Raw genomic sequence first — 112,234 nt, 5'->3', positions numbered from 1 at the left:
TGAGCCCACTGGAAGAGTCAAATCCTGCCATTTTAGCAGTTTTTAATGTTTTGGGAATCTGCTGTCTTTTAAAGGATGCTCCTAACTGCAAAAAAAAATTAGCCTACCTCAAGTTACTTCATGTAAAATAGATGAAACATGGAGAAAGTGATGTTGAAAGTAGAAAGGGATCAGCATCTCACCTCTGAAAGTCAGACGATTTTAACCCTGGTTTGATTCACACCAGTGATGTGTATCACCATGGTAAAGTCCTACTCCCTGCCTGAAACCTCTATGGTCATCAGTAGGTGTTTTGCTTGCAGAATGTGAGCAGGAGTCTGCAGCAGACAATTCATTATAGATAAGAATTTCCATTAACCCTTTCATTGGCAATGACAAAAAAATCCTTTTACAGCTTTCATTGTAAATTACCTTTGAGCATTATCCACAGCAGAATTTGGCTCCAACATCATCAATCTCAGGTTCCAGGTGCTTGTCTCTCTCTCTCTCTCTCTGTTTTTTTTTTTTTTGCTTCACGTCCCCATTTTAGCAGTCTGCAAAGATAAGTGTATTTTTCCATGTAACAAGACCATCTTGTAGATGACTAGCATACAAAGGGCAGATTATGGAGAATCAAGACCAAAGTCCTTGGGGACACTTGTGCAAATTGCAGCTGAAGCAGATGGTATTTAAATAGACAGCCTGGGCACAATTAAAGAGAGAAGAGGGGAGTCACAGAGGACCTGGAATCTGGACTGACAAGATCTTGTAACCTTGGCAACACCTTCTCCTGCTTGTTAGTATCAAATGCAGAGGCTACCTCAAGAAGGAAGTAGCTAATCAAGAGCCATCTTTGCCAATCTTCCTACCTGCCATTCTGCTCTGAAAAGGCCCTTGTCTTTCTACAAGTCCATGGAGAGTTAATGCAGACTCATCTGGAGGAGGAACTGCTTAACTACCAGAAAAATATCCCAGAATCGCCAAGGAGATACAAGAAACCATGCCAGTGTCAGGTCAAAAATAAAAATGGACACACATGCAAAAAAAGAAGTTTTCAGACATAACTGTGGCCAGGTATTATCTCTGTAAACCTGCTTACTCCAGAGCCCATCGTGTTGATGAGGCTGTGGGATGGGGTCTGCAGTTGGATGTCATGGCATCACAGCATGTCCTGGAGGCCACTGGGTGACTTGTAACCACTCTGGTGACAGGGCTATGAAAAAGAGGTGACAGTTTGCAGGTGAGAGGCTGCTGCCAGACACAGCTCACACAACTGGCTCTGCGTGGAAAGCCACAAATAACCCACTGGAGTGAACTTTGCCTCCAGCAGCTTCCAGAGAACAGGAAAACAAAAACAGGCTGCTAAAGATATCAGACCTTATTATCTGTAATCACCTTCAAATTCAAGGCAGAAGACCCCTAACTGCATGTGGAGTAAAGCAGAGTTAGCCTCCCTTCATCTGGTAGAAACAGTGGTTCAGATAAGCAGCATAGTGATAGTGCTAGAAACATGGAAAGAAGAATCCAGAGAGGGCAAATGCCCAGGCAGGCAGGCAGATACCCCGTGGTGCAGTTTTTAGAGACCCAAGCTGCTGAGCGTTTTCAGCTACATTAAATTCAAAAAATTGCACCTGTCAAGCCCTTCCCTTTGCAGCCAGTGGGAAAAATACCCAGACATTTCTAGAGGGAGGTCCATCTCATCCTCAAGTAGAGGCTGAAAATTCGTAGCATGAATTGTGTTCCCAAATTGCCCATATTTCTCCATGGACCATAAAAGGAGTGAGTGTAACCTAGCTGTAGACAAGTCCACATCTGTGAGATGTTCACGAGATGTTGGGTGAGAGAGACCTCTCTGTGCATGTGCAACTTACTTAACATCCAAGTTCAAAAACCAAGTTCCCAGGAGATTGTGGCTTTGCAAATTATAGTTTCTCCTTAAAACAACAGAGAAGCCTCTCTCACCAAAATTGCTCATGAAAGATCGAAACGAACAGAGAAGAAATAGACTCACTGCATAAAATACAAGGAAAACTACATTCAAAGCCTGTGCCATCAGAAGGCTTAAGAAATTCTCAAGAAAACTGAAAGAGCAGGGAAATGTCCTCTGTGCCCTCTCTGGCACAATCATTTTGGGCATTACATGGGAAAGTATTCACTGAGATGACAGAGAGGCCATTTTTAATTTGACAGCATCTCTAACTTTCAAAATAAGACCTTCGGCATCAGTTACTAGCTTATCTAAATTGTGCAAATTTAGTATTTTAACTAAAGAAGAGGTTTTATGGCTTTGCCTCTTAAAGAAAGCAATAAATAAACAAGCTGAAGTTTAGTGTAGGCAATTTTATTACCACGGGATTCTAGGAGGAATAAACAAACAAGGAGGTACTACCACTAGGGTAAGGTTTTGGTGGCAAAATGCATAAATGGAGCTATGAAGAAGCTGAAAAAATCTGAGGCAAAGGTTTGGTTCTCTTCAAAATCATGACCAACTTGCTCAAACGAGTTTTAAGAGGGGGTAAGCTCAGAGGTCCTGGCACCCAGCAGGAGGCCAGGAAATAATGCTGCTCCCAGGAGGCTCAAAGACTACGTTGAAGGCTACACCTTTGCTTGTGTTCTCCCCAGTGCTAGACAGGCTGTAGAGGCCTAGGACTGAGCCCTTTACTGGTTGCAGGCCCTGCAGTGCTGATGAGCCACATTGAGCTCTTGACCTTTGCTCTGCTCCAGCATCCTCTGGCCAGCACAAGCAAATGCCTATTACATGAAATACTTTCATGTCTCTCTCTTCTCCTTCTGTGAGATCTGCCCTGATATGCCCCTCTTTCACAAACAGAACAGTATTAGCGCATAAATGAGCAAATTTTGTGTTCTAATAGCAAGTCACAAATGGGGAATCTCTGCTAGCATCTGAGCTCCGATCTTTTCTGTCCCTTTTTTTTTCCCCCTCACTTTTCAGAATTTTCCTGCCACTCAGTTTCATGTGTACTTCTCAGTGGCTGGGGGCTGCTGTGGCTAAAAACAGACCTGCAGACCCTGTCTCCCTCTCAGTATTTAATGCTAGAGCCATGCACAGCTTCAAACAACCTTTTAAACTTTTGCTAACAGCCCATATGGGTGTAAACAATCTTTTACCCCCCTCCCGTTATAGACTATTGACACAGCTGTTCTCTTTCATCACTCAGTCTATGGTATGGAAGGATCATTTCAACATGGAAAGAACATTTATTAATTTCCTTTGCCCCTCACTAAACCACTCTTCCTATTTGAATTATCCACAGCATTAGGTTTGTGCCAGTGCTGGTGCTCACAATTTCCGGAGCTCAAAAGAAGCAGGAATCCCTTCACTAACAGCAAGAAGAGCGATGGGCAGGAGATGTGAAAGGACTGGAAGAGGGAGGAAGGCTGGGAACACCTTCCTTGCTCGTGGCTTAGGTTGTGCACGGCTTTGCACTGGCTTCAGATCCAAACAAGGAATGGGCTGCTCACGCGAGCAGATGCTCAGAGGCACCATCCAGCCTGGCTTGCCTAGGTCACCCTCCTCCCTTGCAGCAGTGGCTGTGTGGCTGTGCACAAGCACCACTTTTCTTCCTCAGAGCAGGCACTGAGAGGAGACGTTTTCTTGATGTCTTATCAGGCTTTTTTTTTTTTTTTTTTTCTTTCATGGGAGAATAATATTTCTCTTTGCCTGTGTCAGAAGTGCGCTGGGTGGGTTTGTAGCTCTGTTTCTGGGAGACCATCCAACGTCCTCGGCTGTGTTTAGAAAGGGTGGCTCCCGCAGTACTGCAAGGCCTCCACTTGATGACATTGGCAGCTGCAGCTCATTTGGCCCAGGGACCTTGCTCTCCTGGTTGATTTTCATCCCATCTCTTATTTTTTTCCACCCAGCCTCCTTCCTCCTGAATAAAGACAAACCTCTACTGGGTTGTCTCCATCCAGCTGCCCTTGCTGTCCCTCCCCTTGGCACTGGTGCCATGTGGGAGCCCCCACGCCCTGGCAGCCTGGCAGAGCTGCTTCTCGCAGCCGTGGCCCTTGTTTTCCAGGGTGGGAGCAACCCAGAATCCCACAGGAAGCACACGCCTGTTCCCACCCTGCTCCTGTGGGAAGTCACATGTTTTTAACAGTTTTCAGCATCACAACGGTGTAAAGAAAATGTTTCACAGAGGTGAAGAGCACCCTCTTCCCTCAGGCTAGGCCAGGCCTGATCCAGGACCCCATCTCTCCCTCCAATGATGACCACGGCTCCGCAATGGGAGCAGAAGTGACTGCATGCAGGCCATGGTGAGACAAATGAGAACATCTTTAGGGCTTTGGGAGGATGCAGAAAGCAAACACTGTTAAAGTGACTCCACCAGTACCCAGGACAAGGAGCAGGGGGAAGAATAGAGACATGCTCCTTGCAGGTTGGTGGAGAAACCAGTCCCACATGAGTAAGCTCCTGTGCTGAGGGTCTGCAAGGGCCCCATGCAGGAGCGTGAAGCTCCTGCCTCTTCAAGGGGCTATGAGCAGCTCCTGCCTCTCCAGGGACTATGTGCAGCTCCCTACTACAATGCAGGGCAGGGACACTGAAGCAGGCCCTGAACAGTGAGCACCTGCTTTAGCAATACCCTTGTAGTCTCAGCAGGCTGAGTTATTTCTTGTGGTCATATTTCCCTGCCACCCAGGCCAGCCAGTGCTGGTGTGTCTTTCCTGGCAGACTAGCCCTGAGTTGGCTGAACGTCTGAGCAGCACTTTCTAGGCCTTCTTCCCATCCTGAGCTCCCCAGATAAACCACGTGGCGTTAAAAATTCAAGAGCCAGATTTTCTTGGAGGAGGAGAACTCTTTGGCATAGAGAAAGATCAAAATGAGTCAAAATAAAAATAAATGGTGTTTATAACTTTAGCTGCTGCTGTCTCTTACATCTTTACAAAGAAGATTTCTTCCTCCGGCTTCCGCAGTCCAGCAGGTCAGTGTCTCCCTACAATGTGACAAGCAGCCCCTTCTCCCTCCATCCCCATGCTGCTTGTCTGGGCTCAGCGCTTCTCTACCTCTCTCCTTCCCCTTTGGTCTTGGGCACCCCTTGGTGGAGAACATCTCTGCATCCCACAGTGGTCCCTGACTCAGGATACAGCTGCCTGGGGGGTTTTTTAGCCTGATGCCAAGTGGTTGCTGAAATCCGTCACCAGCAAGTGATGGTTGCTACATAGCCTGTTGCTTTGGAATCCTCTGTGGGGAATTTGCAGACTTGCATTTCCAGCAGCAGCAAAACTCCTTCCCTTCTTTCCTCAGTTTTCGGCTCAGACTTGCACTGTTATATAATGCTAAGTGCTGAAATCAGCATTGCTATCCCCTCTCCACGATACTGCTGGCTTCTCCCAGGTCGTGCATGGTTGGTATAACCACAACCGTAACTGTTCAGAGCCCATTTTCATCTCATGGTGAAACCAAAAGTTCCACATATGTCCTTCAGCATGGTATCAGCTTAAAAAACTTGAGGTATAGTATGATGTGATTAAAAGGGCTGTTTTAGAAACTAACTTAATATTTTGATTTCCATGCTATTGCAGCAGGTCATTATATTTTATACTTTTTCCAGCAACTTTGATACCTGGAAACTTCATTTTCTTTTAAATAGAAGCCATCTAAAACTGAGGCTTTAAGAAAACAGTAAATACAAAAATCACAAGACTTGCCAATGCTCAGTAACAGTCATTTTCTGAGAACACCAAACGGGTGCATAGCCAGAGGCCTGTTCTGAGCAAAGCATAAGGAAGTTGTTGCCTCGTTACCAAAATACACAAGAGACTTCCAATGTAATATTTTTGTGCTACCTAGGATAGTCTCATAAGAAAGATACTTTACCTGGATTGCTCAATAGGTCAGGATTCAGTTCCCAGTTCTGCTGTGGACTTTCTCCTTGGGCTCGGGAAACTAATGTTCAGACCCTTTGCCACAGTTTCCTCATCAGTAAACTGAAAAAAAATAGTGACGTCTAAAAGTGTATAGAACTGTGACTTTTTTCGCTCATGTTTCCAAAAATGTCACATAAACAGAACTATAAACTACAAAGAGTTATTGTTTGTATGAACTTGATCTTGAACCAAACTCTCCTCTTTGACTCACTGTCCTTAATCGACACTGACGTATTTCTTCTCTCATGTCTCTAATTGCTTCAAAATTTCGTAACTACAAGACTTATAAAAATTAATTAAAATGTAAATTAAATGATATTTTTCAGGAAGATTGCAATTATGATTTCATCTTCCATTGTTATATCCCATGGTACCAACAGGTCTGTGCAACAGGTGTGCCAATTAATAGCTGAAGATAAAGACATCTACAGATGCTCACCTCTTCACATTTTAGGTTAAAAAACATGGCTTGTGCAATAATTGTACAAGTACCTACCCTGAGTCTCCAGCTACATAGCAGCAAATATGCAGAGAATGAGATTTGCATTTGTCAAGAAAAGAGACTTCCTGCCCAAACAACAGACAAATTTCTAAGAAATCTTACAAGTGAATATCCAGATGATGAACAGATGGCTGGTAAGATAGCTAAATCAAGCAGCATATCTAAAGTTTTATCTTGCCACTGTGCCTTCATTCAGTCTGGATAGGAACAGATCAGCTTTCTCATTATAGCCGTCCTTTTAGAGTTGTTGAATTCTTTATGTCTTTAGGTTGAAATTACCATGTATTAAAAGCAATCTGAGTAATTAACTTGATTATACTAAATCACAGTTGGGGAATCATTGTATTTTATTTTTTAATTTTTACTTTTCCTTATCTAGAAATGGAAAATAGAACAGTACTTCTAAAAGTCATAGGACAAAAGTCACCAGGGCATTTCCAACAACTCTAAAATAAGTGCACTTTATTAACAGTCATAAAAATAATCAGTGTTGCCTCCATCTGGGCATTAGCTGTGTTAGCCAGAGCCAGATAACCATGTGCTGCTGAAGCCACCCTTCACTCACCCCACGATAGCCTTGCTTACATTAAGCTTAGTCCTGTTTACTTATCACCGAAGTGCTTTAGTGCCTGACTACTTAATACTGCAGGAGGCTACACCATTTAATGAATGTCTGCAAGGCCATGGAAAAGATGCCCTTACCAAGATCCTGATTGCACTCCTGACCCACATGTACTGCAACGAGGAGTGCGGCAGGCTTCTTGCTGCTGGCTGCAGCTTCCCATCCTGCAGCTATCACCAGTTTGACTCAGGATAGCACTAAAGCAAGTTTCATTCAAGAAATATTGGGCAAATGTGGCAGAAGGGGCAATGCAATTTCTGCGTTGGCAATGGTTGCGTTTAGGAGATGATGGTGCTTTTGGTGAGGGTGTTGTGAAGGTTGCAGCTGTGATGAAAGGAGGCAGGTAAGCTTTGCTTTTTAACGTTTGATACGGCTAGCAAGAGCTTAAGACCTTCCCTCAGTAAAACCACAGGGAGCTGGGTGAGGACCTGCAGCTTCTAAGTGCTACCTCAGATATAAAACAGTGGCCAAACTTTCTCCAAAAGAAATATCAATATCACTGGGCCCTCTCAACATGGACTGCCAGGTCAATGAAACAGCAATTTTCTCCAAGAAGAGTGTTTTCCCACAGAACTGTCTGGAAATAGCATACCATTTTTAAAAAAATCTACAAAAAACTTTCAGAATTGCTGTGGTTGTCAGGGGGCTGTGCAGTTCATCTAATCCAGCCCTCCCTGCTTAGGCAGAGTCAACTAGAGAAGGTAGCTCATAGTTGTGCTCACATGGACTTTGAATATCTCTGAGGATGGAGACTCCACAGCCTCTCTTGACAACCTGTTGCAATGTCCAGTCACATTCAGGGCTGAGTTTAGGTGAGTGAGGGAATAAAATGATGTCTTGTGTGCAAGATACCTTTTGATAGAAAAGTATTAACATGGAGTTAAGATTCCCGGTTTGTGGGTTATGGAGTAATGATGATTCTGACCAGAACATGAGTACTGAAGGAAACACAGGAGAGATTAGTGAAGCTAAAGGAGGTGAGGGTATAGCCAATGTTCATGAGACACTGTAGAGATATAAGGAGGCAGAATGTGAAACAGAGCAGAAAGTAGTTGAGTTGTACCATTTGGGGAACTATGGCCTCTGAGGACTGTGAGGGTAACTTATTACACACTCATCCAATCATGGACAAACAGTGCTGTAATGCTACTAGGCAGAGACATGCTGGTAGAGTCACATCACTTTGGTAGGCTTTACTACCCCAGAAACATCCTGGAAAATAAGCGAAACTGCTGGTGATATGCCTGAATATCATGGCTCAGAAATCAATGAAGACTGCCAAGAAACAGCCTTGAGTTAAGCTTTGTAAAGGAAATAATAATAAAGAGGCTGTTCAGTTACATAAATAAAAGGAGAATAAGGACACAGACATTCTCTTAGGTCGTGAGAGTGTGGTAGAATTTAAAGCAATTGAGTTGTTTCCCCAAAACCAAATGAATAATCTGCTTGAGTGAGAATATCAGTGCTGAGGATGATGGAGAAGGCAGGCTAAATTTTGACAGTAAAGAGAAAAAAATAGAAACTGTGCCTGAAGTAGGAACATAACTCTAAAAGGCTAGGGTACTAGAGTCAGAGGATGTAGTGGAAGAAGAGGTCAGAGGTGAAGATCAAATAATCTATATTTCAGCATCCTGGCACATGAAAACAATGTTCTAGCAGCAGGGCCCCTCAAAGAAGACAAGGTAGTAACACATGCATGTCAGCATAGCAGAAAAAGAAATCTGAGTAATTACAGACTAACTATCCCCAAATCAAAGACATTAGAACAAATTCTGAAGAAAGAAACAGTTAAATACCTCGATGAAATTGGATAAAAATGGGATAAAATGATCTTACTTAACATTGATCATGACAGACTAAGCTGACCTTTTCTATTTGTATTAGATTTTTCAGCTATCCACTTCACCAAGCTGGGCAGCAGCAAAATATTCCTACAGTATCAGATGGAAAATGTTGAGGGAAGACAGAAATCAGCAGAAAAGAAAGGGCTTTTTTCTCAAATGACAGTCCCTTCCAAAATTGTTTAATCCACCACTTCTAAAACTGCTTAAACACAAATCTGTGTTTATTTGCATGCCCTGTATTCTTGTGAGGCAATAGCACTGTAGTATTACCATGGACCCCACTGATTTCAGAACAAAACAGCCCCTGCCTCAAATTTCTCACAATGTAGGAGCCACACAAGAGAACAGATGAGGGAGCACATGGGCACAGCAGAGTGATGGTGAGCAGCATGTGCATGGCCCTAGTGGGGCTCAAGGTGTGGGTAGGTATTACTCCAACTGAGGAGGGGTAAGAGGAGAGACTAAAATGAGAAAAAAGTCTCACTGATTTTTATTGAGGAGTATAAATGAGAGGGCAAGATGGGCTAACACACAGATGTGTTCAGCTTTATCGAGAAGGCTGTGAAGGCTAGCATTGCAGCCGGTTAATGGTCCTGATGTACCTGTTGCAAAAGAGAGAGACAGAGAGAGAGGGAGAACCAGATTTCTTCCCCTGAGGACTAGAAAAGAGTGGTCAAGCACTGGAACTGGCAGCCCAAGGAAGTGGTGGAGTCACCATCCCTAGCAGTGTTGAAGAAACGTGTGGATGAAGCACTTAGGGACATGCTTTAACAGGCATGGTGTTGAAGGGCTTACAGTTGGACTCAATGATCTTGAGGGTCTTTTCCAAACACTATGATTCTATGAAGGACCTTGAGAGGGAACACAAGAAGGTTAGATTCAGTACCAAAGAGGAGAAAGAAGCAGTGTGTGGCTGCCAAGCTAGCAGCATGATCAAAACAGCAGATGAGGATGGTGATCTTCACAGCAGCAGTGCAAATGGAACAGTGCAGGAGCACAGAGCATTTGTTGGGATCAAGAGGAGGAGGTTTGCAGGAAGCAAAACACTAGATGATGGGTGTCCATAAATACCTCAAGGGAGGGAGGGAGGAGGATGGGGCGGCCTCTTTTCAGTGGTAGCCACCAGTAGAGGAAACGGCCGCAAATGGAAGCACTAAAAGTTCCACAGGAACTTAAGGAAGAACTTCTTTTCTGTGAGGGTGATAGAGCCGTAGAACAGGCTGCCCGGAGAGGTTGTGGAATCTCCTTCTCTGGAGATTCTCACACCCCCCTTGGACACGACCCTGTGCTACATACTCTAGTTGACCCTACCTGTTCAGGAGGTTGGACTCGATGATCTCCAGAGGTCCCCTCCAACCCTAACAATTCTGATTGGGGCAGATTCTGATCTGGGCAAAAGCTTCAGTCCTTTCCATGGCTACATATGCCCTTTTGCAGATATGGAAGAGAGGAAGAGTTTAGGGGACTTAGAAGTGGCCTGGCTACTAGGATCTAGAGAAACTAGTAGTAGATGAGATACCCCTTGTCAGGGCTTCAGTGAAAGGCAGGACGATGGAGATAGTGCTAAAGTAACAGTTTACTCGTTTAAACATTAGATGACAAAGAAAACCAACTAAGGTAGGCACTCATTTCAACAAGCCTGAAGATAAAAGCACCTCTCAAGACCCAATAGTTGGACTGTGATTTACACCAGTGAAATAAGAGTGAGATTTGGCCATGTAAGATTGATCAGTTGTTATCTTCTATCTGTCTCTGTATAGACCATTTTGCTGTGAACTGTGAGACCTTTGCTGCATTAAGCTTTCCCTGCTTTCTTTGTTTGGACCTGGGGAAGAGGCTGAAAGTACAAATTGGAGCATAAAACGTAGCAGCCTGGCTAAAATAAATAGTTTGCTGCAATGTTCAAAGAACCTGACACATCATAAAACCAAGTGCGCTTTCCACACAGAGAGCAGACAGCTGATGGAGCAGCTCCAGGTCACTCTCTCTCAATTTACTCTCATGTTGCAAAGGTACTAAAGGACTCCATTTTAGAAGATATTTCCAGATGCACTGGGGAATTTAACAGGACCTCTACCACCTGCTGCAAGGAGTTGTGTGCAAAACAGCAAGATTAGGGCAAATATCACTTTTAAGATGCAAATCTGAAATCTTCCCAGGGGCCATCCATCACAGGAGTACTAGGTCTAAACAAGCAATTACTTTATACAAGGGCTCCTAAGCACAGCTCACCTGGGGGCTAGCGCTTGGTGCTCGGGTGTCTCCAGGGGGGTGTCTCTGCATTGATGCAAAGTCTGGGACACGCAGCCCTGCAGCTCAGCGTTTGCAGGCAATGGGAAACACACCATACTCATGTATTCACACCAGAGCATAGCTGCCCTTCCAGCGAAGCTGACAGTGAGTTAGAGAATAAAACCCAAGCAGTGTTTGCCTCTCTTGGCCACCCTCATCCTGCACGCTCCCGTATTCTCATTTTGCAGGACAGAGAAGTTGCTAGGTCCTTCAGGAAGACTGGTTCCTTGATGCTTTTAAGAACATAGATAGGCCTCAGCCCAAACACACAGATTACACAGATTGCAAGGAAATTTGAACTGTAGTCTCTTAGCTCACATGCATTTTATATTTTTAACGAGAAAGCATTTCTAGTAAGGTAGCCTCCACACAGCAAGTAAGGAAAAGGAAAAAAAAAACACGCAGAAATAGCCTCTACCTGAACCTGTGGAAAGGCAGAGAGCAGGGGGACGCTGAGACAAATTGTACAGCACTTTTACAGCATTTTTACAGAATTGCCGAAATGTGGCCCTTAATTAGAGCCTGTGGAAGGGCACAGGATTATCTGGCCGATGAGATTAGCAACCCTGTCGCTCTCCAGGACTGCAGGTTAGCCGGCTGGATCCCCGTCAATAGCACCATTCTGAGTCATGTTTTGTGTCCCCTCCAAAAGCAATAGTGCTGTTTTTTAAAATTTATAGGAGAGCTTATCCCTTATACTTTTGTAGTCAGTATTTTCTTGGCTCTTTGCATGTAACAGCAAAAAGAAATAAAGAGAGAGGGATGGTTTAAGATTGGCTTTTATACTGCGGTATATGTCACTGAAAACTGTTAGTGGTGCTATGATATGAAAATAGTGTATTTAGTCCTACAGAGACAGGAGGGAGAGAGCAACCTGTCACTCCATGACAGGCACCCCTGTGGGAAGTGGAGTAGGGATATATATTGCCTGTCATAGGAAACCGGTCAGGGTAAAGGAGGTGGGAAAGCAGGGAGAATATCAACCCTTTTCAGAATGTGACTGCATTTGTATATTGCCAGATCGGAACAGAGCAGCTCCCTTTCCCCACATTTTAAAAAGTATTTTCTGAAAAACTTTCAAGCTGTCACCTCTTTTCCCTTCTTCCTTGTCACTTGCTTTTGATCACAGGGTGACATTTCAATTGGTTTTTATTTACTAGGACTTCCACATTTGTGTCATTGCCTAAGCATGGCTCCACATATGTGCTAGAGAACTGGGATTTTTGTTTTGATTACTTTTTTTTTTTTCCATTCTCTAACTTCTCCAAATTGAAGTTTTGAAAGGTTAGACAGTGGAAAATGGAAGAATTGGAAGAAATAGCTAAACATTGTACTTTCCCTGGCAAGCAGATGGGGGAAAGCTGAGGGAAAGTGATGAGAATGGAGACTGGAAAGCAAAAAGCTTATTGAAAAAAAACAAGTCCTTTCATTTTGAAAATTGACAGCTGGAGACAAAATCAGTATTTCCATGTTTTCTGAAATTTCTCAAGAGATTGCTACTTTGGTGAAAATTAAACTTTCCTGTGATTCCCCTCCCTCTTTTCCTAGTATGTATATTCTGGTTGAAAGACATATGCATTAAATGCAACTTGAAGAAAAACTAGCCTTGGAGCACTGTGCCCAAGTGAAGGGATGCATGCAAGGATGGGCTTGGTGGTGGCAGTGCCCATGGTGGGCTGGGCTGCCTGCTGGCATGGACAGCAAGTGGCTGGACTGGCGGTTCAGTGGCAGATCTGAGGAGCATGGCCATGGTGGAAAATATCCAAACAATTAGATCCTGAAAATACACTGGCATATAGATAAACATCCAAACAGTAGGCATCTAGAAGATAACAAGGAGGTGATCAACAGCCAACATAGATTTATCAAGAACAAATCGTGTTAAATCCAGCTCTCTTTTTACAACAAGTGAGATGTCTCATGGAGGGAGACGAGAGTGCAACTGTCAGATATATGGACTTCAGTCTCTCTCTTGACACCACATCATATGGTATTTCCATAAAAAAGTTATGGATACAGTCTACAGTAACCAGACAACTGTACTCAAGGTGTACAACTGTATTCAACAACTGCTCTCAACTGTGATCAGTGATCTGTTGCTCGCTGCAAGATTGGAGGTACATGCTCTACAGCCCTAAGGATGTCTTTGCAGGGCCTGCACCCTTCAGTATCCTCATCAGTAGTTTTGATAATGGAATAGAAAAGATGCTTATTACATTTACAAATACTTCTGATACTTGGAGGCTATTCCATGCTGGATCATTACTGGACCATAGACCCAGAAAATATGACTTTTCTGGGAAAAGTGTTTATTCTGTTGAGATAAGAGAGAATAAATTGAAAAGAAGTTAAAAAGAAGGGAAGGAATATTTTCCTCCAGTTCTACTGTGGATAGGACAAAAATAAGGGCTTAAGTACAGCAAGGGATATTCAGACAGAGCCAAGCATGGTTTTCCATCGGTAAGAGCTGCAAAGCCCTGGAGCAGGAGAGCTGCGGCAAGTGGGAGCTCTGTCAGTGGAAGTTTAAGGAGAAATAGGACAGCTATCTCTGAGAAATGGCACTGGTATGTCATCCGAGAGAACTACCTGTCCCCGTCCCTTCCAGCCCGCTCCTCTGATTTTTGTGACTGGTGTCAGTTTCCTTCAACAGTCCAGCAGATGATTATTTTTAAAAATAGTCTCCCAGTGACTTGGGGTTTCACAAAGACTCTCAAACTTTCTCTCTTTCTGAGAGCCTGTCCCGCCGCCTAGTATTTCCACTGGCTTCGGTGAAAGGAGGGTTTGCTGACTGCGGCTCTTGGACCACAGCAGTCACTGTTCACAGTCAAACATTTAATTTACCTCCTAGCTACACTTAGAGGCTCTAGAGAAAGCAGTTATTTTTAAAGTCACCACCCTGGCACATGGAACATTTGCTCGGCAGTAGAGAGTGTGCTCGAAGAAATAATGACTGCCTTTTTATCCAAAGACTATTATAGCTGATGTTTAAAGTTCACTAAAAAACATGTTTCTGTATATTTGTATGGAAGGTATATTTAAAGCAAACCTCCCTCCAACTTGACTCAATAAGCAAAGAGCACACAGCAATACTCCACTCCTGACATTTTAAAATACCTCTGATGTTCTTTTCTTCCTTTAACAATAGGACCAATTTTCCTTCCCTGGCTGTGAGCCCTGCTCGCTTTTTCTTTTATCACCTCTTGCAATTAACTTGACCTCACCTTTAAGCTCACTCTTCTCCAGGACACTAAACTCAGACAGGGTGGGAGGTGTTGTTGACGAAGAAATGACAGATCAGACATTAGTGTAATGTTGAGACTATTAGCAGCATGCACCATCTTCTTTAACAAGGACCCAGCAACCCACCTGGGCTATTAATATTGATCACAGGCCTCCAGGGGACCTGTCACTTCTTACAAGAGTGGCCCAGAGAGCCAAACTGAGAGCTCAGGACACTAAAAATAGCAGTTGTTCCAAGGGTCAGGAAGGAAAATGAGCAAAATTTTATGTTTGTTCCTGTCAACACATGCCTGTTTTTAGATACCACCAGGAAAAAAATATGTGAACCTCTCCCTGACTAGAATAGAAAAGCCATCCACCAAAAGGAGTCCAAAATTGTGCGTCTTGTGTGTCTGCCACTGATCTGTTTGTGCTGGAGGCTGAGGAGGCATGACAGACTTGAGGATCATGCAGGGAAGAAGGGGCGAGCAGCAATGATCTGCCCACAGTGGCTTCAGTGAGGCCATTTGCACATTAGTAAGCCCAACCACATCTAAATGTACAAGCTAGCTTCTAGGAAAATGGTATAGCACTTAAGCTGGTGAGAGGCCTCTATTTATCTATCTGGCATTAAGCAAAGTCCGGGCCCGCTCTAACACGGATTTCCCCTGGGGAAACAGTCTCCCGTGTCTCTATAGCTCTTGGCCTGCCTGCTTGGGCTGTGCCTATACTTGAAAGGCAAATCACAGAATCGCAGACTCAGGTACGACGTGAATTTGCAGCGCTATCTCCGTTCCCAAGCATCTCCACTCATCCACAGTGCATTAAGCTAAAACATAAAAAGGTCATTCAACCTGGGAGAATATGGACCATGCATAAAAAACAAACTGCTGCCACGGAATAAATAATGCTGAGCTACTCCAAATGCAGATGAACCCAGAGCACGGCAGTGAGCTCAGAGAGCAGCACATTTGCAAGATGTTAGCCAGAAGGGAGATTCTGCCAATATTCGCTAGACAGAAACAACTTTCTAGCTCTGGAGGAGAAGGGCCCTGCACCCCGGTAGCAAGTAGTGAATGCCTTTTCAAGGAAGGAGCTCTTCCCAGGATAATTAGCAAGTCCTGGCTTCCCTGGGCTCAGCCAAATGGACTACTCAAATTTTTGAGCAGCCCGACACTGCTGGTGAATGACTTTGGACATTGTTCCAGGCAAGTGCTGCAGCTTGTTCGTAATGGGGTGCTTCCCCTCGCCAGCACTCAGTAAGACCTTAGCCCAGCACGCCAGCAAAGCTCTGCACGCACATTTTGCCATACTCGGGCAAAGAGCACAGCACTGCTGCCCACGGGCGTGCTCTGCAGAGAGCCCCACGTGCTGCCCCAGGGCCGGGCGCTCGCTCTTCCCAACACTGCAGCACAGACCCGCAGCTCCCAGCCAGTCCTGCCCTTACGATGTTGATGTGCCCTTACCTTCCTTTTTCACGTGCCGCAATGGATTCTCCTACCGTGGAGGTATGAGCAGCCCCTGGGGAACATGTGCATTACACACACATCATCCTCTGCTGCACCACAAACAGGTCCTCACCAGTGCAAATTCCAACTGCTCTTACTAATACCACCCAGGCTGCTTTGGTCAAGTAGTGATAGTTTGGTAAGTTAATAACCAATCTCAATCACATCAGCTCCCTGGGGCTCGTGAAACCCAACTGACTGCATTGAATTCTGTGCTCTTTCAATGTTAGAAATCTCTGTATCCTCATTATTTCTTTCCCACTCAGGACTGCTAATTACCATAAGGATTCAAGCAAAGCTTTCTTAGAGAAAGCCTTTTTTTAAAAAAAGATAAAACATAGTGAGGTATGCAGCGCGCCCAAGATGCAAGGCAGCACCACTTTAGGGCTTATCATTGGCTGTATGTCTCAAGTACAGCTAAATGCTGCAAGTCAGCGACTGAAATTAACTGTCTTTTAAGAGTATAAACATAAGGAATGAACCTAAATAAACCAGGCTTCTCTACATCCTCAGGGCCAAACACAGGCCCAGATAACAGATAGGGAGAAAGGGCTATAGGGCAGATATGGTTTATGCCCAGTCACAAACAATGTCTGGAACAGTTGTAGGATTCAGATTTTTTTTTGCTTCTGAATCTCTACTGCAATCATAAGTCATGTTATTTTGTTTCATGGCTGTGGGCTACTTGTAATCTAAAAGAAAGCAGCAAGAACATCAGGCCTGTGGTGTGTGACGTAGCGATGAAGAGTATGTAGTAATGGCCAAGAAGAAATGTGTGTTTTTCTGCTTATCAGTTTAAAACTGAATCAACTGGGCAAGGAGAGCTGGAAAAGTAACAAAGCACATTACTTCAACTGGTTCGGAGACAGCAGAAAAGCCAGAATTGCAACCAAGATGTTAACAGTTTGCTTTCTGGGAAGCCTCTGTTCAAATAATCAGAAAGGAAAATCACTTTCTCCAAAATTCTCCCAAATATACTTTTTAAACCCAGACACATTTAACACTGCTCTGCAAGCAAGAACAGCTAGGACTGCAGCCTCTAACCATCTGTCTCCTAAGCCTCATATTGCTTGAATAAACACCCAGTATCCTAGTAAAGTGTAATATGTCATTGCAGCCAAGGACAAGATGACCAACACTTGTCCAAATACCAGCACCCTCTCTTAGGATGAGCTTTGCTGCAGAGGCAATGTGGCAGGGAGGTTTTGCTCCACTTGTCTGCTCCACTGGGACAGCCGGTTGCTTCTAGTTATGGACGCCTCAGCCTTGGCATGAACAAGCCACCTCCAGGGGAGCTGTATTTTCACTCCAAGAATCGGCTGGCCATTTGCATAGCTGCCAACTGCATGGTTTGAGCTGGTCTACGAAGCTCCTCTGAACCTTGCTCTATTGAAGATGTGAGGATAGAGGTCAGAGCTAGGGAACCAGGTACAGTTTCCACAGCTGCACAGTTACCATAACATGCATTCAGCCCTCATGAGCTGCACGAAAGGCAAAAATAAATGCAAGTCAACCTCTAGAAACTTGACAGTCTCAGAAATGCTTGTAAGGTAGAAGACCTAGAGAGATCTGGCAGCTCTACACACTGTGTAAAGGGGAGTTATGTTGCACCATGAGAGACATGAGAAGCATGTTATGGTGAGGTTTGAACAACGAAGCTTTTGTGGCTTGGTGGATTGCCTCTCTTTCCATTGGGCTGAGCCAACACCCTGCTCCAGAGAGCTCAAATTAAGGTTGTGCAAATAACCAATTTTTTTTTTTTCAGCTTGGCTCACAAATCACAATATTTTAAGACAGCAGATTCAGAGCAACCTGAAATACTCATTTTTGTTTTTCCTTTGGGCTGATGCAGACTGGTTTAAACCACCCATACCTTTGCTTCCTTTCAGTGACATTGCAGAAATATTAATGTATGGGTAGATGTGTTTTGGGGATGCTTGAATTAAAAAAGACCAAAAGGGGATTGTGTTCCCTTTTGCTGCACATAAGTCCTGAAGAATGCCTTCTCTGTGCTCTTCATGGCACCTAGTGAGTGTCTTAAACTCTTGAACATATGAAGATTTTACTGTGTGGATCTGCTTCAGAACCTCTAGAACCATGTAGAAGGTAATGGTAATTTTGCACATTTCCTGGAGAAACTGAGAAGGAAAGACTAAGTCCACATCTAAAGGGTGGCGCTATGCTATCTAATCCAAAAATTGGATTGACCCAGAAGTCACTGCAGGGAAGTCAGTGATTACATAAGAGCACATGCTGCAAGGATCGGAACTGGGCCATCTAAGGGAGGGAGCATGTTAATATTGGGCAAGAAACCAACCCAAATCTCTGCTTTGTCAAAAATACCCTATTTAAAAGTCTCAGGAATGGAACAGATTTTGAAAGCAAATTTTACAAGAAAGAAGTTTAGAACATTAATTTTGATATAAAAATGCAATTTCAGAACAAGGCATTTCAGAACCATTCTCCACCCTCATTTATTCCATTCTACTAATATTTGTTTGACAATCAAAATGCTGTCAGTTAAAAATTCTTGGTGAACATTTCATTTTTCTGGTAGCATGTTGTCTATCATATTTTCAGCCTGGTTTAATGGCATGTTCTATTTGTTGTTTTTTATAATGAATAATTTGGGAACCCATGATAAATGCACTTATGACTTGGTCAACAGGAAGATGTTATTAGAAAGCGGGAAATGGGTAAAGATTTCCATTCGTATTAGTGGATAATGTGCTTATATTTTTAAGGAGTTAGAGGATATGGACAACTTGATAAAAAAACTAACTAAAACTAAATTTTCTGTTTAAGAAAGTATCTTATAATTAACTAACCCTAGAAAATTTGTTTTAAGCAACTCTTTTACAATGTAATTGCCTTCTGGCCTCTTCTGAAGGTCTGCAGGTGTCTTCAGCATGGGAGGAGTCAAAGTATTAATTTGAGTGCACCAAGGAAGCAGTGAGGCAGACTGAAAAAAAAAAAAAAGAAAGAAAAAAAACCTTCTCTGAAATGACTTTTCAGTTCTAATCCTTCTGAACACTATTGGAAATAAGACTCATCTCTTTTGTAAAACTCTTTGAGGTCTCTCAAAGAAGAAAAAAGACCCACAATTTTTTTTCGGACAAGCATGATTTCTACCATGTCAGTAGGCCCTAAGTCCTCATGCAAGACTTGCTTCAGTTTCAGTTTTCCAGCCATGTCTCTTAAGGGCTGAAAATGAGCAGTTTCTTCTCTTCTCACCACTTCAGTAATGGCAGTGGTTGCTTGAAACTAAGGGGAAAAAAATGTTGTTTTTATTCTTCAAAGTCACATTTTGATGTGGTAGCATGGTGCGAGGATGAAAAACTGCTTTAATCCTGTCCAATAAAGCTTGATTTCTAGTCCAGTTGCAAAAGATCCTTTACAGACCCTGCTTAACCCCATACCCTTCGTTACCTCTTCTTACAAACATGGCTGGAGATGTGCAGACGGCAATGCTTGTGCACCTTTACAGTGCCTGCCTTCCTCTCCAGCAGTTTGATTGCTGCCCATCTTTACTCTGGTGTTGGAACTCCAACGGGACCTACTCCCCATCTCAGCCTAGACCATCCAGTTCATGGCTTGCCGTGTCTGGGTTCACGGAAGGACCCGATAGCAGCACTGGTTCTGTCCCTGCAGGGCTGCTCCCCACTGATGAGGGCTCACCTCAACACTGGGGGTGCCTTACGACCCGTTGCATCTTTGAAGACTACCATATGTTACGGCAGCACAGTCTGAGTTACAGATAAAGGATTTCAAATTATAGAGGGAAGAAAAATATTTAGCAAAGTTATGTAACTAAAGTTCAGAAATAGCCTGTTGCCATCTGGTTGTGCTATTTTGAAGACAAAAAGAGCCTCTCAAGTCTTTTTAAAGCTAACTATACTGTTTGCAAACTCAGCCTATTTTTTTTTTTAATCTCAAATTTCACATGCTTACATTACCCCCAGGAATTATTTGAACCAGCTTTGCATGTGCACAAACCATATGAAAGCATACAACTTCATTCCATGTATGCCATACATATTTTAAAAGCACTGTCAGATTCCTACAAAAGTGTGTGCACAGTGTCAGGAGCCAGAGAAAAAAAAAGTCAAATGTGCTTAGATTAATTTTCCCTGAATTCCCTGAATTTATTCTTGATTCTTTAGCTTTGTGCCTTCAGTTTTTCATGAATTAACATTTTAAGTAGCTGACTGTTCATGCAATTATAATAGACATCTTCATAGCCTCATTTCATGAAGAAATTTGTCTTGGCAACCCATGCCCATGAGACAAGCCACCATGTGGGCAACCTGCTTCCATGCACAGAACAGCTTTTCATAAGAACATTAGAAATAAATTAGAGCAATTGAGGAGAAATGTGTGAAACAAACTGCTGCATTCACAGTGTGTTCAATGGTTGAACACCTAGTGATTCATCCATCAGGACAGCTCACAAGGTGGGAGCAGTAGCTCTTGGCTTTGAAGAATTCTTTACAGAAATCTCTAGTTTCTGTCCTTATGATAGGACTTTTTTTTTTTTTTTTTTTTGACAAAGAGCACAACACTGGGGGGGGTGGGGGGAGGGTTCTGCTGGACTGGACTAAGCTCTGGTCCCCATGGCCTTATGTCTTGTTTTTCACAGGAGTCAACCCTTACTTTCCAAAGCAACTCCCACAAGGCTCATGTGGTGTCCATGAGGATGACATACCATGAAAGACCAAACTCTCAGCAGGCACTGACTGAGGCACTTCTCAACGAGGGATGTCCCTACAGTAGTCATGTGCAACCCAGCACCAGGACACCTCAACACCTGCCTGCTTGTGGGGCCAAGCTCCAAACCATCATCCTTCACCACTGAGAAAAGGAGCAGAAGCAGGGTGAACACACATGCATCCTCTGAGCAGCGACCTACCATGGCAATGCTGAGATAATGGCTTCCATTGACAATGAACCATGGAAAGCCTCTTTCCCTTTGTCAGTTTTAAGTGTGCTGCCTTTCAGTCACATTACCTGAGCCTGTTTTTTTTTTTTTTTTTTTTTTTCTTCCCTGATTTGCCTCCTCGGTACAGATTGTCATTCTTCATCTATTTCCTCATTCTTAGCCCATTTTCAGACTTGCCGTCTGAGATAGGGAAGCACCTTCAGATGCAGTGCAGTCTCCCATCATTAACCATTGCTGCCTCTGAAGACATCATTTCCTTCCACTCATGGTCTCCAGAGGCTGGATCTAGAAGGAAACCATTTTGAAGCAGACCTGCAATAACCCCATGTACCTCCAGAAAACTGGTTGAGGTGCTTGTTTAGGAAGCACAGCCGTAGAACTGCGCACAGAGTTGTAGGCAAATGCTGAATATGAGTTATTTAATAGCATGATTATAGACTTACTCTCTGGAAGTGAGCTACTAGCTAACAGTCAAGGGATTCACAGGGTTGTTTCCTCACTGGAAAAACTGAGGATCCAACTCAGATGCATGCCTGGTGCAATTCTGTTAATTTATGGTAGCTGAGCATGAAGTCCAGCTTTGTCAAGCACGGAAGAACGAAAACGAAAAAATAGAGAGCAGTTTTCCTGCTCACATTTTTCCCAACTTGCCACTTTCTGTAGTAGCTTACACCTATCTAAGTGGAGGCTACTGCCCCCTTGATCTCACTTCCCACTTGTGCTGTCCTGTCCATCCCCATGTCTATGGTCTGACCAGGTCCCAGAGGGGTTGTGAAAGAAGCAGGAAGGGTGCCTAAATGCCACAGGAGCATTAGCTGTGGGACACCATGCTCTGTTAGCAAGCCTGGCTTCCCATCAAGCCTAGCCCCATGGTCAGCAGGATTCCTCCTTGGGCTGTTCTGCTCAGCCACAGGAGGCTACAACCAATTAATCCCTCTGGCCTCACACTTTGGATCCCAGAGGAAAGCCCTGCTACTCACTGCTTCCCAGGCTTGATGTTCCCACCTGACCTGTGAGGTTTCCCCTGACCAGTTCCGTCTCTGCCATCCCATTACAGGGTGGAATTGCACCACACATTTAGGGAGCAAAAAAGTCTCTGCACTTTCATGAGCTCTGCACCTCTATGTCATTAAAGGTCAAAAAACGACTTGATTGTGGCCATTACAAACCCTGCTGTGCAATATTTTTTCCTGCCTCATTTTCCCCATCATTTTGGCAGTCTAATATCCTGCTCAGAGCTTCCCTGCTACAGCCACTCAGCGCGGGAGCGAGCAGTTCACAGCAATGCCCTGTTCTGTTTTCTCGCTAGGCAGTCACAGTTAATTGGGAATCCAATAAAGTATAAGCACCTTAAATTAATCTTGCAAAGAGCCATTAGTTAGCTTCTGTCAGCACTGAATTTCACCCTAGTCCTGTTTGGTCTCTAGCTAAACTAACCACAGAGCGTTGCCAGCGCTGACCTTACCCTCCTGTGCAGGTCACTAATGAGCATGATGAATATGAGTGTGCGACACCCACTCTGCTTCCTGCCATCCTGAGCACCACGTACTCCTCACTGTGTGTGCAGCTCAGCCACGCTCACAGGCTTGATCTGAGGGAAATTTCTGCTCACCTTCTCTCTTAGCCTCTTTTACAGCAAGATTTTAGCTAGAACAGGTCAAAGAAATATATTCAATGAACTTTAAATTTTACATATTATGATCCAAACCTGAACATGCTGAGGTCAGTTGATAATTCCAGTTGGCAAAAACACCCCTACATTTTCTAAAAAATTACAAAGCTTTACATTAGCATTTTTAAAGAAAAAGTTTCAGGATAGCATTTTTGGATTGATAGTGACTTTTTTTTTTTCCTCCTTTCCATAAAGGAGAGAAAGTCAACAGGCTAATAACCAAATTGTCAGAGAAGTTTTTGTTCCTCAATATTTTTCCATATCACATAGCCTTCACAATATGTCACCCTACAGGAAGGAGGGCAGAGAATCTGAGCTACCCACAATAAAAATTGACAAGGCATTACATGGTCACAAAGCACCACCTTCCCAGTAAATACTTCATTACTTTTCACGGCTACTAAAACTTGTCTAGAAATATCTGTCAGTCCAGGAGATGATTTCTGTCAAAACAAGAACAGCACAGAGCTCTGCAAGAAACCCAAATACAAGTCATTGTCTCAGTTTGGGTAGAGGAAGGATTTGTGCGACAGCCTCCCATATGGAAAATCCCCACCATAACTATTCTACCATGGGACCACACTCTTCTCAGAGCTTTCCAGTTATATCTACCTTAAAGGCCTTGATTTTGTTCCAGAAGGGAACTGCACTTATCATTCTGTTTTCGAGCTAGATCTAGTGTACACGTCAGCTCGCTATTTTTGAACAGTTGTGTGTATTGCTCTTCCGCTCATAATTAGGATAGATGAGAGGAAGTTAATAGTGCAAAGGTTAATGACAATTCAATTTACAGAACAACATGGCCTGCACAGCGGCAGATTGATGTAGGCATGCGATCATCAATCATCTCCCGCACCATCAGCCCATTCCCAACACAGGTTGGCATACCATGGGATGCCGCCTTCCCTTAGCTGCTCTGAGGTGCCCAGACCAGAAGGCAAATTGCTCTATGCTGCCTCGACAGGCAGCAGAGAAACTGAGTCACCCCTTAAAGTCACCCCCTAAAGGACCTCTCTCTCTTCACTGACTGTACAAGGCAACTCTTGTTGCCTTGTAGCCTGACCCTCGCCTTTTTTTTTTTTTTTTTTTTTTTTTTTTTTTTTTAAGTTCTAGATGAAAGACACTTAGTTGGCCATAGTTGGCCACAGTGGTGTAAACAAATTCTTCGTCAACCTATGTATCAAGAGGTTACACCCAGTGCCAGGTCCTTTTGCTTATTTATCACTCCCTCAGCATCTGTGAAAGCTTTCTTTGCAAGCTGTAGACTGCTAAGTAGGTCAGGACAAAGCTCCATCCCTGCACAACTTTACTCGTAATGTAGTTATCAACATGATTTCCAGAGAATTTTCAACTCAAAGGCAGCAGCCACTTTCTACTTGTAATGCCTTACTGGGGAATTAGAGCTTCAGAGAAAATATCTCTGGAGAATCTGTTCAGACCATCCTCATGCTCCCACTCATCGTCTTTTTTGCCTATGCATGTACCATAGGCTTCTCATTCAAGGAAGCCTCCTATGGCATTCTACAGGAGCTCCAGAAACTCAGGGGGAAAAGGTGAGCTCATGCCCCAGAGAAGCCCTGGGTTATCTGAGACTGTCCCTGCAGCTTTGGTTAAGCAATGCACAGCCGCACAGCAAGGGTTATTAAGGTGCTTGCTCATCTGGGGCTTTCAAAAGCTTGAAAGAGGCAGCAGCCTTCCTGGAAGCTGGGGTCTTGCCAGTAAAGCAACTTGTGGAGGAAAGCTTTGGAGGTCCTTTCTGCCATCTCGGTGTCTACATTGTCTGCATGACAGTGTGAGCAGGATTTAGTTTCCTCTGCTTGGCATGGAGGAAGAAAATCTGGCTGCTGTGCATGGTTAGGAGACTACAGTGAAGTTTCCCAACTGATCAGGCAGTTTTAGGAAAAGGGTTTCTATGTAGGAGAAAAGCAGCAAAAGAGGTTCTGAAGAGAAGGAGCATTCTGTGGGGCAGGCATGTGGGACAAACTGCCTGCCACTTCCAGAGGCAGCTCTACAGCTGTCCATGCACCCAGCCACCCTTGGAAAGCCTAACCACACTCTGCTTCCAAGGAAAGCCCCCACACCCATGAATAACATGGTAAACAGTTAACGGATGCAGAAACATTGGCTACAAGGGAGACCTGAAGTTTTTTACTGCAGGCTGGTGGCAATACTAGAGAGTTCATCCTGAGCTGTCAAAGACAAGATCTTGTTCACTGCTCTGTACTCAGGAGCTTGGAAACATCCCAGCTCCAATGACTGCTTAAAGAACAGAGCTGCTTCAGAGACAGCCTTGATATCACTCCTGCTAGAGAGCTGTAGCAGAGCTCGTGGGTAGAGCATGCAGCAGAGCCTCTGCGAGAGTACACATGGAGGAAATATGCAAAGGAAAAAAGCTTGGACTTGTGCCCTCTTCTGATTCTTTGAGAGAGGCTGAAATTGTTTTGTTTTCTGCTTTTTCTTAAAAAAAGAAGAAAGAAACATCAAGTTGTGTTTTGGCAGAGGTCTCCTCGGAAGAGCTAGAGAAGCAGAGTGGGAGGTTTTGCAGCTTCTGGTGAACAGGGGAGAGGAGGAGGTGTTGAACTGCAAAGATTTTTCTCTTCCAACTGTTGGTTAGGAATGGGAGTTAGATAAATGTTAGCTAAATACAGGCTGTTTAAAACATTTTGTAGGAAAAGCAGTTCTACTCGAAATTCGTCAGTTTTTACTTGCACTGTCATAATACTATTAGTTCTTCAGTGAAGGAAAAACAAACAGGGTAGACAAGACCCGAATTGCTAATGTAGAAACAAGAAACAAAACAATTTTCATACCATCCGCACAAAACCAAGGTGACGACCAAGTGCCCATTTCTTCTTAGCCTTGCACGTTCTTTGCTATTTCTTCCTCCTACCATAAGTGTAAGTGAAAAGAGCACACAGGACTTCCACTTTATTTAAGAATGGTGCATGATCCCTCACTTTCCTTGCACTCCAGGTATACAGGGCCCAGGAGAATTTCCATCAGTGCTAGAGGCAATGGTCTGGGAGATAAAAAGCACGTACGTGTGGCAAAAATACTTTCTCAGTTCTAAATCCTAGACAGGGGACAAGTCTTCCAACTCAACCTGTCAGAAAACATTGCTAAGGTAGAGGAAGCAGAGCTTGCCAACATTTATTTCCAATCTTCGGTCACCCTCTACTGATCCATCCTAATCAAACTTTGTCTTGGCCAGAAGTCAGGATCTCAAAGAGCAAGCCTGGAGCATTAGACTTATTATGGATAGTTTTCCAGACTGCGTCTACAGAGACACCAGCTGGAAAATTAGCTCGAGTCATAGGAGAGATGGAAAGAGAACTGTTATGCTCAGCGTGAGAGTGCAGACAGCCAGGAGCAGATTGCACCAAACTGAAGAACAGGAAGCAATGATCATTCCAGGAAGGCCACTCGGAGGAGGAGGAAGAAGTGCCCTGACTTAGAGCCATGCTCTACAAAAAGCTGCAACACCTGCAAGATGCCTGAAATGGATTATGGAGCAAAAATCATCCTACACCATTCCTGAATGGCATAACTTGATGAAGGTGATAGTGTTAGCATGACACTCAGACACTTTGCTACATCAAGGTTTACAATAGAACACCCTGCATGGGGCAAGAAGGCTGTGCCAGTACAGGAAGACGAGAGTGAAATAAGCAGTGTATTGGGCTGTAGGGAATTGGTCTGTGCGTTAGAACTAGGTACTACAACTTTGACAAAAACAAAATCAATTAAAAAGCAGATATGTTTAAAATATTTCTTACTACTTCCACTACTTCACAAGAAAATGAAAAAAAACTACATGTATATTCCCAGGTCCACTTTTTCAGGCAGCTCTGGGTTGTATTGCCAGGAACCTAAGCGTTTCCCCTCCCTCCCATTTTTTTTTAAATAAAAAATAACAAAAAAAAAAAAAGGGAAAACTTGAATTTCAGCCACAATATATCTTATTCACACTGGAAGCAGTTCTTGGTGATGCATGCCAAGCACATATATGTAAATACTGCAGTGTATTATGATTTTCTGAGGACAGAGGGGAAAAACACATGGAAAAACTGGCAGCATACCAAAAGAGAAATCCTCACAAAAATAAACAAGCTGCTCTAAATGTCCTTGATATCAACAGATAAGAGAAGAAAAGTGTTAAAAAACACATACAAAAGGAACTTATGCCCAACCCTAAAGACTTATAGGTTACAACTTACAACAGTAATGTAGCTATGTAGTTGCAACTACAGCGATTCAGTGAGAAATGACATGGAAATAGGTTTTCTAGCTATGAAAGACAAACTAAATATTAAGCACAATTTATGTTAAGCTGATACCACTTGAAAGAAAACCTGCTTTTATCAGCAGAAAGATTGAATTTGATATTAATCATGAACAAAGATCCCCTTAGAGGATTTTAAAACAATTACCAACAAACTAAAGACTCACAGAGCAACAGACCACGATAAAATTACTACCATTCTTTTCAAGTAGCTCTGTAAAGAAAGCTTCAAAACATTGCTATATCTCTTAAGATGAATCTATGAAAGGGATCTACGCCTGAAAATGAGGAGGAAAAAGTTCAAAATTTCCGGAACAGTCAGATTTAAACTACTGCAACAACCAAATGGAAACGCAGCATCACCTGTTCAGCATCACCTGTTCCAAGGCGACTCTTTCTGTGTAACTAAACAGAACCCACAGTGCTGTCAAGAACAAGCCTTCAACACAGCTTGGTCTTTATTCTATTATTCTTGCATTGACCCTATTTTCACGTCATTCAAAAGAATGAAAAAAAAAAAAGCAGGTATCACATGCCCATTTTATATAATTTTTTCAGAAAATCTTTGACAAGGCAGACAGATATTCTCAGACTTCATACCCGTCACACTGGAGGCCCATTAACTCTACATCCTGGCTCCAATAGCAGATAACAGCAGACATTTAGAATACGAACACAGGTATAGAACATGTATACAGTGATTTTTGCCCCTCCGTCCGGACACTTTTCTCACATTCCCCACCCCAATGTTCTGTGACTTATTCTTGACAAAGTTCTGGAGCCAGGAGAGCATCTGTGTGTTTAGTTGCCTTCAATGGATTTTCATTTTCTATGTCTACCTACTTGTTTTCTGAGCCCAGATAAGCTTTTGTCAGCTTCAAGTGTCCCAGCAATGCAATTCACAGCTGAATTGTGTAGTGTGTAAAAAGCTACCCCCTCTAGCATTTTGAACCAGCCATGGAATAATTACCCTGCATTTTGAACCAGCCATGGAATAATTACCCTTGATGATCCTTAGTTCTCGTACAATAAGAAAGAGTGAGACACAACTCTTTCCTTGCCTCTCCTGACTTCCTACACCTCTTGCATTCCCCTAATTAATCTATCTCTTTCAGGATGAATGTTTTGTTCTGCCAGAAATCTTTAGTTATCTAAATCCCCTAGAGCCCTCATGCAAATACCATTCATGAATTAAGAAGTGTTCAGTGCTACTGTTGGATATAAGAAACAAATGTTCCTCCTTCCCAGAGTTGGGATCAATTTTCATTTCTTTAAGAGAATAAATCTTTGTCATGGGAATTACAGGTTGAGGTATGGACAGCATGGTCAGAAATTCAGGCTTTTCTAAGAGTTATCTCCCAAATATTGACATACAAAATGCAACGGCATACTGACAACCTGCTTTGAAGAAGTTAGCAGTAAATGGATCCTCAAATCAAAGCAAATAAAAGTCAGCATATCCTCAAGTTATACCATTTCCTAGAAATATGTTCCTTGAGAATTTCTAGTGGAATTACTCACCAAGGCAACAGCTTTGGTATCTTCATTCACAATATATTGTGAAAATATATTTTCAAAATATGTTTTCCAAAAAGGTGAATAACACCTTTTTGAAGGCCAGGAAGGAAATTTCAGCACCATCATCATGATGCTACAGCTCTTCAGCAATACTGCACTAAGCATAGGTCAGAGTTTTAGAAGAGAGCTACGTTTAGGCAACAGCAGTTAAAAAGTATTTATTGTGAATGCCTGCACCAGCTATTCAAAACAAAATGGTCAAAAAAAAGAAAAAATCTGTAGTCTTACTGTGCAAAGTCCACTTGCATCTGTACAAACAACACAGGAGAGGAGAACGTATCCCGAGTATATCCTACCAGAGTTGGGCTACAAGATTTCTAAATAAACTATGTTTTAGGCAAACTCCAAAAACAAGTTAACCCAATGTAATCTCTGCAATATAGAAACAACTAAAGCAGTGTCTTACAAAAGAGTAGTTCATGAAAACCCAAAGAATTGGTCCATTATGGCATGAGCTGGCAGGGACAAATTCTGCCTCCTGCATCTAGCAAGTAAGACGTGTCAGAATGACATCAGGATGGATGGAGCTCATCAGGAATATCAGTACCAAACTTATCTCGAATATCATGATCCCTAAGGCCCTTAAATGCTGCCTGGCTTTTCTGCTTTTCTGTCTTACTACAACCCCCTTGCTACAGCTTTCAGGCTCTGCCATGCCTCAAGCTTGCATCCTGTCTCACAACACTACTATTAGTTAGGTGGCAATAAAGAGTCTCAGCTGTTCACATAGGTATTTAAACCACGTGGTCAAAAAGCATAACATTATATTAAAAACAAACAAACAAAAACTTAAATGTAACATTTAAAGCCACCTTTTAACTTTTGAATAAGTACATTGACATTACTTGATTTGTGTCACATGGTATATAGCATTACTCTTAGGAAATGTCTTAAATCTTGCATCCTTTTGCTTTCCTATTTGACACTTATATAACTTCATAACGTAATATTGCTAGACAACTTTATGTAATAGTTTACAGACTTGTAAGATTTTTTTAATAGCAATCTAAAATTTTTGTTTCTTAACATTTTTTGACTTTGGAGGAGTCTTGCCAGTTTACATCAGCCAGGAAATCTGTTCCTTGGGCTCATTCACAGAACATTTTAAGAATCTCTGGCAAAACACTGGCTTTAGCAAGAAAGGAAGAAGTTACTCAGTGTGAAATGAATTCAAAAGTAAACACATACACAGCAGTAAGAAAAATTCGCACTAATCCAGTTTTCATGGGGATGGGCAGACGTTAAAGTGCCCACAACTTGACATTTAGGCCCCCTTGCATCTGCTGACAGATGCGGAATGTTTCAGTCATCTGTAATTAGCCCTGGAATGGACAGGTTCTCAGTCCATGCAGAGTCCACTATAGCAACCTGAATGAGACATAAATAAAAATGGTTCCATCATCAAAAACAGACTTTTTTTTTTTCCTCTGACTGGTGTGATCTTGTTCTAAAATAGGTTGATATCACACTTGTTTGGCATTTGTTACTCATAGCAGCACAGTGCCAGAGACCAACTACAGACACATTTCTACTACTGTTTTTGCAGATCTTTGGGAGAGAGGAAAATAACTGCACAAGGCTCTAGAGCACAACCTGCCTGCAGGGAGACCTCAAAACCCAGTTAAAAGAATTGAGTTCTTCTTACATGGCCTGCCATGAAGGAAGCAAGCAGACCTACCAGGGGAGCAGCAAAGCCACCCTCACAGTGGTCACTGCTCAAGGCAATACGCAGAGTGGGAGACCAAGGCACAGCTCAGCCTAGAGACACTTCTCAAGACACTGGCTGCCCTGCCACATGTGAGAGCTTTAGCAGCTTCATACACAGGTGTGCACACACTTGATTTCTGTCCCCCTTCCCTCCAGCTTCACCCCCTCCTCTCTAGGATTTTTGCCTGACCTCCAAGGCTAGTACCTTTTGGCAAGGGCTTTCCTTTAGTCCAGCATTGCAAGCCCATTCAGAGGAAAATAGATAAAACCATTGCTTATCGCAGACAGGATCCAAATACAGCTGCTGTGTACACTCCACTCCTCCCACCAATAGGATGCATGGCCACTGGGAACACAGCAACCCCAAGAGAGAAGCAAGGCCCCACAAGCACCCCTAGAGTATCCTAAGAATCTTCCACCTTCTCCCACCAGAAATAAGAGCAAATCACTCACCAGGGAGTGAGGTAGAACTTGGCTTAGCTCTCTCCCAAAGCACACTCAAGGCTTCACACATACCTCTTTGGCTAGTTGGCTTTAGCAATGTTACACACAGCTGTGGCAAAAAAAAAAGGTCTGCACTGCCTATAATTAATGAGCTTTGTTAGATTGCATGTTTCAGGTGGAAATCATCAGCTGATCACCAACATATATTTATTGTTAATGTTGATTAAAAAATAACTGTAAGAAGCTCTCAGGAGCACAAGGAAAATCCTGGAACTGTTTCACTCGTTTTGTATCACTTCCCACCCTCCAAAAGTAATGTGACTTTAATGAGAGCTTTTCAGCTATCAGTTTATATTGTGGCATTTTCAGGGTGTTCCTTGCAATGAGAACAATGATTTCTTGTTGTGAAGGAATGAGGTGTGAGATCTTTCAGCAGCGCTGCTTAGCAGGTTACCTGCACAGCAGGACCTCCACCAGCAAATCAAGGCCTCCTTGTCCATTGTAGCCTCCTTGTCCAATGTAGCCTCCTGCCCACCATAGCTAGCCTCCTTCCCAGAGGCCAGAAATGTCACCATCTTGCGTGACAGCTTTGGACACGTCTGTGTTGCATGGCCTGTTCCCTGCTCTCTGAGATGGAATAAATCACTAAACAGAGAGAGACAAACCTCTTTTGTCTGCCTCCCACATCCCTCCTTTGAATCACCATCTGCCTGGTGCATCGTGCTTCTGAGTGCCGTGATGACACACGGAGCCAGGAACCTCGACCCGGATCACCAAGAAGCACTCACAAGTGGCGGGAGGAGGCACCATGACTCGGATGAGTCATAATTTAAGATTTTTTTTTCTTCCTCTTGCATTACTATGTGATTGTCACAAGGTAAATACAAAGAATTCTTACTGTCTCTCTCTTTAAGCCCACGTTTTTCCCAGGGAGACGAAGCCCCCGCAGTCGATCGATTCACAGGCGCCGCCTGAGCCTGTGCTGAAGGCACTGCAGGTTGCTCCTCTCTTCTGTGAGGCTCTTCCTGCAATGATGCAGCTGGGCTGGAGGGTCTCTGTGTACAACCAGAGATAACCCATGGGCAGGAGCACCTCAGAAGTGCTGCTGCTATTGAAGATCCTGCCACTGCCAAATCCTTGGGCTTTTGAAATAGGTGCCGGCTGCACCACACTTGCAATTCTCATTCAGAAACAATGAAGCAACTCTCACCAAACCCTTCTGGCCTCAGACTTTCTTCAGAGACTGGAAAAAGAAGCAGGGGTGGAAAGGAGAGTTCCCGCAGTGACTGCTATTGCCTCTTGCTGGCAGATTCTTCAAAACAGACAGAGAATATAAATGTAGCTCTATAGGGAAGGGATTTGCACTGAATAGTATTTCTGAGTCACTGATCAGTGGAGAAAATAGAGGACCCTAGAGCTTCTTGCTCACTTTAGAGAAAAAAAAAAGAGGGCCATTGATTTTACTAGAATTCCTTTAGGCAAAACAGTTACCTAAAGCACAGTATCTTTTTATTGCACTGTTGAGGACTAGACACTAACACTTACAACTCTTCCTTTGAGGACAGTATCACTCAGCTATTTTAAATAGGCAAGAGGTAGCTGTGTTAAGGTAATACAGGCTGGGCTGAGAGGTTGGGAATTAGGAAGATATCATTTCTATTATCATACTAACTGATATGTTGGAAAAACTGGACAAACTCTGACCTAGAAAGAGTTTGTATATGCTACAGCTTGTCTTTTTTCAGCTGTATATTAATTTATCTGAGAGATGATGGAGCCTGCAGAGGCTATTGAGGGCATCAATTACATTCAGCTCAGGAAGCCCCTGAATTGAAAAAGGTTGAAGGTTGGAGGAGGTTCTCACATGTTTGCTTTCTTCCTACTCTCTTCTTGAGGCATCCATTCATGACTACTCTGAGACAGAGCACTGAACTGGTTGTACCTCTGGTCATATTCTGCATCTCCACTTTTATACTCTTTTAAAATAAGCTGCGCTGATCTAAATCATCTTTACACCTATATGACAGTGTGTGCTCACTGGGATCAAAATAAACTATGTGGGACCTGTGTAAAGGAAAGGCTGAAGAACACAGGAGTTAGTTAAAAACAAGAAGTGAGAAGAGCCAGCTCCCAAGAATAGTTGCACCATGGAAAGCAAAGCTCTCCCTGGATGATTCCCTATGCCCCAGCAAGGAGAGCAGCAACTCTCCCCTCACCAGTCTCCAACTGAGACTCATGTGGGGACTCAAAAACATAGCTAGGGAAAGAAAGTTCCCTTAAGCTGTGGGCCTGTCGTTCACCTCCATGCAGGCAGGCTCGCTTGTTTGCACGGTGCATTTTTCTCACTTTTTGCCCAGTGCTTGTTTCTCTTGGAGAACAAAACACAGGACAGAGAAGTAGACGAGTGGACCGATGCACAGAGTCCAGCTGTACAGTTAATCCCTAGCCATAAACACTATTAAAGTAAAGTATCAAGCTGCTTCTTTTGAATATTTTGAAAAAGGGGAACAACAAGTATTTTCCACCTTCTGCCTCCTGTCTGCCCCTGCTTATTAAGTACGGCTATGTTTTCCCTTTCTGGGCACTTACCCTGTACAGAGCTAGAAGGAGCATCTCTTAGTCCATGCCCCCTTGAGTGGTCCATTCTGCTCAGGGAGGATGGAGCCTACCTGGCCATTGCCCATGGGCTGGGAATGGGAATTACGGGGTCTGCTGTGACAGACGCAGCCTCCCTGGGACAACAGGCCACCTGGAGCATCCCTGCAGGAACCAGGGAGGAGAATGAGGTGTCCAAGCAAACACTTTGCTCCCTGTCCACAAGGGAGCTGCAGAGTGGCCAGTTCAGGGCAGAACAACCTGTCCCTGGCTCCTGCCAAACCACCCTGAGTCCAGGCAGAAACAGCTGGAGACAGTGGGGAAGAAACCCCATAGCTAGGCTACAGGTGTGCCAGTCTCGGACCACCCTTCCTCTTTAGAGACTGTTCATTCAAATCAATGAACAACGGTTGTTAAATGCTAACCAGTGCCTGGGCAGGGGAATGTGATCAAGTAATGCTGACACGTGGGTGTAGCGGAGGAAGTCAGAAAATGCGTATGCTAGTGTCAGAGTTGTGCAGGTCTGTCCCTACCTGGCAATGAGTTTCACCAAGGCCACCAAGTGCGAGTGAAGGCTCAGGGCGTTCAGCACATCCTGAGATCAGGCTGCTTCACACAAAGAGATGAAAACCGCTCAGCAATAGGCAGTCAGTCACAAGAAAGCATCTTCCTGGGGGCTGTTGACATTATTATTCTCCATCAAGAAGCAAATCCTACGTGTTAGTTACTTAGTAGATGAAGTTACCATGCCAACTCATATGCTACCTTTTTTTTTATTATTATTATTGCAAGAGTAGGCAGCACTCCCTTAAGATTTCACAAAAGGGGAGGAAAAATGTCAAAGTGCCAAGAATATAATGGAATTTCTAATCTCAACCCTCTTCCCCATAGATCTGTTTTTCAGTGCACATCCCTCTCCTCATGGCAGCAGCAAGCCTAAGCCAAGATATTCTCTGAATGGTAATTTAGTGAGCAGCCCACAATATTGTGGTGCTATGCTTCAGTAATCCACAGTTCTCTGTCCTTGTGCACAATTTTCAGGGAACTAATGCAAGGTGCTAAATATTTGCCTAGTCTTCTCTCAGCCCCTCCTTGACTTCTCAGCACTTCTTTCTTTGCTCACTGATTCTTTCCTGTCTTCCCATCTATCCTCTTTTCCTTTGCTCTGGAAAGCTTTTTATTTCTGGTAGCTCCCTTAGTTTGTTTCTCCTCTTTGTCTTCTTTTTCTTTTCTTTTCCTTTATTTTTGGTTTCTTTGTTTTCCCCAAAACATGCTAAATTCCTGCCTTTTCCCCTATTTGATTCTGCCCCTTCTGATCTCCCTTACCTCTGAGTCCCACCCTAGTGGCCCAAGGACCCCCACAGTGGAGCAGACGTAGGTGCCTGTGACATGATGCTGGGATGGGGTTAGTTGTCCAAACCAGTGACAAATTCAGATAAGCACATGTTCATCATAAACACAAAAAAGTCTTTGTCTGCCAAAACAAGAGTGCTGCTATGCCTAGCCTTGCTGGCTGCTGTAGGCAGAGCTGAAAGTCTGCCTAAATTTAGTGCACTTTGCTTTTTCTTTTGGGACAAGAAGCTCCCCAGCTTCAAGAAGTGGGGGATGTTGTAGCCTCTTCTGCAGGAAATCAGGTCACTCTGGAAGCATGAGACGAGAAGGGTTGTTAAGAAGAGAATCGAGGAGCAGAGTTGGGCCCTACACACTGCCAAAGGAGAGTCCCAAAATTTCATGTCATCCAGGGTGGGTACAGAGTGTGAACCTCCGATGGTCATAGCCGTGTGGTGGCACAACCTGACGTACTGCAGGCTTACAGCTGGACCCCGACTCTCGCATTGCTTATCAGCTGCTGGGTCCTTAGGTAGACCTGAAATAACGTTCACTTACTGCAAGATCGGGGAGCACTGGGAACTTGCGCGCACAGAGTGGCAAAGGATTGGACAGGTGCACGGTGGTTCCCTTAGAAGTGCATGTCTCACTGTGCCCCTTCCTGCATAAGCACACAAAACACCTCCACTTTTTTTATTAGTAGCCAGCTCTCTGCAGCCCTGACACCCCTGCTCCTGCCTCTGCTCATCCTCCCTGCTCCGTGTCCAGACCTTGCATGGCCTCAAGCTCCAACATCTGCTCTGGTGCTACGGTGCTACCGGCTGCTGGGCTACATTAACACATGGTGCAGACTGTTGGGATGGAGGGCCCATTAGTGATCCTCTGGCACTGAATGTGACCTTCAGTTTCCCACACCTCTTCTGGGAAGCTGTGTACAGCTTGTCTATTGAGGCTCACGGCTTTTAAGCATTATGGAAAAAAGAAAGGTACATTCAGATAAATGCAGTCACTCCTGGCATTGCATCCTGGCATCAGCCCTTGAGTTTTTGGCACAGCTCTCAGCTGGAACGGTGCAGGAGTGACTTGTGCCCATACACTCAACTGTTCGTTGTGTCAACATTGCTGTTTATTTGGAAGACACACAGTGGCAACAGGGAGAGGAAGCAGGCACAGACCACTCTCCAGCTTCAGGTGAGTGATGGAGAGAGCCATTGAAGACTTGTTATGGCAGAGGGATCTGCAGGGGGGCTGCACACTTGCCATCATGACAGCAGACATGGCCAGAGGCATGCCCGCCACTGCATTCAGTTCCTCATCCAGCCTCACCTGTCTTGTTGTATGAGGTCGTCTGAATCCAGGATACACCTTCACAGCCTATGCACTCGCACTGCCTCGTAGGAAGGGAAAGAATTGTTACCTGCACACTTTTTGAATCCCATTTTTTGCAGATTTCAATGTAAATCAAAAAACAGAGGCACGGACTTCTGTACCACACAAAGGTTCCCTCAGGACTTGCCTTGCATCATTTTACACTGCTTATCTACTCACAGTCCTGGTCAGTTAAGCTTGAGGATGTGATGTAGGTCATGACTCAACAGCTGGCTGCAGACAGCACTAAACAGGATACATTAATTTTTCCTGGTCAACTTCCAGGGCCAAGTCCCAGTTCTTGTCATATTAACTATCTTGACTCTTGACCATTGTATTCAAACATGAGCAAACGTAATGAGGACCAGTCACCCAAAGCCGCTCCTCAGAGTTTCACAGATGGTGTATCAGGTAAAGGTGAGCAGTTAAGTGTGGCTGTAATATTATTTTGTGTATGTTGGTGCTTGGCTCTTGTGCTTAGGTTTCACAGATCTGTTGAACTTTCCTGTCACATTTGGATGCTACAACATCCACACGTGGAAGTCTGACTTCACGATGCGTAAGGGAGCTTCCAAGAAGTGCCTGCTGGTATCCAGCTCTGCTCTCACTGAGGTTGGTGGGCTTGAGATGAACCCTCACTGACTTCACACTCTCTGATCTGCCCAAAATGCAGGAGGAATTTTAGAAGTAGGGAGCGCAACAGGAGCAATCCTTAGGCTTTGGGAAGGTTACTCACAGGAATAAAGACTATCCCCATGTTTCAATGCTGCTAAAGGGGTGGAGAGAGGGAAGGTGAAGTTCTAGAAATTACACAGTTGCAATTATTGATTTGCATGTAATGGCCCAAATTGTGGTTTATGGGGGGGGTTATTTTCATCCCTGCACAGTGTCTTAGCATGGTGGGTTGTACAATATGAGGCAGCATGTAGCTGAACGCCACTTGCGCTGAATAACTCAGGCTCATAATCACAGCTTGGCAAGAGGATGAATTGCATTTCAGAATGTGATGTTGAAAAAAAAAGAAACGAGAGAAATTTAATAGAGAATTTGAAAAGGCTTGTTGGTTATATTCTTTGTCAATAATATAGTTGAAAGAAGTGTTTAATAGGTCAAAGAAGAGGGGAAAAAAAAAGAAAAATGATGTTCCTCTGTGATGTGATACAAAGGTAATCACTGTGAGGCCAAACGTTTTTCAGCATCAATTTAGCAGATGAAGCCACAGAGAAAATTAAAATTCAGGACACAAATGTGCAATAGCCTCAGAAGCTATACAAATTTGGCTTCTTTGTTTAGCATTTGATTCTTATAAGGATAGAGAAGACATTTACATTTGGATTTAAAAGGGGATTTATCAATTCAATTGCTATTTTGAAAAAATAGAAAGGGAGAAATTATACTCTTTTCTCCCTTAGTGTCCCGTTTTCCCATCCTTATTTTCTTCTTCCAATAAAAGCGCTCTCAAACAGCTGATTAGAAAACAAAGAAAAGGAAGGATCATCTTGGAGTTTTCTCAGTTAAAACAGGTTTGCGTCTGTTTACTGAAGCTCTCCTGAGCTCTGCTCTGGGCAAGCACTGGATTACCAGGACCAGGAAAACTGCTCAGTTTTTTCTCAGTTGGCAGGGCATGGGGACTTGGGCTATGTGGCCTTAAGAGACCTCTGTGCTATTCCCTCTTGCCTGTCTGAGTTCTGGATTTCCTCCCCTTTCAATAAGCAAGAGGAAATCAGAGCCATAAACCTATTCCTCTGACCTTTTTTTTTTTTTTTTAATTCCCACAGGACTTTCTGGGCAAGGACAGACTGAGTTTCAGACCCCAGGAAAACAGAATACTTCTCACCAGTGTAAATCAGAGAGGAAAATCAAAATGATTGTCACGCCTTGGTCTTCTCCCACTTCCAGCTCTATAGCATTGCAGGAGGAAGGAAGAAAACAGCGGGCAATGTGGCAGGAGGGCAAAATGTTCCCCACAAAGTTCATATGAAGGGAGATTTGAGAGTCTATGGCCCTTTGCTGTCATGCACATGCACATCTGGGAATGGCAAACCTGTCTCTGTGCATGCACACATGCACACGCATGTTTTTCAGGCGATGGATGGAAAGGTGGGATGCAGCATCTCTCAGGCTGGCAGTCGATCCCTGCTCCCTCCTGAGATGCTGTGTGGTCCAGGCGAGAGGAGAAGCTATGTGTTTTCCATACATCATGCACCCTTTTGGTTTCATCAAGTAAACTTTAGCAGGAGGTGAGGTGAGGCTGGGGACAAGCCAGTTCTCAGCACAAGCTGAAGCCTCTGGTTTCGAAGTTGGAAGAAAGTTTTGTCTCTGTAGGTGCAAAGCTGCCCGGGTTTAGACCCTGGATCAGATAAAAGCAGTTCAGCAGATCATTCACTTTTGGGCTTTGGCTCCAGCACAGGAAGGCTTTTGCAAGAGCGCCTCGGGAGACAGGCAAGGACACCGACACCCGCAACCGCAGCCCTGGCACCCTGGGGCATGAACCCGGCATGGAGGCAGATACAGAGCCAAGCAACATCTCCTCCTTTCACCCTACAGAAGCCACATGTTCATGCTAATGCACATGAAAATGCAAGCACCAGCCTCCACCAGCCCTGCTGCTGCAGCCAGCGGCCCCAAAACTCTGACCCTTCTGCAGACTGTTTCTTTCTAAGTTTTTAATGCCTATTTTTTTGCCAGAGACAGAGAGAGGAGGGGTGAAAACCCACCAGTGCATGTGAGCAATGTATTGTGCCCCTGTCACCACTTGAAATCAAACTAAACTCTACAGAAGAAAAAAAAAAAAGCTTCATTTTTACAACAGCACCTGTTCTGCTACTGCAATTAGGGCTCCACACATTAAGAGGTTTCAAAATATGGCTGTATAAATCCCCTCTGACTTAAAAAAAAATTGGTAATCAACCGATCCGTTTTGAAAGGGCTGGTTGTAAACACAACTGGTAGATACCTCTCAAGCATCTCAGGATACTTTGGGGATGATAAAATTACCTACCCAAGTCACTTGTATGAAGGTCAGATCCAGCCAGGGGTGAGCAGAGCCCTTCTCACTGGCATCCTCAGGAGCTGTGATGGCTTTGGTTGCTTTCTGGAGGGATTCTGGCATTGCCTAACACTTTCCCATAGGGATTATATGAAGCATTGAAGAAATGAAAGGACAAACTCCTTGGACCGGTCTACAACAGCATAATTTAGCTGAGTCCAGCCAGCTGGAGGAGTTGCACAGTGCTTTGCATCAGCAGAAAGGGTTTGCAAATGCTCTAATGACCGGTTAGGATAGACGCCTTCAGCAGCTTTAATAACCAGATAACACGGCTCACTCCAAAGAAAACAGCACCAGGATTTCAGTATTACCCCGATGCAGACAAGCCAGCAAGATCGCACCAGCCTCCCCATAGCCCCATGCAGACTCTTTGCTGGCCAGGCAGGACTCGCCACAGATTACGGGAAGGACGGAAACAGGTCGGTGCATTGCAGCTGAACTAGTCCAGGACAATCCAACCGGCCGTCCATAGCCACGCTGAGCACGGCTCGGTCCCAAGCCCTGCGCCAGCCTGGCCTTGCAAGGCTCCTCTTCCTCCGCAGATTGCTAAGGAAGACTCCCCATGCTAGCAAGCCCTGGCAGGCATCCACTGACACAGTAGATTGTAGCTGTTTCAAAAGATTTATGGATTTAGGGCTTACAGAGTCATTGATATGTGAATTAAGCACTGGCTGACTGAGACTTACTCTTCAAAAGGAGTCATTGTAATCCCTAAGAAATATAATGATTTCAGTGACAACATCTTCAGCAAAACTTCAAAAACACTTATTTAAAAAAAATTAAGTACAAAAATATATATTTAAATAAAATGCTAGTTCTCTCTCTCTCTCTCTTTTCTTTTTTTATTTCAGCATCCAGAGGTAAGGAAACGTCAGCATTCAAGTGGTTCAGTCCTAGGGTTAGACGTTCAGGTTTCATCTGCACCCACTGGTGACAGCAGAAAGCTGTGGACTCGTGCCGGTACATCAACAACAGCCAGCCTCTACCTTTCTCCATCAAAACAAGCTTGATATCAATCTGGAAAAAAAGGTTTCCTTGGGAAAAAAGAAGAGGCTTATGAGATTTCTTACAAGCTACTTCAAACTCTGATGATTTTTATTTTCCAAGGTGCTTAGGCTTAAGAGATGACTTGCCCAGCTCTGCAGCAGGGGCAGCATTGAGCCGTGGCCCTTAGTGACGCATTTGCAGCACCAGCCATCTAGCTGCAGCGACACACATAGCAGGCAGGTGCTCTTGCTCCCAGCAGAACAGTTTGCTGATAGTGCATCTCCCCGAAGACACTGAGGTTGCACCACGGTGGAAAGCTGTGGCATCAGGTCAGGCTTTTACAGCACATAGGGTAAATGATAAAGGTCAGCACAATAATTCAGGTAATCTGCGATTGCTGTAGTGCACAAAGTGCTTTTGCTCTTAGCGCTGTGTTGGCAGCCCCTGTGATGAAGTTGGTGAAGACACTTTGCTCACGGGCTCCTCTACCACCATCTCCAGCTGCCTCCGCTCTCCGGAGCTTCCTGCAGCCTTTTACCGGCACAGTCCTTGCCCGTCCACAACTGCGGCTCAGCGAGAGGACAAAGTCCCCAGCTTTGCTTCCCGCTTATCTGTCCTGCTGCGCTAGGAGGTTCAAGAGCACCGGTTAGCACCTCCCTGGATTTTCCTCGCTGTTAGCACAGGGCTATCTTAAATTACGGCCTCCATTGTAATTTGGCATTTAATTTTGCCCATGCTGGGCTTTCCACAGGGAAGCCTTTCCTCTGGCATTGCTGCAGCATAACCCTAGCAGGTGCAATTGAGTTGTGCAGTGGATTTTATTTTAAAATTCCTGCTTTGGGAGTCAGCTAAGCACAGAGTACCTTGAGCCTTCTTACTTTTTCTTTCCTGAATAGCTTCACAGATTTGGACAGAAAGCTTGGTGTGGTGAACAGTGGGAATCTGCAAGCTTTAGAAAAGCAGAGGAAAAAGATATGCAGGCAGTCCTCCCCACATAGCCCCATTTCATAATGCAAGAAAACTTCCACTTTTCATGCAAGTGAGCCTCCAGCGAGTGATAAATGAGATTGGTAGGAACTGATTTTTAGATGACCAGTCTTCCTACCCTTATCTTCTAACAATCTCAATGAAGAAAGAACTTTGTTTTAAGAAGGATCAGCTACATTCTCATGGAAAACTCACCCCAGCCATACCCTTGAGTCCTGAATAAGGAGTAATTGCAGGAGAGGCAGCAAGGGGCATCTCCAAGAGCATCTCCTCTGCTTGTGGATCTGGGACAGACGAGAGCACCCGTTGGGTCCGACTCTGCCCTGTGCTGGGCTCGCTCGCTGGATGGAGAAGAGGGCAGCAAAGAGTTACGGCAGGTGCAGCAAGCCTAGGGGTGAGAGAGCACGAGCCAGGGCTGCAGGGACCCTCTCCGCAGTGAGGCAGCAGGAAGCAGAAAGAAATGGGCTTGACCCAAGGATAGATGTGCTGCGAGAAGTTAAAAAAGAAAAATCGCTTTCCTTGTAAACTGAGCAAATTGGATCTGGAATCAGGCTGGGTCTCCATGGAAACCCCCAAGGCCCACTCAGTCATCACCGCACTTTGTAAGGAGAAAGCTGTAAGTGTTCGAATGCTTGTGATATGGGAGCTCGGGTTGTGGTTACAAAGCCTTACAAAAAGTACACAAAGAATCTCCGTTTTGCCCCATTCTCATCTGGGCTCCCACCCTCTGCCAACATTTTCAGAAATATCCGGGTATTTAGGACATGCAGTTCATATGTCATTCCCTGTTTCGTATCTGATCTCTCTTACCACTGCATCCCCCTTTTCCTGGCATCTGGACATCTTCAATGTCCTCACCATTAGCAGCTAGCAGAGATTGAGCTAACTTTAATAAAGAGTTAACACTTTTATATCTCTGCAGGACAAAATCTGAGTCAGAAAAAAAAGAAGCCAAGTTCACACAGCCCAGGCAGCTGAGAGCAAGCCTGGTTTTCTGCAAAAACCGTGTTGCATGTGTCTCCTGGGATGTAGCATGTAAGTACTGCCAGACAAAGGCAGCGACTTCCCCAGGATCCTCGGCCTTGCTGCATTGGTGCTTTCACTGGATTTGCTAGCTTCTGTTGGATCATTAGTTTATTTTTGCATCCTTTTCTCTGAGCTATCTTGGTGGGAAGGGTTCAGCTAAGCCTGGTCACTGCAGCCTCCTGCAAGAGGCCACTGACCTTGGATGGGGAGCAACAACGCCCGAGCCTCCAGACACATGGATGATTAATCTGTTGTCATGATTGTGCCTGGAGGCCTGAAAGGAATTTAGGTTGGGGCTGCTTGTTGGGAGGTCATTCCACAAGGCTTCTTCCAGGTGATAAGATCCCTGGGGGAACGCGTGTTCCTGTTGATTACAGGGCCAAGCAATGGTGCCAAGAGCTACATGCTGACTAGGGTAGGAAGGGTGGCACAGCCAGGATGCTACTCTGCTCTTGCCATGCTAGTCGGTGGATTAGCAAGGACTGAAGAGGAGACAACCCAAAGCATCTCCCAGGGAGATAGCTGGTGGCTATCTACTACAAGGATTTGCTTTTCCTTTCAGTTCATTCCTATATTTCCAACTAAGAGCATGGTTGTGAGCTTGGCAACACAGGACTGTACCTTCCTCAAGCCTGGAAAGCAAGAAAGAGTTTCATGGGTTTGCTGAGCCTTGCAGGGAAGCTGGAATGCTCCATGGTTCCTTGGGGATGGGATGGTACCCATGTGGTACCCATTATACCCATGGCACCAAGGACCAGGAGTTCTTCAGCGCAAAGTCCTCTGACCACTCACCAGTTCCACTGAAGGATTGCTGAGAGAAAACCTGGGTAAAAAGAAAGGGCTGATATTGAAGCTTAAAGGAAGGAATACTTCTCAAGCACCTTTTTTCTTTGGGTGTTATGGGGAGTAGGAAGGGATAAATATGCTATGGCATTACCAGGCTTCACCCTTTTATTGACCCTTACAACAATCAGTGTTTTTCCTTTTGAAGCCGCAGCTCCTGGAATCAGATTTCAGAGATCCTCGTTTCACTTTTAAACAACATTAACCTCACAGCTAGCTTGAGGGTTGTGACCTTCCACCCAAGCTGAAGGCAAATGGAAAACAACTCCATACGGTAGTAAATTTTTAAACACGTATGACTTTGTAGGGCCAAACTTATGGAGTCAGCTACAGCCCCTGAAGGCATGTCCATCAGCTCAAGGGTTGGCAAGGGTGGAGGGGCAGAGCTCCTGCAGGGCTTGTTTTTCAGCCACATCTGTGTTTGTGGGGTGGCTGTCGTCTCCCAGGAAGTTGGGCAAGGCAAGGCAGGGCTGGGACGAGCCTGACAATGCACAGCAAAGCTCCATGAATGCCTGGTGAGGAGGAAACCAGAGACCTGCCAGGAAAGAGGATTATTTGGATTTTGTGTGGCAAGGGGCTTTCCAAGCACAACTTGCCTTCTGATTCTACACACCTCTGCAAAAGGCTCCCTGCCCTCTGTGCATGCTGTCACCTTGCCAGGGCAGCTGAAGCACAACTGACCACAGTTTTCCTTGGTGCTGCAGGGGAGTCTCCTATTTAAATGGGGCTTGGAAATGATGCAGGCTGGGGCCATATAGCCGAGTGAGGCTGCAGGCAGGAGCACTTGGGTGTGAGCACCTCGGGAGATGCTCAGCAGGGTCCCTGATTCCTCATCAGGGGCTCTTCCCACCTCTCTATTCTTTATTTCTCTTTGTTGGTCTTTATCATAGTTATTTCCATGCCACATGATTTCTATCTCCTGGACATAAAGACTCTTCCAGGCTTAGGTAAGTTTTTAAGCCAGTTGTTGCCTGTGCAGCACAAAGTCCAAACTGCTAAGGATTTATTGATCTGTCATTTTAACCCTTTACCTTTCCTGCTCCCCTCTCACACAGGCAGGGGAGGTGTTAGCAGGCTTGGAAGACAAAACACACATTGCCTTTAGTGCCAGGACTATGTGGCACTTTTGGATTTACCCCTCTTGCTTTGCGTTGGTGCCTCTGCTGACTGGAAGTCTGATGTCTTCTGCACTGCAGGCTCCCAAGAATTAATCACTTAAACCACCCCAGGCAACTCCCTGTGTTTAAATCAGTTTAAACCTTCCGGGCACCTACATATTTTTGTTACTCCACTTTGCATTCCCTCTGATATACTCCAATGCTGGTGGGATGGAAGAATCCAGGGCCAAATCAGTGTCCCCAGATAGAGCAGAGAGGTGAAGATGTTTATAGCAGGATACACATTGCTTCCCAACTCCTCACTCAAGTCTATCAATCCTTAAGTGGATGGAGCTGCAATGACTTGGGTATGAAATGGAGCAGAATGGTGGTGATGAGTGCTGAAAAGCAGCAGTTTCCATGAGGCAGCTCTAAGCTGCTTTTGAATCCTCGTATTCAAACCCTACTGGGCTTCACACTCAGGGGCAAAACTAGGTGCTGAATTTCCTGTCCCCAAGGCTGTCCTGGCAGTGCTGAGCTGCAGCAGTGGGCTCAGCGCCCAGGCAAGGAGGATCACATCTTGCGCCCGTGCACTTTGCTCCATCAGAGCCCCCTGTTTCACCTTCAGTGCGGATGTTACCTTGGCACCTAGATGTTAAATGATTAACCTGAAATCCTGGAACTTCCCTGGCATTTTTCCCCCACCCCTTCCCTTCTTTTAAATGGCCAGCACATACCGAAAGTGAAAGGGCACTTGAGCTGTTGTGGGGAGCACAGAGGGGAGCTGCTGGAGAGGAGAAGTAGATGGGCCCTTCTTCCTTCCCCAAGAACCCCTTCTGCAGAAGGCCAAGGAATATGGAATGAGCCTTCCTGCCGGGAGAGAGACCCTCTGAGTGTGCAGACATGCAGCCAGGGGCTCCTGCGAGCTGAGCCAGGTGAGTTTGGTCGGAGCCACAGGGATGGGCTTCCCAGCTCTGCGCAAACCAGGGCAGCCTTTCTGCCAGCAATTGCTCTTGGGGGGACTTCTGCTGAGCCCCTCTCCAGTGCCCACCGCCTGGAGGCTTTTGCAGGAGTTCAGATGGTCTGTGCCTGGCAAAGGTCTGGGAAAGCAGGGCTGGACTGTGCAGTGTACCCTGATTTCAGTTTCTCAATTTCCATGGCTCGTAGCTGGGTTGTCTTGGCTTCCTGTAGAGAGCAACAATGTGGTCTTCCCTTGGGTCTGTATCTCTTCTCCCCTTATCCTGTGGTTAAATTCCTCCTTCTCTGATTTCCTCCCTCAAATAATGTACCTGCTTAATAACTGCTCTTTTTCCACTCAAGCCATGTACCCGCTATACAGAATTTGAACTAATCAATCAATTAATCAATCCTTTCCTACCAAAACTCCTGGAAAATGGAGTGCCTTTCTCCCCAATCCTGCACTGCAGTATGGGCTGTGATGAGGTGGGCTCCAAATGAGGGACAGCCAAGAGAGAAGAGTAATTCACTATTTCCTCCAAGAAGCCGTGACACAATATCTGGGCCACGCTGTGCAAGGAGCTCATCAAACTGATGGGAAGTCACAGTCTTTGCAGTTTATAACCTGGGGAATAAACATGTATAGAGGGAAAAAATCTGGCCGAGCACTGATTAGGGAAGGCCAAGATGTATTTTCAGAGTCCCAGAATGTCTGTTCACTGTAGTCATATTTCAATCCCCTGCTCCTGCAAGCTGGACAGACCTGAAACGAGCAGTTCCTGGGTGACTTAAATGATTTCTAATGATTCAAACTGATTGCTGAGCTGCCTTGAGCTCTGGGGGGAAACACGGCATTTTCACTGTTAGAGCTCTGCAGTGTGTAACGCTCCCAACCAGGTTGTGTTATCTGGTGTCCTGGTTTCAGCTCTGAGCAAGGGAGGGGAAGGGAGGCAAAACCTGCCCCACTGCCCCTTCCCAAGCAGCCAGTGGAGTTCAGGGCTGGTCTGTGTGCAGCAGACGAGGAGCTGAACCTCACTCAGGTAGGGGACCTGATTCACCCCAAGGCACATATGGGGCATAGTCATTCATAGAAATACCAATGCATGCACCTCTCCAGGGAAGCCCAGGACTCCTAGGGCCCCACAGCATCCCCACCACTTGTGCAGGGGCTTTCTTGGCCCTCGAAATAGCCATTCACAGCATTACATGGCGGAGCAACGCTCAGAAAGGGTGATACTGGAGCCTGTTAACATAGTGCTGTGAAGTTGTTGGTGATGTCCTTGGTGTGGACAAGGATCTGTGAAACTCTGCAATAAACTCGGGATAGGATGAGTGATATGAACCCTTGCTGCATTGTGCAAACTCCATCATGGTAAATATGACAATTCAGAGTGCAGGAAGTGCTTTGATTTGGGCTGCAAAGGGCCAGAGGCAAACAGGGAGGCTTTGCTCAGCCCTCTGCATCAGTGTGGCACAATGTCTCCTGATGGACCATCCACCCCACGAGTCCCATCCCAGCAGCAGCAGCTCAGGGCTGGCCTCGGGCAGAATCAGCAGCGCAGCCCAAAGTTGCCTTGTCTGTTCTATAAAGTGGGAAGGCCCCTGTGTGTTACCCATCCCAAGTAGGGTTGTCCTTATCACTTGACTTGAACTCAATCTGGAAGGAAGATAGCAAAAACATACCTTGTTTCTAACAGAAATGGTACTCTCTTAGTTGTTTTCAGCATCCCTGACCTTCACTGATTCCTTGACACTGAAAAAATAGCTGGCCATTCATCTGACTTAAGGAGTGGGAATACAACCTCACAGACCTAAAAGCAGGCCAGCACCTACTTTCTGTGGGCAGAGATACGTTTCAACAATTACAGGTTGTAACAGACTGGGCCAAACAGGATGGGCAAGACTTTTAGTCCAAGACTGACTTTGCAGACATAGTAATAGTCTTGTAGGTTTCTCTCATCTCATTCTGCTGTTTTGTTAGCTTTAGGCATTACCATCAGCATTTTTGGAAAACCTGTTGACCTGTTGGAAAGCCTCCTTGAAAGATGAGTAGAAATATGGAGTTACATCGAACAAGTGTAACATCAGAACCAACCTCTCCAACAAACAGTATTGGGAAAGAGAAGATGGATGTTACTTCAGAATTAAATAGCCCGACTTCGCCTGGCTTTGACACAGGGATCTTTGAAAGAGGAATTAAATCAATGTTAAGCATCCGGAAATCAAAACAAAACCTGAACAAAGATAAAGAAAAGGAATCTACTGGTTCTCTGAGAGGCATACGACTTTCTTTTAAATTCTCCAAGAGCTGGGAGCAAGACAAAACTGCGACCTGTGATGGCATGGAGCAGATTGGAGAGGAGAGAGAATCAAAGACTTTTGAAGGAAAACCTCTTTCGGGTAAGGCAAGAAAACAGCAATGTGATTTACTTGGGAGGAAAAATGCAATATCCAAGCAATTTACACTTTGATCTCAGCCTGAGGGCAGATCACCTGTCATTGAACAGGCTGTTCTGTGGCCTCCACTGTGTTAGTTTAATTGTATCAATCAGCTTACCTGCAATCAGCATATTAACGAGTCAGCTGACATATGGAAACTATGCAGAAGTGCAATGCAGGCTATTCCTATACTATTGTTGGTATTGCACTTCTGAATAGTTTCTGATCTTCAGCTGTCAGACAGACAGTCTCCAGACTGTACTCAATAAGTTAGTACAAGGCCTTGATAAGTTGTTCCGTTAAGCCATGTTTTTAAAGATAAGGATGAGATGCAAATGGACTGGGCATGAGAGATGCAGTGAATCAACCGTACATGCAGAGCCAAAAAGCTGGGGGGCCACTGTTCCTGAATACAGACTATTTTGTAAATAAGTGTTGTCAATTTGTCCAGTTGGATTTGGGAGAAAGGTCCCAAAATGGGAAATTACTTGATCATCTGGATGCGATCTCGGCCAGAACCTTGTCCTGACCTGAGAGAATGACTTGTAAAGGGATCTCCACAGATGTTTTTGCTGTCTTACACTTTCTTTCCATCTATTTCTCTCTCAATTGTGGAGTGGCAAGTATCGTTTTCTTCCCTTTTCCCCAGGTTGGGTCACTGTCATATATTTTTGTCAGCAGTAGGTAGGGTTAGCGTTTGTCACAGTCAAGTCGTAATAACTACCATCAGCTTACCTATCCCCTTTCCTCAGGTGTGAGCAGAGTGCAATGACTTTGATCTTGATCTGAACAACGTTCTTATCTACTTTTTCAAGGTAGAGGTATTACATAGCACCCAGGAGATAGACTGGCTTGATCTTTCTTCAGTCTAAATTCCTAGAGAAGAAAAGCTCTGGGGGCTGATGTTGTCCCATTTCTATAACTCTGTGCCATAAAAATATTTACAGCTTCATGCTGATATGCTATGAGGTCAGTAAGCTGGATCCAAGCCCATCTCTTCAGCTTTGCTGGTCCATTCAAAAGGTCACAGGTCAGGAGCAATCCTAAATGGTAGGATAAACTGTTTTTATCTCCTGCAGAACACATACTGCTGAATTACAGCAATAAGACCTGTCATGTGCCCAATAACTAGTGATTGGGCTAGACCGGAGCAACTCTGTCAGAAACACATCTCATCCTGAGATAAATATGGCAAATGGTGGAGACTCCACCATATGCCCCATTAAGCTGTATAATGGTTAATTGCCTTCCAATTTTTTTTTCCTTTTCAATTACCAGCTGGCTGATCTTGTATTGCTAAATTAAAGATCCATTTAGCACCCAATAGCACCTCCTTGAATAATTATCTGAGATGGTGATTAAATGGCATTTTCACTTTGATAAGCTGAACAGAATTTATTCCCTTAGTCTCTCATTGTAAGGACTTGGGCAAAAACAGGTTTTGTACTTATTTATCCAGAAGAGATTAAGTTAATTGTCACAATCTCCCTTTCCTCTGAGTGTACTGCAGCTGTAGCTCTGTAGAGGCACTCACAAACTCTATGCATTATATGCTACGTCAATAGTTGGGTGATTTGGTGTTTTTCTGTCTTCATAAGGATGTCCACAGACTGCAAAGATTATCTAGTGTATGTGGTATAAAATCTATCTGCCCGAAGGCATAAACTCTGGCCTATGAAACATTCCTTCATGTCTCTTTTGAGTTCCCCCTGCCCCATCCCAGTGCACACACCTTCCCAGACCATGCAGGACAGCAATACCCACCCCTCGGAAAACAAATGTTACTGGTGAGAGGCAGTGCCTGGCATTTTTTTCTGGAAGTTTATACACAAGCTGTAAATGATCAGCTCACAAGACCCAGAACTGCCCCAGGCCAGTGAACTCCACATACCATGCCTGCTTTGATATTTCTCCATTTCCTCTGCTGACTGGCTGGATGTCACATTCCTGCTACGTCAGGGACTTTGTGAAACCATGACTACTCCCCCGTCGTCTCCTCAGCATCCTCCCATATAAGGGTACAGAATGATTTTTCATTTCTGCATCTCCTTCTTTTTACTTCCCAAGATGTGGCCTCTTTACACCATGTTCCCCCTTTTCTTCATGCATGGAGATGCCTGGGCGGTGGGCCCCATCCCAGAGCCCTTTCTCTCTCCCTAGCCAAAGGGAGGTCTGATCTGGTCCCTCGTTTTGGTTGAAAGGGGCCATAGACATTTATGGACACCCCCAAATGTCTGGAACAGATAAGAGGCATCACTCTGGAGCATTTGCTGGAAAATGACTAACCTAATCAGTGATCTGGGTCCTGGGCTGGAAAGAGCAACCACCTACACATGGGCCAGTCACTGGTTTGGTGCCTCTGCTCAAGGAAGCACTTTAGCCCCTGCCTGGTTTGGCCCCTGCATCTCAAGGAGTCTTGTAATACAAATCACTAGTGATAATCTCTGTAGGGATCAAGGAGATGGTCAGTTATGGCTTGAGTCAGGGATGTCCCTCAAAGGAACTCAGAATGCATCAGGTAGAGAGCACAAAATCAGGACATGAAGGGAGCCCAGGTTTTGGCCACTGTTGCCTCTGAACTGTGAATATTCCCAGAATGTATCAGAAGCATCTCCAGAGCAGCATCTGCTTTCCCAGGGCCTTGGTCACTGTGGAGAATGTCCTGGTGGGTGTACTGGGAGCTCAGAAGGCCCAAGGCCCAATGTGCTGCTGTGCTCCTCAAGCTGGACCCCTGGCCCTGCTTCCTGCCTTCTCCAGCCACATGCAGGAATGCTGTTGTAGGGCCCATCTGTACTGGAGTCACTGCTGCAGGAGCAGTGTAGTGCAAGGCACAGCTAGGCTGAGGAACAGGAGCATCATAGCTAGCAGAAATTTCTGCTGGGAAGGTAATTCGGCATCTGCCTCAGCTGCCAATGCTACATCAGTACCAAACTAAAGAGAGGGGCAGAGCCAGACTCAGTTCTATGCAGCCCGAGACCCCAGTGTCCTCAGTGCAGCTCTCATTAGACATTGCTTGAGGTTTTCTTTCAGGGCTCTGACTTTTTCTTTTTTTCTTTTTTGAATATTTTGTATCTCAAAAACTCCCCAAAGATATATAGCTTTAACATTGAAATGATTATATTTCCACTGCTTTTCTCTTCTGTGTGCAAGAGGACTTGGAGATATCAGAGAAGATCAGTCCTGCATGCACTGATGAGATCTGCCAACCCAGACTGGTCCTGCAAGTTCTCCTGTTGGGGATTTTCTCTAGTTACAGTCCTGCCCAGCACATAACACCTACTTTGACTTTTTTTTTTTTCTTCCCTGCAGTAATGGAGATAAATGAACTTATTCAAAAACGGCAGCTTTTGGAGGCATTTGCAAGCATCAAATATTTGGAAGATGAGGTGATAGCTGAAAGGGATGCCGATAAATACAAGGATAACCCCCAAGAGTTTGCCAGGAAATCCAAGGATGTGGATTTGCTTTATAATTCCATCACAAGCTCAATCCAGCGCATTGTAGCAGAAACACTGGAGCATCCTGCTGTAGAGGAGACCCTGCTGGCATCTTTGGTGACTTTAATTGACAATGAAGAAGCAGCTCATCCTGGTACAAGTGACACTGCTGGTCCTGGGTCAGCCTTGCTTGGCACACCCAGAAAGTGGAGGGAGGAGTGGAGGGAAGCTATCAATGAGAGCGCTAGGAAGAGAGTCTTGAGTGTACACATGGCATCAAAGGAAGAAGACAGTTCTTGGCTTGATCACCATTTAGGTGTCCTCGGTGAACATCTGAGTGAAGATTTACTGAAAGTCAAGTCTGCAGTAAAAAAGTGTTATCCAGAGGATTACAGGGTGTGTGAGATCTACGTGAAGGCTTTTCATAATGCCATTGCTTCCCACCTGCAAAATCTCTCCCAGAAATCCTTGGAACTAAATGAAGTCTACGCCTTGCTCAAATGGGTTGCTAACACCTACCTGAGGTAAGCTGTGGTTACTCACATCACTGTCCTGGCCCCCTCCAGAGAGTAACAGGGCTGCAGGATGCTTGGAAAGCATGTAGTTATTTTTCAGTTTCTTGTGTGTGCAAAAGAGATGCAATAATTTATACACTAGAGCTTGCTGTGTTTCACAGAGCTCATTTACCCTATTTACTCCCTCTCTAACTTGTTTTTCTCATAAGCCAGGAAGCTCCCCCTTCACGTGCTGCCTTCCAACCCTAATAATTCCTCCTCCGTCTGTGGAAATGTTTTGCAAGATACCACAGCTGCTTGTTGGCTTTTTTAGGAACAATAAGTAGCCTGTGAGGGAGCCTTCCCTCCTTCCTTTTTCATTGAAATAGTGATGCAGATTTCATTAAAACAGTGAGTGTGTTAAAACACCACTTTATGTCCCTCCTTCCCTGTGCTCACTGGTCACATTCAACTTGAGGAGGTACCAAGGGTTCACTGTATGAATTTAGCCATGTTTAAACAGAGGCTTAAGAGAGTTTCCACCAGGAAGACTTTGGCGACACAGCATGAACCGCCACAAAAACATGCGATAGTCGAGATTTCTGGCTGTGGGGAATGTCTGACTCTCTCTATATTACCGGGGAGCAGCGAAAACATTACCTGCCTTAGGTGTGAGCAGGTGGATGACCTGCCCAGCCTGGTGGTGGAGCTGAAGGAGGAACTAGAAAGGCTGATGGCCATCAGGGAATGTGAAAGAGAAACAGACTGGTGGAGCTGCATTCTGCAGTCTTCCCAGGAAAGCCACTCAGAGAACCCCCCAATTCAGTCTGTAAATCCAGTACCCTCTTGCCATAGGGCAGAGGGGGCAGAATTAACAGTATCAAGGGATGAACGACAATGGAAACAGGACCCTATTCGAGGTGGCAGGAGAACCCTTCCATGGCCCACCTCACCTCCACCAGTGACCATGTCCAACAGGTATGAGGCCCTAGAACTTGAGGATCAGATAGAGGAGGTCATGAACCAAGGCCCATCTAGAGGGCTGTCTACAGAGAGGCAGTCTGGTCCATGCCCTGAGGCTGCTCCCCCTAAGGAGAAAAGGAGCACCCAGAAGAAGCAGCGAGTGATCATTGTGGGTGACTCCCTGCTGCAGGGCACGGAGGCACCGATATGTAGACCTGGCCTCTTATCCAGAGAGGTCTGCTGCTTGCCAGGGGCTCAAATAACAGATGTTACAGAGAGGCTCCCAAGGCTTGTCCAGGAGTCTGACTGTTATCCCCTGGTACTGTTTCACTTGGGCACTAATGATGCCATGGGGAAACTGAGGGACATCAAGCGAGATTTCAGAGCCCTAGGGATGTCCGTCAAAGGTATGGGAGCCCAGGCAGCGTTCTCCTCTATCCTACCAATGAGGGGGATGGATTCAAGGAGGAGAAGGCAAATATTGCATTAACAACTGCCTGCACTGCTGGTCTTGGCAACAGGGTTTTGGCTTCTATGACCATGGGACTCTGTTAGACGATGACCAGCTAGCGGGGAATGACAGGAACCATCTCAGCAAGAGGGGCACACGTCTCTTTGCCAAAGGGCTGGCCAGCCTGGTTAGGAGGGCTTTAAACTAGGCGACAAGGGGGAAGGGGAGTGTCACACAGACACGGCAAGCAGTACCACACAGCCAAGGTCAGATGGCTTCCGGCAGGAGTATGGTAGTGGGGAAGTGAGAATAGGACATGATTATAGAGGGTCCTCTTTCACCCTTCCTGGGAAACCTGCAGGCTCAATTACTTCCTTGAAATGCCTGTGCACCAATGTGTGAAGCATGGGGAATAAGCAGGACGAACTGAAGCTCTGTGTGCGGTCCCAGCGTCATGATCTCATTGGAATCACAGAGACATAGTGGGATAGCTCACACAACTGGAGCGCTGCCGTGGAAGGCTATGTGCTCTTTAGGAAGGACCAGCTGGGAAGGCGAGATGGTGGAGTTGCTCTTTATGTGAGAAAGGAGCTGGAATGCATGGAGCTCAACCTGGGGGTGGATGATGAGCGAGTTGAGAGCTTGTGGGTAAGAGTTAAAGGGCAGGCTAACATGGGAGACACTGTGGTGGGTGTCTACTACAGGCCACCTGACCAGGATGAGGAAGTTCATGAGGCCTTCTGTAGTCAGCTGGATGTTGTCTCACAGTCACAGGCCCTGGTTCTCACAGGGGACTTCAATTACCATTACATCAACTGGAAGGACAACACAGCCAGGCACAAGCACTCCGGGAGAAATACAGGAACGTAGTCAGGGAATGCAGAGATGCCACAAGGAAAGCTAAGGCGCGTCTGGAAGGCAATCTGGCAAGGGACGTTAAAAATAACAAGAAAAATTTCTTCAAATATATTAACAGCAAAAGGAAGATCAGGGAAAACGTGGGTCCGCTGGTGAGCGGGATGGGCACCCTGGTTACTAAAAACACAGACAAAGCAGAGATGCTGAATGTCTTCTTTGCTTCAGTGTTTACCAAGGGCAGCCCTTTAGAATCCCAGGCCCTAGGGACAAGAGAAGAAGCCTGGAGAGAGGAAGACTTGGCCTGGGTAGAGGAAGATTGGGTCAGAGAGCACCTAAGGAACCTCGATACCCACAAATCCATGGGCCCTGGTGGGATGCACCCCAGAGTGCTGCGTGAGCTGGCGGATGTCATAGCTAAGTCGCTCTCCATCATCTTTGAAAGATACTGGAGAACAGGGAAGGTGCTGGAGAAGTGGAAGAAAGCAAATGTCACACCAGTCTTCAAAAAAGACAAGAAGGAGGACTCAGGCAACTACAGGCCAGTGAGCCTCACCTCCATCCCCAGAAAAGTAATGGAACGGCTCATACTGGCCGTTGTCTCCAGGCACGTGGAGGACAAGAAGGTGCTCAAGAGTAGTCAGCATGGATTCACCAAGGGGAAATCATGCTTGACTAACCTGATAGCCTTCTATGATGGAATGACTAGCTGGATAGATGAGGGGAGAGCAGTGGATGTCATCTATCTTGGCTTCACCAAGGCTTTTGACACCGTCCCTCACAACATCCTCCTGGGCAAGCTCCGGAAGTGTGGGATAGATGAGTGGACAGTGAGGTGGATTAGGAACTGGCTGAAGCTCAGAGGGTGGTGATCAGTGGTGCAGAGTCTAGTTGGAGGCCTGTAGCTAGCGATGTCCCCCAGGGGTCAGTCCTTGGCCCAGTCCTGTTCAATTTATTCATCAATGACCTGGATGAAGGGACGGAGTGCTCCCTCAGCAAGTTTGCTGATGATACCAAACTGGGAGGAGTATCCAATAGACCAGAGGCTTGCGCTGCCAACCAAAGGGACCTGGACAAACTGGATAACTGGGCAGTGAGAAATCTTATGAAATTCAACAAAGACAAGTGCAAGGTCCTGCACCTGGGGAGGAATAACCTCAGATACCAGTAGAGGCTGGGAACCGACTTTCTGGAGAGCAGCTCTGCAGAGAGGGACCTGGACGTCATGGTGGACGACAAGTTGACCATGAGGCAGCAGTGTGCCCTCGTGGCCAAGAAAGCCAGTGGGATCCTGGGGTGCGTTAAGAAGAGCGTCTCCAGCAGATTGAGGGAGGTGATCCTGCCCCTCCACTCAGCCCTCGTGAGGCCACATCTGGAGTACTGTGTCCAGTTCTGGGCCCAACAGTACAAGACAGATGCTGGAGAGAGTCCAGCGCAGGGCCACAAGGATGATCAGGGGCCTGGAACATCTGCCCTATGAGGAGAGGCTGAGGGAGCTGGGCCTGTTCAGCCTGGAGAAGAGAAGGCTGAGAGGGGATCTGATCAGTGTCTACAAGTACCTCAAGGGAGGGAGTGAGGAGGATGGTGCTGGCCTCTCTTCACTGGTGGCCACTGACAGAACTAGAGGAAATGGCTGGAAATTGAAGCATCAAAAGTTCCACAGGAACTTAAGGAAAAAGTTCTTAACAGTGAGGGTGACAGAGCACTGGAACAGGTTGCCAAGAGAGGTTGTGGAGTCTCCTTCTCTAGAGATCTTCAAAACCCGCTTGGACGCAGTCCTGTGCCACGTGCTCTAGGTGACCCTGCATGTGCAGGGCGGTTGGACTAGAGGACTTCTAGAGGTCCCTTCCAACCTTAAGCATTCTGTGATTCTATGATACTATGATTCTAGGTTCTGTCTCAGACATGCCGGCAAGTTGAATGGGAGATAAGTGTTTTAGGACCTCTTAAAGCTCTCTGTAATTCAGCGGTGTCCAAAATATGCTAGCAGCTTGAGGAACAAACATTTCAAGAATCAGGGTGCTCTGAACGCGTGGGTGTAAAGGCAGGAAATTTTCACAATAGCAAAATAGCTTGTAATGCTGGACATTGCCTCCCTTTAGAGCCAAAGGAAACACCTAAGATAGGCATCTGTAGAAGATCCAGATGTTCTGTGTCCTCAGTTGTTCCCTGGTCACTTGTATTTAGTTATGAAGCCCCAGCCCTGAAGAGTTCACAGAGAAATAAACAGTGGGGAGGCAAGAAGGAGAGGGACAACACACACAGGAGGTGGCTTCATTCATGAGCACATGAGAAAACCATGTCAGGCCAAAATCACATCTAGCGCTGCAGTTGATTTCCAGGAATGGCCCAGACAAGGTACTTAGGGAAGGGACAAACACAGAGCAGCCAGCACTGCTCAGCAGACTGAGATGTTTTTCTGCTGAGCTGCCTTTCTGTTTCAGCCTGGCTTGTGCTGCAAAATCCTCATTTGCCCTGGATCCAAAAGGAGCCACGAACCTGGTGGTGGTTTGAGAATGGGGACCCTGTGGGTGGCTGAGTGCAAGAACAGGCTGTTTATAGGACACTGTCTTTGCAGCTCTCTTCCTTGCTAACCAGGTGACTGCTTGCAGTTTGTGTCCCACATTGATCAAATTCATTAATCTTTTCCTTTTTCTCCTCTCCACATTTATCACATGAAGGATGCAGCACTTCTGCAGCCCAGGACAAATTGCGGGGTGGCACATGCTATCAGTGGTACAGCCTAATAGCAGATTTCCTGCCACAAAGTGAAAAACACAAGTTTTCCCTCCCTGTCCCTGCCGCCCCACTACTCAGCTGTCCTGATTTCACAGCAGTCCAGGAAAAGCGAGTGATGGAGCCGCCTGTCAGCTGATGGAGCCTGGGAGTTGGGCTCTGCAGCTGAACCTCCACCCACTACTTCCATGTGTGGGGGAAACTCTGCGCTGCCATCCCCGTGTCCGAGCACGTGCGCGTTCACCACACACTGCCCTTCGCACTCTGCCCTGCTCCAGGAGCTCGGTGTGTTGTAGGTAACACATGGGGAAAAGTAATAGGCAAAATAAAAATAATCCCTGCGTAAGATGTGATGAGATACAAGACATGGAGCAAGGGAAAAGGGCTGGCTCTGAAGCAGCATGCTGATGGAGGCGCTACCCCGAGAGGCATTTCACAAGCTCATACTCAAGTCAATCATCAGCTTCATGTTGTTTATTTTTTTTAAAAAAAAGTAAATTCTCATAGCACTTCTCATGTCCAAACAACTCAGAAGTCTCATGATTTCTAAGGTGGGCTGGAACCTTAGATCATTTTGATTTTGAATAATTAGCATTTTGAATAGTGAGGAAAGATATTCTTGTTAAAGCCTGAAAACAAGCATCACAGTTTAAGCTTTAAGTATATCTCTCATGGCTTAATAATTATGTAGCTCATGCCACATGAATATTCCATCAGTTTACTCACACTCCAAGGCAACATAATTTGTTCATTTGAATCTTTCCAGTGAACTCCTTCTGGGTCACCCTGCTCTCAAACCAGAAGTTAAACCAGAAAACCTCTCCCTGTTATTAACACCAGATGATTGGGATAAACTGGAAAACAACTACATTGATTCTTTAAAGGTAAGGTTTTCTGGCCTTGTTACCATGTCTGTTGCCCAGGAGCCTCTGAGACAGAGGTTTCTGATTGCTGTATTATGATTTCTTGTCCTGTGAGGTGTTAACTTCTGTCAGCTCTCACTAATGTGGAGCACTTGGCACCACTCAGGGTGATATTTTAATCAAAAGGAGAGAAGTCCCAAGTTTTGGACCAAAGCAGCCATCTAAATGCTGAGCCTGAATTTGATGGCTACAGCAGGTTGATGGCTACAGGCACAAAGAGCCGAAGTAACTGTACCAGGTTCATACAGAATGACTCAGGTCTACCAAACATTCAGAGCTCAGTTTCATCAGATTAAACACAATGAGGATAGCAAAATATTGTTAAGTTAGAAATGCTAACCGATAATTTTAGAACGTGTGAGATTCTTTGGCACGTCTTAACCCAGTTTTGGGTACAGCTGGGTACAGTTCTCCGCCAGAGAACATCCCTGTGGTCCAGGAAGCCCCATCAATACATGTCTTTCTGCCCATCCTTGGCTGGGACTGCAGGTAAGCCTGCCTGAGGACCATGACCAGCAGCTGTAGGTGCTTCCCAATACTACAGAGCCCAGCTCCTTTCCTGAGTCCTTGAAGGGCTCAGACATATTTTTGAAAATCATTTCTGAAGCAAGTCACTGCTCAAGGCGAACTCAATAATAAAACTAGTATTGCTCCATCATGCTAGTAAGGATCATTTTATTTTACCAGCAACAAGGCTGATTTATCATCTGTGACTGAGCAGTGCTCCCACTTACAAAAGTATCTGTAGAGCCAGAAAGGACCGGTTGGGGCTTTCATCCTGACCTTGTGCGTAACACGTGCTACAGGAATTTGCAATCAAGCAATGAAACTGCTGACTGCGCCAGAGCGTAGCTACAGCAGATAGCTGTAGTCCAGATCTGCTGAAGTAAATGACCCTGAGGATTAAATACCTTTCTTGAAAAGGAATAGCACATATTTCCCTGTCAGGGGAGCTGGTCTCCCTTGATTTGGGAGCAATGCATCCTCACAGTGTGCAGCTGTCCTGATTTTTCTCTGAGATCCTGTGTAGTCTAAGAGATTCTGGAACAAGACCTTTGATTCTGTTTATCTTGTTGCACTGCACACGTGAGTCTGGCACGTGTCGGTTAAGCAAAACGCAGGACACCATCTCCATGCCTGTAATTCTGGTCATGCTGCAGGCCCTCCTTTGCCTCCATGGAGCAATCGGCACAGGGAAGCTCAGAGAAAAGGAAAAATCCTTTGTTACAACGTGCTGAACTCACATCATGGGTAGAGCTGAGCCTGCTTTTTACCATTGGCTCTACCACCAATCCCATGGCAGCACAATCCTGTCATCCAAGGACTCCCCTGAGGACCCACCGCTGCTTTCCCGTGCTCTATTTCACATGGTGCAGCCTTACTCATGGTTGCTTTTTCTCATGTTTTCTTACCATGTTTAAAATCCAGGAGAAAATGAAAAGCTATTTTGAAAACATCCTGAAACTGGAGATCACAGAAAAGTGGGAGAAGGAAGTTCAGCCGGAAGTGGATGAAAACCTATACAACTCATCGCTGTCCTTTGATATTCAAACGGTATTTAATTAGCTTGTGTAAAGTGTACGGTTCTTTTTGATTCCAAGGAAACTGAAACATTATCTTCTGGTATGTAGGTACTACCTCCTGTGATAATTTATGTTAGTCACGCACTCATAGAATACATTAACGGAGAAAATGCCGTTTATTACAACTTTTAGCTCTACCGTTTGCCTTCTAGCTGCAAATTAAACCTGCTGTCAATTGTGTCAGCAACATAATAGGCAACTGATTTTAAAGTCTTTTAAATCTCTTTGATTAGAAAGAAGAAAGGCAGAAAAAAAGAGACAGAAAGAAAAGGGTTGGTAGAAAAGCCTTTTCATTGAAAGAGGAACTTTGTCCCCGGGCTGTAGCCTTGGAAAGGCCGTAGGCATTGACAGCCACACCAATTTAAACGGTACAGAAAAACAAAAGCTCCTGCTAGCTTTAGGGACTACAGAGTAATAAATCCAGGAGGGGTTTGGATTCATTTTCCTCACTTTTCAAAGGATTGAGTCATTTCAATTAAATAATACCAAAGAAAAGGGGTGAGGGGCAGGTGGAGAAAAGGAAAGAAAGAAAGAAAATCAGAGAGTTTTGCCTGCTGCCATGACTCATTTTCCATAGATGAATATTATACGCTTTTTGATCACTACAAAGGTAAATCTGAATTGGATTAGCGGATGAGTAGGATGCCACAGAGAGAGCGAGATTGTAACTGGCCCTGCTGGGACAGTGGTTGTAGCCACCCACAGCACAGGCAGCTGGAAGAGAGGGGGTACAGCCCCCCCTTGGCCCCACTACCCTCAATGTTATTTAGGGGATTGGGCCGTCCTGCAAATCTCCAGAAAGAGAACAGCTACATCAGGGCAGCCTGGGGTGCAACTCAGCACAGGCTCCTGGTACATGAGACATGAGTGACTGTGTCACCGATCTGTTTGTGCTTCTTGGCCCATTCTGGATTATTATTTTTAAAACTGCCAGAGAATAATGAAAAATGCCTGGCAACATGACTGCTTTTCCTCCTGTGTTAGGCGAGTCATTAATGTTTTTATCAACCAAACTACATGACATCATTGCAAAGGAGGTTTTTGCCCATGCTTGTGCCGTTCATTGGAGTTTTGCCTTCCCTTTTTCTAGATCTTCGCAGAGTACGTGAAAGCTTCCCGAGTGATCAGCAGAGGTCTGGAGATGAAAACCCTTGAGCTCTGCCTGGCAGAACTGCATGAATTCATACCAAGGTCATCACACTGCTCTGGGCAGCACATTCCTTCCCCATGAGTACCATGTTTGTAAGAAAAAACAGGGAAAAGCTCCACACACTGGGCCAAGTGCTGGCACCGAGCAGGCATGGGCCTGCCCCTAGGAGAATTAGAGATCACAATAATTCCAATAATGAGCAAGCTGCAAAGCAACGTAAATAGCTCTATACAGACCCAGATGGGAGTCTTGTGAGCCACAAAATGCCAGAGGTCCAGGAAGGAACTGCTGAGTGGGGAGGGATTTCTGCCGCGTCTGTTCAGGACACTGGTCACTCACTGTGCCAGTCATGGACAAGCAGCACTTGAAGGGGACACAGGTCCAGGCGCTACTTCTGTACAGCATTGACTAAATATCCCCTTCTGAGGCTGCTGGCTTAGGAGGCAAGTCCTTTCTAGGGGCTGCACTATCATTAATGTAATTAAGTCTCTGATACCCAGGTCCAGAATACAAATCATATATCAAGGCTGCCTTCTGGAATTTTTAAAAATTTACTCAGTTCCAGAAGGACACACTACCCTGCCTCTTGGCTGAAATAATATTTTTCTTCTTGGGAGCAGTCCCTGACTTATGGCTCCAGATTGTAAACCTCGTCACATGCTGCGGGGATGCTCCCAGGAAGGGCTTTTGGCTTGCAGATGAAATAATCCTTTCCTCATCTCGGGGCAGCTACAAGCTGCCTCCTCCACAGCTGCTTGGTTGTGTTTCAAGGGGAGTCATATCCATTCTCCAGAGCAGCGTTTGGGAGAGCAGAAAGGACATTCGGCATGAATCAACTCCAGAGAGAGCCTAAAAATAATTGCGCATTAACCTTTGAGATTTCACACCTCCGGAAGGCGCTGAGTGGGTAGTTTGCTAATAGACATTTTACAGAAGCGAGTGAGGGGGAGCATGAGCGCTGCTTTCTGAGAACGTGAAGTTGTGGAATGACAGGTACTTAAGGCATGAGAAAGGCAATGCTTTCCCATTTGAAAGCTCATCTTTAATAACACAACTCTCTCAGCTTGTCTGCAGAGTCCTGGGTGAACAGAGCCCTTCAAACTAGCTATTTGGCTTTGAAGCCTTCTTCTTTTTTTTTTTTTAGAAGAAATGTGGTACTTTTACTGATGTTCTTTTCTTTTCTTTTTGCATAACAAAAATGGTGTAAATTCCTAGTCATCCACAAGGGCAGCAAATACACCCAAGTGGAAGGGTCACTGAAACCTGAGCTTTCTGCTGAGCAGCAAGCGCAAGGGCAAGTGGCTAAGGGCAGCCTGAGCAGATTGCTTTGGATCATTAGAGAAACTGAGCACTGGAGACTCAAACCCCCTGCCTGAGTGTGCACCCTCCTGCGGTCTGTGTGGACCTGCCTGTAGGATGGCTGTCAAAACCATAAAAGCTGCAGTACACGGACAACAGATACCTGATATATCATGCCGAGAATAAAGGGGGAAAGTGTAGGTGTGTGGCCTCTTTCCTATTCAGCTTCTATTGTAAAAGGAGCTCTGAGTTAAATCTCTTCCTTGTGTGCTTGTGAGGGCATGCATTATGTTGCCCCAAAAGCCAGAGAAATGACAGGCCAGGTTTATGAGACTGAGTATCACTAACGCAGCTAATCGCTTAGAGTAGAGAACGTCAAAAATTTCACCCAGGCGCTTTCATGTGTAAAGATTACTGGAATCTCTCCAAAACTGTGCTGCTTACACATTCAAGTGAGCACCTACTAAACCAATAATTATCTACTATATATTCCCCTCTAATGCACATGCATGTTAAGACAACTGAAAAAAAATATCTGCATACACAGAGGACAGATTGGGCCAGCAGTGAATGTCTTTTGGCATTATCATGTACACAGAATATGAATAAATCTGTTCTGGCTTGTTTGTCGTCCTGTTGCTGTTAGTCTTACCTGCATTTCTGTTGCAGATTTGGAGAGGAATTTTTGAAGTGGAATACTTCCCGAGACAGCCCGATATTTGTGCCCTATTTTGCTGCCTACATCAACAGCTTCCAAGACCTGGTGTAAGTCTGCTCTTCCCTCCTAATGCTGCTGTCTTTCTGTGAGAGATTTGGGTGGATCTCAGTGTATCACGGGGGGAAAAACAAACAGTGCAGTGATGGAGTCTGCAGAAAAGGATGTGCTTCAGTGTAATTGTGGGGAAAGAACTGATTTATACCAAGGATGAATTTGGCTTTTTAGGAATGAGTCTGCATTGCTGGTCAAGTGCAGATCAGAGCTCATTTTCTAGTCCACCTTCATCTACCACTGGTGATGAGGAGCATGTACAAATGGGACTGAACATGGCACAAACCCTCATGCAAACCCAGTGGTGTGGGTCTGAAATGGGCTCTTCAGCCACATCTGCCAGCAATACTCCAAGCTCATATATTCATAGGTGCAGTACGGATGATTTGGGGACTGGGGACCATCAGGTGCTGCATACACATGCTCTGTCTCTAGCCCATGCTTCACCTCATGGTGGGGATGTTCCCTAAGACATTCAGAGTTAAAAAAAAAAAAAAAAAAAGCTTGGGAATTAGGATGAAGAAACAGAAAAGGATCCATTACTTGAATGAAAGCTTCTGACTCATTTTCAGCCTGTCTCCTTCAGCTTCAGAGGGAGTTCTTTCATTTCTTGTTTTTGAGGTAAGCAATATAAAACCAGCAGCACACTCTCACTGCTACTTTTGGCACTGGGCTGGAGGAAATTCTAAGAAAGCACTCATCCTGCAAAGAAACCCCTGCCATAACTGCTGGCAGTAGCAGTTTCTAGGACTTGCATATGTTAAGAATTAGCTATTTAACACCGTGTTTTCAAAAGGCCTCTGATGCATGGGTATGCCCACCAGCTCTGTCTAGCTAAGGTGTCTGCTTCCATATGCAGGAAGGTACCAGGACCAGCTCCTTCTGTCCAGCACCGGGGCACAAGGCAACCTTACAGCTTCCCACCCCACCACTGCACTGCCCAGGGTCTGCTGACATAGTTACCATGGCCCTTCAGTGCCAGCGCCTTGAGCAACTGGGAATATTGGAGTGGGACACTGGTATGGAACCTACCCTATGAACAGGGTGTGCAGGGACGCCAGGACACAGCCCATAAGGTAACCTGGGTGGCTTTGCACCAGCCTTGTCTACAGCTACAGATGGTTTGTGCAAAACCTACCCCAGAGGGCCTTCAAAAATAGGGCCGAGTTTGTGTCCCCATTTACCTCAGAAAAGGCTTTGTTCCCACCATCCCAGAAGTGGCAAAAGATGGAGGCATGTCAAATCCCAGCGGGTCTGTGTGGTATCCTTGGGACCACAGCAGGTCAGGTGGTTTCTCATGAGCTGCCTGATGGTAGCTGGGCTGTTGGGGAGCTGAGGACCAAGCCCAGGGGTGCTTTAGCTTCTGGGACAGACCCTGCCATGCAGATGTGCTACTTCAGTGGCAGACCTGGCCAGTAAACATGCTGCTAATGCAAGGGAGCATGCGCTGTGCTGGGTCCCAGGAAATGTCTTTTTGTTGAGCCTAATGAGAAGGTGGTGCTCTCCACTCAGAAGCTGAGGCAGCAGCTCCTGGGGGTCTGCAGCCAGTGACCTCAGGCCTGGCCACCAAAAGGACCAGCCTTTGGCCTCACAGTCCCAGCTAGGCTGGAGAGCAGGAGGTGGCCCTAGCATCTCTCAGCCATGCTCCCCTTTCTGCCCTGATTGAAAATGTTGTCTTCAGCTTATGCCCCTGTGTTGCTGCCTGGCACGACTGGTGACAAGGGGACATATGCGGTACATTGCTCAGGCTGCCGCTGAGGTTTTCATGTCGCAGCTGCTCCTGCTCTCGCAGGGTATCGCTGCTCCAGTCCTCTGTGAGCACTACCAGCAGGAAGTCTCTAGATGGCACAGTCTCTCCAGAAATGCTACTCTCCTCCGCTGCCACCGAGCGGCTGTCCCCAGCATGATCCCTTATCCAAGTCCTGACTCCTTAGGAGGTTGCACTCCCTGCTGAGGAGTTGCAAGGTGGCACAAGGCATGGAGCTAACAGGTGCTCCTGTGCTCAACTAGCTCCACTGGGTTTATTCCTGCATCAAGTTAACACGTGGTGTTGAGTTACTGGGATAGGACAAGCCAGACCACACACTGAGGTACCCCACAGCATGATTTTAGGGATGATGGATGCAAACTCCAGGTGTTCAGCATTAGCATGGGTTTAGCTATGGATTTGAGCCCCCAGCCGGGGACAAGAGGTTTGGTTTTGCATGTTTTAAAATCAACACCCAAGGGAGTGCAGCCTTCTGCAGAGAGATACCCTTACACAGAGAGCGGGAGCACATGGAGCACAGGCAGGGACATGATGGGGAGTGGGATAACACAGGAGATAACACCCCCCAGGAAATCCACTCCTGCCATGCTGAAAGCACAAGTTTGCATGAGCAGAAACTCTGATAGCAACTTGCAGTGTGGCCTTGGGCACCTCTAGCATTTGGATGCTGCTGCCTCGGTGGAGAGTGTTACAGAGGAGCAAGGATATGAAGTGAGAACAAGAGACAGGAGCCTGTAAACGCCCTGAGAATCCATACATATTGCCAGGGATTTCATTAATTACTCAGATCTTGTATTTTCTTCCTCACTGTATATTGTGAAACCTTCTAGAGTTGCACACTTTTCCTAGACACTCCCAAAATTCACCATCCACGTCACTGCTGATAAGGTACTGAGTGAGTCAGCCAGCCTCTTGGACAATGGGGTAACATTTTTTTTTCCCTTCAGTGGCTTTATTTGCTTGTCTCCTACACTGTAAGATCATTATTGCAGGGACCTTTTCAGGTGTTTGGAGAACATTTGGCAGAAGTGTTACTGCAAGTAAAAAAGTAACTGTCTTGAGTTATTACTCCTCAGGGTCGAATTGCCCTATCTGATGAGGAAATAGGTGTTTTCTTGAACACATTCAGTTCTGATTCATTTTTAGTGATTAGAAGAGTCATTATTTGGACCCATGAAAATTTTCAAGAGGAAGTGCAAGAGATACGCAAGTTATACTAAAAAATACCCAAGATACCAATCTAGCTAAATTGCTCACAGCAGGATAACAGTTAACTTTCTAACACTGAATCGATGTTTTTCTCTTTCTCTGTCTAGGTCAGGCTTACAAAAAGTGTTCGAAGTCAACACTGGCGAACTGCAAGATGTTATGGAATCTTTGACAAAGAACTTCAGAAATATATTTTTTATTAAATTAAGATCAAAAACACAGGTAAGAGGATCTTGCTCAGTTTATTCCCTAAACATGAGCAGTTTGCTGCAAAAACAGGAGGCTATTGGAGCTTTCTTGTGGAACTGGCTGCCCAGAGATGTTGTGGAGTCTCCTTCTCTGGAGATCTTCCAAGCCACCTGGGTGCCACCCTGTGCCCCGTGCTCTGGGTGTCCCTGCTGGAGCAGAGGGTTTGGACTAGAGGGTCTCTAGAGGTCCCTTCCAACCTTAAACATTCTGTGATTCTGTGATTCAAGTAGACCTTATTTTACCGTGTATGAAATTATGGTATCTGCAAAATGCTTCATGCCAACTTGTATAAAGATCCTTCTTAATGCAAAGTCACACTTCCAGTATCTCAGGAACTCACCATTGTAAACAGTGAGACATTAGTCAAGCTGTTTATATTCGTGTAACAGCAACGGAAAGAGAAGTATATTTGGTGGCTGCCAGCATCTTGGCTAAACCAGTGTGGGGAAACTTCACCTCTAGCAAAACAGCAGGGAAATCAACTTTGGTGAGACATTTTGCCTTCCATAAAAAGGTATGGATTTTTTAGGACCTCTGATTTCTGTTATTTATTCACAAATCTGCAACCATGGTTCATTATTAACTCCTGCCCAGAAGGTATACGACCCATGAAATATTCAGCCTCTTCAGATAGAATAGAGTTTATTCTGGTAGGAAAATTTCTCCAGTATGTTTTCATGCTGGAAAAAAAAAAGAAAAAAGAAAAAAGAAAAAAGACTGATTCTTTCATCACAAGGAAGATAAAACTCTGGGCAAACTTATAAGAGACATAAAAGGCAAGGTGTTAGGATGCAGTTTGTGCTTCCCAAGTGCTGTAGACAAAGTCTGGCACTCTCAGCTCTCTGAGAGTCTACCAGCTCTAACTAATACAGCAAGAGAGATGAGAAAAATTAAGGTTTTGGTGACATCTCTTTTAACTAATCCTAACTCATTTTCTAAATCCTGGCTTTTTCTAAAGCCTGGTATGGCTTTCAGAAGCAGAGACAATCATACAATAAGAGCCCTGCTCTGAACTAAGTCAAGCCCCTTGGCCAAGGGGACTTTCCATTGACTGCAGTGTTTTGAATCAGAGCCTAAGGGGCGGGCAAGGAAGCAGTCAAGCCAAGGCATTGAGCAAGAAGGCTGCAACCCTGAGATCTGAGAGGCAAAGCATTTATAAACAGTCCTTCAGAAGGCTGGGAACACAGTGCAAGGGCGTGGGTGATAAATTATTGGGGAGACTGCAAGGAGTACAGACAAGATTTACAGCGATCTTGAAAACTAAACTGTGAAAAGTAATATGGGATATGCCAGCAGAGGGATATTTTGAGCATCATCCCAATGAGAATGTCTTCTGGTACCACCTGAAATATTTACCAGGTAATGGTGTGTTTCAGTGTGGGCATAGTTTAATTCTTGGGAGCTGGCAAGCCAAAGGAGCCCATCAGCCAGTGGCAACACATGATAAGAGCAGTTTGTACCCGAGGCCCATGTGAAAAGGTGCAATCACTCTCAGGTCTGCACTGACCACAAAGCATCAAACTGGGGATGCTCCCAGTTGCTACTTCCTCCCTACCACATGAGAGCAATGAGCAGAAGGAAAATCCATGTGAGACCTTGCTCAAGTGCTCAGATCTGCAGGGAGAGGAGAAAGACCCTGCAAGTCCCATGAGAATAGGAGCTTGTTTTCCTAATGGAAAAGGCTGGAGAGTTGGGGAGCTACTGGGATAATTTATCATTTAATATTTCATATCCACAGCTGTGGATATTAATTTAATATTTCATATCCACAAACCAGTATGACACTGCAGACCTCATACATGGCTGCAATCTAAAGCCTGCAGTGCCCATGCCTTATTTTCACCCAATTAACATTTGAATCTGTATCTTCATCTATATGGTACGGATACAAGTTCATTCACCTGAAGAAATCTAGCTGGTAGATTGGAAGAAGTGAGCTGTCCCAACTATGCCGTTAATCCAACAAAGTTGAAGCAAAAGTCTGCTAACCAGGTTGCTCAATTTTGGTCTTGTTAGCTAGCCGGCTGCTATCACACCTCACAGAAGAGTAGCTGTGGCTAACTCCCAGTGAAGAGTAAGACAGATTTGTTAAGGTATTTAGTTTTAACATCTCTTTGATATTTAGACCAAGATGGTTAAGATATTTAGGTTTAAGTTATCTTACAAATGTGCAGGGAGATGGCTAGGCTTTTGCATGAAGCAGCGCTCAGGCCTGCGATTAGAGCACATCTCCTCATCAGCTGGTGTCCAGTTAATCCCGAAATATTCCAGCTGTTACGAAGGAAACATTCACCGGGTCTGGGTAATATTCAGTCTGAATGTTACTGGTGACACCTGTGAACTGCTCTTTTTCAGCCACTCTTTAAGAAAATCTTCACCAAACATTGGATTTTAGCTACTGAGAAGCCAAACTCACTGGCATCCGCCGTGTCACAGTTCTCCGAACACTTGCAGCACATGAAGAACCCCATTGGGCAGGTAGGAGGCTCTCCCAGCCCCTCACGCCATGCACCAAACCAGGTCATGCTCCCACTGTCTGGCTGCAGTCTGGCCTGGGAATACCCTTCTCCAGTGGCAGCAACTGGTTATGGAAGTGTGGGCGGATGGCACCAGGAAGTTTAGTTATCATCTTACTTTTGCATGAGAATAAGCAACATCCCTGTTTTCTGGAGTTTAAATAGGGGAACTGGTTTCATTAAAGAGGAACAAAAAACTTCCGTGAACCTTACTACTGAGCTTTGTAGTTCCATAAGTTGCAGGCATATATGCTTAAATCACTTTATGTGGTCCTTCCGCATCCATACAGTTATGAAATAAATAGATATGCAACAGTAGCTCTCAGTTATGAAATAAATAGATATGCAACAGTAGCTCTATATTTAAAATCCTCAAGCACCACCAAAAACCGCTATGAAAAAGCCCCAAATATCCCTTTTTACTCATGGGGACCCAAACTACCAACTTACAATTGTGGGTCGTTTCCAGGAAAAGAGTCATTTCATGGTTTCCCTCTGCTCGCTGCCTTGGCACTGTGCCTTGAAAGCGGGGATGTGGTTCCCACGCCGAGCCGCTCGGCACTGGCCTTGTGCGGCACGAGCTGGCGGGCGCGCAGCATCCCTGCATCTCCTTTACACCTGCTGCTGGTGTTGCAAAACTGAGGGCTTCCCCTGCTCGCTCTCTCTGCTGTAAATTTCCATGAGATTTGTTGCAAATTTTGCTTTTTTTTTTTTAAAACAGGAACTGCTCTGTGACATTCATAAGTACGTGGTGAGGGAATACGTCACCCAGGTCATCAAACCGAGACGGAAAATGAAAGGGGAGAAGCGGCAGCAAGTGAGCGAAAGGATGAGCCAGGACGCCAAAATCCTTAATAATATGCTCATAGATCAGGTACACGAGCTCCCTTGGGTACTACATCCCTGTGGGTGCATCGGCCCTTTGGTTCTAGGGGGACCGTGAGGGCACTGGCGTGGTGCAGTGTGGCCCCGTGTAACAGAGAAGTGCTCAAAGGAGAGTAAAGATGGGGCTTCCTGCAGGGGAAGTGTCCGTGGGGACTCAGTAGCTACCCTGAAGTGCTGTGTAGAGCTCGCATGAGGTGTATGTGCCTAGCCTAGGGCTCCTTGCTTGCACTCCCTGGTGTTTTAATGCACTTCCAGGCCCACAGGCACTTCACATGGAATAGTTAATGTGTTGTTTACTTGAATATGGGCCCGTTTGCTTAAGTCGATGGATGCAACTTGCCTCTACAATGTTCCTATGGTGGGTGCAGCTCAGGGATAAACAGAAAATCTGTCAGGGCACTGTTTTCATGCAGTGTGGTAGGGAGAAAATTGCTGCTATTTGAGTGTCAGCCTGGGATTTTCAGTGGAGCTAAGGTTGAATTCAGTCCAGCATCCGTTCAGCCCTGAAGAAAGTCAAACACCTAGGGCTTTCGGGCATGAAATCCCTAATAACTAGGATGGTTACTAGCCAGAGTTGGCACCAGAGCTGCCTTTGAGGGCACAGCCAACCCTCGGTGGCCCAAGGCAAGACACCTTCCTTGGTGGCTTCCCAACTCCCTGTGGGCTCCCCATGAGCATTGCTGCCCAGGTAACCTCTCAGCAGCAAGCCTGGCTCACAGCCCGCTTTTCGGGGCCACTAATGCTCTTTCCCATCAGGGTTTCAGGAATAGTTCCCAGTCCCCAGACAGTTCCAGTTCACAGCTCCTAGTGCTGCTGCAGCAGCTACTGGTGGAGCCATCTGTGTAATAGTTACACACTTTTGGGGAGAATGCATAAGAAAGTTTCTCTGCAAGTAAAATTTCAAATAGGAAATGTAGAAGAAAATTTCCCCACCAGTTTGAGTCTAGCTGCAGTGGGTTTGGAGCCTCATGGAGCTTTCCCTCTTTCTTGGGCCTGGGAATACCTAGTAGAGGTTACTGGTTGCTCTCTTTTTTGCCGTCCCTACTTTGCACGCAGCACAACAACAACAAAAACATGTAAGCAGTACAACAGCATTGTTTTGTAACAGCAAAAATAACCTTCTGCCAAAGCTCTCTGTGCTTTGCCAAGAGTTCAGACCAAAAGGCTTTGTCAAGATGTCGTGCTTTCCACTGAAGTCACCATGCATGTAACTGTTCGTAGGGGTCTACTTCAGACTGGCTCCTTCCTGCCATACCTCACATTGCTAACATAGTTGGGGAGAAGAAAAAAGACAAAATCAAGGAGCACATTATGGAACTGTGCCAGGATTACCCAGATATCAGGTATGTGAAAACGCCATGGCCACTTGTCCTGGCCAACACCAGTTCCCTCCTGTGCCTTGGACAAGCTCATGAGCTTCTATGACTTGGACGACTTCTCAGTGCAGGGGGCCAGGAAGAGGGAAAATACTCTAATTTTTCTTGCTCAGGGACTGTATTCCTTCTCTCTCTCTCTTTTTTTCTCCTCAAAGATCCTACAATACACACAAATTAATTCATAAACCTTTTCATTTTATTACTCCAAATAAGTCTTGTTTGACTTTAAGGCTTCAGGCTGCTTTTCAGTAAATTAACTGTATTTGCACAGCGTGCCAGTTTGCAGGCCTCTGCTTTGGAGCAAAAATTTTGTCTCCTGTTCCCCAGCTCAGACATCAAAGAGCAGCAGACATTGAAACAGTTCATCTGCGGCTTCTGAAAGTGACTCAAGACAACCACTGGATTTTTCTGGAACAAATTTCAAATTCTTTCTTTTGTATTTTCCAATTTGCTGTTCCAAAGCAGCATCTGCTGGACTTAAGATTACCGAAAAAAACAAACAAGCTAATTAACTTTTTCTGTGCATGGATGAACAGCTGTGTGTCAGTATTCACCCCCTCTTCTGCAGCTCTTCCAATGACCTCTGGGAAGGAATATTAGTAGTACAGTTTGCAAGAAAATCCATTTTATCAGAGCGATCTCAAAAAAAAGAGATTTACTTACAGATTTACTTCTGGATAATATTTATATAATCAGCATAAACAGTAAATGTAACAGGTTGTTCAGAATACTGAAACGGACCCTCAGATATCCAGAAAAAATGACTTTAAATATATTTTCTTTTCCCAAACCTGATGCTCAGAATGCTTCGTATGCATAGGCACTGAAAGGAGAAGATAAGCTTTGGGTTTATCTGTGTGTGGAAATTCAATACATGATCTTGAATTCTTCTAAAAAAGTAATTTCCTAGGTGAGCACACTTCTTCCACAAAAAGAACGCCCGATTAAGCTGACGAAGGAAGCAATGCCTGTTCTAGGAGAGATGGGAGTAAATGAGGGCTCGTTAAAATGAGATGTTTGGAAATAATTTTCCAGGCAGAAAAGCCATTTGCAGAGTTGGGATTTGTGGTACTTTTCATAACTTTCAAGCTAGGTTTCAAGGTTCATCTATTTCCTGCCTTTCCATTATTGAGCAACGTAATTTTTCAACAATTAAGTTTGGCAAGTGAGGTGGAACCTGGCAGACCTGCATTGCTTCCTCTTTGTGCCTTTGCTAATGCGTCCCTGGAGTGCTCAGGGATGTTGCTGAAGCTATATATACAGAGATTACTGGAACAGGGCGTGTTTTCACCTCCTTTTTCCTAGCTCTAATCTAATTAGTGCCCGTCAGCTTCCCAATATTAGCACTTCCACTGTTTAACTCAAAATAATCATTAAATAAAAGGTCTGCAGCCTCTCAGGAAAACCTGCACAAGATTCCGCTTGTGTTTACAGATGAAGGAGGAAATTCCCGCAGGCACAGGCAGCAGGAAGGTGCTGTTTTCCCTTTGGGGACAGGCAGGAGCCATCTCAGCTTGCTGGGCAGCCGGGAGGCTGCAGACCTCCTTTCTCAGGGTCTTCTCACCTTAACTCACTATTTCTTGTTACTACTTGTCTCTTGTCTCTGGAACAGCTTTTGCTCTCCATGAATGGGCATGGTCTTGTTTGTCTTTTCACAGGAAGGAGCACATCCTGGCAGTTCTCAGACTCCGAGGCCTGGGGCTAGCCAAGAGCAGGGCGATCATTCAGAAAAGATACTGCCCACAGGAGAGCCCTGATGGTGAGGCCAGCAGCTCGCTCTTTGCGGAATAGATGCTCCGGCAGTCGTCAGCTGCTTCTAAAAGGCATCCAAAATAGAAGCCAAAGTCCCACCTTCACGGCTTCTACATCATGATCCCAAACCCACTTTGTTCCTCTTCAAAAGCTCAACTGGTGTGGAGGAAGAACCTCTGAGCTCAAAAACCAAAGGCAACAGAGGCACCAAGGCACCACATGCTCTAAATATACCTCCAAGCAGCAGCTCTAGCAGTATGTCCTCATTGGGCTGAATACACTGCTTATATCAGTATGAGGCTGCTCCACTGTTTGTACAATTTGAGTCTCTTTGAGAACAGGAAAGAATCAAAAGAAGTTCACTCAAGGCTGTGTGTTGTGTAATTACACAGCAACAGAGCAAGAGCTTCATTCATAATTACCGTCTTTGGACAGAGGAACTGAGTTTGGGCTGTGATGTCATGGAGTCCACAAGACCCATTTCCTTCCTTGTGAACCACCAGGCGCGACTGCCCTGACATAAGGTCAGTGGCACTGTGATCTGATGCCACAGACCACTACCTGCCTGAAGAACCAAACTCTCGGAAGGTAACCAAACCCCACAGGCGATATACACAGAGTATGGACATCTCCAAGACAGGCCCTTGCCATTTCAGCAGATTTTCCTCACTCACAGCCTTGTATTGAAAGACTTGTGTTTGACCAGACACCTACTCAAGGCTTCACATCCTTTCTGTGGAGACAGATGTCTCAGGACTGGACATGCCATACTCAGTGTGGAGCAGGCTCCAGATCCTCTCTGTCCTCAAGAAAAGGGCAGGTGGCAGAGGTGATGGTGGTAGTAACCAGGCAATTTGGCTCTGCAGCTGTTTCCAAGCAGAGCTGAGGACAATGATCAAACAGACCTGTGGAATGGGCCAGGGAGAGCGGACATTTCTTTCTGCTGGTGGGCAGGTTTTCAGATCTGTTCCCAAAATTCCAAATGGAGGGCAGAAAGTAGGCACTTTGCCTGATGTTCTCTTAGTCCTTGTTCTTAAACATTTGGAGGTACTTTAATGAAGCTGCTGCAAGATGAAACTGTAAATGTTAAGCTAAACAGGCATAATGCTTTGGATCCAATCCTCACCTGATGTAAACCAGCATCACCCCATTGACTGCAGTGGAGAAACGCTGGTTTATTTCTGTGAAGAGTCCAAAGAACTGCATTCAGCACCTGCATGGGACACTTTGCGGAGAGACATCCAACAGCCTGCGGCTGTACAGAGCTGATTTTATTTAACCCAATTTATGCTATAATTTGCCTCTGTAAGAATTAACTCAAGACTCTCTACAGAGATATGGTTAAGGCCTATCAATTAATATGATAAATGTGGATGTGGCACAGTCTTGAACACTATTTTTTCTGCAGCAGACAGTGGGAGTTTAGAGCACCAACAGTGATTCTCTTACACTTCCTTTAGCCCAGTTTTCACCTTACCAAATTTCAGTCCATGTGAGCAGTGGGTATTGATGACAGCTCAAATGAGGTGTTCTGATAGATAAGAAATGAAGCATCTAACTTTAATTCACGGACATTCATCACATAACAAAAATTTATACAAGATATAACAGATTTGCTTTCTCCATAGTCAAAGTTAGGTGTTTTTCTCTGAAGATATGATATAAACTGTGAGCTTGAGGCAGGAAATCCTGGGAGGAATTTGCTGCTCTACATCCTTCATCAAGCCAGAGTGGGCTGATCAGAGCTATCCTGGCATGGCCTCAGCTCTGCAACTCCCTATAACTGAGAAAGGAGAAGTGATGTAACATCCATGTTTCACATTAGGTACGCAGAGCTCTTCTGTGAGTGGAGGATACCTGCCCCCAGCTCCGGAGAGAAGCTTGATATGATGGGCTGCTAAACAGCCACCTGCTAAATAGGTGATAAATTCTTGCTTGGCCAGCATCAACTTGCAAAGGCAGTCGTTTGACTGAGCCTTGGGTGCGTTTCTCCTGCTGCCATTGGATCATGAGGAAGAGCCCATGATGGAGACATCCATTGCAAAGGACATCCAGGATACTCCTAACCCCAATACACCTGTGAGGAAAATTCTGAGCATCCTATATCTATATGGGGAAGGCATCCCATATCTGTTGGGGAATGGCACCACCAAAGAGTGGTCTTGGCCAATTGTCTGGATCAAGCTTCAAAATCTTCATCTCCAGGCTGCCTCCAGGGAGGTGCATGAAGGCTCAACAACACTTGGAGCTTCCTGTCAGCCCCCACCTCTTGCCTGGGTATCCAAAGGCAGGTGGGGAGGCCAAACTTACATTGTCTTTACTGGTATGGATCACCCCACTGCCTTTCATGGGGGCTATGTCTCCCAGCCTGGCAGAGGAAAGTGCATGGAGACAAGAAAGGGACATCAGTTTTGGCACCCTCAGTTTGAGACATGTAAGGATGCATTTTCAAAGACACACAGGATTTGGAGCACCCAGCCCAGTCAGGAGGAGTCCTGATGAGTTGGACTCCTTCCCTTGTCCTGTGTGCATCTGTCATCCCAGTACCTCATTTAAGGCATCTTCACCGTGGAAACTATTTTCTCAAGTGCATTAAAGGCCTGCTAGGTGGTCAAGCTTACAGTTTTAATGTCTCTTCCAGGAACTGTTGTTTTTTTTCCTTCAGGCTCCAGCTCCTTGGCCTTAGCATTAGATAAGGAATTCAGCTTTCCTTTCATAATAAAACCATGTGTAACCCTGATATTATGGAGGAAAGTTGGGAACTATGACTTGCATTTCATGCTCAGGCTCAAGAAACAGCAGGAAAATGAAACCTATCAGTGGTTTATTTTTACCAGAGCCTCTCCTGGGCTGTGCCCTGGCATCCTGGATCACAGCCAGCCTCTAAACTCAGAGACAAGCCCATGCGGGGACACTGCCAGACTGCAGCAACCTGAGCTTGGAGAGAAGATCTGAAATGACGCTATAAGTCTATGAATGCCAAGAGGTTTGCTCAGGACCAAGCTAGCACCCAACTGCAGGGTCAGTGCTAGGCTTGTCAGGTTTCTCGGAGGAGTTTTTGAACTCTTTGAAGCTTCTGCGTTCTCCACTGCTTGCTCTTGAGCCAACCAGTCTAATGCTCACCCTACTCGGTCAAGACTAGTGCTCAGTCCATGTCCTGCCACAGATGTCTACCTTGGGGCAGTGGGAGTCACATTGTTCCCTGGAAAGACAGGGCTCAGCCTGGGCTGCAAGACCAGCTCCTGGGGGACACCTAAGCAAGAAGGCTGCGCTCTCCAAACTGCTTTGCCACCATATTCTGTGGACCATGGAAGTTTTATTAGGGACGCATTTCATATTACAATAAAATAAAAGTAAGGGCTCGGGCTTTTATTGTGAAATATATCACTCCTATAGGAAACGGCCAAAGAGCTAAGTTATTTTATTAACTTCCTCTGTTTGTTGTTTCTCTGTGCTTTCCACCATTAATGCCTACTGGAGCACACAGTGTTATTCTGCCATCCAGGAGACTCAGCTCATGCTTATTGTGGACAAGCCCAAGCTAATGGATAAGGGGGTCTGTACTTGTACATCCTCCAGTAAATAAGCTTTTCTCAAAAGCATCAAAAGAAGAGCAAAATTCTGTCCAGGTTTAGCTTCTCAGAGGTAAACATTCTGCATTTCGAAGGGACATCTGGCACAGTTTATAGCACTGAGTGGACGATGACAAATATTCTCATTTCAGAGATCTTTGCTGTTTCACAACATGGTTTGTTTCTGATTTGGAATGAAAAGCAGCGCTTGCTCCCTGTCCAGGGAGATAGAGCCTGCAGCCAGGCTGGCTGCATCCATCCAGGACAGACTGCTGGGTTCCATGTTTTGAGCAATTCAGCTCGGTGACATCCAAGCCGCCAACCAACTGCAGCTCCTTTCTCACCACCAGGAGCTGGAAAAGCACCAGATGGGCCGTTCCCAGTCTCCCCATCCCTCTGCTGCCTGTAAAACACAGTAAAAACACTGGAGGCTGTCCCTGAACTGAAAATCCTAATCAATCTGTACCAATATTCCAGACAAGGCCCTCTAATGCAGCAGCAGCTATGTTCATCCCCTGCAGTGTGGTTATCTTTCAGCAAATAACTCTAAATCGGTTTAAAATATGAGGATGTCCTATGAGAAATGGATTGTGATATTGCATCCACCTTGGAAGAAGGGAAATGTATCCAGGAGAAAACAGATGTGAGGACATTATTTTCAAGAGATGGGTGAAAAGTAAAGACACATTAGTTTTAGGCTTAAATACTTAGGTAATTAGATAAAACAGGGCTCCAAAGCACTGGTGTGAACATTTACCTTCTGTATTTTGCAGATTTCTCCTTGTCCTGGAACCTTTTTAGGTGTAAATTTATTGCCCCAAAAGCAATCAGCTGGTTCCCAGTGCACCAGTCTAGCTAAAGGATACGGACAGGATAAACACAGTGCTGCTCTGCTCAGCATCACTGCGCACAGCCAGCTCCTATTGAAATTCTTACATAATTCTGTTGATGTTGACAATAACCAGCATGAGAGTTCACCCACCTCTCCCATAAAAGCTTTGCAAGAAATCAATCAGATTACCATAGCATTTATTATACTTAAACTATTTACCTTAGCAATTATAAGAAAGTTTTCTGAAAACAGAAGAGAAGGGCGTCATCTTATTTGTGACAAAAGTGGTTTAAGATTAACTTTTAGAGAAGAGCCACCGGAAGGAGAAGAGCCACCAAAAACCCCCGCAAGTGCCACTGCCGCATAACTATACCACTTCTCTGAAGAAACTGAGCAAGTACAAACTTTGACTTTTTGTATTAATCTCTCAAACACAGCAATGTAAATATCCTCTGATATTATTCCAATGTAGCACTGTCTATATAAATTCATATAAAATAATCCCTAAAAAGGAGTAATGTGTAGACAAACCTCTGAGGAAAAAAAAAAAAAAAAAGAAGTTGTATTATTTTTGTCATCTTGATACTATCTACATGTCAGTTCCCAAAATACCCATGTAAGATTTTTCTTAGATGCACAAGTTGACACAAAGGTTACATTGCCTGCCCAATGGTGCAGCGAAGGTTAATGACAGACACAAGCTGAGCACTTCCATCCCTAGGTGTCTGATTGGGTTCAGTTTATGTTTGGAATAAACATGCCGTATTTCAGCATGAAATTGTGTCTGGCAGCATGAGTGACTCTTCAGCCTAACTTCTGTAATGAGCTTGGAGTGGCAAGCTGCCATGAACTTCATTAGAGAATGAAGGATTGTGCCTCAGTTCCCAGGACTGGGCGGAGATTGACGTTAGATGAGAAGAAACTGCCTTTGTGTGAACAGTGTTGCACAATTATAGAAGCAAATCAAGCTAGAATGTGCAATGGGGAGTTTTTGGTGTTTGTAAGGCATGTCAAGCAATCCTGCTACACTCAACAACTGGAAAGGCCTCAGCTGCTACGCTGTAGTTAGAAGAAACAGTCAGATATTTCAGAGAAAGCCCAGAAAAGAAAAATGTCCTAACAGCACTCTGCAAAGAACAATAGGTTTGCTTAGCACTGTGCGAGGCAGTGGTCTTTAACGTTTTTTTTCAGTCTGAGGACTAAAAACATATTTCTAGGAGAGCTACAGTGCATAGACACAATGATCTTGAAAACCCATTGAAAAGTTGGTACAAAAGGAAAGGAATAGAATACCCTCCGCTTTCTGTAGAGATAAGAGAAGAAGAAATGAGCTCCTGCTACAATAGGAAAGATTTAGATTAGATATAGCAAAAATACTCCTAGTGATGAAGAGGCTAAAGCACTGAGGGCAGTGTGATATCTCTAGAATTAGTGTTTTTTAGCAATAATCCAGACAAATATTTGCTGGTGATCTGTTGTTATCGTTGGTCTTGCTTGTCAGTAGAGGACAGCCCATAGGAGCTACTGGATCCCTCCAGCAGTTCTGCAGGACCCCACAAACACAGGGGAGGCAGATGACATGAGCCACTGGGCTACTAACACTGACAAGAGGTAACGCTGTGGTTTGCTAGTGCCATACTGATGTGAAGGGCCCTGAAGCCAAGACCAGCCAGCCCCCAAGCACTTCTTTCCTTTCAGATATGAATAAATAAAAAAGAGCTGTGTCCACGGTGACACAGAGAACCAGGGGCAAAGCCAAGACTGCAGAGTTTCTCTCTCCCTTTCTCATGCCCGTTTCAAATGGTGCAATACAGGTAAGCCCAGAATGGAAATAAAAGAAAATAGAAGTAATGATAAAAGTCTGGCATCTTGAGAAAAAAGGAACAAAATGCTAGATGAGGGAGCTCACAACTTGCCAGAACTTTTTGTGAAACTTGGGAAAAAATATTTCCTGAAGAAACTGCAGCAGGAGCAAAATCTCACTGAGTAGGTAACAGGCAATAATGGAGTTAATCATCAGGAATGCACGAATAGAGGCAAGGCCAGAAAGTTCAACATCTTTTATCTCAAAAAAAAAGAGAACTTGCACACATGGACCATCATCTTCCTCTAGCATCCCTGGTTAGCGTGCTAGAATGCATCACGCGTGCTTTCATCTTGAGAGCCCTTTAAGGGAGCAGGCCATGAGCCTGTAACAGCACTAACAAACACCCGTAATGATTTTTTCCCTTGATGATCTCAAGGCTGAATCCACCCGCTCTGAGTTCTTGCTTAGCAGCTGGTTAGTCATCCTCTGAAACAAAGACCATTCCCTGGAATGACATGTGTACTATATTAAATGAAACACGTGGAAAGAAAAAAACAGCCCCTCAAAGGCCAGGCTAGATATGTCTGTGATAAAAAGTTATCCCAGAGAGCTCCCTTTAGGACTATTATTCAGAAACACAATTGCTTGCAGCTGCCAGAGGATGCACAGGACACTGTGCTGGCTTGGGGAGCTTCGTTTGGATGTGGTGAACTGGGTCCTTGTGATGCGGCACGAGGAGAGAAGGGGAGATGGCATGAAGCACTCTTGTGCTGCACATCCCATGCACCTTCTTCCTGGGGTTAACTTAAAGCTCAGTCCTCAGTTTGCCTCTATTTTCACCAAGAGATCATGGCCTGGAGGAAGGTGAGGAAGGAAGCAACCACATGGCTGTGGTCCAGTATCCTTTCCTATCCCAAGTGCCTCCAGAGATTAAGACTTGATGTGCAGCCTCATGGCATCACATGTGGAGCTTTTCTCTGCAATTTCTTTTTATTAAAAGACCTCTCTCTCCTTTCTTCAAATGAAATTTATTCAACTATTCATTGCTAAATAGCATAAAGACAAATTCAGATACAAAAACAAATTAGTGGGACATTTTACTGTACTGTGGCCTAGTGTCTATCCCAATTATTCTGTCCAAGGGAAAAACAGAAACACTCTGGGGAAAAAAGATCCTACCTTTGCAATTCTGGCCAGTATCTCTGAGGCTCCCGCCCAGGTGGGACATGTCCCCTCACATGGTGACACTCAGGGCTGCAGCTAAAATTACGTCATAGCAAGAAAGTACTTGCTAGACAGCCCACAGATGTGTGATCCCATACTTGCCATGCCTGAGCTGCCAGACCCAGCAGCACATGGGGAGCCGCTTGCGTCTTCCCACAGGACCTGGACACCACATCTACTGTGCTTTGGGTGCTCACCCTTGGCTACCACTTATTGTTTCCACTGAAACACCCTTTACAATGCTGAAACTGCTCAAGATTGTGTCTTTTGAGGTTGTTAATGAAAAAGGGCTTGTTTTGTTTGTGGCAGGGTAAGGATACTTGCGTGGGTGGTGTCTGTCTTTTCTACTGAACTTTTAAAGCGGGAGATAATCTCGATTTAACAAATCTGACAACAGACAAGTAGCAAAACTCACAATAATACTGTTCAACTTCCCAGAATTATTTGCAATCCATTGCAAATGACCACCAGGATTTCTCCACAATCCATGGGCTTGTCATGGGCACAATCATGGGCTTTAGCATATAGATTTAGATTTCATTGTTTTATTCATAAGACCAAGAATGAGTTAGCCACTACTTTTGCAGACCCATTTCTGAGAAATCGTGATGCTAAATAGGATCCTCAATGAATAATCTTTTGCATAGTTTAAAAGGTGTATACAATATTATATGCAATAGCCCTTTCAGCCTCTTATAAACTAAGCTGCCTGTTTGTAATGCAGGCAGAAGGAGTTACAAGCACACACATCATAGTTACTTTAAGCACTACATCCAAAATGCTGCCTTTAAATAGAGATATCAAAATATATGTGTTTTTGATACCTATTGCTGATCTTGATTTATTCCAGTGTATTTCTTCTGTTCTAAATAGAGAATGTTAGAAATATTGTGGCAGCATCAGCCAGGCAGAAGCAGAAGGACTTTGGGAATGATCTGTGCCTGGGCTTTGTGCTAATGGGACAATTCCCACAAGATCAAATATGTATGAACTATGTAACCCGTGCTGGTAGGGCAGATGGAAGCAAAGCAAAATGTTATAAGACTATAATATATAATTTATATAATCCTATATAAATAATGTACATATATAAAATACATAATTGTTATATAATCCTATATAAGATCTGTAAGGATCCTTTAGAAGTTTACTGGGGGAATAGGACTCTTTTCCTGAAAGACAAGTGGGAATTATAGTCCTGAGATCTGTAAATCTCAAGCAGGAATATGCTTTATTTACTAAAAGATAGAGAACTTTTCCGCACTGCCAGTAAGATCAACAACAAAAACTCTGTTGATTTCGACAGTGCAGGATAAAGGCCGAATTCATTCCTGACTCAGAGGGTTTGAAATGTAAGCTATTGAATCCTCACAGCCACTTGGATTTCCCCTGGAAACTTCCCTCTGTAATACTAGCCAAGCCGAGTCAATGATTTTGCTTGGACAGATGAGAAAATCCCAGCAGGAGAGAGCCTGGAGCAGCAATGGGCCAATATTTAGGAAACAAAAGAAAGTCTGAAACTTAAGAACCACTTGGTGTCTTGCTTTTTGGACCTCACAAGGAAGCACCGCTTTTGCTCTTTCCCATGTATTTTCCCCCACATTTTTACTTCAAGAATTGTGACTACTGCAATGAGCTCTGCCGGGGTGGGCATTTGTAACCAGCCTTTGCTTCTGCCTAAAACCAGACGTCCCTGTGCAACACGCTCATGTGGCAGAGGAGGTGGCTTTGCCTGGAAGCAAAGAAAGGACATCCTGACCTTGTCCTGCCAAATCTAAACACGGCACTGTCCTTCTCATAGAGGCCAGCCAGGATCTGGTACAGACCAATGACCTTTTAAATCAACATTACACCCTCTGATCTAAAATTAGGACTGCCTACGAACTGGCTGGACACGGCCATCCGCGCAAGCAGGACCAATGAACTGAGCACTGGGGAGGGCAGATACGTTCCAGACCTGTTTTTAATGGAAATGTACATTTCTCCCTGCATCAGTGGGCAGCAGGTATGGAAGCAGCTCCATGGACACAGCTGAGCCGGCTCCGGCTGCTGCACTCAGAGCAGCTTTGGAGCTGCCGGGTTTCACATGGCAGCTGGGCTGCCTCAAGCAGCACGTGGGCGGGCTGCAGAGACTTGTTTTGAGACAGCTCTTGAAAATCAGTTGACTTACAGGCACCCAATGTAGCTGTTGGTCTCATCCCAGGTTTTCCTCAATATTTGAAGTTGCATCGCGGAGCCCTGGCACAGAGACAAGCGCAGGGCAGCACAGCGGAGCAATGTGAAGATGAGGGACAGACTGTGCCCTGATAGGCTTAGCAACATTTGGGAGCCCCAGATTGCTCTGAGGAGAGCTCTGACATCTCAGGGAGCTAAGGTGGTGGTTTCTTGCATAGTTTTCTTGCTGCTTAGCTTATGTCATGGTTCCCACTGCCCATCCTGCTGCCCCTGGATGCTCTGACCTCTGAGGGATCGAGGTTGAAGAGCCAACTTCTTAGGGACCCCTCCACATTGCAGTAGTGCCGCATGCTGGAATTGCAGACAGGACAAAATCCCTGGAGCTTGGGAGCACGCACACACATGCACCCGTGCTTCCCTAGCTCTACACAGCGCTGATCACCGTGTGCGGGCCTGCTCTTCCTGCCTAGCGTGGGCATCAGGACAGCGCAAACAGAGCAGCAGTGATATATAAAGAAGCAAGAGTAGGCTGGGGAAAAATCAAGGAAGAACACTGGGATAGAAAGGGCTTGAATATTTTAAAAATGAGTTGCTACAAAATACAGTGCTTTTTTCTTAGAGGATCTCTGAAGCTTCCCCTAAGCAGTGCTGTTTGCCAAACTATCTGTGATACAAGCAGTCATGGCCCTGCAGGCTGTCACAGCCTTGTGCCCTTGCACAGCTACTCTAAGCATCTTGTCCTCATGAGCCTCCCCAGCGCTATAACCATGACACATGCCCTTCTCTTCCCCATTAGAGCTGGAAGGAAGGAAGCACCAGCTCCCTTCTATTTTGGAGCGAGTTGTGCTGAGATGACTGCGCTTCCAGATTGGGAAAAAAAACACTTGCAGTTCCTTGAGTCAAACCACACTGGTGAAAACAGGAAAGCTACACCCTTTCCTCAGCGTTCATAGCTCCTCCCCAAATCACCACATCACACATTTTAACAGTGCTCGTCTGCAAACAGGTTGTTATGGAAGAAAAATATCACTACCCCCCTTTCGCACACAAGCAGAGGAGGTCACAGAGGGGCTGAGCAATGTGTCCCAGGCTAAGAAGCCTTTCCGCAGAGGTGCCAGGAATAGCAAACCAGGAACGTCCGGTTGTCAGGGCCGCCGCAGCATGTGGACCCCCCTTCCAACAAATGATCTCTCTCTCCTGCGGGCTGTAAAAGCATCAGAGACAGCTGGGCCCAGATGGAAACTCTCCTCCTATCCCTGTATCAAGGGAGGGTCCTAGAGCAACCTCAAAAATGCTCACCTCCCTCATAGATACCAGGGCTAGGATGCCAGAACTGCCTCAGATATGAGAGCCTCCTCTGCCATGAATCTCATGGTGACAGCATCATCAGCCTCAGATATGGACCACTCCTCAAGAAGAAATATCAGGGTGAAGATGTAAGACAATGTTTGTCTTTAAGCCTCTCCTTTGACAGAAATTTAGGAAATTCCTTGTTCAATATACTCATGCAGGAGTTTTGATATTGGCAGAGGTCAGAATCAGAAAAGCTTTGCATGGAAATTTAAACTCAGATCCAGATAGAGGTGGCAGAGCTATCCCCATACTTGATCACATGAGGTTTATGCCATTGGTAACGAAGTTCTCAAAAGGTGTTCAAATTTTTGAAGTCATCAGATCACAACTCTGCTTCAGGTCAAACCTCAAACACTAACCTCACTTGGGCAGACGTAGGTAAAAACACCGCGTATTCACCAGAAGGATGAGGGTACAATGTCATGGTGGCTGGTGTTGGTAAACATACTTGGTGAAGGCTATCATCTTGCTTGACTTTCACATCTAGATTCAACAGCACCTGAACTCATCAACCTGCCTGTTCAGCACAAGGATGGGCTTTTTTGGGGGGAATAGGGATCATGGGGGAAAAGACATAGGATTTTGCAGAGAGGAGCAGGAACAAGGACCTTTTTTTTTTTTTTTTTTTTAATCTGAGAATGCAAGTTCGAATGAGTCCTTTGATACTGGAGGAGCTTAACTTCTTTTTCATATTATTTCACATTTTCATTATTTCATTTTTCATATTATTTCAGCCTGGAGAAGAGAAGGCTGAGAGGGAACCTGATCAGTGTCTATAAGTACCTCAAGGGAGGGAGTGCAGGGGATGGTGCTGGTCTCTTTTCAGGGGTGGCCACTGACAGAACTAGAGGCAATGGCCACAAACTGAAGCACCAAAAGTTCCACAGGAACTTAAGGAAAAATTTCTTAACAGTGGGGGTGACAGAGCACTGGAACAGGCTGCCCAGAGAGGTTGTGGAGTCTCCTTCTCTGGAGATCTTCAAAACCCGCTTGGACGCAGTCCTGTGCCACGTGCTTTAGGTGACCCTGTGTGTGCAGGGGGGTTGGACTAGATGATCTCTAGAGGTCCTTTCCAACCCTAAGCATTCTATGATTCTATGATTCTATTTGACGTTCCAGTGTTGAGTTTAGGTGTTGCTTTTGATGAGTAGGATGTTACATAGCCTGGAATTACCAACTTGATGGTCCCTTTTATCTCAGACTGAACTACTGCAGATGTGAGCGAGAATTCTACTCTTCATCTACTGCAAAAAACACTTAGACAAGAAGCTTTATTAAAGAATTCCAAGAGTTGGCTTCAAAGATAGTAGAAGTCTACCCCTTGGTGCATTTTTGTGATCATTCTGAAAGACAAAGGGTCTTGTACTTAAAACAATATAGCTTAACATGAGCCCACTGATAAAAAGTTCAATGCAGATGCATATCTGTCAGGCGTGCCAAGGCACAAATGAAAACAAAGTTGCTCCAGGGAAGCTGTTAATGAAATAAGAGGAAGATGTGTGGAACATCCAGCAACCTCCTGCTGTCTCAAACACGAGCCCACCCAAAAACTTTCTGATTGCATGGCCTCTTTACCCTTCCAAGATCATGAGGAGCCCAAATTCTCCTCTGTTATCCTGTTTGCACTGACCCACATATGTCAAAGTCCCCCGGCCCTCACTGAGCAGAAACAGAAGAGGGGTCTCCACATGTGGTGAACATTTGAAGCAGTGAAGGAGTTGTCTACAAGCAGTGGCAGCACCCCTCCAGGGCAGAAAGCTGGCTTTCCTGATGCATCCAGCGAGGAGCAGCCTCCCTTTACTCCTTACCTTGGGGGCAGCAGCAGAAGAAAATGCTTTCTCTCATAAAAAAAAAAAAAAAGACAGAGAGACTCTCCAGGGGCTCAGTGCCTGGAAGCTTCGTTCTTTGCTTGGGGCATATTTTGGTCTCTCAATCACTGGAGAAGCCAGACTCAACACTTGCACCTGCCTCCATCTCAAGAAGCCACTAAAATACTATAGAAAGATGGGCGTCTGTTGGCTCCTCCACTCAGTGGCATGCACTCATCTGCTCCGGTCACCACAGGGTGATATGTGGCATCCTGGTCGCCACATCCACCCCATCCCACCACAGGCTGCTGCCTGTTCCACTGCCCAGGCCCTGGGGAGAGCTGGGCCTCACCCCAGCCCCTTTCCAGCCCAGCCCCACACCGGGAGCATTTTCCAGCTCTCCCAAGGTCTGCTTCAGGTTGGGTTCCCTTGCCTTCCCTCCCAGTTCCTGGCACCAGTTTCCAAATCCCACCGGCGGGTGCCGGGGGGTGTGTGCTCACCTGGGATGTGGTGCCTCGCGGCCAGCGGGATGCACATGTGCACATCACCTCCCTGCTAGTGAGGCTTGTGCAGCTGGATTTGCATGGGGCTTAGATTAGCTCAGCCCATGGGAAATCCCACAGGTGAAATAATACTTCTCCTGTTGGGTGAGTAAGGTAATTAAAACACGCTTCAACAAATCTCAAATACCCATCAGTGAATGAGCAGACAGACAGACTGGACAGACTCCAGGAAGAAAGGTTTTGCACCCATAAGGATCTGCTTTTTGACACACAAGTAGTTAGCATAGAAAGACAGTAATTCTCCAGCATGCTGAAAGAGGACATTCAAAAGTCATTACAAAATAATGTGTTTATCAACTGTCTTGTTTATATGTTCATTATTACAGATATGTTAAATCACACATTCCCTAGTGCACAGGTTTCAGAAGATGTTTTTGCTATAAAAATACCCACCTTGTAGGCTCCTGCCCATTCAATTCGGATATTAGCACTGCTGGGAAATCTTCGGTGCTGGATACAGAAGAGGTGCATGATCCCATGAGAGTTTGCTGTTCAGTTTTAAGGAAGCATCTGCAAATTTAAGCTAAAATTCTTTGAGGTAATTCTTGCATTTAAGTAAAGATTGTGTCTGAAAAATATATCCTGTATGTTGCGGAAACAAGTTTAAAAAATGAGATTTCTCACAATCCCAGGCTTAAGGTAACTTACTAGATAGATAAACAATAAACAGAGTTTATCAGAGAGCTATCAGTGTAGTCCTATATAGAATATTCTGAGTGGTTATAAAAGACAGAAAAAATCACATACGGTACTAGAATAGGTGAAGCCTGGTTCAAATCAGCTAATCACTATGCAAAATTGGGTAAGAAAGTAATAACTGATAACTATCTTGGAAACCGGGCTAGCCATGCCATGGCCTCGTGCATCAGCAGGAGGATTGCAGTGGTAAGTTGGTTTCTGGTAAATAGAGATACCTGAACCGTGACGCTGAAGCGCTGAGGTGTGATGACAAGGTGTCACATGCACCCTAGGAAAGGAGGTGATGGGTGACGAGGTTTCCTGCTCCCATCTGCTGGCAGGACTGCCCTGACCTTGCTGAAGTTACGTTACTCAGGATGAGGCCCAGCAACAGATCCCACTATGTGGAAGTATTTAATACCCCACCTAAATCATCCTGTTCAGACACCTATCCTGGCGAGATTTGGAGATCTGCTCGGTCCCAAGTGCAGCAGCAGACTTGTGGCTGCCCTGCAGACTCTCTGCACCCTGCAGCCCGGGGCTCCCGGGTAAACCACCCTGTTGTGTTTCCCGTGACCTTCAGCACTTCTGTCGCATGACCAAGGCAGGTCCCAGCCACCTGCCGCTGGCACCCAACCACAGCGATCTCAGAGGGACCCTCTGCGGCGCTCAGCCCACAGCCTGCTCTGAGATGAACCGGTGTTTTCCTGCGACCGGATGTCTCGTATTTTTCCGACTTGGTCAAAGCTCTGCTTGCACTTCCTGCAAGTAATTTCGGTAATTGTTTTGGGGTGGGAGCATTTCTTTTTCTATGGTCCTTTGGGTCCCAAAGAGGAAATCAGCAGTCCCAGGGTAGCAGGATGCCTGCTGAAATGGCACAGACATGCAGAAACTGTCTACATGCATAAATAGATGGTGCTGCTGTCCCCTTGAGTCCACAGACCAGTGAGTCCTGCTCCAGGAGGGCTGCTTTGCCTGGGAGTGATGCAGGATCCTGTGTATGATGAGGTCCTGGCCCAGGCACCCCAGCACTGTGCTCCCTGACATGCGCTGCATCCTTGCAGCCTGCGGCAATGCTGTGCTCCACAAGCAGTGTTCTTGCATCGCCCCTGCGCCCTCTGTCCCTGATGCCCTGAGGTTTCAGAGACTGAATTTCAGAGCCTGAATTTCAGAGCATCTCATGTAAGCACCACAGAGGTCCTGATCCACATACCCTGCAGCAAGTGCCCAGGTGGGAGCATGTGCTCCAAACGAGGACATGGACTGTGGTGACCTCGGAGAATCCTGCCTGGCCATCACTGTGACTGTGATGCTTCAGAAGCCACCCAGCCAATCCAAGCTCAGCGCTGGACATGCCAGGCTCACACCATCCATGGAATGACCGCGCCAGGCATCCCCGTACCCATCGGACAGTCCTTTGGGCAGTAACTCTCCGGCTCAGCTCCAACACTGGGATGTGTATGAGACAGATGGCATCAGCACCGTGACTTGCCAGCATCTTGCTGAGGGGAACTTCTTCCGCATCCAAGGGGATTTCTCGCTTCCCCTGGGCCTGAGCCCGTTTTTGGAGTGGGAAGCACAGGCGGAGTTTCCAACCACAGGCTCCCTGCGTCTCCGCCTCCGCTCCCTCCCCTAATATCATCTCTGCCTGAGGTATCCGGAGCAGCAGAGAGCAGCCAGCAGCTCAGCCAGCAGCGCAGCCTGACTCAGCCTCGGCAGCGTGTCCAGGACCCGTCGCACAGAGTAAGTCCTTGTGCCCCCTGCCTATGCTGCGAAGCTTTGCCCTCCCTGCCATGGGACAGGTGCCTTTCCTTCCTCTCCCGCCCTGCTGCCCCTCTCTGCTTCTCTCTCCTCTCTCACTTGTCTCAAGGCTGGCTAGGGTGAAGGCTCTTTCTTACACAGGACACAGAAACAGTAAGTGGAAAGTGCTGAGGGACATACTCTCCTACAAAGGGACAGATTTGAGCCCTAACTTGTAATGACGAAAATAGAGAATAAATCAAACTGCTGTCCCAGCAACAAGGAGAAGGGCAACAGCTCCAGCTATGTCCTAGGGCTGGGGACCACAAGAATGTGTGTCTGGCAATTGCGTTACGACAGCTGTGTCCAATTTCTGTCCCTCGTTCCCCAGATTTCAGGGCATGAACACAAAGTGCAAGGAGTGTCTGCTGTTTCGCTCTCCCCCTTTCTCCTCTGTCTGGACATGGGACACCAGCATGAAAGATCCCCTAGATCCTGACATCAGGATCTAGATTAAGTTTAGCATTTCCTGGCCCCTCCTCTCCTGGATTTGTCCCCCTTAATAAGGAAATTATTTTCTTCCAAATCATGGGATAAACACTAGGTTATGATATACTTGACCCACCTGCTTTAGCAAAGCACCCTTTCAAAGCCTGGTACCCACGCTCCAGACAATGCCTGTGTGCTATGCACTGCTGGGATGAGCTGTTGCTCTGCTCCGCCCAAGGTTTTGTGGATACAATGGGAAGACAGGGAAGTCCTGCTTGGAGTCATTTCTGCACCTTGGAGCTACCTCTTCCCAGAATACGCAAGAGCCTCTCTGTAATTCCCTTGCAGCCCTAGGCAGGTGCCCCACATCCGCTGCATCCCTTCCCAGGGCGTTCAGTGAAGACTGGTTTCAAGTTCAGAGTCAGCATCCTCAGCATGTTTAATGTAAGACTTCTTGAGGTCTCTGCAAAGGAAGGAATAGATCTTCAGTGATTAGAGTTGCTGGTTGATCCAGCTCGTTCCCTCTCCATCACTGCCAGGATCTCAGCAGGAAGCATGGAGAAGTCATTTTCGAAAGCATTCAGTGCCCTGTCCTCTGCCATGAGACTTTCGGGCTCATCACTTCAGATATAGTTTCAAACTGAAATATGACTCGTTGGAAAAATTAGGTTTGGATTTGCTAATGCATCAGCAACCCTTTCTTTTTAAACCCTGCAAAAGCCTGAGTGCAGGATGTGGCTTTCGGAATAATAACATTAAACCCAAGTCCTAGACAGTAACAACTTGTTTTTCTTTCAGTGCCAGTGGTTGTTTGAAAACACACCACATAGTTTCAAAGCTAGGGTAATATATACTATATTTTCGCCTCATGATTGCTATTGTGTTTTTGCAATAGTAATATGCATACCAGATTTTCTCTTTTGCTACTTGAAAAATTCTCACTGCTTACAGGAGACACCAGTTTACAGGACTATTTTCATGGTGCTTAAGTAATTTAGGGAAACCAAGCCCCCATTTTAAAGTGACTAAGGCACCCGGGAATCCTCAGCCCTTTCAATAAGTATTTTATGTGCTGCCAGCTGTGGGTGGGCTCATAACATGGGTAGGTGCCCCCTCCTTAGGACTAAATTTGCCAGCCAGGTAATAGCAGCAAAGAAGCAGGACCGAGTTGTGCAGTTTACTCAGGGAGCAAACGCACATATTTAGGTGAATATTTAGGTGACTATGTGGCTGTTCCTGAGACAAATGATACAAGATCTCTTTGGATCTCTCACAGCCGACTAGTGTTTCAGTCACAGATAAACTAGAAGGCTGCAGTTGTTCAGTTTTCCCTGAAATCAGGGAGTTTCAGTACTCAGTTGGGGCAGAAAGTGATGCAGGACCTCATCTTGCAGAGAGTCATGGGCAAGTAGGCAGAGCCAGGAGCAAGAGTCAACAAGGTCACCTTGAAACTCATGATGACCTTCCCCAAAACTCAAATGGAAATCTTTTTCAGGGAGCAGAGCTTGCAGGTATGAAATGGGCTGTGCACAAAAGGGAGGATGTTGATATGCCACTTGATCTATGGACCGTGATTTTCTGGTCAGAATCAAAGGAGGAGCTCCCACCCTCATGGGGCTCTCTGTCCATCACCCAAACCAGTTAACAAAAACGGGTAGGAAAAAACCAAACACTTCCAACCTGGAATGGTTGGGACAGTTTGACAGACCAGAATTGGCATCTTAGTAGACCCTCTATTTTGATTTATTAGTAGATTATTGAGATTGCCATTGCGTAGTCCAAAATAAACTAATCTCTAAGCAGCCACATAGCTACATGCACTGCTCTATTGGTTCAACAGGTTGCATGAGCTGGTGCAGGTCTCTCAGGTGGATAGGGACTGCATCACTTCCACAGGATCACAGGGGGAAGAAAAGACTCATAGAAACGCAAAGAGTAAATTGCTAAAATAAAAGAACGAGGGAGAACGGGTATTCTGTTAGAACAAGAGAAACACAAATCCTTGTGATCTAGAATGTCAGTGGGCCGGAAAAGAATAAAAATCCAAACAAATTTCTGATAAAACTGGCAACATCTTAAGAAAAAAAAAAAAAAGGAGTCAAGGAAAAGACCAGCGAAGATTGCAGAATATGTTATTATTAAATTTCTTCCCTTGGGTGCTCTTCTGACATACCATGATCCACCATTAAGGAATGAGCTCATTCCTAAGTATGTGGCTTAGGTGAAGACCTCTTTATGGCGAATTATTAAAAGAGAAAGCTTCACTGCTCACAGCCCCAGGTTTTGTCTTTCCATCCTTGCCTCTGATACACTTCACTCATCACTTCATCACGCTTGCCCTTGCTGCCCACCCCAGGAGAGCTCCAGCATGGAGACGTGCGAAGCGATGCCCTCCCTTTCAGGGATGTCACCTGCAGAGCGAGGCAGCCCCAGCACCCACAGCTTCCCCTCCTGACTCAATAGCCGGGTTGTCCTTGTTGCATGGGGCTTTGACGCAGAGCAGAAGAGCAGGGGATGCTAGATGTGCTCTGCTGCTGATCTGGTTAAAACCCCTATGATGAACGTGCTCTGTCAAAAATAATTGGATCTCTCCTACAATAAGCTACGAATAGCAGGACTTTTATTATTATTAAATAAAATTAATGAAGATGATGAATGGCCAGAATCTGTCTAGTCATGATCTCAAATTGTTTAAGTACCCGAGAGCAGAAAATGAGCTCTGTTTCTGGGAAATGGTTCTGCATTTCTCCAAGCATTAACTGCTAAAATAATTAAGTACCCCTACATTTTAACAAGATTTTGCTCTTGAGCAGGACTTAAATCTTTAAGAACAGCCTTTTGCAATCTGGTCCAAATGTGGTCTTTGGGTATATGCAGCTACCACAGAGGCAGCAAGCAGATGCTCTGGGAGGCAAGCAAGAAGCAGGGCTGTGTAGGAGGACTCTCCTGCAGTAAATGGTGCTGCCTTCTACTTGCTGGGCCTTTCTTGCACCAAGTGCTTGAACAAAATAAAGAAAATGAGTGTAGAGGGCTGGTACACCTTGCCATAAGTGACCATGGCTCCATTTTAAGAAAAATCTGGTCACTGGGTTTTATTGGTGCTTCCAGCTGCAGATGCAAACATGCAGAAAGCAGCAGTGGCAATGATGAATGCTGGCCTAGTGCTTCAGCTGGTCAAAAGTGAGTGTCACTACTGATTAGCAGCCTTATGACAAACAAGAAGGAAGGAATTTGGGGGAATTAATCTAGATGCACAATAGCATTAGGAGTTGCAGGCTGGGAAGTTAAATAAAAGAGAAGATAAATATAAGATAGGATATAATAAGATAAAATATAAGATAAAAGAAAAATTTAGACCTGAACCTTTCTACAGAATCCCTGATGCAGTGATATATTTCATTCTCCTTTTCATCTCCATGTTAGTTCTGATAAAGTGAAGAACTGGATCTGTTGTTGCAGACATGACTCACACCACTTCCCAGGAGGTGCTGCTGTCCAGGTTCTCCTTTCTTCTGTTCCCATGAAACCCCAGCACTGGAGTGAAAATGGAGCACTCCACTGAACAACTACCTAAGCTCTCCGCAGCCACCATTAAGTCATTCAGTGAGAGCAGAACCTTAATTTAACTTTGCACTCTGACCAAGGTCAGCCATCTCAGTGTCTTCCTAGAGAAGGTGTAATTTTTAATGATGCCAGGCTGAAGTAGGTCCCTTTACCCTCTGGTTGCTTCAACTAACTTTATACTCCAAAGCTCTCAACTTAAACAAAGAGCCAGGGTTTTGTGACCACTTTTCCAGAAATAAGGAGGACACTTTATATCAACAGGATGCTTATTAGCAGCATAATCTTGGAAGGGGATTTGAAGATCTCCACTCTGTAGCTTCATAACTGAAACCAAGTTCTTCCTTTATTTACACACTAATTCCACTATTCTTGTGCAATGAGTAAGCCAAAACTTGGCTGAGAGTTCTTCATGCTGATTCGTTTTTCCAGAGAGCCACTTTAAAAAAGCATTGTTGCAACAAGGATTATAAACTGTGATACACTTTTTTTGTTTATAATAAATGATAAGAATAATAACTGCTGTTATAATTTAACTATAAGGTAAATGCAAACCTGTAAGAATACATTGTATGCTGAATATTAATATATAAATAATTTCTAAATGTAAATGGCATAACGAATATATTTATTGTTAGCTATTTGTAGTGCAGGAGCATGCTGGGGCATGCAGGAGGCTTGGTGGTGAAGGAGAGTCCTGTCAGGATAGTCTCTGGGCTGAACCCGCCCAGTGCTGTTGCCCCATCTGTGTTTCCTGCTCAGCTCGGGACATGCACCAGCTTCTGCACTAGCACTCCCAGCTTTACAAGAATTTGCTTTCTGCACAGGCCAGGCTCACAGCAAAGCCTGGCATTTTAGCAAAGGAGATGAGAAAATTGCTTGTGTCACTCTGAAGTCTTCTGGTTTAGGAGGCTCTGCCTCCGACGCTCCTGCCCTTCCTCCTATACGACAGGAGCTGAACTGAGTAAGGCTGAGCAATTTCTCATCGGTTTAAATGGGAGCAGAGGTAAACCAGCAAGGCTTTGCTCAGCAGAACTAATTCCTTGGAGAAGGCTGTGGCATACTTGGCTTAGCAGACTGGTCTCTGTTTCATGCTGTATTTGAAAACTCGGTGCGTGAGGAGCTATGTGGTTGCTTCCACAAACAAACCTACAGCCAGATGAGCAAAGATCAGGGAAAAGTGGCCCTGAGAGAGATTAGAGACTCTGAGGCTGTATAAAATTATGGGATTTGCTTTGAATAGACACAGGCTGCCTATTTGTGTGCACTGCCTCACTTATGACTTATGGTCACTTCCTAACTTCCACAGCAGTCTCTGGAAGATCTCTGCTCTCCTGTATCCAGATAGTCTATAGTTTTCAACCAAGCAATTCTGAATCATCCTTTAGATCACACATCAATGTTCTTTTATGTCATTTATTAACCTAGAGAGAGCTGCTCCATCCTCTCAATCATCTGAAGATACTTTGCTTGGGAGCTCTGCTGCAGAACGGAGTGTTTGCCATATGTGCTCAAGAACTCCCTGTACACTGAGATCCTATAACAGAAACTTTCTTTTTCCAAATTGGAATTTGTCTTTATACATTGTGCCATAGTAGATCTTATGCTAATCGTTATGATCTGACCAATTCTTTCTGAAATTTACAGGAAAAAAGAAATGATGAAAATGCTACCCTTTCTCCAAAGTGGTCCTATTGGAATACGCAAAGACTCAAAGGATTGCATTGAGGAAAATAGGCAACTTGGAAATCCTTCAACATCCATATCTGGGCAAGTTTCAGTTTGCCCTGAAGACTGGTCCAAAAGTTATGTAAAAACAAGTGAAAAGCAAGAGGCAACCTGCAGACACTCACGTACATCTTCCATCGCAAGCAATGGGAGCTGTGCCTCTTCTGGGGAGATTCCTGAAAAGGGGAAGAAAGGACTGATAGGAATCCTTAAGAGTGCTCTTAAGAAGAAGAAGGACTCCAAGCCACTCAGCAGTAAGTGTTGGATCTTCCTTTCTAACACCCTGAAGATGTAGTTATCCATAGAACAGCTGCATAAGGTAGAGAAGACTTGTCTTCCTCAAAGAGTCTAGGGATACATGAACTGAGGGATGGTGACCTCAAATCCTTGGTCACTAGGCTGTTCTTTGTCACCTTCACCAAGGAACAGCAGCTTTGCATGTCTTCTGTCCAAAATGAGTCTTACTTGCTCCTCTGATACCAGGGGACATAGAAAGATAGAGAAACACCTGTCCATGGAAACCAAGAGCTGTGCAGAACTCTGTGGTTCACCCAAGCCTCACTTGCCCCTTCAGGTGATCCATATTGCCTGTTCACAGACACAGCAAGCCATAGTTTATCCTAAGTCCAGTTTCTGTTTGTACCTCCTTTACCGGAATGCTGTCCCAAAGACTCATTGTTTTAGCACAAAATATTTCCATTCTAGACAAGCCTATTCCTGGCTGATTTAGATCTATGTCTGCTTGTACCAACCATAACCGGTGCTTTTCTGTGCATATATTCCAAGGGATGTATTTATCCTCCTCAGTCTCTATTTTTGTCAGCTAAATGACAAAGCCTCCTCAAGATAGCCTCTTTTTGCCTTTGTTCTGACCACTACACTGTGCCATTTCCACTGTCTCTTTTTCGAAATGAAGCACTCCGAATTTAGAAAATCTTGCAGGTAGGATGTCACCAACACCTGACGCAGCAAAGTTTCCATTTTGCTGTCTTTGCTGGCTATCTCTCTGTGGATATGTCTTGGAATCATTTCTGACATTTTCACCATCAGCTTGTGGTGGAGGCACTTTCTTCCTCCTTCATTTCCAACTAGTACATGTACAGCTTGCAGCAGAAAATCTTACCTGTTGCTGGGTAACTTTTATCCTATTACATTTGCGTATTGTGCTTTGTGCTATTAAATTTCAGTCCACCCACTCATCAAGCGTATATCCTGTATAACACAACAAGCCCTGAGTTTCGATAAAAACACTGAATTCTGTGTGATCAGCAGCTGTCAACAGGGCACACCCAGCTTTTGTTTTGCAGTCACAAAGGTGAATACTAAGTAAGATTAGTTCTATGATTAATGTAACCCTTCTGCACCTACGGGTTTTAATAGATACCCCCCATTCTTGCAAACATAACAAAAACTGATTTGGGGCCATAATTTCTCCTGTTAGCTAATAATTTCCCAGATCACATCATAGGAACTGACAGGTTGTAGGTCTGATAGGATAGCTCAGTTGTATCTATCTTGCCCATTAAATGAGTCATCCAAAAATTTCACAGGTTATGTCATGTCAACCCACTTCTGGAAAACCCATGTGGTATTTCCTCTAGAACTTGTTATTTAGTTATATTACTCTTCCCACGTACATTTTTTTTTCTAAAACTTTGCTTATTATCTGAGGTCTTGAAGTTTAGATATCACATTTGGTAGATGCTAATGTCTTCTTCACTGTGATAGACCTGGACTTGAATTGAATGTACAATTTCTTTCAATACTTTGGAATAATTATGTATTACCTATTGCTTTGTTATATTTGGCAAATGTTAATGTAAGTTGGTTTGGATTATCCTCATTTTGCTGCAACCCTATTGTCTTCAAGATGATACCGAATAATTCTGTTTTGGCCCTAATCATAGAAATACCATAAATAAAGAAGATTAAAATATTTTTCCCCTGTGTTCAGAACTGCAGCATATTACCACAGAGTTTATCTGTGCTAACCAGCCTTTTCTCTTAGTCATAACCCCCAAAAGCCACTTCCATGATAAAAATGCTGTTAATAAATCCTGAGGACTCTTCTTTCAATACAAGTGATCCACATGCCAGTTATTTTAGCTATTTTGCTCTGCTTTCCTCGGTCCATGCACCAAATTCCTGTGGTTACTAGCAGGGAAGGCAATGAGCAAACGCACTGTCCTCACAGGCCTTCTTTAATGGCAATGCAGGCAACTGCTCCAGTGTCTGGAGACATTCCCTGGAGATTTTTTCTCTCCATCTGCTCTGCTGTAAGTAACAATTATATATATTAGCATTATGGAAACATAAGCATAAAGAAAACAGTAATCCAGAGCCATCATTTTATATAAAACAGAAATGTAAAGCTTTGATATTAAGTAAAGAAAGGTTGTTCTTTTTTTCCCCAGTAAAACAAATCATGGAACTCATTGAAGAGAATAAGTTTTCTGATGCTTCCCAGCACCTGATTGTCCTAGAAAAGAGTCTTTCTGTCAGAAGTGATGAGGAGTTGAAAATCAGACAGCAAGACATCGAAGCCATCTATGAAATTCTGAAGAGCAAAGTCTTTGACATCTTGAAAGAATCTATACTTCTAGCAGCAGTAAAACCAGATTTATTGCAGCAAGCAGTAGATGCATTAAAAGAACTGGAGAAAGAAGATCAGAATTACTTGTCAGAGGATCCACTTGACCAAAACAGGCAATCTAGACCTAGAAAATGGAAGGAGATTTGGATGGCTACAGTGAAGGAGTCTGTAGAGACTCGAATGAAAGATACCCATCGTACTCCAACAACTGAGAACCTCTCTACAGCTGGCCAAAATCTCCTGCACATGGGGAGGACAATGAAAGAGGATTTGACAGTAGTAGTGCAGCGCATTAAGCAGCTTTATCCTCCTGACTTTAACGTGTGCGGCACATATGCAGAATTCTACCACAATTATTTTGCTTCCCAGCTGAAGAAAACTGCTGAATCTCAGCTGGAAGACAAGGATATTTACCTTCTCCTTTCATGGGTGCACAACATTTATCCAAAGTAAGTGACACTTTTACATTCATGTTTATCTCTGGCGAGCAACAGCTTCACCGGCTGCAAAAGCTACACATTTTCTTGATTTATGAGTTGCACTTCAGTGCAGCTAGGTGTTGTGCAGATTTACAGCAGCTAGGCATGGTGGTTGGAAGACATTTTATTCAGACTGTTATTCTTTAAACCAATGTCTCCCAACATCAAGCAGGCTTCTGAGCAGTTGTCATACATGCAGATGGTTAGAGCTTCACTTGTGGGATAACTTGGACAGGTCCAGAAATTTGCGGACCTGAACTCATTCTTAGAAAACTTAGAAACTTAAGCTTTCTGGCCTGTTGGAGCCAATAAATAACAATCTGAGAAGTAATTATCCTGGGGACAAGGGAGTTTGCTTAGGCATTATTCACGGGCTGTACTTTCTGTGGGATAAAAAGACCAAAGAGTGGATCCCTGTAATAGGACATATCAAACAAGGGCTGCTTTTCAGCCATAACACTACTGTATGTTGTAAAAATGAAAAATATTGCTGTTGCTTAATATACTGGATGTAAAATTAAGGTGTCTCATTTCTGATATGAAAATCTGTAGATATGTGTGCAGTGTTTCTTACGCTGTTTAAAGGCCATTAAACCTTTGCCTGAGCTTATTTTCCTCTTGTTCCACTGTCAGTAGATAATGAGCTTTGATCCTGGATTTTCTGCAGAGCCGATGTTTTGCTCTAGTTCAGGAAGTCAATGAGCTAATTGCAAATTGGACAATATTTTAGTAGCAGAATCATCATTCTGTAGTCAGTGAAGTCATGCCTTGACATTCTGAGAAAACTGAGTTATTTATATCTGCAATGTTCAAAAAGAAAAGAAAAAAAACCTGACGCACTCATATAATTATCTGGGGGGATCATGATGCACTGCAAAAGGCAACACCCTTTGCTCAGAAATCTCCTGGCCAAAGGATCCCCTTGTACAAGTTGGAGGGTGACTTTCTTCTGGGAGCAGCAAGAACTTTTAGTTCTTAAGTGCATAAGGCCGTGGTTCTCAGGAGGAAAAGCCCTTACTCAGTTACATAGCCACATACATCATACATCACAGAGTTTCCTCCTATCACACCAGGGTAAGGAAATATTTGGCCTAGAGCATGTTTGGAAAACAGTAGCTACGCTGAGCGGAACCTAACCCGAGGATTGCAGTATTGTCCTTGGGACAGAATTGGCCAGGTCAGTGGCTATTTCTCAGCCTGTTCCTAGAAGCAGCATCCAGATGTCTACTTGTACATTCAAGGAGCCTCTCTCTCAATGATCTGGATAAAAAAGAGAAGAAGTAAGAAGGAAGGAAGGGCTCAGGGGCACAAAGACCTGCTTGAGATTCCAGCGTTTGCCTTGAGAACAGCCCATGTCTGGGAAGTACAGCAGTATATTCACAATCAGGTGGATCACCCGTAAACATAGAAATCAGGCAATACTCGAAATTATTCCATGCAGCTCAGTTGGGATAAGCAATTTCCAAGTAATCCTCTCTTGAGCTTTGGCCTGAACTCCTCCATGGTTGGCAGAGCCCTTCATGGTCTGCTCTGTGCCACCAGTTTTTCCCCAAAACACCTCCACAGCATCCAGGTCAGCCAACATTGCATGGGGAAATAACAGCAGGATGTTAAATGTACAACCACCCACTCCTTCCTCACACTTGCGCCATAAGAAGCCCATGTCAGTGAAGCCACTATCAATAAGGAAAGGCATCCTGGGGGTTGTTGCTCCCTCCCATTGCTCTGAACCCCCCATTGCCACTGGAGTGCGATGCGTGACTCTTCTCTGGGCTTGCTCAGGCTCCCACCCTCACTTCCAGCACAGTTTCCTCTCTTGCAAGCCCTGTCTTGACTAAGGACAATGTACTTTTCCATCTGGTTTTCACTGATGTCCTCTAAAAGTATTGCTCATTTGCATCAACAGTTGTCTTGAATTACATTGCCCCTGGAAAATGTGACCATTTGGCTTTTTCATTCCAGTGACATAAGAAAAGATCGTGTTTTAGCAGAGGAGCTGGGAAAAGTTAAGCTTGGAAGCCTTTTGCCATCAAGTCTGGTCAAAGAGCTTGAAAAGAAATACCTTGGCAGTGAAGAGGTGAGAATCTGTTCAGGGCCCCCTTCTCCCTTGCCTGCTCTTGCGTGACTCTCAACCCACAGAGCAGCTCAAACTTGTCCTGAATGCACAATTCTCTGCTGTCTGTGTAGTCCCCTTGCCCTTCTGGACAGACAAAAAAAAAAAAAGGCAAGAATGTTTTTGTTTCTTTTTGGAAGACAAAGCAGCCTTCTGCTAGACTGGACTTGCAGAATGAGCTCCCTGCTGCCTTTGGGCTAACCCAGGCTCATGTCCTTGGGGACATCAGAAAATAATTACTCTGTTCTTGTAAACCTTGTGTCAGGAAGGGAGGTGGAAATCAAACTACAAATCTTTATGGGTAACTTTCCAGCTGACTGTTATGGCCCCAGAGGGGGCTAAAACTCATTCTTACAGACGATGGATTCAGTATTACTTCTGGCCTTTGCAGCCACGCCAGGAACAAATCATACCCAGACCTTAGGAGAGTGCAAATGTGTACAGTCACACCTTGCAAATCCATCGCATTGATGAAAAATCACCTGTTTGCAGAGGATCATAGTTTCTATAATTTTTGGACTCTTCCATTAATGAACACAAGAAGTGACCTTACAATATTCTCAAAGCTTAATATTTTAGATGCCTCAAAACTTCAGGCTAAAACCCTGGAAAATTAGAAATTCCATGTTTAAATCTAGTTTAATATAGCTTGTAGATGGGAGAGAGAGATGTAAGAGCTGCTACTTTGAAATATTCTATTCAGTCAGCAATGATGTGATGTCCTATGTCCTTGCTGCTCTGCTGGGCTATGAAGTGATGAGGTTGAAACCACCACAGATGCCTTTCTCATGGCCATATTGGAGTGTAGTGATGCCTCAAAACACACCTACCTCCTCTTGACCCTGCCTGGGGCAACCTGGAGATTCTAGTAAATGCAAATAAAGTAAATCTGGTCCTCAACAAACTCAAGTGAGACTGGGAGGTGTCACAACACGAAAAGTAAAGCTCTTCTTCCATCCACACAGGAAGAGAGCTGACAGGCAGAAGTGCAGAGCTCGCACATTTGCAGGAGATTTGGGTTTTGTTTATTTAAATTAAGTACCTCTGAGTCCGACAGAGGCATCTCTTAACAGAGAGTCTGCTGGGACAGAGGAAAAAGGTCTACTGAGCCAGACAAATGATAGGTGGCTGAGAAAAACAGTCTGCACAAACAGAAGGCAGGAACTGTTATATCCCATTTGTGGTAAATGCTGTTGTTCTTTCTTCCCTAAAGGCTGCTGTCAAAAATTGTCTAGGTAGGTGTTTAGAAATGGAAATCCAAAGATGGAAAGGAGATCAAGAACCCGAAAAACTTGATGGCCATTTTCACAGTGAATTAGCAATACTTGCTATCCAGGTAATGTGACCTTTTGTTATGAAAAGAGAATTGCACCCTATATGTGTTTAGCATTTGAGACGAATTGCAGTCAGTTTGGGATACCCTACCTCTCTCATTAAAAGGTAGACAAGGAAATATCTTGGGAAATCTTACATAATCCCCTCATCGTGATGTGGCAGTACTTTGTAAATGCCAGTGGATTCACGGTCTTGTCTATGCAGCCCACTGAACCCATCCTCTCCATCCACGGTGCAAAGACAAATGGAAGAATTGTAGCTCCAGAATTGCCTTTTGGGAGTGTGAGGCATTTGAAACTGTGCTTTTTTTGCTTACTAGAATGTCTATGGAGGGCAGAAGCGAGCTGATGATCTCAGCGCTGCGTTGGGTGAAGAGATAGCACCTTGTCTGTCAAGGGAGCTGGCCACCTTTCTGAGAAGGTATGGTAAGAGTGCACTAGGTGACCCTACTCGAGCAGGAGGGTTGGAATAGATGATGTCTAGAGGTCCCTGCCAACCTCAAACATTCTGTGATTCCATGAAAGCATTCTGGGGGAACTGATGAGAAGTTGCTCACCCTCCTCTTCCCATCTCCCCTCTAGCTACAAGGACGCTTTCGAGGAATTCAAAGAGAAGAGCAAGAAGCAGAAGTTCTACAAGCCTATCCTGATGGCAAACGTTAACAACTGCCAACATTTTAGGTAAGAGTTCTAAAGGAAAGCTCCTTACTGTGCTCAGGAGCTCATCGCATGCAGATGTTGCAGAGCGGGAAGAGGAGGCTCACTCTACTGGCAGAGGAAGGCTTGGAGTCCGGCCCCTCCATGCCCTGGCTCGCCTTGGCCAGCTACCCATGTCTGCAGCACGAGAGATGCTCCCAGCAGCTCAGCAATGAGCCTGCACAGTCCTCAGGTCCTCTGTGGGGTGACAGCACTCGCAGTTATCACATGCAGGATCGCCAGGGCCAGGGTTGTGTCGACTTTAGAAGTCATGTCATTTTAAGTTAAAGGAAGAGATTACTTAAGTTTCTCTGAATTTCTCTTTCTTTCTCTCTCCCCCTTTTTTTTTTCCCTGAGATTTGGAAACAAATTATGCTGACCTTGTTGATATTTCCTTTCAGAAACTACACAGAGAAAAACATAGCTGAAAAGGATGATAACAAAGCCAGTATTCTCAGCACACTCAGTGACATTGAAAACAGCGGCTTTGACGTCCTGCTCCAACAACTGTTTGCAGAGCTGAAGGTGCCGTGTCTGCATAGACATATATAACACATATAAGAATGCTAATTGCATGTGCACATAGGGCTTACTTTGAGGAAACTCATCAGATTTTCACTTTTTTTAGCCAATTTATAAGAAGTTTACAGAAAACAAGTGGGATTCCAGTGATGAAATTATGAATGCAATCATTAAAACAACAGGAAAATATATTTCAGACTTCCAGAGCCTAAATGACCCTTCTTACAAGGTAAGGCACAGAGAAATACAGGAGCAGTTTTAGGAATCTAACCTGGGGTTTTCAACTCTGATCCTCTGCAACTCAAGATACCTTGACCTGGTTTGAGCTGCCAAGCCCTCATGCTGTCAGATAGTCTTCACAAGTGTTTTTTTTAATAATTTAGTGTGATTCACATGCATTTTACCCAGATTATCCATATGAATGTTAGTCTTTTCCAGCAAAGGCAGACATGTAATTCTGCTACAGTGCAAAAGCAGAGAAAAATTCCCCTACCGTAGAAAAAAGGCAGACAAAATATGTTTTTATTCATGTATGGGTTTGATTTGGCAATTCTGAAGCACACAATTTTGTATTAAGCTATTTTGATTGCCCTAAGGACTGGAGGACATGGATGTAATAGGGGAAAATCCCAAATAACTTAGCAACAACTACATATTTTAATGCTACCGGAACATATGTGAAACATCACCACATTAAAAATGTTTGCTTTCCTGAATGTGTCTTTTTAGGAGTTGAATTAGAATAGTGGTGTTTTGTGTATTAGAGAGAAGAGGAGGATCAGAATGAATTCCCTTTTCTCTGGAGTACTGTTGCTTCTTCTGTAACACATAGAACTTTTCTCAGTTTTCTCAGTTTTCTCAGTTTCCCAGAAGAAAACAATATTTGAAAATTCCCACACTTCATTGCTTTGAGTACAAAGAAATTTTCAGGATCTAAGATGCCCCTTAACAAGCTGTAGGGAAGCTGGGCCTCAGTGCAGTTCCCCAAGTGTAGTCACCAGCAAGGATTTGGATTCAATGATTTGGGTCCAAGCAAGGATCCATCTACACAATTAATCATGCTCCCAAGAAAAGCTGGGTGGACAATCCACTCTCTCCCTATACTTATCCCAAATGCCCATGCTGCATTTCTTTATTACCCATCAAAACAGTATCTGATCAAGTTACATTATATTACCCATTAGGCTATTGCACATCAGAAGCTCAGAAATATTTTCCTTTTCCATCTTGCCTTTCCTCTGTGGGCTCCCCTGCCTCCTGTGCCCCTCTGGCCCCACACAGAGAACATCCTACCAGCCTCCAGTCCCCTGGATGCATAGATGGAGTCCGTTCCTAGATGGTGTATTCCCAATTCCACATCCACCCAGCAGCACAGCAGGCCATGGAGCTGGCAAGGGGCACTCCTCCAAACCTCCACTCTCCTCCAAACCACTCTGCAGCACTTTCTTCCATGCACCCCTATCCCCTGACTATCTTCCAGGTGAATGCTGATATTCCTGCATCCAGGCATACCCTTCTGTGCATATGGCCCCAGTAAACTAAATGCTGTTTCCTTTCCAACAGGCTATTGTAGAAAAAGTCCATGTCCATTTGGTTAAAGAGTACATTGTGAGGCTGCTGAAGAGAAGAGTCAGCCTGAAAAGCCCAGTGCAACATCAAAACCTGGCACAAAACATCTCCAAGAACGCTGCTGCCCTGGAAGCCTTCTGCACCAGCAATGTACGTGAGTGCTCCCTGCCTCCGCGCTCACACACCGAGGGAAACAGAGGAAGAGATTTTCTGCAGCCTCTCTTTGACCTTTCCAATGTGGTTTAATTTGCTGGAAAAACACTAGACAGAAAGAGCTTTCCCAGTGCCAAGCCTGTGGAGAGGGAGGTTCCCACACCAACAGCCTGCTCTCCTCCAGAGGCAGAGCACTGATCCCCTCCTCCTTGCTCTTGTAAGGTTTGCTTCCTTTCACAAATGTATATAAAAAGGGATGCAGGAATTAGCCAAATACTGAGCTTCTCTGGTTTCAGTACAACTTGCATGGAGGCTGGTTTTTGACTCTTTCCCATCACTCTTGATTGTCCTTTACTTTTCCACTTTTAGGTCAAACAAGGGGTAGAAAGGCCATCTTGGGAATATCTGGAATGCAAGGGTTTCCTTCATCTTAGCCCGTTGTGTCCTCTGAAATCATCTTCCTCCTTTCATGTCTTTAAATTTTCTTGATGAAAAAACTAAGCCAAGCCTCATCTTCCCCCACCCCACACACATTTCACAGGAGAAGGAATAGCAAGTCTAAGCTAGAGTCAGTGTGGGCAGGAGGCTAAGGCCCCATCTCACAGGAGTATCCAACAGCTAGGGTCCAAGTGGAGCTTTTATCAGGGTTGACAGCAAAAGGATTTTGGCACTATCTAAAAGCTAAAGACAGGGTTGTATCCAGCTCTGGGAGAAAGCAGGCACTTGTTAGGTGCATTATCTTGCACGTCTCTGTCATGCATCCCCTGAGGCTGCAGCCAGCACGGATACCTGGGGGAAGGGTAACATGAGGGTAAATGTTTTGTGAGTGAAGGGAAGAGAGGGTCTGTCCAGGTGAATGCGGAGGCCTCAACCTTAAGTTAAAAGTGAACTCCTCCCCAGCTGTAGGAGAAGATTAAAAATAACAGACCAACTCACCTAGCTTCTTCAAGGCCGGCTGGGGAGGGCCCTAGCTAGAACTGCCATTCAAAACAACAGGGCTTATAAAATCTCTCTTGCATCCTTCTCCACTCATCAGGACACATCATCAGAAACTGCCCCCGCAGCACTACCAGTTAAACACAGTTCCTGGGGCTGTGTGGAGGCCTTGGGCCTCTGCTGGCCCGTACAAGGCCACTCTGACTTCTTTCTTCTCTGGCAGGGATCTCAAGCCTCATGGTTGAATTCTGCACTCCCCAAACTCGCTGAAATAATCCGACTTCAAGATTCGGGTGCTATTAAAATTGAAGTTGCAACACTTGCCACAGTGTACCCAGACATTCGGTAAGAGAAGCTGTATCAGATTTGCAAATATTAATACAGAATTTTATCTGAGCCTTGGAACAGTTAAATATTGAAGTGAATGAGATGCACATACCCTAAGTTCTGATATAGTGAGGTAATACTCATCCCTACTAGATGACTGCCAAGTAAGTAACCAATGCCCTTTTAGGTGGGTATGTCTCCTTCCATGCTGTTTTCCCTAAATGTTTATTTCCCAAAGCTTATAATGTCCTTACCTTGCCCCAGGCAGAAGGGGTGGGGGCCCACCTGCCAAGCCATAATAATTCCAACACCATTAGACAAAACCAAAAACTGCCCTTTTTTAAAAAAAAATGTTCTATATTTGGGGCTTATTCCCTCCTTTGCCTTGGAGATTCCCTGTCCTACCCCCAAAGCTCCCGGGATAGACCTGGTGCCTCCAAAAGATAATTAACCAGATGCCAAGTTGGTGTCAGCACTCGGGCCCTCAGGGTAGCTCTCAGCCTGGCTGTAAGGACCAATTTGCTGATGCAGAAAGCTGCAGAAGTTAACACCTGCCAATATCTCTTCAACAGCAAAAGGCACCTTGAAGCTTTCCTGCACATCAAGGCGAATTTGACACGTGGTGAACTAAAAAGCATCCTGAACTACTTGGCAGATAGCACGGCATCCTCACCTCCAAGTGCACCGTTGTTCTCTAATATAAATGTGTCCTAGGCCAAAGGCAGCCCTTGGCATCCTTACTGTACAGGATGGTATAGCTAAGCTAGTGAAAGCCCCCCAGGGGCAGGGATGGAGACAGTCCCTTGGAGCAATGCTATGCATAGCGTTCACTGCCATATTTTCCTACGGAAAGTATTTTATTCTAACTTGGTGCTCAGCATCTCTACAGAAAGCGTCATTTTCCATGAACAACTGTGAGAAGGTGAGATCCAGCCATGGGAACATAACTTGATGCCTCACTGCCAAGGATTGCTCCTTGCACTGGCCACAGACTCCCTCCAAGGTCTTGGGAATGTGCTGCCACTTTCTCCATTTGGAAATTGGCCTGATACGCTTCCATCTGACTACCTCACCAGAGTGCTGCAAAGGCTGTTTTGCCAGCTCCCCAGTTATCCTAGGGACACCTCCCACATTGCTTGGTCACTCTTGAGGAGAGAGCTCTTTTCTGGGAGGGAAAAAATACAAAGACAAAATACAGATGAAGCCCCATTTGAGGGACTGGAGAGGAGCTGTAGTTCAGACAGCCTTGGATTCCTGTAGTCCTGCTGGGCACAGCAGCTCCAAGGATTTGGGGTTGGCCGCAGCCCTGGCTTCACAACCATCACACATGGGGCATTGCCCAGGGGCCTCAGCGGGGGTTAACTAGTACCGGATTCCATTAAAATGTTTTGAGCTCTCTGTACATATCACCTCGGTTGCTCTTTCCCCTGTTCCTGTGAGATGGATTAGATGTGAAAACATGAATGGGTGTCTGTTTTGAAACTACGTATTGTTTTTACAGGAAGGGAATTACTTGCCAAAATGAGATTGTGTTTAGCTGAGGACTTTTCTCTTTGTTTTTCTTTATTTCAGCTTCTGTATCTGTTTGTAGAAAGTTAGTCCAGAAGGAAGATGCATAATGACTGTGCAAACCATGTAATGTTATATGCATATGTAAACCATGCCACTTTTAATGTTCCTTGTTTATACCACACTTGAGTTTCTATTCCTAGCCTTTGGCTGTATATCCATAGATAGGCGTATATCATTGGTGTATTTTTGCATCCAATTTTATTTTCTCTCAGTAAGAGATCTTCATTTGCAATGTTTATATTTAAACAGTATTCAAATCTGCTAAAAAATGTTTTACGTCATTTATTACGTCTCTGGCTGTTGTTTACTGCTACATGCAATCGTGCATAACCCCGCAAAGAGCCAGTTCTTCCACGACTTCCAGTCTGCTCTGTGTTAGGCTGACGAATGTCACCCTCCTGCACCCAAGGGTGCAGAGGGTATTGCTGGGGAAGCAATGGCACGTTGTCTTTGTACCGCCTATGGGACCCATAGCTCGGCTTTCCATTCTCTTTAGAGCAGCTGTCATATTCACAGTATTTATGGTATCTGGTGCAATGAGGCCCAAAGTACCAGCCTCTAGGCACTACCACAGAATTGATGTTGAATAACAAAAAAAAAAAAAACTTGAGATGCATCTCATCCTTAGTGCTCAGGCATGTCGCTTGTTCCATCTCTGGTTTCTGCTCCTGTTGTTACAAGTTTTTAGGAAATTTGCTGCTGTGCTCAGTAAGGCATTTGCTGACAGGTACCGACAGTCAGCGACTCCTTCCTAGCAGTGTCCAGTTGCCTGAACAGGCTGTGAAAGGAAGTCCTTTGCAAGAGGTTTTAGGACGTAATTATAAGTTGTGTGAAACAGTGCTTTGGTTTCAGTTTGCTGCCCGATAATGGGGAGCGCAAATCTCACACGTTCTCACACATGCACACATATACACATAATTTAAACAGAGCTTAAACACAACTTAACACAACTTAACACAACTACGATTTAAAGTCAAAAGCCAAAATGATTTTAATCAGCAGTACTGAACACTCATGAGAACTGTCACTTGTTATGCAACATTTTCCTTCCCAATTAGTAAAAGGTCAAGCTGTTGCTATAAATAATTACCTCTTGATTTAGAGGTCTTTTACCGGGTTAGAGAAATATATCACACAAGTGACTATGCTAGCTTTAAAGGAAAAAAGGATTCAAACTAAGTAAATGCTTGAAGAAAAGTAGTAAATCTGTTTACATGTCATCTCAATTAGCATGACAAGAAGGAAATACTCTTTTCATAAGCCGTATATAACTGTGCTGAGCAATTCTTTTCATCTTGCCATAAAAACTTTAGCTTTCAGTTTTAATGAGCCCAGGAAACTAATTTATTTATCTTCCTGTGTGATTCAATGTTTGCAATAGCATTTATTTATATGTAGCATATTCCACATAGCCAGGTACCTTCAGGAAGATGCATAAATAGCTTGCAATATTTATGCTAAAGTAATACTGATAAACTGCACTTCTATAAGCTCACTAAATAAAATATTCTGTGGTCAGCGTGTCTGGATTTCTTCATTGCACAGCTGCTGATGTTGATCTTTGCCCCTACGTAGTGGCATAGTAGATAGCAAAGATGAATGAAATTGTATTAGACCTGTAAAATAACTGGGAAAGTTGGTTCATGGCCGTGGTTGCCTTCGGACAGGTTGCACAGACAAGCATGGGATGCTGGATGGTGCAGCTCTGGAGTACACTGGGGGCACCCCAAAGAGCCCGCGATTAATAAGACCAGACAAAGGAAAAGTGACACCACAGACTCAAACCATAAATACGTGTGCTGGAATTCTCCTCAGAAGAATTTGTTAATGGGCACGTTGTTACCCAGGAGCAGGGTCATGGGCTGAGTAGGAGGTCACCTGCTGATGTGCACGATACTGTTGACTAGAGCCGTGCAGCCTCGGTGTAGCTGTGTGGGCTTTGTTCTCCTGGGTGTAAAATGCAGTAGGCCACGTAGCCTGGTGGGGACTTGGACCCAGAGGGCCTGTGGATCCAAGGACCCACTCATCAGCAGCGATACACCTGATATCAACAGTTTGGCGAGGGGGAACAGAGGAAAATTAGGCTGGAGGAGTGGCCCGTACAGGCAAAAGCATTTGCACCCATTGGCTTGAGAATCTGGGGAAAACTATACGGAAGGGTGAATCCTGAAAGGAGAGAGCAGGTGTTGTACTGTGCACTCATGATTTATTTGTAGCCCTCTGAAACATATGTTTTTGGTTCTAGTTCTAGCTTTACTATATTGTCAGTTTTGTTAAAACCTCTTATCTCTAATAAATTCTCACAAACATTTATCTCATAAATTCAGTGCAATTAATCTTGCAATCCCAAAGAATCCAGGTACCCCTCCAGTGGCACAACACATATTCCCAGCTCTCCAACTCCATTAGCAGCAGCTCCACACAGGACATCCTGCAGTAGAGCTCTTGCACACAAAATCCTTGCTCTCTGCCCATCCATCCCACAGGACACTTCCCATCATTTGGCAGTAGATGTGAAGCCCCAGATTGTGGGGATCACAAAGGAGCAGACAACAACCTAGAGGTCCCACGGCTTCTTCACCATTCAGAGCATCTTTTTCACAACCTTCCCAGGTGATCCTTAGATCCCCACATCTCTTTACCTTCACCAGGTGATCCTTGTTAACATCTAGTGGTTGGCCTCAGAAAATCCTTTATCCATCAAGTAATCAGCATTATTATTTTCATCCCTGGCCAACCTTTCATCCCTGTTCCTTATTCCTACACCAGATGATGCTTAGGAAATTGTTCCCCTGCCACAGGGGAAGCCTAGAAAATCAAATTGCTCCAAACCATCTGACACAGGGAACAAATCTTCCTTAACTCAAAGATCGATCAGTGCCACAACAAGGGCACAGGAACAAGCATCCCTCAGGTACCCACAAAATAATTCCTGATCCCCACAGCGGCACCATGGAACATTTGGCCATTCATTTTACAGGCAGCATTTCAATGTCCAGGGAGGCTGAGAAAGAAATATTCACTCCTTGCATACTGAGAGAGTGTGAAAAGCTGAAAAATTCTGCTAAAACCTACCAAGAAATTTTTGAGTTCCCAGACATAGAAATAAAGAGCTAAGATACCAGAACACCTGAATTCCACACCCTTGAAGCCAGATCTTCTTTCCAAGATTCTCTGAGACTTTATGGCATTAGGTCAAAGGATTTACTGACATGCTGACTTAAAGAGAGGCATTCTAGACCAAAGTGCCTGATACTTTGGTAATTGTGCCTTTCTGAATGTCAACACTGTAAGTGTTAGATAAGGTCAGTGCAGTCCTTCAAATGGCCCACATCTCTCCGTGGACAGTCTCCTGGTCACCTGAATCCAGCTTTCAGCATCTTAACTCTGTTCCACACCAATCTCTGGGTGTGACAGCTGTCAAAATCCTGCTCACATAAGGTTTTGTCACACCAAATCAAAGGCCATCAGAGTAACTGCTCCCTTCTTGCATGGCTTCAGAGAGGATGTGGCCATAGCCCTCACACTGGGGCAATGTATGAACTGCTCTGTACTGTGGCAACCAAAGATCTTTTGCTTAAGCAAGGTGCAACTTGACAAAGCTGGGAAGAGCTCTGAGTATCACTTCCTGCCTCACTTGAAAAACAAGGGCAAATGCAATAAAGCAGATGCACACTTCAGGCTTGTCAGGTGCACACTGCAGGCTGGTTGATTGCTTTTTTTTAAGGCAATATACTATTGTAAAGTGAAACTTCCAAGCTGCTAGATACCATTTTCCCTTACTACCAGTAGTTTTCCTTGGAAAATACGTTAAAAAAAATAATCCTTTTGAACTGACCAGATTGGAAGCCTTCTCTACAAACTCATCTTTCCTCTGTTCGCTGGGTCCTGTCCCCCTGGAAGTTTACAGGTTCTTCTTTCACCTTTCCAAGAGACTCATATGTTCACCCTTGAGCCTTTCCAAACCTTACCCAGTGGCATCCTTGGCTCCTGCCCTTCTAACCTTTCCATCTTCATCAGCAAGGAACACAGCAAGACACTGTCACATAACAGTATCCAGAAAGACCATCAGTTTTGGAGGAGGAAACCACTGATATTTATCTAATCTTTAATTCAAATAGGACAGACCATTTGAACTATAACATCTCTACAAAAGAGATAATGAAAGAGGAAAACAGCTTTTAAGCAAACAAGCTGAGTTCTCAAAAGCGCTCATTAATTTTGGAATGGGAAGAGATTAACCTAAAAGGGAGGAGACTAGTAGAATAATATTTGTCCTGGAGTCTTGCAAGACTTTTCCCAAAGGCTGGTAGCCAACCCCTAATTCCCATTGGCAAGAGCAGTGGAGTCTAAAAGCTAAGCCAAGCATATGGATTAGATAAAACAATAGGGTGAAGTTAGCTGTGACATGTCCTAGTTAAGAGAGGATCATTTCTGCTCTTTGTCTGACTTTGTTACAGTCTACCCTACAGCATGGCCACCAGAAGTGGGGCAGAGATTGTCATCTTCACTTTTTTACAGAGTCAGTCTTTTGCACAGCTTTCTGGCAAGGGTCCCAAGCCCAACTGCACATGTTGCCACACAACCTTTTCATAGTATACATTGTGCTGTGCCAGCCCACAGAGGGTGGCTGAAGCTTGCCATTCTTTCTGTTGGATGATAGTGGCATTTTCAGTGCCCCAAGAAAGGACTTTACTAAAGTCAAGCTGGGAGAGACAGGAAAGAGGCCTAACATGGCCCCAAAGCTATTTCTAGCTTTCAAATATGAGCCCCAGCCCAACGCGAGCATCATGGCCAGGCTGTCCCATTCTTCATGGTGTGGCATCTAAACCTTGCCCAGATGTGGGCCATGATGGCATACTGGCAACAGCCCAAGGGAAGCAACCAACTTCACCAACAGAGACGAGAATCTCAGTGCAGAAGTTCAAAGGAGTTACTCAAATAGGAGAGTAAATCAAGGCAACTCTTGCACATTCAGGGAAGGATAGACCCGTTTTTGGAGGAGTCTTGGCAACTTTCAAAGACCTCAATGGTAACACTGTTAAGCCTGGAATCAGCAAAACACTGCGAGGCACGAGCAGTAATGAAGATAACCTCTGTGATATATTAGCAAGAAAAACTTAGGAGGTGCCCTAAAGAAACAAGGCATGAAAGTAGAAAATGATATGATGGGAGAGCAGCCTTCAAATAGCTGCCATATCACTAGCTGTGCTCAAAAGTCTTTTGTTGGTCTTTGTTTAACTGTCCTGTTCAGAATTGTCTCCTGACCCATTAAAATACCATAAAGATTAAAGTAGCACTGTGGAATGCATGAACTGCCTAGGTTCCCATTTTTGTTTGATTTGATTTCTCTGTGAAGACTCTCTCAAGCAGCTCAGATTGCATTTACTTGGGGAACATTTTGCCAGATCAGCACATACAGCATGAAAACGATGGCAGCTTTTAAAGAAAAAACAGATTCATCTGCCATTCAGAACAAATTCATAAGCCAACTTTTCTTGGCAAGAGAGCACAATTTAAAGAAAAAAAAAGAAAAGGTTTCCACTTTCCTTCCAGTGACTTCTGTAACCTCAGTTTCTATCCATGTCCTCTACCACAAAGGGCAATAGCCCAAATCTCCATGGCCTGGGGGTGGCCTGTGCTCCAGCTGTGCAGCCCTGTCCCCTCTGCCAGCACAACCTGTTGAATTGTTTCCCCTTTTCAGGAATTGATTTGAATCTTTCTCCATTTTCACGAAGTCTGCAGAAAAATATCTTTAACAGTTTCAGGAGAGATCTCAAATTTGACTGAAATCAGCTTATGGGTTTAAAAGCTACTGATGGAAGAAGGAACAAATGGATAGACAGTCATATAAAAGCTCTCTTCCTTACAACTCTCAGACTAACAGAAAACAATATTTTCTTCAAGTAAACAGTATTTCTGACCATGTGTGAAATCCTTTTCTTTTCCAGTGTAAGTTTCTATCATCTAAAATGTACAATACAGTATCACAGACTTCAGTTTATTATTTAATGGGTACTAATTGCCCATTTTCATACATTTCAATATAGCTTGACTTGAAAAACAAATTTATGTTTTCAATAGTGTATGAAAAATGCTTCATGCTAATGTGAAAATTATCAACAAAAGAATCACCACTTAACATTTTTCTGCAATCTAAGTCTCTCTGCATTCAGGAATTATTTTTCACGTGGATATTTTCAAGACAGAAATGGCTGTAATAAAGTCTGCAATTTCAAACTTTTTCTTCAATGAAAACATGAGGAACTGCAAGTCACACAAGTTCACAATGTTCTAAAATACAAATAGCGTGCTGAGGATTTCTCTTTCTTCTTAAGTTAAAGAACCTTAAAGAACCTCAACAACTCAGTCATGCTATTCACACCTAATATACAAAAAAATTAATAACCAGAAAACATTACAATATTTTCAAGATCGGGGTATAAAGATGACAATCTTACTTCTATTGCCAGCATGTGGGACTGACAAATTGAACTGACTTGTTAATTTTGTTACTTTTCATGGATAAGGAAAAGTTGCTATGTCCTACATTTAGGATATGCCCAAAAGGACGAGGGTGGGCATCAGCCCCCCAAAAGGTTGATGTAATTAGTTCAGGACCCATTAAAAAGGCATAGGTAGTTGTTCTTTTTAGGTATTCCTACTCCATATTGACAGTGCAACCTGTGAAAATCTGGTGAAAGAGGTGTTTCACCCAAAAGAGCTTTAGTCACCAAAGGGATGAAGGCAGTTTTTACTCTCCTGTCAGAAAAGAGCTTTAGTCAGACAGTCACTGCAGGAGGTGCCTCTTCACTGACGTGTTTAAGGAAGGTAAACAACTGTT

At 44.9% G+C, this 112,234-nt stretch overlaps 2 protein-coding genes across 2 annotated transcripts; both read left to right on the top strand.

The window, feature by feature from the left end:
• The first annotated feature begins 46,724 nt into the window (after nt 1-46,724).
• Nucleotides 46,725-71,634, top strand: EXOC3L4 (exocyst complex component 3 like 4). The gene is given in 12 exon segments (XM_010212942.2): nt 46,725-47,112; nt 50,461-51,112; nt 56,854-56,971; nt 58,439-58,564; nt 59,684-59,784; nt 61,712-61,807; nt 64,896-65,010; nt 67,393-67,515; nt 68,275-68,427; nt 69,660-69,781; nt 71,473-71,600; nt 71,603-71,634. Coding segments are annotated over 12 exon segments (2,121 nt in total). The 5' UTR covers nt 46,725-46,757.
• Nucleotides 71,635-93,022: 21,388 nt separating this feature from the next.
• Nucleotides 93,023-104,930, top strand: LOC104566178 (tumor necrosis factor alpha-induced protein 2). The gene is made up of 11 exons (XM_010212939.2): nt 93,023-93,350; nt 95,511-96,138; nt 98,131-98,245; nt 99,495-99,617; nt 99,936-100,036; nt 100,198-100,296; nt 100,713-100,836; nt 100,940-101,062; nt 102,397-102,552; nt 103,715-103,836; nt 104,391-104,930. Exons 1-11 carry the CDS (start codon nt 93,026-93,028, stop codon nt 104,530-104,532), a joined length of 2,058 nt encoding a protein of 685 aa, XP_010211241.2. The 5' UTR covers nt 93,023-93,025; the 3' UTR covers nt 104,533-104,930.
• Nucleotides 104,931-112,234: the final 7,304 nt, after the last annotated feature.

This window comes from Tinamus guttatus, unplaced genomic scaffold (assembly GCF_059628265.1).
Source record: "Tinamus guttatus ecotype Peru unplaced genomic scaffold, ASM5962826v1 Tinamus_guttatus_pri_ptg000048l, whole genome shotgun sequence".
Classification (NCBI taxonomy): Eukaryota; Metazoa; Chordata; class Aves; order Tinamiformes; family Tinamidae; genus Tinamus; species Tinamus guttatus.
The sequence above is the reverse complement of the archived record's forward strand: the minus strand, read 5'-3'. Positions and strand labels throughout refer to the sequence as shown.

What these genes read in the sequence shown, in the direction of transcription:
- LOC104566178 (XM_010212939.2), top strand. Translation starts at nt 93,026, where the DNA reads ATGATGAAAATGCTACCCTTTCTCCAAAGTGGTCCTATTGGAATACGC. An exon ending in AACAACTGCCAACATTTTAG is followed by an intron (nt 100,297 to 100,712) that starts GTAAGAGTTCTA and finishes ATTTCCTTTCAG; the next exon opens with AAACTACACAGAGAAAAACA. An exon ending in AACTGTTTGCAGAGCTGAAG is followed by an intron (nt 100,837 to 100,939) that starts GTGCCGTGTCTG and finishes CACTTTTTTTAG; the next exon opens with CCAATTTATAAGAAGTTTAC.